The sequence below is a fragment of the Vidua macroura genome, chromosome 2 (assembly GCF_024509145.1).
Source record: "Vidua macroura isolate BioBank_ID:100142 chromosome 2, ASM2450914v1, whole genome shotgun sequence".
Taxonomy (NCBI): domain Eukaryota; kingdom Metazoa; phylum Chordata; class Aves; order Passeriformes; family Viduidae; genus Vidua; species Vidua macroura.
The window spans coordinates 30,041,894-30,153,643 of NC_071572.1; the positions used below are offsets into that span (position 1 = coordinate 30,041,894).

The 111,750-nt window shown below is 40.1% G+C and overlaps 4 protein-coding genes and 1 non-coding gene across 7 annotated transcripts; 4 read left to right on the forward strand and 1 right to left on the reverse strand.

Annotated features, from left to right (window-relative positions):
• The first annotated feature begins 13,748 nt into the window (after positions 1–13,748).
• On the forward strand, positions 13,749–47,219 carry RFX8 (regulatory factor X8). 3 transcript variants are annotated; one of them, XM_053971509.1, is made up of 16 exons: positions 13,749–13,935; positions 17,194–17,317; positions 20,051–20,112; positions 21,436–21,522; positions 25,806–25,856; positions 27,326–27,389; positions 28,425–28,559; positions 28,639–28,716; positions 29,243–29,356; positions 30,011–30,161; positions 31,568–31,626; positions 34,754–34,910; positions 36,433–36,527; positions 37,687–37,801; positions 41,396–41,683; positions 46,954–47,219. In XM_053971509.1, the coding sequence occupies exons 1-16, from the start codon at positions 13,844–13,846 to the stop codon at positions 46,965–46,967; spliced, it is 1,686 nt and encodes a 561-aa protein (XP_053827484.1). In that variant the 5' UTR covers positions 13,749–13,843; the 3' UTR covers positions 46,968–47,219. The 3 variants fall into 3 exon arrangements, with proteins under 3 accessions (XP_053827484.1, XP_053827482.1, XP_053827483.1); XM_053971507.1 differs by lacking the exon at positions 46,954–47,219 and adding an exon at positions 45,517–45,864; XM_053971508.1 differs by lacking the exon at positions 46,954–47,219 and adding an exon at positions 45,517–45,864 and having other exon boundaries at positions 27,329–27,389.
• A 605-nt stretch (positions 47,220–47,824) lies between these two features.
• On the forward strand, positions 47,825–67,792 carry CREG2 (cellular repressor of E1A stimulated genes 2). The gene is made up of 4 exons (XM_053971473.1): positions 47,825–48,223; positions 50,337–50,506; positions 62,245–62,358; positions 64,130–67,792. The coding sequence occupies exons 1-4, from the start codon at positions 47,825–47,827 to the stop codon at positions 64,275–64,277; spliced, it is 831 nt and encodes a 276-aa protein (XP_053827448.1). The 3' UTR covers positions 64,278–67,792.
• Positions 67,793–71,029: 3,237 nt separating this feature from the next.
• On the forward strand, positions 71,030–93,334 carry RNF149 (ring finger protein 149). Its single transcript, XM_053971013.1, has 8 exons — positions 71,030–71,518; positions 78,701–78,951; positions 81,796–81,864; positions 84,696–84,778; positions 85,243–85,339; positions 88,001–88,196; positions 88,555–90,585; positions 92,734–93,334. Exons 1-7 carry the CDS (start codon positions 71,053–71,055, stop codon positions 88,611–88,613), a joined length of 1,221 nt encoding a protein of 406 aa, XP_053826988.1. The 5' UTR covers positions 71,030–71,052; the 3' UTR covers positions 88,614–90,585; positions 92,734–93,334.
• On the forward strand, positions 90,896–91,008 carry LOC128804434 (small nucleolar RNA SNORD89). Its single transcript, XR_008436072.1, has one exon. It is a non-coding gene; the product is annotated as a small nucleolar RNA SNORD89 (small nucleolar RNA).
• Positions 93,335–95,375: 2,041 nt separating the features above from the next.
• On the reverse strand, positions 95,376–106,880 carry CNOT11 (CCR4-NOT transcription complex subunit 11). Its single transcript, XM_053971171.1, has 7 exons — positions 106,452–106,880; positions 105,532–105,696; positions 100,998–101,150; positions 100,255–100,457; positions 99,291–99,493; positions 97,951–98,047; positions 95,376–95,731 (listed from the first exon to the last, which is right to left on the reverse strand). Exons 1-7 carry the CDS (start codon positions 106,855–106,857, stop codon positions 95,534–95,536), a joined length of 1,425 nt encoding a protein of 474 aa, XP_053827146.1. The 5' UTR covers positions 106,858–106,880; the 3' UTR covers positions 95,376–95,533.
• Between the last annotated feature and the right edge of the window lie 4,870 nt (positions 106,881–111,750).

Genomic DNA, 111,750 nt, shown 5'->3' on the forward strand with positions numbered 1-111,750 from the left:
TCCTTCAATACTTAAAGAGGGCCTACAAGAAAAAGCCTTTTAGGCTTGTTGCATAGGACAAGAGGTCAAGACCTTAAACTAAAATAGGGTATATTTGGACTAGATTTATGGAAGAAAATTTTTACAATGAAGGAGCTGAAACATTGGAACAGGTTGTTCAGAGAGAAAGCAGAAGTCCTATCATTGGAAATATTCAAGGTCAAGTTGGATGGGGCTTTGGGCAACCTGATCTAGTTGAAGATGTCCTGTCTCATCGCAGGGGGTTAGACTAGAAGACCTTTAAAGGTCTCTTCCATCTTAAACCATTCTGTGATTCTACAATTCTGTTAGGCCTCCATGTTCCCTCCAGAGTGATCAAAGACAGTTTGCAGAGGGACAGTGGGTAATAATTTTGTCTTTACTGATCATGTGGTATGGGCAAGATGGATGAATAAGTATGTAGGCAGACATCCTCACAAAGGAGCACCATCCAGGACCATTCTCAGTCTGTAGGGCTAGAGGAGATGGAGTTTAGCCCATGCCTGTTGTATTCAGCCACCTTAACTTCTTAAGCATGGTATCTACTGGGAAGAGGGCCTTGATTGTGCTAGCTGCTAAATCCCTTGGAATAGCATTAGTCACCATGGGCCAAACCCTTGGGCCAGCACCTTTCAACAAATGAGGTGTGTTGATCACCAGGGGCCAGCAGCTGGGAGAGTCCCTGTCACTAATTAATTAATACAGGAGGAGGGGGAATTCCACTAAATACTAGTCTCAATTGTGCACTGGGCTAGCATGTTACACAGTGCACAGAGCTTGTACTCATCCCTTCCTAAGACGTTAGTGCCTTCTCCTCTGCACCAGCTCAGTTGCTTGCACAATTTGAGGACTGAATTGGATCATTTCACTGAGCACTGATCACAATAAGCACATGTGATAGCACACCCAAGAGGGCAGTGACCTGAAGTGTGATGGTGCAGGTGAGGGCTGAAGCAGAGGGGTAAATGTCAAAGGGTTAGTCAAATATTGTACTTTTCTTAAAAAAAAATCTTTAGTTACTTACTGCCTATTTTCAGAACAGGAAGGATTTGGATCATTCATCTGGCAAGTTACATATTAGTTTATTTATGAGAGATGCTGACATCTAGAATAAAAGAAAAAATATTATGTGCTCACTTTTGAATTACTGTTGTCTGGTAATATGATTTTCTGAAGGTTTTTTTGTCATAAAAATTTACATTTTACAAATATTCTTGGTCATTTTAGATTATGTAGATGTTTTTACTTTGGATTGTGTCAACTTTAAGCCCCTTTGACAAAGAAGATACTTTTTTTTTTCTTTTTCAATTCACAGCAGAAAATTCTGATCACAAAAGACCCATTCCAGAATCTTTTAGCCAGATTTGGCCATGAATGTAAAAGGGGATTTCTTTCAAAGCAGAGCAAAAAATGTAATGGAGTTTTTGTCATGTGTTCTAACAGAAAATGCTATTTATGATAGCTGTCTGGAAAAATACTGTCATTTAATGGTTGTGGGAGTCAGCATCAGATGGTGACCTGTTCCCCATTATACAAGCCTTTGTCAGCTCTTGTCTAGACCAAAGCAATGTCACACACATGAGTGAGAAGTCATGAGCTCTTAGGAAATTCCAGCAAGTGCAATATTTCTTCTCACCTGCACAGACTAGGACTTACAGTGCCCTCTTAGTGTTTTCCTACACTGCTGACTCCAGCCCAAGTCTGTTGTTTCCAAAGCACTCAGTAGTCTGGGTCCGAAATTCATCTGAAGTTCCTGTGTGGAGATTGTGATGTCCAGCTTTGCTCCTCACTTGGCAGAGAACTTCCCATAATGGCATACCCCATCCTAGGGGCAATGAGCTCCCCTAGAAACTATGAACATTACAAGCCTGCTTCTTTTGTGCCAAGCGCAAGACCTCTGCTCTAAGCCTCACTTTTTTCTACTTTTTTTATTCATGGCTCTCAATAAAACACACTACCTGTAATGCTAAGGTGTGGTGACAAAGCCTTTTCCACATGTTCCTGCATATGTCACTGCATATTACCAAAAGGCACCAGCAAAGGTAACCGCTTACACTTTGAGAATTGTTTAGCACAGGAAGGATAAACCATTCAGGAATGTTAAAAGAGTTTTAGATTTTTACCTAAGGGAAGTGTTCTTTTCTCTTTTTACAACTCCGGGTATCTGGCCCAGTCCTACAGATACTCACAAAATACATCCTCATATCAACCCTACTATTAAAGGGGAATGAGCAGTTCTGATAATTGATCACAGAGTCATCAGGGCCTTGTGTTTGTTGAATTAATTTCCCCTACTCAAAGCTGTAGAATCATATTCTAGAGGTGGATGGGCTTTCATTATTGTAGCAAAGGAACATAGATCAGCAAAATTTTTTATCAAAAATAAAAGAAAATACTTCCTGCTCCTTGATTTTTTGTTTGTACTATGTATTTTTCCTCCAGGTCTCAGAAGACAAGCATTGACTGGAGCCATGGATATAGCAGAAGATACTGTTCCTAGGATGGGGATTCCTCTGCACCAGTTACTTTTATCAGCCAGTTTGAGACAGAGATATGCATCTATATATGCACAGGTAAGGGACAAGCAGAGCAAAAAAAGCTATAAATCTTTACATTTCAACAACTCCAAGGGCTCAAGCAAGCAAAATGACAGTCAAAAGACATTCCCTTCAAATAATGTTTGAGCTATGACCACCATGCAGAAAGATGTGCTTCATAATAACAAAGATAAACAGTGATATAAAAGGCAGATAGGAAGGAATGTGCAGAAGAGCAACAGAAATGGTTTATCCAGAGGTAGTTCTGTCCTCAAATTGTTATGCTCTCAGCTCTACAACCTGTGTTTCACAACATATAATATTTCATGACCAAAAGGGGATACATTTTATTCAGATCCCTACTATACCTACATCAAAAAGGAAGTAAACATTGTGCCATCATTAAGCAGCTTAGTAAAGCTTGCATTCTGTGGATGAAGAAGGATTGGCAGGAGATGTCATTACCTGTCAGGCTCAAGTTTGTCAGTCTTACACCATGATTGCTGTATGGGGCCAATCTCCTTTGGCACAGCAGGGGTTACCAGACTTCTTCACTACTTAGCACAAAAACAGCCTAAGACTAAAGAAACCAGTTGAAGAATAAATGCCCTGGCAGAAAGATACTGAAGGTCAAATTCTGAGCCTAGTCTATAGCTCTGTTGTATTTGGATATCAAAGCAGATAGCTGAAGTATGCATGAGTGTGCATTCATTCACTAATAAGGGGTTACTGTAGTACATTTTCTCATGATCCCTTTTTTCTCCTCAGCTCAGTATTTTCACCCATGGTGAGGTCTTCAGAAAGGTTACTGCTGTAGAATGATAAAGTTGCACTTACATAATGATGATGAGGGTTTTCAAAGAACTCAGATTCTCTATGGGCTCTTACATGAAACAACCAAATTTTGCTGAGACCTCACTTGGACGCGCTGGCTAAACCCAGCCTCTAAGAGTTGCTGTATACTAAGGAAAGGAGAACTGCAAGGGCCTGATTAAAAGTCCATGGCAAGTTCCAGTTGTTTCAGAATATCAGAAGTTAGTGTAAGCACTGTGACTAAAAGCTACACTGCACTGGCTTTGCAGGGTGACTGGCAGCACCACCAATGTGGCAAACACTGAAACTGGACACAGCCTGTGCATTGTATCCTCTCTGTTTCAGAGGCATATGAACCATTGCTTTTGGAGAAATGCACAAGTGGGTTGCTCTTCTGCAAGCTACACAGCTTGTGGTAAAACCACACTAAGCTGAAAATGTAAAAACCTCTCAAGGCTGCAAAATTATTTTCACTGTCACATGTAGAATTAGGAACAATATTTATGAGGGCTGAACAGAAAAAGTTGGATGTTGTGTGTGCTGATTATTTCTGTCCTTGAACAGAAGTTCCCAGGTCCTTATGCTTCAGGCATTTCTGCTAGAGCTGAGAGCAAGTCTTCTATATCTGTGTCAAGCTGCAGAAGCTACTTTAACAGCTCAAGCAGACTTTCCTGGTTTTAACCAAACCTGGATACTGTGCCTAATAGACAACACCACCTCTCTATTTATCCAGGTATTTTTAATTTATTAGAAGCAGTCGCTATGTTATTAGGTGCTTTATAATTAAAATAGGCAAAAGAACAGGATTAACTGGCAGAACATGAGCAACTACCTACCCAACAAAAACAAACAGGACAAAAATACTACATTTAATAATATTATTAATAATGAAAAATTACTTTAGGTTTAACACTAACATCTTACTTCCCAACATTTTATCAAAGGGTTAAGGCTTTTTAGCATGCGTTAATAGTTAACAAATTTGGTTTCAGGAAACTGAAAAAGCTTTGTCATACACATGCTCAAATTGTCTCAATTTATTTCAACCTAACAGACAGTGAATGCTAACTGTCATTAATATGTTCATCCATCCCTTATCTGAGGTTCTTTCTAAATCCTTTGACTCCTCCCTGAAAGTGATAATCCACTCTCTAATTTAAGAGTCATGTCTTATTGCATTCATTTTTGCAGGAGCAAGAAGAAAACTGAATCAATCAAACCTGCACAGAGTAACATTAAACACTGTAACTCTTGATTAAAGCTCATTTTTAAAGTAGAATTTGGCCCAAAGAAAGTTAGCATTTCAATAATAATTTATCACAGCATTTAAAAGAAACTACTTTTTTTTAATATAGTTCTAAAACTATGCTAAATTGCTCACCTGAAGTAAGAACTGTAGATATTGCTTTGTATTTTGCCTGTTAAAATACGACATTGCTCCAGCCATCACTTGTCCTCTTTTAACCCACTTAGGAGGTGATATACAAGGAATAACACTATCAAACTTTGTCAATGGCTTCTGGTGTGTTTAAATGCAATGTTTCGATGTTTTGACTGACCATGGTAGCCTGCTGTTAATACGATTTGCTCAGGAGAATCCTTACTGGAGGTTCTTGTTAATTCCCAGCCAGGCTTCAGCAGCCTGTGTGAAAGGAGGTTACATCTTGATATGATTTTCTTGTATTAACCTGCTTAATTAACAGGGAACCATTAATGAAGGAGGGCAGCTGAAGGAAGCCACAAGATGAAATAGGGGAGAGAGGGGGAAAAAGTAATGTGGATGACAAGGTATGGCTGAGGGTTTCAGAGATCCTGAAGATCTGAAGATTCCTTCAGAAAAAGTGGGCTGAATATGCCCCTTTACCAAGGCCTCCAATTAAAACTGAAATGAAAGAACCCATGAGAGCGAGCCAAAGATCAGAGAAGAAAGACTTGTGAATATTGACCCCACTGGAGAAGCAGGGGCTCACCTGCAAGGTCCTTTGTCATCCCTCAGTTGTTCAGCTGTTGGAGTGCCATGGTCCTGGCTCCTGGCCCTCTGTGCCTCCCCACCCAGTGAGGAAGGAAACAAGGGGGTGCAGATGCATCCCTCCTGCTCTTGTGCCAGCAGAGAGCCAGGCATGGCTTCTCATGTATTTCCACACGGGTAAAGAGACACTGTATGGAAAACAGCATTTGAGTTTAGGGTATGAAAAATGGGCATTGCATAGGCAAGTAATGCCACAGTAATGTAGGCGTTACATATTATTTATGGTTTTTTTCTTGGTCACGCTACAATTCTACATGGACTGTAGCCATAGTTGTGACAGTAAACTGCCATTAAGATGCAAGCTCTAGAAAAATGTTCTGCACTTTCTAGAATTTGTAAAGAAATGACTGTGCGTAGCGTTGTACAATACTTATTGTATTTTTGCACTTTATGCAGAAATTTCTTAACTAATTGCATCCTTAGGTACACTAATGCCTATAAATGATGTGAGTGATAAAATAATTCTAGAGTAACTTCTACAAACAAAATGTTTGACATCTGTTTTGTAGCTAAGAAAATTGGAAAAAGACAAGATGACAGCTGCAGAAGCATAAAAAAGTATGTCATAAGATTGTCTGATATCATTCATATAGATCACTTGACTGTGATGGAAATTAAATCATGCTGTTTTCCAAGATTCTCTCATAGTCAAAATTGTATATCTTCTAAAAAAAAAAAACCTTTGTGCATTCCTAACTATGTCAGCATCTCTTTCAGTTATGAAAACCATTAAAGGTTTGATTTAAAAATATTTTTCCCTGTGGCCATTAAGGCTTCAAATTTTGGAAAACATTTCTGATTCTAACTTATTGTTGCACAGTTGAAAGCAGAATAATCTACTGTCTTCTTGACAATTTTCAAGACAATGGTGAAAATACATTATAAATATTTGAAAAAAATTTGGCAAATTGCAGAAATATCACAGAATCTTGTTAAATACTGTTTCTCTCAAGAATCAGATTCAAGGGAAAATTAATTTTAAATACTATAGGTTAACGATCTTTTTAGGTTTTTAAATTTTAAGCAGTTATAAAAATTTTATTAAAAATAATCCAAGGATATATTGAAAATATTAAAACAGATAAGAAATCTCTGTGATTTCTGAGGGCAACTAGGATGGCATATGAAAGAAAAATATCCAAGGTACATTCGATAAAATGCGTCTTAAATGCATCTTAAAAGTAAATTTTGTCTAAATTTTTGTTTAAATTTTCCCCAGCGATTCTATCTTCCCTAATGGTTGCACTACCACTGGCTGCAGTAGCAATGAGGTAGCCCAACTGGAGCTACTGTTTATTAAAATTGGTTCAACATTTAACATTCAGCAGAAATGTCAGTCAAAAGTAAAGGGCAAAACCCTTCTCCATACTCTGAAGTGCTCTTCATACTCTCTGTGCTTTTCAGGTAGACTCCTGCTTAGTAACTAGGCAACCACATCCTGCATCTCTAACTCACACATTTTGATCTTACCAGAGGATTTGCTTTGGCAAAGTTTACATTGAATCGATTGTAGATCTGCAGTTCAAGTCTGAAATGTGCTTGTTATAAAATCGTGAATTAAATACTTCAGTGAGTAATTGTAGGTCTGCAGATCATCCCATTTATGAATATTGTAATCCACATCGAAATTTTCAGTTGGGAATGTATCCTCTAAAATAAATCAAGAACAGTGAATTTAAGCCCCATATATCTTTTGGCCTATATTGATACCATTTTTAAAAATTAACAAGTTGAGCGTGAACGCGTATTGTTCCACCGATCATAATATTGCCTAGGTTTGCTTTGCTTTATCCTCAAGGATCGTAACATCTAGTCTGAATAAGTAATCAAAATGAAGTCAATAGGAAACTCCTTTTGGAAATGCAACATTTGAATTAAATGTTTGCCTCCCATGAGTAAGTCACATGGGCATTCTCACAGAGAAGTATTCTGCTAGTAAAGCTCACATGATCGTATATTCATAGAAAACAAACATAAAAGGATCACAACCACAGTTAAATGGAAGTTCCCTTTTGAATGCAAATGGATATTTAGGATATGTGCTCAGTCTGCTCTAGTCCTTGCTCATGCAAAACTCCAACAGTACCAACCAGAGGGGTGTTACAAATAGCACACGGTCAAAATAAGAAGCTTGCAGAGGTGGAAATGTTTTATGTAGGCCATCTGAGGAGCACTTAGCATAAGGAAAGTATTTGTAAGGGTCAGAAATGATGGAGTAGTTCAAGATCAGGATCAGGATCACAAATTAGGACCATAAATGAAGGATGTTGATCAGTCCAGAGCCTCTCCATGGCTGGTCACAATCCAGTCACCCCAAAGCTCCTTCATGTCAGTGCAAAGCTATGGGGCCAGAGCTCACAAGCTCCTTAAAGGGGAATTTCAAATCCAATTTTTCACAAAGGTTGATTTTTTAATTTATTCCAATGAAAATAGAGAATATAAATTGGTATAGCAGACGTCTTGTTGTCCTAAACCGTATCAGTCTAATCTAATTCACTAAATTGGAAAAAAGAAACACTCTCATTCTACCAGAGCAATTGCTCCCAGCCTTTATCAGCCATGTGTTTGCTGCTAGCTTCAGATCCAACACAATCTGTGTGGGCACACAGTATGTGTATCTAGTCTAGCTGTATGAACTGGCCCAAGTAAAAGATTTTTATTTATAAAGTTTGCCTTGGCTGTATCTGTACACTGCTGCAGCTAGAGCAACACGACTGCCAGCAACATAAATGAACACTCTAATTATTTGAACAAAAGCCAAGCATAGACATGTCACAAATGCTTCAGATGCAATTAAGAAAAAGACCATGCAGCAATCATGGAATAAATGAGGTGGTCAGGGATGTCTGGAGGTTGTCTAATTCACCTCCCTGATCAAAGAGGGGTCCTGGTGGATCTGAACAGTTCAAATGGGTCATGGTACTTCAGGTTTCATTGTTCCTACAGTGGTTAGGCTTATTAAGTCTCTTAGGGTGTTTTTTCTCTCTCTCAAATGTATTGGTAATCTGAGATAAATTATTATATGAAAATGTCAGTTATGTAATTATAATCAAGGCATAAGTCACACTATCTCCTACTATGCTTTCTAGTCTGAAGGATGAAACAAGATTTGTAAAAGAATAATAGGAATACAGAACTGCATGCAGTTTTAATCATATCACCCCTGACATTACACGCATATAATATTTCTCTGATGTACCGTTTGGCTTAAGATATTCAAAAGGTGAGAAGATAAAACCACATCACTCATGTAACATATGCTTTACCCTCAAAAATTACTGGGGCGGGATTTGTATTTCTTACAATAAATTCAGTTTCAGAGGAGTTAACTGTTAACTGCATTGTCATTTAATTATGTCAAACACTATGTTGAATCTTTCAAAAAGTTCTTTCAAGAAAATTATTGGTTAATGTAGCTATTTAAGTGAAACATTTTCACCTTTTGTTTTAATTAAGAAGAAAAAAAAGAAAGCACCTCTTTTCACAGTAAACTCTGTATTTATTTTTGTGGAGTAGGGTGATGTTTTTCTCTCTTTTCAAAACTTTTGTAGTTGGACTTTACTGTGAATACATTTGAATGCTGACCTTAATGCCATTCCTTACTTCAGAACTAATTGATTCATTGTGTAAACATTCCTGACACACAAATACAATCAAGGGACTTTTGCATGCCATCTGCAAACCAGGCACAGGAGCTAATGTAAGAGCTGCTGTTTCTAGCCTCTGAGATGGGACTTTTCTGCATGACTCACCACTGCTTTTATTGTACAGATTTTTTTTTCTGTTAAAATTACTCTAACATGCAAACCTAGCATCACTATTTCAGAGTTTATAGCACAGCTGTTTATAATAGATTGTCCTATTAAACAGAAAGTTAACTCCAGTATGCATCCAAAATGTAGAAAACAAAACAAAACCACAAAAAGAATGCATCAGGGAAGCATTATAAAATGCTATTTCTACTTGGAGAAGCAAGCACCACATCTTCTGCCAAGCAGAAATGAAGCAGTTGCTTTCTCCTGCAAGCATTACCTCAGCCTCTTCTGGACAGATATGTTTTTATCCATATCTCGATCTTCATGAGTCACTGCATAAACTGTTTGGCTGCCCTAAGCTGGACTAAAGAGCAAGAAAAACAAAGAGCAGGTGTCAGCACACAGTGGAAACCACAGTCAACTTCCTAGAGGCACTGCCCTATAGAGCACGAAGGGTGACCAGCAGAGCCCATGGGATGTGTTCACACCAGAGACTCTCCAGACAGGAGGGACAGAACTGCTCAGACAGTCCCTGCTACCAACTGTGGCTGGACCAAAAGCAGTCAAAGAAGTCATCGTTAATCTTAGTCAAAAGAAGATCAGTAGATGACACTGCCCAGGGCAGCATCTGGAATTAACGATGTGGCAACAGTCAGTTAAGTGTTTCAGTTACCGTGTTGAAGAGATTTTCACCCAGCCTTTCCACCAGGCACTCCAAAACCAGGTGATCGGAGATGAGTGAAGGACTGAGTGATTGTCAGTGATTGTTCCATCTCGAGTCGCCAGGTCTTAAGTATTTCTAATGGTTTCAAATCTTTCAGGAGATCTTAGTCATGCAATGATTGCATTGTTTGAATCAGTTTATTCTAGTCATGACAGGACACATCCCAATTTACATATTATTTTGTATTCCCAGCTCCCTCATTAATGTTTAATGCCTCAATTCAGCCATCAATCCCCACTCAGCAGAACAATTCAGCTAAATACGTATTTAAATTTAAGCACATTCTTAAATGCTTTGCTGAAATGAAGCAGTCTTACAAACATGCTGACATGCTTTGCTGAATTAGATTTTCATACATACAAGAATTCACATGCTACAGGCACTTGGGAGAGGAGCCTTCCTCTTCCTCATGTGCATTCATGTCCAAGTGCATGGCTTGTGAAGGACATAGCGTTCTATAATGTTAAAGCATTGTATTTGTTTGATTCTTTCAAGTGATCTATTTCAAACTGAAGTTTGAAAGGTAACTATGAAGATCTCTGCTCATAGTAAACTGATCAGATTTAGGTAATGCCTGATCATTGGCATTATTCAGATCTCGAAGGGAAAATGAGTAATTACATCTTTGCACAGATGTAATTTTGTCCCTAGTAGGTCAACTAGTAAAGATAGAAAAACCACAAACAAACAAACAAACGCATGCCAAACCAATAAAATGTACTGACACATTTCTCAAACTGCGATATTTGCCTTGTCCAACGGGACTCTTACACCATGACCCAATTCTTTTAACTTTTCATATGGAAAGGATAATGATATGTTGCTCCAGGTCTTTGGTTTGGTGGGTGTGAGGGAAGGATTTGTATTTTTGATTCTCCTTTTCAAGCTCTGTTACCCATTCCTTCCTACATGAGAATGAATGCAATAAATACCCTTCAGGCCTCTGCAGCTCTAGGGGAAACATACAATTTCCCACAGTCACATATGTTCATTGCTGCTGGTAGTGGTGGAAGCTGTAGTAGATTCACTTGCTTTAATGATTGTTTCATACATACTTTTGCTTAAGTATTAAAAAAATCTTATAAAGCACTTATTTTTAAAACTGTAAATATCTGAGAGATGTTAGCACTTGCCTTTACAAGACAGCTGTCACCAGCAAGAGCTCTTACATAATCTGTTTACCTTACAAATCTCCCAAGGTATCCAAATCTTCTCTTGAATATGGGATGGGGGAGTTGAGGGCAGACAGTAATCTGAACGGGCAATTTTGTGCTAAAGACGCTCCTTACAATGTTTTGGAGATTACCTCAAAGTTTGGTTTAAATTTGTCCTAGTTATGGGTGAAAATCAGAGGAAGGAACCTTTTTTTGTACACCTTTTAATCTGTTCAACCATACTCCTAATTTTATACCAAATTTTTTTCAGTCAAAGTGCATGTTCATTATATACTCTGTAATTTTATGTAAGGAGTATGTCCATGACAGCAATAAAGAGCTTTGCAGCTTTCAGCTTATGCAAGAATAAAGACTTATTACAGCTTGACCTAATCTATATCCACCAGTCCTATCTGACAGGTTTAAACCGAAGAAACTGATTTCAGGTTTTCAACCAAATTCTACTAATAGCCTGACATTTAAAGTCAGAATCTCCCTTCTCTCACACTCACTCCCCTTCTTGCCAAAAAAAAAAAAAAAAACAAAACAAACAAAACCCAAAAAAAAACCCACAAAGAAAAACTAAACCAAAACAAAATGAACAAACAAAAATGCACATGTTAGAATTATCTGAAAAGTAAAGAGTCATTTTTGGAAAATAAAAGTATGTCAAGACCTGAACAGCACACAGATCTGTCTATCTCATTATCTGCAAACTGGACAGAAAAAATGCTGTGACCTAATTGGTATCTCTCAAGCTATGGACCGTAACTGGACAGGTTTTTTTGTGCAGCATTTGCTTCTTTTCATGGAAACCTTTCTGAGTATGAGGTATTATCCAAGGACTTTCTGATCTGTGTCATTACCCTTACTTCAGTCTGTTACCACAGTAATATTCTATTTATCATTCTTCCGTTTTAGCTAAATTGTAAATGTTTTTTGGGATTTTTCCTGCTAAGGTGTTTTTGGGCATAGGGAACTTCCCTGTGTAGAGTTGCAGACAGTCTCAAAAAGTCAGTTGTTGGTCACGAACCTTGAGAACTAAGACCAGGGCTCAGAAGCACATGCAAACACATAAGCAAGCCAGTTGTTAGAAACTGGAGATGAGGTTTCCTCTTCCATAAGTGCATGGAGTGGAGGGCACTGCTCTGAGTGCAGAATGGACAGGCACACCTGAACTGGCTGTGAGTGTCCCAGGCAGCATCTACTGCCAGAGCTGCTACAGAAGCTCTGGGAGTACTTACATGGCAACACCACGCTAGCCTTACAGCTGCTGCAGTCTCACTGTTGTTAGTTCTTACAACAGCTACTTCAACCTGAGAAAGCTTTTGCTCTACAGTATTTGCAGGAGTATTTGCTAAGTTAAATGTCCCACAGTGGAGGTCAGTAGACTGCAGACATACAAAATCAAGACCAAAAACTGCAGCTACTAAGGGAAGCTTCCACAATCAGCCATTAAGCACAGTTATTGATGGCAGACTGTACTAGTTACAATGCATATACTAACACTAACCTGTGTTTTTGGCAGGCAGCATTTTCAAGGCTTTGGTTCAGGGGCCCTTGAGTGAACATAATCTTCCCATGAGCTTCTCAACACAGCATGAGGCTTCACAGATTCAAAGCAGCCTGTACCATACATGACATCTGTGTGCACTGCTCCTCAAAAACAAGGTACATCGAGGGACCAGAAAACCAGTAACCTGCCACCTTAAATTCCCTTTCCTGTCATCGTGCTCCCTACCCCCCCTTTAATACTGCTGTCTACCAATGTGTTGGCTTTGGTCATATTGTCATAACGAAGGAAACAAGCCAGTCTGTGTCACACATGGGGATTTCAGGAAGCTAATTAACAGGAGGGAGCAGTGGGAGTTTCTGAGAAGCTGAGCTCTAATGTAACCCAAAGCCATGGACTAGTAAGCTTTTAGATGCTCCAGCCATACATAATTTATGTTTGTCAGTCACATGGCAGCAAAGCTCATTTTGCATAATGGATACTTGTGATGGAAAAGTGCTTACAGGGTTTCAGCAGAGCAGACAGACCTTTCATCTATCTGTATCAAAGAGAAATTAAACAGTTATGGGAGTTTGCAGCATCCCTGTTGAAAACTCTGAAAGTAAGGCTTTAAAGACGTGCAAAACCTTCTAGATGTCATTTGTGATCACAGAATCATAGAATGGCCTGGTTGGACCATAAAGATCACCGAGTCCCAACTTCCCCTGCCATGGGTGGGGACACCTTCCACCAGACCAGGCTGCTCAAAGCCCCGTCCAACCTGGCCTCGAACACTTCCAGGAACAGAGAATCCACAGCTTCTCTGGGCAGCCTGGGCCAGTGCCTCGCACCCTCACAGTAAAGAATTTTTTCCTAACACGTAATCTAAACGTACGCTTAGTTTGAAGCTACTCCCTCTTCTCCTGCCACTACGTGATATTCAGAAGTACCGCCGCACGATCGGCCATTTACACCGCTTTCCGATTTGGACAGAATTCCTTTTCTCGCCTGCAGTTCCTACAAATACCAAACCCATCAGGCAGCAGAGCAGTGGGTGGGTGCCAGGAATGCCGCGGCTCGCCCGAATTCTCCGCAGGGCGCCGACACCGCTGCGGGAAGCGCCGCGGAGCGCGCGGGCCGTACGGGACCGGGCGCGGGACCGGGCGCGGGGCGGGCGCGGGGCGGGCGCGGGGCGGGCGCGGGGCGGGCGCGGGGCGGGCGCGGGGCGGGCGCGGGGCGGGCGCGGGGCCGTGCGTTACCCGCCGTCCGTTACCCGACGGCCCCGGCACCCACCGGCCCCGGCACCACCATCCCGGTCCCAATGGACGACGCGGAGCTGCAGCTCGTCCCGGAGCCGGCCGACATGGCTTATTTCGGCCCCACCTCCCTTACCTACCTCCCCGTCCTGCAGTGGTGGGTGCTGTCCCCTTGCCCGCTGCCGGGGCCGGGCCGGGGCTGAGGATGGAGCGGGGAGGTGGCGCGGCCGTCTCTGCTTTCCCGTGGGGCTCGCAGGATCTGCCTTGCCACAGGGAGTGTAGGAGCCCTGCTTTTAACTCTTCGCGCGGTTTCGTAGGGCAAGCGTGTGGTTTGCTGCAAAGACCCCATCATCGTGGTGATGTATAAACGATACCAAGCAAGCAGGGAAATTTCCCTGAAAGACCACCTCCTGCCACAAGCCTTAGTGATATGGAGGTGGTTTGACATGGGGGAAATGGGATTTTGTCTCAGCCTACCCACTGGCCGGGATCTGGCCCCTGGCAGCCATCCACTTGCTGTGATGCTGCAGGGCAGCTGTCGAGGCTCTCCCTGGCTCTACCACTCGTGCCTGGTGGGCTCTTGCAGCACACAGGTGGCTGCGAGGAGGTGGCACACTGGCACTCAGTTTGAGATTCTCCAAGGTTATTTTTTCTTGAGCTGAATGTCGAACTCCTTAATGAGACACTTTGTGTAGTGGAGGAAGGCTGTCACCATTGTTTTCTTGGGCTTTGAGAAGAGCATCATCTGTCATGTGACAGCCAAAGAGAAACCAGGGTTACTTTACTTCTCTCCGGAGCACAAATGAGTCCTGCTCGTAAATAATGTTGAAGCTTTTGTGAAACAGTAACAACACATACAAATTTATAACTCATCAGCAAGTGATCTTAAATAATTTTACTCCCCCCATCAGTCATACTTGAGCAGTGGGAGTTAGTCTGCTTTTTCACTGTAATATAGATACCACTGCTCCTATTTTGAAAGGACTAAAGGAAGAGATTCATTCACTGAACAGGTCTGAGACACAGCATAAAACTGAATCATAAGCAATCCTTGAAAGGATGAACTAATGATTCTTTTCATCATGACAACCTTCTTTTCATGGTTTTAAAAATTTTGAATGTTCAGCTTCATTTTACAGTTGGTGCATTTCCAGTAGCAAACCAGATTTTGGTCCAGAAATGGTTTAACAGCAGACTTGCCTACCTGTATAATGGCCTGGCTGCTAAGGGTTCACATAGAATAGGTGGCAAACCCTAAATGTGAGGTCTTAAAATCAATAGGATAAAAAACCCTCTACAGTGTGTGGATACACAGTGCTTTTTCTTTAACCTCTACCTTTCTCCCTTGCCACACTTTCCTTTGGATTTTTTTTGTCCTTATTCACAGTTTTGTTTTGATGCATGCCATAAAAACTCAGGTTTTGAAACCTTTGGGGCTAATAAGTAAGAAGAGGAGTGCTGTGCTCTTTTCTGTGTAGATTGCTTTCCTGATAGAAATATTTTTGTATTATGTGTCAGCATTAAGAAGGTGTTTGACTTACTATTTGAAAAAGACTAGCAGCTTAATAGACAAAAAATTCATGAAATGGAATTCCTAAATACTTTGTTGCTAAGTAGTTAAATGCTGAGAGAAAACTATTGGCAGAAACCAGCTACTGGAGAATGAATTAATTTCTGATGCATTTCCAATGACTCTTGTGATGTTATATTAAGGATGAATTTGAACTTAAGATTAATCTCCTCTGAGACTGCTCAATTGTGAAGTGTTTTGAGATGCTCTAGAAGAAGAAGCACTTCTGCCTGCTGGGAGGCAGAGCTCATCAGGACTGTTATGTAGAATGAATTTCGTTTACCTTTTAGCTTGCTAATGGGAAATACCCCATTAGAGCAGCAGATCCCCTATCTTTGGGTGCAGGTTCCTGCTCAGGTCTAGCCATGAAGCCTTTGCTGTTGGATGGTGGGGCTGGAGGTGGTGAGGAGCTGGCAGGGAGCCCAGCACAGCCTCTTGGGTTGTTGGGTGAGGAGATGGTCTTCAAGGAGGTATAGGTGAGGCATTTGGGGGTCTTTTGCTAGGGAGAAGGAAAGCTGGGGGAAGCAGATAGCATTCTTCAATGGAAAGAGGGGAGGAGGCACAAATAACAGGTGAGGTAAACATCATCAACTGCACAGAGACCATATTCTTACTCAGTCTGTTCTAGCAAGCCAGTTTGCTGTAGACCTTATCCACTGTCTACTGAAAAAGCAAGAAAGATAAACAACTGGGTTGCCTGAAGTCAGGGTACTAAAGCAGAGGATGCTGATTTAAAATCCAGCTGACTTATCACACCCGGTGAATTGTAAAGTCTGCTTTCCCAACCAACTTGATTGTCAGTAAAGACACAGTGAGTAACTGGCACTGTGCTGCACTGGCATTCAGATGATAAATTAATTAAATATGCATAAATAATTTGGTAGAACGGAAACAGAGTCAGAGCAAGAAAGCACTGTGATACAAACAGTGTGTCATGCTTTGAAAATTAATCCCTCTACTCCTTTGATTCAGCTTTGCTCCCATATTTGTACTGTAGCCTGTTATCTTCTGACATCAAAACCATTGGCATTATTTTATAATTAAAGATCATTTTTTTTCCTGGTGAAGGTAATATCTTAGGCTAATAAGTAACCAAGTTTACATTTTCCTCACCTTATTCACACAAGTAGTTGCATTTACTTGACTATGACCATTCTGATTAGTAGGATGAATAGGGATTTGGCAAAAGGATGGATATTTAAACACCTAAGCCTGCTTCAGTCCTGGCAGTTCTGTTATATAGTAACTGTAAATTAAAACTTTGTTCTCCTATTAAACTTATCCTAAAATCAGTGGGGTTATATGAAAACAGAATGTGGTCCTTTATATTTTGTGCACTGTATCCCAAAACACCATATTGCACATTTTAGGTGGAAAAATGTTCATATTATTATTTTTGGTATAGTGGATACCTTTCTATTTAGAAAACCAAAGTTATATTCTTTGATATAACAACATTTTGCATATGAGAAATTCTAATACTGTCTGTATTGGTGTTAATGTTATAATGGTATTGCTAAGTTGTATTAATTTAAAAATTATGAGAGCTACTTAATTTCTTAGCAGAATCTCACATGACCTCTCTTACATGTTGAAAACAAGGAAAATAGGGCTTTAAAAGTTAAAAATAAACAGAGAGTATACATATATTTTTTTTTTTATTAAAAAGTATATTGTTTCCCAGGATACAGATTAACACAAAGGAAGTAGCTCTTTTTGATTCTGTGCTTCTGTAAAATCAGAATGACTATTACAGAGTTCACTGTAAATCTGATCAACTATAAAAATCTAACAATTCTTTCTTCTAACTCTGACATAAACCAATTGATGATTTTTGTTTTAAAGGCTAGCTGATAATTTCTATTTGTGTGGAGGATGCACTGTACCCTGTCGGCTACTATATGAGCTGTATATTGAAACCCGCAATCCTGATTTCAAGATTCAAGTACATCTATCCACCTTTGGAAAGGTACAGAGTAGATACAAGATAAGAAGTAGGGATGTCTAAAGAAAAAGCCTGATCATCAACTATACACACTGCATATCAAAAGACATTGAATAACAGAGAAGAATGAATATGTAATGAATGATGCTTGTGCATTTTCTAATGTATTTTTGCTAAGATGTAGATGCATTTGTACCAGAGAAAGAGGATTGTTTGGGACAGAGTTTATTTTCTTCAAGGAACTGGTGCATGATACATTAGCAAAGATTTCTTTTGCCAGTATATTTTAGAAAGTTTCACAGTTTTCTTTTTTTAACAGCAGAAAGTTACACAACTTATTTCAAGGAGATGATTCTTCTGTCTTTAAAAGACACCTTCAGTTGTTACATAATTTTATGTTTTCCTTTTTCTGTATACTTGAAGAGCTTTTGCTTCAAACATACCCTAAAAAGTTGCTACATAATCATCCAAGCAAAACAAATGCAGATGTAGAACTGACTCTCCTTCTAACAGTTCCACTTTTCTATTACATAGAGGTTGATACAACCCATGGAACAACTGACACTTAGAAATCCAAACTGCAATCACCACCCATAGCTATTCAACCTTTTTTAACAAATTAAGGGAGATACTGTTATTATTTCTTGTTCAAGATTTCTTATTCATTCCTCAGAACTTCCTATTCTATATGGCTAATTTTCTATTAATTCCCATTGTAAGAGCTACTAAGCATTGTTTTAACACAAGCCCAAAATAATTTAAGTACAAGTTGTACCTGAAGCCAATTTCATTTGTATGGCTAACCCCATTCTATGAATAATTTATCTCAATTCAGTTGAATCTAATTTTTTTACTGGATAAGTTAAATCACTTTTGCTGAAAATGAATATTTGAGTGAGTGATCCAGTGTAATTTATTACCACAGCTTAATGGATCATCACCCATCAGCTAAGACCGTGGATAGAAATTGCCTGGCTCAGCATGGACATTGGTCATGAAGCTTGTCACCTTAAAAATCTCTAGGTAGCCACTGGAGAGAAATAAGTAGCTACACATGTTTCCTCACACTAAATGAGTCACCTCAGACAGCTCAGATGAAAGGGGCCTCAGAACTCCCATTTGTTGTTTTTTTTTTTTTTTCCCATTGACTACATAGTCTGCAGTGACTATCTTAGACTTCTCTGCCTTGTAGCCATGTAAATGAGATTTATCCTATCCTACTTGTACCCTTCCAGTGCTCCAGCACAGCTGAGTTACCACCTGTAAAGCCTTCATGTGGTTTACCTTAATGTGTTTGACTTTTAAGCTGGGACAGGCACAGATGAAGCGTGAGTCTGGTCACATGGAAGAGCTGATGTGCCAGAGCTGCTGTGGGCTGCTGCTTGCAAGTATTTGCTCTCAGCCTCAATCAACCCTGTGTGTTGCAGTGCAAGTTGACACATCCCAAAGCAGCAAGCTGGGGTGCAGCTCTCCAGTGGCTTGAAATGGTCTGGCCTTCTGCATCAAGAGAATGGACCTTGTGGAGAGCAGGAACTGCAGCAATCCTGGTTTAACCTGAGTGCATATGTAATCACTTACCACAGCCTATAATGGGCTGAGCTATTAATAATTTACCAAGCTGTAGTAACCTGACTGTGCTCCATGTGTGTGGACTGCAAGGACTTTTGCAGTCCAGCCCCATGTGGATCAAACTATCGTGGTTGAAGACGCTACTAATCTCATCTGCCCTATCCCTCTGCCCAAAAATACATCACTGTCTCTGTAAGGAATAGCAGCAGGAGGAAGGATATGTCTTGTGCCACAAAAGCTCCAGTTTTATAGGCTGTCCTTTTAGAAAAATGGGATTATGCTAAATTATCAATTTGAGAAAGGGAGCAGCTGGGGTGGATGCATGCAGAAACATGTAATGAACAGGTCCATCATAAAAACTAGAGGTGTGTGTTGATGAATCCTTTATCAGGCCTTTAGACCAACAACACACTGTGCAGAGTCCAAGCTTTGTGCTGCTCACAAAGTCTCAGTGGAGACTCTCCTCACTCCTTGCTAACAGGGAGTAAATCCTCTCTTCCTGCTGTATTGGGAATATTAGAGTGTCCTGGGTTAGTCCTGGACCCAGGTGTCCTGAGTTAGTCTCTGTTAGTCTCAGGACAGCTCATGCAGAATAATAATAGTGAAGTGGATTATAAAATCCTGACAGTCTCTAATTACTCTGTAGAGCCCAACCTTGACAGATACTGCACCACCTCAGTTCACACCACCACAGTGGTCAAAAGGTTGCTTTGCAGCTTGATGATTCAGGTCCTTTTAAGACAGGTAAATCTGGCCCTATCCTTCCAGTACACTTTCCAAGAGAATGTGGGTAGGTGAAGCCCCTTGTGTAAGTCCTTCTTAAATGAATAAGGCTTCAAAGTCTGGCAGAGTATGGGACCATCAGGGCACCTTCAAGTTCCCTCAGCTGATTGATCCTGCCCTGGCTGCAGGGGGTCGCTTGGCGTGAGCACGGTTTTCTAGTGCAAACTATAAAAAAAATTCCTACCTGAGAGACGTAACCCTTTAAATTATTTAGCCTTGGATCTGCAAATGCCTGATTGAGTTTAGTTCAACAGTTACCATTTGAGAGGTATGTAAGAACAGGTATTAGCCTGGAAATTATGAAAAGCAAACAAAGTGATTAAAGACAAAAAAGTGTGCCAGATACATTTTTGCATCTTTGAATGAATTTGCCAAGTATCTCTAATTTTCTGTTTGTTTATACAGCTTATTCAGTTAGTTTTCCCAGGCCTGGTGACAAGAAAGCGGACCACAGCAGGGAGTATCAGGTATTGGGTTTGGGTCCTTTGTTTGAAAATGTTATTTATAACTATTCTAATAAAATTTTAAAGTGGCTAACTTTTCAGCCCCAGTACTGTAATATGGCAGCTGAATTGTTGGTTGCAAGTATGTAACACAACAAAAGATCCAGAGTAATTCATGGTGTAACCAAGGACATTAAAATAGAGTTAATTCTATGAAAACCACCACATCAGATCTGTTTTGGTAAGGCATGAATTCCAGACTGGACTGCTTTTTAAAAGACCTTAGTCCTCCAATTTGTATTAGCTATTAACAGCATGGTTTGCATGAGACATCTGCCAGACATCACAGCCTTACTGAGAGCTCTTCAGACACTGCATCTCTAGGCCAGGAAAGGCTCTGGGATGCACAGGGGTGGTGATTAATGATCAATGTCTATATTGTGCTTTTTGTCCTTGCACACATCCATGGAGTGATCCAGCACGTACTGATGGTCAATGGAAATGCTGTACAGTTTCAAACCATTTAAATCGGACAACTTCAGGTCCTCCTCCTAAATGTTCTTTCTTTTCCCTTCCCTCTCTTTTAGAGCGCAGAGTTTGATGCTTTTTTTTGTATCCAAAGTTATACTCACACACTGAACATCCAAACTAGGAAAAGGGATGTCTTAAGGTCATTGAGACTGAATAATTTTACAAGCATTTTGTGTAACTGTCAAGTATGGGCTTTGAGAACAACATGCCCTGACTTGTTTCCACTAGTCTGGACTTGCTATCAGCTTGAGCTAGGAGATCCTATATTTTGGGAGTGCCTCACCTCAGACACTCCTAGGCTTCTGCTCACAGCAGACAGGATTTGGGATGGTGTTTGGTGGCCTCCATGTTCTCTCTTCCCATCAGCAGAAGGTTACTTGCACCTGGCTGCAGGTGGCTCTGAAGCACAGCACTGCTCCCCTGGCTCCTGGTGACCCAGCCTGGGAGGAGGCAGCTGGCAGCACCTTGGTAGCAGAGATGGTGGCTCTGATTCTCACTGAGCTCAGATAAATCTTACAGAAGGTCTGGCAGTTTTCTTGAGTTTTAGCTTGCCATGACACTGATGGGCCGTCCAGTCACTGAGCTACTGTAAATGGCCAAGGAACACCTGGACTAAGTTCTTCAGCTTCCGTGGGGATATGGGGACCTCTGTCTGCTAAGAGTCTGTTTCCTGACTTCACTAACTGTCCTGTACAAATCTGAGGTACTCAATTCAGATGGAGTTAAATAGAATGATCATCTGCTTTCAAAAGAGGATTATGAATTATTTGCTGACTTGTTGAAAATCATACGGTTAATATTTTTTTAATTTTCTAGATATCATTATGATGGAATAGCTATCAAGAAGGAGTCTTCCTTTTATGCACGTTTTTGCTGTCTTCTGTATGAACAAAATTATCTCAGGTTTGTTTTTAAAAATGTGTTAATCAAAAAATGTCCCATGTCTATATGTTTTCTATCTATGAAAATCTGTAAGTCTTCTGTTGAACACTGACAGTAGCATTATATTTTTCTTCTCATTATAAACACTATGAAAGTGCTGTGCCATTAAATGCTGTGCCCTAATAGGCAAGCTGCATTTTGGAAACAGACACTGCCTAATTAGACTTCCTAAAATTGGATGTTTTAGCCATGTAGATCTTAAGAGTAGGAACTCATGCTGAACCTAAAAGAAGAGCTTAATATGTTGAGACTCTAAATGGGACCTCAAAAAATCATATTGAAATGGCTTCTTGACATTCTATCACCTTCCTCATTAAGCACTAGGCTGGAAAAATGTATTACAGTATAAATGACTGTGCTGTTTTGGAGAGTCCTACACATAATCTTGTTATCTGGGTTTTTTACTGCTTGAAACAGTACTTCAAAAATACTTCATTCACTTGGTTTTAAAATATCAGATTTTAAAATCACCTCTTGTAAGATAACATCAATAAGAAAATGTGTAAGACAAATAAAAATGGATTGCAAAACTTAAAAGCCTAAAATCCTAAAATGAATGTAAGATACTATGGTAGGTTAAAGGGTAGACAGGAGCATGTTGTGGGCAGGAGAGGAAGAATTCTCATGGCTGAGCTCATGATTCAGATAAACAAACCACAATCTTGAATTTCTTCCCAGAAAAAAAAAAAAAAAAAAAAAAAAAGGGAAATGCTGACATTCTGCAGCAGTTTTACACTCCTTTACACTGAAGAAAAAATTAGGTGCAGTCAATGCCTTGGACTTTGAAGACCAGGTTTGTATCCTCATTCTCTTACAGTCTTGTACATTACTTTAGTGTGTATATAGGTAAATTCTGTAATTAGGTTTCCATTCTTTAATATGGAGATACAGCATTATTCTGTGGCATGAATGTTACAGTCTATAAGGACCCAGATATCTGGTGATGCTGAAACTGTTTCAGTGATATTTTATATAATATTTACTTAATTGAGTGCATGCTTTGGAAAAACATGGAAAAATTACACCCATAGGTTTGTTGCTTTTCTTCACAGGTTTTATGGCAGGTAATGTTGCAGAAGTCCATAGAGGGACAAGGGTAAATGTTGAGACAGGACAGAGGATCAGGTTCTGTAGATGATGGACTGGCAGTCTGTTGTTGTGAGACTAAACAAATTATTCATAGGAAATTTGAGGCTGGTTTTCCATGTCACGCTTACTGAAGGGATATGCATACCCAGTATGCCCAGAAAAGGCCTAAGGTTTGACATCCACAATGAGGAAAGGTCTTGTCCACTGTTAAAGGGATATTGCAGGTCTCTGCTAAGTTTCTGCTGGTCTTTCCTTTTCAGGGAAAGAAAGGTGTTTCCCTGCAGCATCATTTAAAAATAGCAATCTTGATGGGATTGGAAAAGGAAAGGTGATGTTTCTGGTCATATGAGAGCTGAGAGAGACCAGAATGATTTCAATTCATGCTCTCTTTTCCTTCCAGTGTAGAAACATGAGTTTATAAAGTAGGAGGAACCAAAGAAGCAATGTTAGCTGAGTTTGGGGCAGGTGCAGAAAGGACTTTAGCTGGGAGACAGACACACCACATATGCCAGCATAGCTTCTGTCTTTGGCCCTCCTCATGGAAATGAGCCATCTCCTCTATGGGCTGGAGAACACCCTGTAGGTCATGCTTGACCGTAGGGGAGCTGCTGCCCTGGCTGCTCCAGGCCTCCTCCTCCTTCTCCACCAGCTGCAGAGGTGCCTGCCCAGACACCTACTCCTAAAAAACTGTGTTTAATTTGGCCAAGGCAAGGAATAGGATGTGCTTTCCAGGGAAAGGACTGACATCAACCAGCCACCTACTGATCTTGATATTGGTTCTTAAGATGAACACCTGTCCTGCTGAGAAAAGGCTGAGGGAGTTGGCATTCTTCAGCCTGGGGAAGAGAAGGCTGCAGGGAGACTTTAAAAGCACCTTCCAGTGCCTAAAGTGAGCCAACAGAAGAGCTGGGGAAGGATTTTGTACTGAAAGAGGGTAGGCTTTGATTGGATATTGGAAAGAAATTCTTTACTGTGAGGGTGGTGAGACACTGGAAGAGGTTGCCCAGAGAGGCTGTGGATCCCTATCCCTGGAAGTGTTCAAGGCCAGGTTGGATGGGACTTTGAGCAACCTGCTCTAGTGGAAGGTGTCCCTGCCCTTGGCAGTGGAGTTGGACTGGATAACCCTTGATGGTTCCTTAGAAACCAAACTATTTTATGATTCTATAACTTCTCAGATTAAAAAAAAATCAAAACATAAAGATCATATTCAGACAAAGATCATATTTCTAGCTGCAGTACAAAAGTCCCTTAACTACAAAATTATTTTGTCTGATGCTTCCTTCATTAAAGACAATTTTAAGAAGACACTAAGATGTTGAGGCAAGCCAGACAGCTGAAATTAGAACAGCTTCCACTCTAAATTCAGCTACATATCCCTGTCCCAAGCCAACATGCAGGCCCACAACACCTGGGCAGATGGGTGTCACAATTACTTCTTAGTATCTCATATAGCACAGCAGGAGAAAACAGAGAGAAAGCTGTAGAAAAGCACAAGACACAGCCAGAGAAGGATGAGTAGCACAGCTCTGAAAGAAATAATTAGGTCATATACTAAAAAAGCATCTGCTTCAACCAAATAAGTGAGCTAGTTTCCATATGTGTGGAGTTTGTAATTTTTTTTCAATTAAGTCATGAAGGAAATAACTCATCTTTACTGTCCTATCAGTACAGTTCAGTACATCACCATTAATTTTTCATTATCCAATCAAACTGATAAAACCAGCAATGGAAAAGTCTAGATTGTTTTTTACTTTAAAAAATTGAAATTTTGAAAAAGTAATTAAAACCTGATGACTTCTTTACCTGCAAGAAGAAATTGTGTTCTTATATAAGTAATCATATGTATAAATGCAGCAGGGTATTTGACCTATAGTCTCAATTTTTGAGAGTGTACTTGTGTGGAAATTTCCAAATCAGAGTGAAGATTATTTTTAATGCACCATTTCAGTGCAGTCCAGTGCCAGTCTCTTGTCCAGACCCCTCTAATGGGATAACTTCTCTGGCTTGTTGCCATTTTCCTCAGGCAGAGGCCGGGGAGATCTGTTTCAGCAGTGAAGGTGTCCTAAATAGCTACTGCGCCCTCCCATGCCTGAATAAAATCCAACATGCAGATGCTTTTCCTGTCACACTTATCAGAGAGGAAAGTGGATCCCTGAGCCCAGCTGAGAGACCACGGCATCCATCAGCCTGTGGGTTGGCAAGGAAAAGAATGGTTTCAAAATGATGGACTCTTTCTAATTACTGAAAAGGATATTTCTTGACCATGATAGCCAGCAACTGACATGGTGCTGGTAGTGAGGAACTAGGCTTCTGAAGGATCTGGCAGCTTGGGAGCTATGCTTGTGGGTGTCACAGAAATGGCAGTAAGATTATGATGGTTTGCCTTTAAATACAAAAAATGTGTTTGCATTTTGGTGGTCGGTGGGACCTTGGATGTGTCGGGGTTGGAACATTTTCACACAAGGGATGATGAGGTCTTACACAGCACCTATGAATTGATTCATTTAGAAATCTTCAATTCTTTGAAGATAGGTGTACCACTGCTCTGATGATGGCACTATGAAAATAGTGCAAATATATGCAACTGTAGTCAATGAGATCTGCAAATTTATTACAGACATGAGGGAATACAGTATTTACTGATTTGTATTACAATAGAATGTGTTCCCTCTCAGAATGGGAGCTTTGAGGACAAGCTCTCCCTAAAATGGTACCTGGTCTGGCTCAGAGTACAGCAGTGTTTAAAAAATGTCATTGAATTTTGGTTCTGTAAGAGTTGCTTTTTTGATTTTAGTAATAGGCAAGGTTTAGGCTCCTGACTGGCTAGTGAAGCAAATGTACTGTTTTTTCATTAAAAGAAATTATTTTGCTTCTAGCAAATTAACTTTTCTAATCTCTGTGTAATCTGACAGTCAACAGCATGCACATTCACCACCTTCCCTCCTTTCATTTTTCTTTTGTCTTTCCCATTTGCATCTCTGTTATTCTTTATTTCATCCCCATTGTTGTATTTCCCATTTTAGCTTTAATTCCCACCCCATAGCATCGCCCAAACTCTGCAAGAGAGAGATGGTGAAACTCCTTGTGATTTTTTTGTCTCCCATTTTCCCCTTCTCCCACCCACCTCCTCTTTTGTGTGTTCTGTCTTTACTCAGGCACTGCTCTCTGGGGGAAGTGAACATCTCTGATGTGCAGCCAAGCACCAGGTGAGTCCCAGCCCCCTTTGGTAACAGTGGGAGCACACAGAACTGTTTGTTAGCGTTCTGTAGGTGTTTGCACTTAACCAGCACCAAGCTCCTGGCTGGCCGCTGGGTCACAGAGGACTCCTTGTCTGTCCTCCACGTCCCTGTGTCAGGGGAGTGGGGAGCCAGGCTGCCGAGGGAACCAACGCACTGGAGGCGTGCCATGCTGATATGTGTTGCCATAGTAGCAGCAGCAGAAGATACAGCTGGCCGCCTTCTCAGGGAGAGCAGGAGCTGGAAAATATTAATTAATTTTATTTCACAGGCTTTAGAAATCTGCGGGAAGGACCTATTTGAAAGAAGTGTTATGAAACATCTCTACTTACGTGTGTTTGCTTTGGCCAGTTACCACTTCTAAAATGTTCGGGCAAAAGAGTCACCAGCACTACCAAACATACTCAGCATGAATGTTGTGCCCTGTCTTGGGCAGCCAAATTGGTTGTTTTGCTGGAGCACAGCATTCATGGCACAGAGTAGGGCAGAGGGAAAGGTGGCAAGGACCAGTCCTGTGGATGGCAGAGAGTGGGGAGGAAGCATTTTCAGTGGCTGGAGTTTACAGGCAGACAAGTTGTACATTTTGGCCTCTGTCCCTTCAGGGCGTATGGTGGTACTCTGGTTTGTAATGCATCACAGCAGTGAAACCCAGTAGCCAGGTTCTGATTAGATAGCCTGCCACCTTTCCAAACAGCCAAGTCCAGCAGGACCCTTGAGTTTGAAATGACTTCATAGACAGTGAGCAGGTGTCAGCAGCAGATGGAGGCTTGACTGGAGACATCCAATTTTTGCAGCATGTCCCTTTTACTAGCAACATTGCCTCTCCCTCTGATACCATCAGCCTCAACAAAACAGGCAGGGAGAGAGCTAGGAGAAAGTACAACAAGAAAGCAGCCTGTTGTGCCTGCTTTCAGCAACAAGCCAGTGGTCAAGCGTTAGCAGGTCTAGGTAAATTCTGACTGTGTGGAACAGCATGGCCAACTTGCAAAGTAAATGGGAAGCAGTCAGAAACAAAATGCCATCTAAACTTATGTGTCATGCAGAAAATGTAATAACTGTGAAACCTAAGCAAAAGGATTCTAATGTTTTTGTTATTTCCATATTTGTAATAGTTATTATCATTCCAAACAAACTGCAACTAGAAATACAAACCCATGGTTCTGGTGCAAGAAGTTCAAAGACATTGCCCTGTTAAATGGTCAATTGTCATTAAAATGAATGTTTAAGTGTAATCTTAAAATTCATAAGTTGGTCCCAGATTTGTTAGAAAATCATGGGATTACCAAATGACAGGAAAGAGAGCGGGGTTTATCTCCCAAATACAATTCTCCAACCTAGTGTACTCTATTGAGTTTGAGCTCATTTTCTTACTAAATACAGAATGAATCTGTGAGCTTTTGAATGTTTGTTTGTTTTTTCTGTTATTTATTTTATCACAGTAGAGGTTCCTGGAGTTCTGAAAATGCAGCTGATTACAAGAAGAATAGACAAAAAAAAGGAACAGTGAGTTTCAGATACATTAGACATAACAAAATGTCTATCTGTGCGTTTAATTACAACTTCCATCTAATATGTTCTGATGAAGTACAGCTAGCCCATCTTCCTCAAAATAATCTTGATCTGTGTAATTTCACTACATGCTTAGTTCCCCCACTCCTATTTCATCCATTAGCTAAATATTTTTGTTGTCTTAATGTCACATCAAATAATTTTTTCTGTACTGAGAGCAGAAATTGTGGCTGACAGATCAGGTTTTGAATATTAGGGGAGTTAGTGGGGCACAGCCTTCCTTGCCTGAGGCCCACAGTAACAGACCCTCATGCTGTTGAGCCAGTGTCTTTTGAACATGTCGTTTCTTCCTCCACGATGACATCAACATGCTTGGAGTTTATTGTCATGAGAAGTATTTAAATACTAGGAAATGATTAAGAAAAAAGAGCACAATCCCTGCCCACAGAAAAGGGCAGATGCAAAACAAACCTGTGGCAGTTCTCCCCTCAGCAAGCTGTCATGGGATGACCTGACACCAGGCTTGTTGGATGTCAGCCAGCAGAGCATGAGCAACAAACTTATGTGGACCAAAGTGAGGAAAAAATGAGAGGCTGGATGTGTGACTTACTTCTACCGAGTGCTCGGGGGCAGTAATGAGTGCTGTGACAATGACAGCCAGTGGGAAATGTCCTATCATCCCCACAGCACAGCCAGCTATCTGCAGCCTTATGCAGAGGATTACAAGTGTGACACGAGTGCTGTAGAAAATATATATGGAAGATCTGTATAGCATTAAATATTTACTGGTTTTGAAAAGAAATTAGTGTACAGTTTAGGATTTAAACATTTAGGCAGCCCTTCTTGTTTTTTTCACCCACCCCTATTTTCTAAAAAAAGACAAGCATTTCTCTAAAGAAATACATCTTATTATAAAATCATGTCCTACAATTTCAAGAAAATACTTAACACCTTTAACCAAACTGATAAAGTAATTGCAATCTTTTTTTTTTTTTTTTAATTGTCCAAAATAAATTCTGATGCATCAAGAATAAGAATTTGCAGTATTATCCATCTGTCATTTATCTGAAGACTGAACAAGAGACATTTCATTACCTTTCTCCTGATTTCAACCAGTTCTTCTTTGGAGAACAAGCACAAAGTGAGACATACCCCTATGAACTGGTACGTTGAAAGTACGTGGCCATAAAACAAGTTAGCTCTTTTCCTGTGAGATCATTTTGTACCCTCTTTTTGGTAACAGATTGCACTGCTTGCCAATGACTACTACAACTATTGTCAAGTTGTTTTACAAATGGTGAGAGAGATGAAGCTTGACAAGGTATGCCTTTTCTTTAATACCATTTACTCTGACAACAGCAAACAACTGTAAGGACAAAATTGTGTCTGTGCAGTTTATTTACTTGATGGTTTGAGCTAAGGTAGATGATGATTTACGGACAAAAGGAGCATTCAGTCAAGTTATTTTAAAATTCTGAATTAAAACAACGTAACTCCAAGAATATGAGTTTGTACACATATCCTGAGCCCTCCTGGCACATCAATAAGTCTGAGCTGAGCATACAACACATAGACATGGATGCATATCTTCAGTTACATCCTCATATCCATGGCACAGTTCTTTGTTTCTTTCCTCTTTTGTACACTGCCTGGTGAGGTTCAGCTTGTTGTGGCTTCCCCAGCACACTTCCACTTACACTGGAGCCCAGCCAGAATGGGCCCAGGCAAAGAGCCCATCTCCATGGTCATTCCTTTGCTTCTGTGTTTGTATGTTGTCTTACTGAATTATACTTCACATTCCACAAGTGTAAAATCAGTGAAAATTCATAAAGGGCTTTGTGTGACAGGTGGAAGATTGTATCATGTCATTCTGGACATCTCTGCAGCCAGAAAGAATAGAACTGATGTGCCTGCCAGATGTGTGCCAGCTGTTAAAAAGCTATGATAGATATCTATTCAAGGTACTGCACACACATTTGCTTGTTGTAGTTATGCTATTACATGTTTGTGTCTTTTTGGTAGCTCTAAGGAGAAGATCCCTCTCTTTCTCTGGTGCTGTACAATGGGATTTTTGTATATTCCTCAACTCTATCTTTTTGCTTCTTCTGGGACAGCCTGGTATGGGTTTTGGTTTTGAAAGGAGATGCTGGAATTTGGTATAGCTTCCATTTTTCTCCTATATATTAATTTGAAAGTTCCTAATATCAGTGGAGTGTGCTGTTAGAAATGTGGTCTGTGGTTCTGGCATGAGGTTGTGCGACCGAAATTTCAACTGATGATGATTTTTCAGATTATGAGAGTTACTTTTCCTTTGAGAACACTACTGCATTTCTCAGTGACCTTCCACATAGAAATATGCAGTTTTCTGATAAAAATATTTTGCTTCTTATTTCCAGCAGGTCATTAAGTATCATCTAGAAATTAATTCAGGTAGCAACATTTACTCTTAGGTTCTTTGTCCTGCTAAAAAGGTTAGCTTAGCTCTTGCTTAATTGGAAGAAAAAAAATGTGTTTCTTTACACTTACATTTAAATTATCAATATAATTTTATTTAATGCTGCTGTAAATATCTGTGGTACACCAGTCAAGTGCAGCAGCATGAATTTATATTCTAGGAATTGGAGAACATCCTACTTCCTGATTTCCTGGAGGAGGTGCCTGCACAACACATAGACTCAATCAGATCATTCAGTGAAAATGTTAAATGTTGGATGCTTAATCCTTTGGGAGGTTTTCCATTACTGCTCCAAACATCCAAGTCTAATGGTAGGTTTGAGTAGGAGAGATATTTTCAAAAATAATCTGGTTAAACTGCAGAGAAGATTGTATTACAAAACTCTTAAATTATTTTTTTAAAAACTTAGCTGATGTAACAGTGATAGTAGCAACAATTAGAGTTACTTGGGATACAGTTAAAAATAAATGGTCTTGTATAATGTGTGAGAACAAACTTAAGCCAAAAGTGCTCCCAATTCATTGAAATTGAAATGTACTTAAATCTTTTTACAGATCTGTCTCTTGCCATGATTGCTTTGGCCATGTAGATGACCAATAATATGCAGCATGCCCTCTGAAACTCAGATATTATTGTGTCTCTTCCTCTTACAAGTGGCTTTATGCTGATAAATTAATTAATGGCTGTAGCAGTCCAATATAAAAGGAAAAAAGCCATAGTCCCATAGGGAAAATATGACTGATATTAGAAGATGATTGGAAAAAATCTGTTCTCTACACAGCTGTGGTTTATGTGTGTGTACACACACACACACACATATATTTATACCTATTAAGCTGAAGATTCTGACTAAAACATCATGTTGCTCCGTGGATCATTGAGTGAAGACCAACTCCACAGTGGTAAAGCAGGAGTCCTGTGTAGGCAGAAGTTTGTGTTAGGATTTATATGCTCACTATTGCAGACAGGCTTAATCTTGGCATTTCCTACATTTGAATGCTTGACAGAGCAAACACAGTAATGTGTTTTTAACATGTGTGTGCATAGAAGTGTATGTAATTAATCAGCTGTGGCCCTATGTATAGACATCCTGGTTTGTACAAACATCATAGAAACACAAATTTTCACTTGAGAATCATTGTCTGTCTACAGAAGTTGCTTTGTACTTGATTTCCCTGCAACTGAGAAACAGTTATTTATTTTACTCTGAGGAAGTGTGTTTTTGGACCATACTTTTCATCATTACAACACATTATAAACAGGATAAAAGTAGAACAAAATAAACCAACTCGTATCAACAGTGCTGCAGAATATAGATGCATAAAGGTGGAAGTGTAAACTATATAAACAAAATACAGCAAGATTAGATTTAACATTACTTTCATTCACCTGAAACTGTACAAGTCAAAGAGTAATAGTCTTAATTAGGAAGTATTAAATGTAAGAAAATATTTAAAAACTTTTTCCTGCACATCATGGATTAATAGATTCACAGTGAAGGAAGAGTGGTAAGCTGGGCAGCTTCTCCTTGCAAGCTTTGACTGCAAGGGTCCTCAGCCCATCCCATAATGCTGGCTCAGTGCCCCTGCTGTGCCCTCCATTACCCTCCAAATCTCCCCTAGGGAACTACTTCCTAACTTAAAATATGTCTTCATTAATGTATTTTAGACTGTAAAATATTAATGATGTGAAACACCTGCCTTTTCTTCTTTAACAGAAGCTAAAGAGTTTGTAAAAAGGCTCAGGAGACAGACAGACCTTTGCAACATGGTCAAGGTATGTTCCAGAATTCATGAAAAAAAACCTGCTGGGAATCTCATTCCTGTGAGCTCTCTGCACTATTTTTGAAATACTCCATTGTAGAACAACTGCAGCAGCATGGATGTTCTTAACTGTACACTGACCATGTCATGCTCACACTCCTACCCATATCTTCCCTCACTGTTAAGCATGCTGAGGGAACATTTTTCTCTCTCTGGATTCTTCTGAAAGCCTCTGAGATATAATTGATGGTAGGCCATGGAGAGGAGAACACAGTAGTTGGAAGGGTCAGATGACAGCTTCCAGTATCTTTGCCCATCCATGCCAAAGCCAGTTGAGAGCACATGCTGGAGCATTCCTTCCACTGGTGTCCTTGGATCATTCCAAATCCTTGGCTTTTTAGGTGGTCTGTGCTGTAGCAGAAAAAGGAAGGTCACAAATAGGGAAGAAAGCAAAAAAGAACAGGGGATATATTATCTCCTTCAAACAAGTACAAGATTTTCCCAACGTGCCATCTGATTTGAATCATTACTCAGATGGAAGGGGGAAGCAGGGCGAAAACAAGTGAGGGAAGGGATGGGAGGAACTGCAGCTTCTTGGACCACTAAATGTAGTTTTTCTTTCTGGGAAAACTTCATCACCAGCAGCAAACAAAACACTCCCTCCTCTTGCTTTAATAAAAAAAAAGAAAAAGGGAAAAAAAAAAAAGGCATGTACCTGCATAAGGGTGCCTACCCACGCAAAAAGTTGACTTCCATAAAGCAGTGAGCACTCACATTTCCACTAACTGCAGCAGCCCTTGGAGATACTAGTACCTGAAAATCTCAACTTTATGTGCTTCTAAACAGATCTTCTTATGCATTGAAAAGCATGATCCAGCAAGATCATGAGTGTCACCTACTCCCAGACATTTGTATTTGATTTGCATACTCAGACTTCAAATCATCCTTCTTGTTTTCAAGCCATGACATTGAAGGGCTGGTTGTAGCTCTTTCAGTCTTCCTTGCCTATTCTTAATGTGTGGAAAAGCTGCAGAGTCAAAACTGGATTTACACCCTCAAGATTTAGGGCAAGAGAATTGCAGCAACTGGAGGAAGTTCTCTAGAAGAAGCCTCTGGGTGCTCTACATCTCTTTTACACTGTTTAACCCACACAAATTGAACAGAGCAGACCTGAGAATCAGGGTCGAATTTACACTTCTAACTCTCACAAGTAAATGTTTGTACCTTCTCTAGAGCCTCTTCAAAACACAAGGGAAAAGTAAAAGAGTTTTACTGTGCTTGATATTTTGGGGTAGTGAGTTCCAAGGTTTAGTTGTACAAAAGTATTTGTTTGTTGTACAAAAAAATACTTTCTTTCATTATTTTAAAATTTCTACCCTGCTTCAAGCAATTCTTCCTGCAAACCTGCATCACATCCTGCCTCAGTTATTTTTCTCAGAAGGTGAAGTTTATCTCATCTTCTCATACAGGAGTAATTTGATATTTCTAATCAGCCTTCTTAGTTTTCTGTCTAAAATGCATCAGGAATTTCAGCTAAAGACTGATGGTCAGAGCAAGCAAGAGTGCTGCTCCTGCTGAGAAGTGCTACAGAGGCACTATGCAGCTGCAACCTCTGAGCACTGTAACCACACCATCCCTTGTAGAGTACTTCACAATAATTCAGCTATCTGGTGAGAAAGTAAGAACAATTTTGGCAGGGTCAGCATTCAAAAGAAAAAAGGTAACTTTCTCACCCTGTGTAGATAAAGCAGGCTGACAGCTGCTACTACCTGGACATGTAGAAATAATTAGAGCATAAAAAGGTGAGAATTCCTTATGAGAAAAGAATGTGAATATGATGCTTGTCATTTTCTGGGTTGTCTCTGGTAAGTTATATTTGAGTGTTGAGAGGGCTGTCTCTGAGTAATTTTGGAGAATCATGTTTAGTATAGTGAAATCCAATGGCTAAAGGGGTCAGTCTAAAATGTTGGGACATAGAGTTAGGTATTAACAGCCTACTGCAGATGCTGCCCCAGTAGTTCCCAGCCTTTGGGTCATGTATTCTCTTTGCAGGCTCTTTTGCTGTCACTGGAAACTCCAAGTCAAATAAGAAGAATGCCTTTGTCTTTAACTTATATGAAGGAGATTGCTAAGTGAGAATCAGATTGGGTTTGGTATTTCAAAAAAGTTAGCAGAGTGATGAAAAATAGCTGTATTGATAATTTTTGCAAAGAAATGGTCAGCTGCATTCATTGCTGCTTGTGGGGTCATGTTAAGCACCTGGTGAATGTAAAACATGTATGAATCCTGAAGTTTTCTGGAATTTTACAAACCATTTTTTTCCAGGGAAAAGCCCAGCTGGACAAGGGTTATTCACAGAAAAGCCTGAAGTCCAAAAAATGCTTTAGGATCTTACTGATTTCAGTCTGAGAGATTAAAAGTATCTGTTAACAAAATTCAATGGACTCAGATTTAGTTTCCTTGACTGTTTTCATTGTTTCATCAAGAATCTTAAAGGAATATTGTGTGATATTAGCCACTAATTTTAAAAAGTGAGGAGATTATGATAAATGTTAGTCTGAAAATTGTTTGCAATATCTCTGTGAATAATACTTTTTGAGATAAATATGAAGACAGATTCATTCACAAATTACTCATAAGCAGATAAATGGGATATAATACCAACTGATACTGTTTTAACTAATACCGTATTTCTAATGTTATTTTTACTCTCCCAAAGGATTCACCAACTTGAGAAAACTTGCAACAATTAAACTGCAACATGAATTAAGGATAGATAACACTGAAGAAAAGTCATCCCTGATATACCATTCCATGCTTTAGACAAAATCTCATTATTTAGTGTAATTATAATAACTCTAGGCAAAGCCAATAATTCAAGTATGTTAGCCTTGTCTGCTCCATCACAGACAACACAGAGCATCATTGAAAAGAACATCTCCCAGAAAAAAAACTTTCTTGAAGACAACTTCAGATTTATCTCCTTTGATCCTATACCCCTCCCACACCCCCAATTTGGAGACTGGTCATATGAAGTCTAGTATTGAATAAAGGAAGCTTTCCTTTTTCAATTCCCTTATTTGGCTGAGTTAAAGGCTTGAGAAAATGAAAGGCATTAACTGGTTTTTTATTCTCTGCAGACAGTAAGAGCACTCTTGAACAACAACAGCACAGTCACTGTTCTGCGATCAGGTTTGCATGCCATCTTCAATGAGAAATCTCTGGATGTGACTAAAGACCTCTTTCAAGAGAAGTCTAGGAATCCAAAGAAGCGGCAGAAAAACATACAGTTAAAATGTAATTAACTTTTTGTATTTATTGTCTTTCCTCTTAAGCATTAGTTTGTCATTGTTAAAGGTCCAGCATTTCCTCTTGTTTATTCCTGACATCTGCCTTACTGGGAATTACAGTCTTTTCTGTAACCTGAAGGGCTAGAAAAGAGCCAATAAAATTGAGAATCGAGCATGAGGTAATATCCTCTTAACTTTAAAGGTTAAGAATTAAAGGCTTTTGCCTCTGACTCTCTTAAAGCTTTTTGTGACAGCAGGAGTGGGGTTTGTGTTACTGAATTATGTATTTCCTAGAAGAAGGTTGACAAGCAGAGATATTTTTTCATGGTTTCTTTTGACAGGAAAGATGTTTTCAATCATTGCATTTTCCTCTGTTATTAGTCGAAGTACACAAAATCAGTTATTGTGGCCAGATTTTAGAATACTGTATGCTGAATTGGACAAGGCCTTTTAGCTTTGGTGTCCTTTTGCTGTATTGTGGCCTGTGGGATCAATGTTGTGCTGTAAACAACCAAATACACAGTTTGTGTGCAGCTGTGACATAATGATTTGACAGATTCATGAAAAGGAATTGAATGGCAACTTAACTTTTTAATGAAATGGTCTGCCATTTAAAATATTAGGAAGAGATAGGCAAGTTGGACTAGGCTGTGCACAGAACAAACTGGTGGAACCTCAGCTCTTTGTTCCTATTCCATCACCAACTCATGCACTGACAAGGGATTTGTCACAGACTTTCTGTGACTGCTTTCAGTCACCATCAGGAGAACCACTTCAATAATATACATATACATACTAAACCCAAAGCCACTGCATAGAACACTTATTACATTTTTCCATTATGTAATTGATAGTCTTAGTTTTCCCAAGGTGGTTTTATTGAATTCTCTGTTTTCATTGCTTTTCCAAACTGTCATTTGTAACAAGCAAGGTTTCACTGAACTTATCCATTTACTTTCTTGAAGGAAGAGGTCTCAATTAGAAGGGTATAAATTCAGGGAGGTGCAATTTACCTTTTGGCATTGGGTGGTAGGTGCCAGACTTTTGGGGGAACAATTGCACTGATATGTGGCAACATTATCCATATTTCTATTGGTCTACAGAATATTCTTAATTTTCTGTTATTGTTTTAAAACTTTTTCTCCCTTCAACAGCCAGACCTTTTTTTTCTCCCTTCAACAGCCAGATATTTTTTCTCAACCACATAAAATCTCAGATAAATAAGTTAGCATTGCCTCTAACAAAATTCCAGCTTTCTCATTGGAATTGTTTTTTCTTGCCACTTTTGCCATGATGACTATGTCAATGCAGTTATGCTGGAAATGGACATAAACATGAATTCTGACTGATTTCAAAGTAGGGTACTATTCCTCACTAAAGAAATGGTATATTAATCAAAATGCTAGGAACAGATATTTTAATCTATTTCAAGGTAAAGATAAAAGAAAAAAAAAAGCTTAAAACTGCAGAAACAAACCAAAAGGCAGGCCAGTCACTTCAAATAATGATCCCCCTTCTGTATTTCACAGGTTTGAAAAACTTCATTTCTTCACTGGCATCTTCCACAGATATTCAGGATCTCCTGAGCTGTTTGTCTTCAGATCTCCAGACTTTTGTTATTAAGGTATAAAATTAATAATTTCAGAATAGAAGGAACGATCACATCATTTATCCTGCTACATGCTGACTGTCACTAGTCTGCAGAAGCTACTTTGCACACTAGCAACCTGACCAGACTGCAGATTTGCATAAATACAATTTATGCGTGCCGTGGAAAAAGGGAGAATTAATTGACATACAAAAATTCCATCTGTGCAAACAACTACAAGCATATTTCTGTGCACATATCCACTCTAGTGGTTTCAGTATGTGCTCTCATTTCATAGACACATATTATCATAGCCCCTAATAAACCAAAATTCAGAAGTAATATGTTGGTATAAATGAAGAGAACACTTCATGGTTCCTTACATCCTTGTTTCACCAAACTATTGACTTTTAGGAAGTACTAAGAATTTCTAATAGAAAGTTTCTAGCTCTTGTGAAAGATTCAAGTATGACCATCCTCACATATGCACCTTTCAATAGATTAACAATTCTACCACCCCTCTACCTTCACTGACTCACAATTTGTGTCACCATGTTGGTACTACTGCTGCATTTGGTTGGTTACCATAACAATTAACTTGAGTTTGGGTGGTACTTAGTGTTTGGGATTTTTTCTCCTTTCTGAAGAAGCAGAGTAAACTGTGTTTACTTGGCTTAATTATTTACTCTTATTTTTTTCTTTTTAAATGAAGAATAATACTTTGCAATTCTGTAGTACCTCCTTCTTACATAACCCTTAGCTACATCATGGGATGGCATAGAGAAGATGGAGTGGGCCTTTTCCTGGGGGTTCACAGTTATAGACCATAAGGCAATAGACAAAAGTTGCAGCAAAGAAAACTTGCAATAGATACAAAGAAAAAAAATTACCATTAGAATAATTAAGCATAGGAAGAGGTTACCTAGGAAGGCTGTAGAATTTTTATCCAGGAGATATTCAGAACTTGGCTGGACAAGGCCTGAACTCTGCTGGCCATGCTTTGGACAAGAGATCAGAATAGATAATATCCAAAGATGTCTTTCAACCTAAGACATTTTAGGATTCTAATAGAAAAAAAAATGCATGTTGCTTTTTTCACCTTTGTATGCAGTTTGTACAGGGAAAATGGTCTGTCACACGGAAAGGAATTCTTTTAACCAACTTTATCATAAACCATTTTTTTCTTTATCTGCAGCCAAGCAAGAGTAAAGAGGCATTTAAAGAGCAGGCATCAGATTTCATGTTGAAATGGAGCCTCCTCCTGAGCAATGTAGGCAAGATTCTGACCATCAACAGGACAGACAGTTTTGGTAAATAGGATCTAATTTGATATGCCCCATTTTGACCTGAGATGGCAGAGGCAACGGATCCAAAAGTACGTAAAGGGGCCAATGAGAGCTGGTGATGTAGTGACAGGACAATGGGGAATGGCTTTAAGCTGAAAGAAAGCAGGTATAGACTGGATATTAGGAAGAAATTCTTTACTGTGAGGGTGATGAGGCATTGGAACAGGTTGCCCAGAGAAGCTGTGGATACCCCATCACTGGAAGTGTTCAAAGCCAGGTTGGATGGGGCTTTGAGCAACCTCTGGAAAGTGCATGGCAGGGGTCTGGCACTAGATGTGCCAACCTTCCAATCCAAATCGCACAGCGCTTCTGTGATTCTATGATTTTAACTGACATAAATGTATGCAACATTTAATAGAGGCATCTCTTCTCCTGCTCCTTTCCTTTTATCACCATTCTCCTGGTGATGTGGCTAGACAGGTCAGGGAAATGAAATTATTGCGTTTTGACCAAACCAGTTCTCTGAGCAAAACTCTAGGATGAGCATAAGAGAGGAGAGTAAGGAGCATGCAGCTGTAGATGGCAGGAAATCTGGGACTCCCTCTTTTGGCAGAAGTTGTAGTTTGTGGGGGAAACAGGGAACAGGGAACAGGGCCTGAGGTGAGAGCCTCTGCTTTCCCTCCATACAAGAGCTGCACACCACAGCAAAATTATTTGATGGAGATCTGGAGCCACTAATATTCCAAACTGTAAGCATTCCAAACATCTCAAGTTATAGCTCTGAGTCCCCCAGGTTCTTTCTATATAATACAGCCAGAGCAGAGCCACTGTAATAACTAGTTGTCAAAAAAGTGGTTAGTTCCTCTGACAACAGGTATATGGTCTTCTTACTTATGTCTTACACTGACTTAAGTTCTTGCCTAGCCAGCAGGACACCTGTTGAAGGTATTAAACTGACTGAAAAATAGCCACTTCTTTAGCTGGGTTATTTTTCTCTCCATCTTAGGCCTCTGAGCTGTCAAACATCAAATCCATCATACAGCAGTGCAAGGTGGGAGAAGGGAAGGAACTGTGCAGTTGTGTTCACTCAAAGAGGCTTGAAGTGATACAAACATGTCTTAAATCAGTCCAATCTCTACCCCAATTGCCTTTCTCTTCACTTGTAACACCTTGCAAAGCTGCCATTTCTGCAGAAATGTACTGTCTTCTGTGAGTTGCATCTAATCCCAAGCTGTATGAAATGCCTTTTAGATTTTCAAAGGAGCACCTTCATATTTTTACCTCTTCTGTTGGATGCAACTTCATACAAATAGCCAAATAAAACCTCATTATTTTCTTTGAAATGCCCCTTCAAAACCATGCTTTCATGTGTTTGCTATAAATACATAGTAAACGGGTGAACACACTTCTTCTGCATCAAGCTGCTGCCTTTTGCCTTCTGTTTACTTGCAAACTGTCTGGAGCAGGATCAGAGATTTGTTCTGTGTCTGCAGGGAACATAACACAGTAGGATCCCTCGTCCATCAGCTGCTGCATTACAGTAAGAGTAAAATAATCAGTCCTTTCTCTCTCTCCAGAGGAGTTCTGCACAAAACTCTACAATGTTACATGCAATATTTTTGGCAATGAATAAATTGAAAATGCATTCCTGGAACTGCATTGAAAGTATAATGTTTATTGAAATCCCCCATGATGATGAAATCCTCTTCCCTCTTTTCACCACAAGAAGAGTTTAATGAATTGCCTCCCTGTTCTGAAGTTGTGTGGATGGATGGGATACAATGGATGAAGCACATCTCTTGATCTGCTGAGACTTCATTAAGCTAATTACAAATTACATTTTCACCCATTTTATGACAGCTTTCCTACTCTACTTCAATAACACTAAAATGGAATTTATTTCAAACATGAGAGAGTTAAAGTTATTTTTTTAATATTTTGCCATGATGCTTCAATAATTATCTTCTTTCTTTACTCCTTGAGATGTTGTATTCGATCTATCAATGTCCCTTTTTTTTGCATGTTTCTATTCCTTTAGGACACTGAGTTTTAGCAGACAGGCTGAAGCAGTTCTGTTAACAAGCCATCTGTGTAAAAGTTCTGTACTTGGGAACATTGCTTTCCAGAAATGTCTTAATTCTCAGCATTTCTTCAAAATGTGAACTATGTAGCATCCACACTGAGGAAACACAATTACCTGGGGAAATGTGTGTCATGTTAATCCAGTAACCAAAACAAATCTTACTTCTGACTTGACCTCTTGCCTTCTATCTGGCCACATCCAGCAGACATAATACACTGGCATACTCACACCTCTCAATTTAGGATTGACTTTCCAGCCCAGCCCCCACTTGGGTGATACCCAAGTGAGATCAGAGGAGCCCTGCAGTTACCCCTGCAAGGCAAGGGTAAGTTACAAGTTATCCCTGTAAGGCAGCAGGGCGCAAGTGTGCTAGAGCATTCAGGGCTAATGGGACCTCTACAGCTCCTTCAGCTCCATATCCTTTCCAGAAAATGTGCCTCTACACACGTCCCTCATAAAGTTTCATGTCAGCTCACACTCCTCTGTTGCCTTCCAAGGCGTTCAAGGATGCACTGCCAAGCCATAGGGACTGAGTAGTGAGCTGTGCATTCTTCTTCTGCAAGCAAGTTGCTTCAACCTGGTTCCTCTTGAGAACTGCGTTCCTCTGTATCATTCCAAAAGACAACTGGAGTGGTAGCTTTGGCTTCATGCTTACTCTTAGAGAATATATTGAAAACACCTGTAAGACTGTTAGAAACACTCTTGAACTACTATTAACAAGTCAATATAGTTTCAACTCCAACTATAAAAATCCCTTCCCTTGTTCCACAGATAAACAAGTACTTCCTCCTACTTTCCTATTTTAAGGATCCTCAAAAGGATGAGCAGCAGAAGCAGCAGCTTCTTAGACACATATAACATCAAAACAGAGTATTTTTCATTTTTAAAGCTCTGTAAACTGTGGTCATTAATATAAATTGTGGTATCTCCTTGTTGATGTCCATATAAACTAGTTTGTGGGATGCAGAGGTTATAAATTACTTGATGAATTCCTATGCAGATTTATGGCATGGAAGATCTACTTTTTACAGTAAGGGCTTTCAGCCAAGGTATGATTTAAAAGTCAATGGTCTCAGTGAGTCTCTCTTGGCTTTTATCACTTATGGTCCAAGCTGGAAGGTGGGCCATTTAATGTCATAGATACAACACACACAGATGACTCTAGGAGGTTTTGCTTGGGAAGAGGTGGAATGATTTATTTGTCTGAGGGGAGAATGGGGGTAATACATGGTTATTGATAAGTCTTGTAGTAGAAGTGAATGTGGAGAAGGAACTTGAACAGGAAAGTGAATGAACACAACTTTCCTCTCTAGTTAAATAAGGGGGAAAAAATTGCATATGGTTAAAATCAGCAGTGGTACTTATTTTTCTGGGATATTTGGAAGTACATAATCTTGTAAGTACTGTTTGATGAATGCTAGTCCATTACTTTGTCTAGCCTATTACTATAATGAAGCCCTTCAAAAAAGAACACATAATAAAGATATGCAAATGAAGAGGTTGTCATAATTATCTTTGTTTTTCTTTAAACCTAGGTTCCTGGCTTTTGCTGAATATGCTACTTGTTGATTTTGCGGCTCACACTTTCCAGTCCTATATAGAAGAGGAGAAGGAAGAAGGAAATGCCTTGGTTGCAAAGCAAAATGAGGTCCCTGTTCTGTGTGTTTACGAGCCCAGCCATCTCTCAGCCTGTTTTGCTGAGGAGGAACCTCAAGCCAATGCTCCACAGACAGCTCTTGTGATGCAGAACCAGAATAACTTCGGATTAAGCAATGCTTTCCAGAGTTCTGAGTTGTTTGGTGAACACAGCCACTGTCAGCAAGGTGAAATTAACATTAACTTAAAAGAAAATTATGGGGAAAATGTTATAAATTGGGCAAATTAGGACAGATTGGGAGGTGTGTGGCTGAGTGGGGTATTTTCTGCATGTAAAGTAGAACTAATGAAATCTAGGTTTGCGTGGAGCTGTGTCCAATGTCACTGACACCTCAACTCACAAAGCATCCTCCACGTCCTGTCCCCAACCCACAATGATATCGAGGGATTGTAATTTTAACATCACCCACCTCCCCAGCACCACAGGTTCATGATTCTTTCCTTAGGTTTCCAGCAGACCTCTGGAGCTGCTTCTGATTCCCCAAGTATTGTCTAAGGAAGAGCAGTGCTGTTCTGGTGGGCTGGGAGCAGGCCATGGGCCAGCTGACAAACAGACTGCATGTATTTATTGATCAAAAAAGAGAGGGCACAGTGTGGTCCTTCCTCACTTTTGGAAGCACTGAGAGGCTCTCTTCCCTCCAATTATCTGTTACTTTTATAATAAAATATGAAATATCTTCAGAAATATGAAATACTTGAGACCCTTCTGCTCTACCAGATTTCCTTGCAGTCAGCCCACTGCTCCAAACTTACTAGCATAAGGTGTGACACACAGGTAGAAAACAAGATAGACTCTAGGTCTTCTAGAATACAAGGCTAAAATACAAGAACACACAGGAATGTGGATCAAGCCTCTGTGGTTAATGCAAGTGATGAATTAGACATTCAGCTGTTTTCATATTTCTCTTCCATGCAGTAAGAGTACTTCTCTTATGTCTCAGAGAACATCGTGTTTTCCACTGTGAAAGAAAAATGTTAATGGCACCAAGACTCACAGAGAAAACTACATTTTGGGGTGACACTACTATAGTTATTTTATTCCCAAGAGGTATTCAGTTTCCATACACTAGCACAGGAGTGGAAATTGACTGTTTTATAAATATCTTTATTAATTATAAGGCCCTGTAAGGGACCCTAATTTTTTTAAAGCATGCTAAGACTAGCTTAGCAAAGAAAACTGGAGGGGAGAAAGCAGGTACACAGAGGACAAACCAAGGATGATTTATATGTGTGATGGGCATGTTTGACAGCTTTTGTTATTTTTCAAATGTAAAATAAAGACCCATCCTGCCATACCACCTTTATGTCAAAACATAAACTGTGCTGGGTACTGACAATTTGCAAGAGAGCTCTAAATCAGTGATGGTCAGAAATGAGGAAATGAACCACTAGAAATTTTATTCAATATCTGCCCATTTCCTGTGTTCTTCACTGTGCTGCCTTTTGTTTGTCCTATGCCCATTGCAATGCTTTTTGCACAAGTCATCAAAGGGCTTGATCCAGGTTTGGTCTGTGTAAGTGATGTGCTTATAAATATGTACCAGTTTTGAATTTTTGGACCTGATCACAAGAACAGAGCAAGGCTGATTAGAGTGAGGCATGAGGAATCATCTCTTTCAGAATAAGAGGGGAAGAGTGTAAAATGTGAAATGAGGAGTATGAGGACTTGGGAGAAGGTGTGGATGAGGGATGGACACAGTGAATGACTGAGAAAGTGCAGAAGTTTAGACATCAAATAACCCAACAGATGATGGATTCTACCAGTCCATGTGGAAGATGCTAATAACTGGGATGAAAAAGATATTCTAGTAAGCACTTGTTATGTTGTGGAGCACAGTTTGTAATGGAGTCACAAAACTTGAACCTGCAGCTCAAAAGGGTTTCAGGAGCTATGAGAGAGTGAGTGAGCACTTCTGTCTACTCATGTTCTTCAGATGGGTGGTACTCCCACCTTGACCATTGCAGATTCTTTCTTTTGTATATCAACACTGATGCCACAGGTTGCTGAAAAACACAGTTGCCAAAAGCATGTCTATCACCCACTGCTTTGTATTGTCATCTCTGTAGATCCTCTGACAAGATTTCCATTGCAGGAGGATTTTTGTTCTGTGACTGTTGACCACGAAAAATCATCATCATGCTTCCAAGGAACCATCTGTCCCTGCTCTTGACTAATCCCCCTTTGGCCACATGCTATTCTGTTGGGTATCTAAACCCTCAGCAGCCATGGCAGCATCCACCAGCCCCACTGCTGTTTCCTGGACCAAATTTCTGCTGCCTGACATATTGCTCAGGTTTATTTCATAAGTTTTGCTTTTAATTCCTTCACCTTAGGCAGGCTTGGCAGCTTTCTGCAACCCAGAGCTTTTCATTAGTTCCCATCCTCCACTCCATGCATTGCCAGCATCACACAACCTCCATAGTTTTTAATCTTGTTCTACAAGGCATTTCTATGCCTTCTCTACAGGCTGTTATGCTGTGGAAAAAAAAAAAAATCTGTTCATCGCACCTCCCCACTCAGCTCATTGAAATTAATGCTAACCACTCGGTCTTGCTACAAAACCCTGGAAAAATATGAGGGAAGACTGGTAACACAAATCAGAAAAGAATCTTCCAACCTTACCCTGCTATCAGCAGCACCAGTATGTGTGGTTTAGCAGATCTCTTCCTAATCTTTTAGTTGTCACCTTTATTCTTCCTCTTCTTTCTCCATCTGTTTCTAGTCTTCCATTCCTAGTTGATGCTGAATATAAATTAGACTCCTCAGCAGGGAGACAGACCATCTTTTCCCATTTATTTTGAACAGCACAGTACATTTATGAATCTTATGTTCAAATATAGTGTAAATAATTAATACATAGAATTAATAGAGTTAATACTCTGGAAAACAGAATACATTCCAGGTTGGTGGCATTTCCCAAGGAAAACACTGGTTTTATACAAAAAAAAAATGTAGAGGGCAAGGGGGCAAGATAGTAGAAGATTCGTACACACTGGCTTAGCAGGGAAGTGTGGCAGATGAAATGCTATAGAGACAAACACACATAGTATGAACTGAAAATTGATGAAACATTGATCAAACTATTGTGGCAGTAACAGAGACACTCTAAACAAGCCATAATCTCTAAAAGTGCAGCTCAGAGAGAATTGGCCATGTCTTTTTTATTTATCACAGAGCTTACAGTTGCTTTCTCTCAGCCTGAATAGCATTTTTTTTTTCATCTAGAAAATCTCATTCTAGGTTTGCTCTTTTTTCACATTACCAAATTAAAATCCTATTAAGCAGCACACCTGCAGTGTGTTCATCTGTAGAGCACTGTGCTGTAGCTTTTAATCCAATTCTACACCTTCGTAACATACAATATACTGCAAATCAGGGCATGAAGAGACTGAGGGTATGCTATTCCTAGCTCTGCTGGCAGAGAGCAAATCAAACACTTTGATTTGTTAAAAAGGGAGAAAAAAATACGACATAGTTAACTACTTGACTTATAGGAATGGTAAGTGTTCATCTGAGTGGTCTGTATAAACCAGGATACAGAGATCAAGTGAAAGCATTAACTAAAATGATCAAAAAATGAGAGCAAAATCATGACCCTGATTGAATTCAATGTCAAAACTTCTGTTGACTTTAAGAAAGCCAGAATTTCAGCATGAAAAAGCAGTTCCCATCAGGAGAGAGGCTGAGACTGTGTGTCAGCTGTAAGCCCTTCTATTCATTTTCAAAACAAATAAAAGTGTGAGAATTGTGAATGACGTATTCAAAGGGGATATGCCCTTCTGTCAGACCTTTACTGTCCTATGATGAGCCCCACTGTGTGCTTCCTCTTGTTGGGTTTATTTGATGTAAAATAAGGCTGGATATCTATAAAATACCTCAGGTTCAGCAAGTAAGAATAGAGAAAACTTTTTTGAAAGGAGGGAGAAACATGAAGAGAGAAACAAATAATTTACAATTCCTACAATCAAAACATTTCCATGTTTCTTTTCTAATTTTCAGCACATCCAGGTAATTTAGGAAGAGAAAATTATTATATCATGTACTAAGTTGGATCTTCAAGTTGGAAAGGAAACATTTCTTACTCAAAAAGATGAAATTATATTTCTTTGCCTCCAATGAACAGCAAATCTTCAGAGAAAAGCATCCTGGCTGTAGCATTCTATATATGATATGCCATTCTTACTTTTTGATAAAAGTTTAAGAAATACTGTTTTCATTCTCTTAAACTTAAGATCTCTTTTTTTTGAAAATACGAAATGCAAAACTGGGCTAGCAATGCAATTGTTTTAAGTTGTCATGTGATTTGATTTAGATTATTTGAATAAATCTTCAGGAGATAAAGGTGAAGTTCTTATGGTTTGGTTTTATGTATTTCTTGTATAATTCTGTTGACAGTAAAGATGAAGACCTACCTGAGGTAATCATGGTAAATTATCTGGAAGCTACAGCATAAATGAATGACTCTGAGTTAATGCTGCTTTGTGTCTACAGTGTTCAATTTAAAATTTATATTTATTGAATATAAAACCTAGTACTAATTCCTGTCTTTAGAAATTCCTGCTTTGTTTACCATTTCTGCAGGATACAAGAGTAAATATCTCACATATAATTCTATTAACCAAAATAAAATAGGCTGTATATAATGTTACTATTTTATTATGTTCAAAAATAGGTTGTTTGGGCTTGTTCTGTAAGTAAAGTGCAAGCAAAGACATTTATAAAGAGAAACCCTGGCATAAATTCATAGAAAATAGTAAATACTAATTATGAGATTTATATCTTGCATGCATCAGATTGTGTGAGGAAATTCCCTGAAACACCATGGAAATGGGGGGTTTAGCTATTTTTGAAAAGCATGCCTGCAGTGAGTTGTCTGTGCCTGGCTGCTATTTCAAGAAGGGACAACTTCAATATTTTAAGAAGGGACATATCCTGAATCAGAGAAAAGCACTTGTCAGGAGCTTTCACTCATTTTGGGTTTGGAAATCTACACTGACTTTCTGCTTGCATCTCCCTTCTTCTGTCTCAGCTCAAGCTCTCAAATGGGAATCAATTTTCAAAAGTGTGGTACTGCCGCAGATGTAGACAGGGCCATGTGCTAAAGGAAAAGGTAGTCATGTATTCAATTCTGCAGATAAGATTAAGAATTTGGTGCCAAAAATACATTTTCTTGGAAAGTATCTTTACAATCAGAAAAAACTATTAGGGTCTTAAGGCCCATTATTCCCATTTCCACTATTCCTTAGGTTTTTATGGTGAAGAAAAAAAAAAAAAAAGCATGGACTGTAGGAAAAAATATAAGCTAAAAATACTCAGTGTTCTCCAGTCCACTTTTATTTATAAGAGTTTAGATTCTAGATTAGATATACCTGTTCTTATGGCACAATTAAGCAGAAGTTGTATCAGTAGACTGATCTTGGAATCTGTTCTTCACAGATATAAAAAAGTAAGATGTACCTGAGAACATCTTTTAGATGTACCTGAGAACCTTCTGCCAGGCAAAGGCTTCTGAGAGATTCATTCTTCCCTGTCTCCTACTGAACCCCTTTTCCTTAAATAATTTGCATGAATGCAATGGAAGTTTACAAGCGTATCTTTTAAAGAATTACAGCTTTGCATTGCCATATTGAAGAGGTTTACTGCCAAGAAAGGAACTGTATGCACATGTGCCTTTATTAAATTGGGCTATTAATATAAACTCACATACATGTAAATCTTTGTCTAATTAAAACCTCGCCTGGAAAACGTTTAATAACAGCTCCATGAATTTGCATATCAAAAATGCATCCTTGCTAGCACCAAACTAATGCTGCCTGCCACCTCGGACTTGGGGTCTTGCTGTGACTTGACTCCAGTGCCCAAACGAAGCTTTCCCTGCAACGGGAGTGTTCACATGGACACTCTCTCTCGTGGATCGTCTCTTTTTTAATAAACGGAGAGGTCGTACCACCTCTGGCCGGACAGCTCCATCTTCTTGGTTTTGTGGTGCGTGTAGAGAACGCAATACGTGAGATACCTGCTGGACCGTGCACCTGAACCAGGGGCTCCCGCAATCTCCCAGGTGCCCCGCAAGCGACAAAGGCAGGCTTACCCCGCAGTGAGCTCCGCGTGGGCTGGGAACCGCGAAGGGCCCCAGAGCGGCGCGCCCGGCACGGCCCCGGGCCGGGGGGCAGGACACCGAGGCGTGACGCGACTGCGGGGCGATCCGGAGCCGCCGCGACCGCCGTGCGCTGGGGAGGAGGCGGCGCGGGGCGGGCGGCGGCCGCGGGAGGGCGCGGCGGGAGCGGCGCGGGCGCTGCCGCAGAAGATGTCGGCGCGGCGGCCGTGGCCGTGCTGGCTGCTGCCGGCGCTGCTGTGCGGCGGCGCGGGGGGGTACGTGGTGGTCAGCTCCGTGTCGTGGCCGCTGCCCGAGGCGGGAGCGGCGGCGGACGAGCTGCACAGCTCTTCCACCGAGGAGGCGCTGCCCGCGCTGCTGGAGGAGGCGGGCGGCCTCTGGAAGCAGAGCTACCCGGCCTCGGCGTACCGCGAGGATGCGGCGCTGGGCTCCGGGCCGGCGGCGCGGCGGCCGGGGCAGGGGGCCGCCCCCTCCAGGATGTTCTCCTACCGGCGGGAGGGCGGCGGGGCGCCGGGACGCGCCGGGACCGCCCGCTTCCTCGCCCAACACAACACCTGGGGCTTCGTGGCGACGCGGGCCGCCCGAGGAAAGGTACGGTGCCCACGGCGCCCGCGCCACGCGTTACTCGCCGGACGAGCGCCCGCGCCGCGCAGGGAGCAGCGCAAAGTCTGGAGGAGAAATCGTGCTCAGAGCACAGGGAGGGAGGATGCACGCTAAAAGCCGCACCAGAGAGACACCAAAAAAAGCAAAATCTCAAGGCCAGAAGGCAGAGCTGCATCGCAGGGTTTGGAAAGGGGCTGTTTCAGGAGGATGAGGAGGAGAAGGAGGAGAACCTGCTGGGCTACCACAAAATCTGCCCGTCCGTCCAGCTATACCAGTTTAAAGGACGATTTCTCTGTCAGGAACAATAAACAAAATAGCTGGTCTGCTATTGGAGTCATTCACTTTTCGAGCTTTAATATATTTCCTTTTTAAAGTGAAACGTTCAGCATCCAATACCACTCAGACAAAAGGGGAAGAAAAGAGAAAAAAAATTTAAAAAAAAAAGGACATTCTTAACTTTCTGTTGAAAGTATTCACAGATTAATTAGCTTATGCTTTTGAATTAAATTTATAAGCACGTAAGTCTTCAGGAAGCTTGGCTGAGTTAGTGGCAGTTAATGTTACTGTATTTGAAATACAAAGTAATAGCTTGAAAAAAAAAGATGCTATTAAATGAATATGTATGTAGACAGAGAGGCCTGTAATTCTACATCAGCTTTTGGAAATCCTATTAAACCATATGATCATAACTCTTTTGGTTTATGCTCTCACCAGAAACCCTCAGTGGAATTACGGCCATAATATAGTCTGCATTTATCTGCCTCCAGACAGAAGATAGAAGTAATACAGAAAAATCTGATTCACAATAAAATTTGAAATCCAGGGGATAGTGTTTGCTGCTTTGAATGCTGAACTATGCTGCCTGTGATCACAATTATTTTTGAGAATCCAGAGTAATATTAACCTTGCATGACAGACTGAGTATTTTAAGCAATCAGAACACATCCTACAATATTACTGAGAGTATTTTTTTAATAGTAACTCTTAATAATAAACAAGGATTTGCATTTTCTGAGTTATGTAATATCACTAAAGCACTACTTCTAAGGAAAGCCAACAAAGACCATTTATAAGCACTATAAGCATTAAAATTTTAAAGGCATATAAACATTAAGAATCAGAATGCTACCCAGGTTACAACATCATCCTGGGTTTTCTTATTAACTATTCATATTTAATTTATTTTGTTGAAAAAGATTTAATGTATTGACAGATAATTTTACTTTTTAATATTTAATAGACCATGAGGAAAAAATATCTGAAGACATGAAAAAAGGAGTAATTAATTGAATAGCTGTCATTGCTATTTATAATGGGATGAAAAGCATAGTAGGAATATATGTCATTCTGAAGCATATTAAGGAGTGTCACTACTGGGCAAGGACATTTTTGCATGCATTATAACCACTGTGTGTACACAGGGCAGTGCATGGGAGAAAATATTTTTGAAAACTTGGCTCCTTAGTGTCCCTTCTCTGCCATGAGAGGAGGTTTTACTTTGGCTGGCTTGGTAGTTGAGACACACTCAGCCCCCTCCCCCCTGTCTCTGATGTTCCTGCACAGGAAGCTGAGCTGATGTCCAGTTTGACTTCAAACACAATTCTAACTCAAATGCTTTCTTGTTTTTGCAAACTGATGCAATCACATTGCAAGTCAAAACTGAAAGAGGAGGCACTATTAGAGTGAAAAGCAGGCTGAATCAAGGCTAAATTAGGCTCTATATCTTTTTGGGTTTAAGGAAAGGTACCAGCAGTGGTTTAGAGTAAACATTTCCTGCTGTCAATGGCAGCAAAAAAAGATACTCATGCACTTAAACATTTTTAATTTGGTAGTTCCTTTAAGCTTAATGTAAGAGAAAATGTTCTCTTTAGTATCATGGACAGGACTAGAGAGAAGAAATAGATCTCTTTTCATAGAAGCATGATAGATCTAATTTAGAGGAGGTAGATCTAATTTAGAAGAAATGCTGTCTCATGATGATAACAGAAAGTGGGAGCAGTGGGGCTGGCTGTCCTCTCTCCTAGAGCCCTTGAGGGAATCCCCCACCTTGAAAATCATCAATGTGCAAAGATGTAACCAATTGCTTTTTTGGATTTTGCAGATCCAAGGTATGCCCTACGGGAACTGTTTACTTCTCAGTGATGGTCCCATCAATAACAGCACTGGAATCCCTTTCTTTTATGTGACACCAAAGGATAACACTGTGACAGATCTTCTGAAGAATCCCATGGCTTCTCTGACCCTTCCAGAGGCAGATGGAAATTTCTGCAGGTAACAGTTTTATCTGCCTCCTACCACCTTCAATGAGAACAGAGACCTCAGAGCAGAATGCTGGGTCCCCACTTTCAACGTCCTGCATTTATTTTTGACTCTCACGATCAGCTACATGCTCCTTCCTACGTTGAGTTTTTTTTTGTTTGGTTGGTTTATTTTTACTATGGTAAAGCATAGTAGAGAAAAGCAGAGGTATCACTGAAGTATATTGTAGCATCAACAGCTGGAGTGACTTTCAGCTTGAACATTAACATACTTAAATTTTAATCTCTTCTTGGACATGCCTACATAAAATTTAGGTGTCCAAGATCCTATAATAGTCTATAGTTATCTAGCCAATAAAATCCATAGAGTTTTAGAGGCTATCAAATTCACATCTTTGCTCTGCTGAAAACTCTGGAAGCCCTGCTAAATGCCTTGCCAGGGCTCCAGTTCTCTGGGCTCTGTAAGAGGATCTCAGGCTCTCAATTCACAAGTTACATGCTCAGGTCTGTGACACTCTGTCTGATTTCCACCTCTTCAGAGAATATGATGGAATGTGATATCTTTGCAAAATTTTACACCTTGTATATCACAAACAGTCAATAAATGACCCCCCAAATAGAGAAATCCATATCTGAGGTTTACCAATCTACATCCAACCCCTGGTGCTTCTCTCCAGAGACAGCAGTGAGTTGACTTCTTCTTAATCATGTCATAGAATCTTAGATGGCCCTTAAGGTTTCTTCCAACACAAACCATTCTAAGTCCAACTCCCTGCCACAGACAGGGACACTTTCCACTATACCAGGTTGCTCAACGCTGCATCCAGCCTGGCCTTGAGCACTTCCCAGGATGGAGCATCCACAGCTTCTCTGGACAACCTGTTCCAGGGTCTCACCACCCTCACAGCAAAGAATTTCTTCCTAGCATCTAATCAAAACCTACTCTCTTTTTGTTCAAATCCATTATCCCATTGTCCTGTCACTACATGCCTTTGTGAGAAGTCCCTCCCCAGCTTCCTTGCAGGCTCCCTTTAGGTACTGGAAATCTGCTTATAAGGTCTCCCTGGAGCCTTCTCCAGGCTGAACAACCCCAACTGCTCAGCCTGTCTTTGTAGGAGAGGTGCTCCAACCCTATGATCATTTTCATGGCCTCCCCTGGACTTGCTCCAACAGCTCTATTTCATTCTTTGCATATAATGAATAACTTCAGATCCCCAAAGCTTTACTTGTGTAAAATGCATGTATGTAACCTCAAAGATGATTCAGTTTCCCCCTCCATTCTTGTCTCCTTGAAAAAGACATATCTCTACCATATGTTTGTTTACAGTCAATCATGTGGCAAACTTGGCTGGGTCAGCCTTGTGTGAAGTGTTATTTACAAAGGACTCTTTCCCTGACGAGGTACATGACACCGAAATTGTGTCAGACAGAACTCTGTTACCAAAGCAGGTCTTAGCTGACGTTCCAAGGAGAGAGAGAGAGAGAGCTGGTAAGAACAGACTCCTTCAGAAAAAAATGACATTAACAGTTTTTATTCTAACTTAAGGTCCTCTTTGGGGAAGGAGAGGTTTTATCTTAAGACTAGATTTCCCCAGCTGAGGGTTGCCTTGAGTATCATCCCACCTCTCAAGCCTGCTAGCTGAGAAGAACCCTGGGAAAAGCAGGGAATGGCAAATATAAAACTTTACTTTTACACTTGTCTGTATTTGTCTTCAGAATATATTGTTTTCTAGAGTGTTATATGGTGGAAAAATGAAATGTTTCTTAGTCCAAAGCAATACAAGTAATTTCAGGCTGACATCCTAGTCACATGGAATGGAAATCATGGCTTCCTCTTACAATGTCAAACACCTAATAAGAAACTTCTACCACCAACATTTGTTAAGGTAATTCAGTCTTGAATGCTTGAGGAGGTCTGTGAAGTAGTGAAGTTAACACTGGAAAGGTTCTGCTTATTGGTTAAATATTTTCAATTAAATATTTTAGATTAATAATTTAGAAAATAAATATATCTGTTCTTTCATTGCAGGCTTAATGGCATTTATTGCTGCTTTATGAGCTTTTTAATTCAGTCTAATAGTAAACTTACTATTCAGACCAAGTGCTTAAAAATGTATTTTAAGTCCTATGTCCTAAATCCCAATGTCTTACTTTCCAAGGCCCAAGACTCAGAGCAGCTTCCATTGACGACGTGGTAGTGTTGAGCACTTCTGAAAACCACACACCCACTTAGGCACTTAAGTGTGGCCTTTGATCCCTAACTTTAAACAGCCACTCTTGAAAGTCTTTGCCTCTTATGTCTTAGCAACATCACTGCCCTATTTACCTGTTTGGGAAGTGCTAATTCACCAACAAAAGAGAAATGCTGCATGATTTATAGAAATAGGAAATTCATATACACAACAAACTGTTGAGGATATTTATTCAATGTCTTTTTATTACATCACATTATTAATTTTCAAATCCCTACTCTTTTGATCACTATGCCAGATATTTGCTGCTGCTTGTTTTGCAGCCAGGAAAACCTGGATTCTGTTACCTGACTCTCCAGTCCCCTCTGCAGCCTGAGACTGTGCTTTCTGGTGAGAAGAGTTCTCTGGGCCAAGAAGCTAAACCTGGATTTCCAAAACAGCTTAGTCCAAACTAATTACCATTTGCCACATCCTTACTCCCCCTCCCTACCACCAGTCATGTGCTACCCTGCCCCCCATCACTTCTGGGCTTTGGCTCAGCCTGAGCTAAAACATAAATGTGAAGAAAATTATCCTGACAGCAAGAATAAGTTTTTCTGCTGATCCTCCTTCTTTTCATCCTGTGGCTGGTACTGCTCCTGGCCATACAATCCCACCCCCACCCTCCAGCTGACCACATGGTGGGCCTATTTTTGCTCAGTAACCCAGCAGAAACCTCTTGGGTTTTTTTTTTTTTTTTTCTGGATGAGATTTCTACTGTCTTAGTAACTTGAATCAGCTCCTCAAGAGCCAGGGAAGAGCAAAGGAGAGGGGAAAGGCAAAGAGAAGGGGGTGGAAAATAGAATATTCTCATTTTAGCAGGTAGCCATACTCCAAATATTTGAGCTTAGTACCAAATTGAGTACAAAGGTCCAGAGTTTGATCAGTGCTCCATGCATTATTTTGTTTTTGCATTCAGTTTCTTTTTAATTATTTCTGAAGTTCTCATCTAGAACACATGTTGGTTGGCATTAGTGCAAAGGACAAGCAATACAGACAATGAAAAGCTGGGTCTTTACTTGAGCAAATTTTTGGTTTTGATGATATAAAAATGTGAGCAAGCTTTGAGGCTGTCTCTCTGCAAGGAAGGGTACAGGCAATGGACTTTACCTTTCTTCTCTTCCCTTCCCCTATAACCAGGGTCAGAAATTAATGTATGTTTCAAAGTAGGAATCCATGAGCAATTTTTACATTTAAAAGCAGCACCATCTAAAATTGCAGCCCGGCACACCACACCACCCCACTGAAAGGGCCTTTGTGGGTGGTGTGACACTGAAACAAAAAGGTGTCCAGGCCCTGCTGCCAGTGCTTGGGGTGGCCTGTCCCCAGCTTCAGGGTGTACTTGACCAGCTGAGATAGACAGGCTGTGCCATGCAAACAGCACACAGCATCCTCAGTGCAGAGCTTTATGTGATGGTTCAAGTTTGGTATAGCAGAAGTCTTCTTAACTACCACTATATGAGAGATCTTTCGCTCTGTGAGACCTCAGGTCCTGCTAGCATTAAAATAGCATCTGTGAGGTTTTCTTGCAAAGGAAAGTGTCATTCTTGTCAGACATTCTCTTCAAGTGCATCATTAATTGTTTTGGTTTCAAAATAATTATGTAAAATAGCTAAATGAGTAATATTCTATGTGAGAAAGGTCATGTCCTTGTATGCCAGCAATGTATTTGTAGCTTGTTTTCATGTGGAACTTCATTAGAATTCCATTATTAATCTACTCTCAGTTGCAAGAATCAAAATAAATGAGAAAGCTGATCAGTTCCTGTAGCCAATGCTCCTGGGAGTATTTGGCACTCTCCTGAAAAATGCTTCTGACCTATTGCATGCAAAAGAAATCTCTGGCCTTTAGAAAGAAAACATAGCTGACATTTCAATGTCTTCGTGTACCTAATGAGTTTCAAGTGACTTGTGTACACCAATTTGATATTAAATTTATTTAGTAGCAAATTTCATTTGTTTTCTTTCAGAACAGACTCAAGTTCCAAACCTTGACAATGAATATTTTCCCTTTCAAGGATGTGAGGAATACAGACTGGCCTTTATGGTGCTCCAGCCTCAATATTTAATCAGCTGGAGAGAAAATTTGAAAACCTAAACTAATAAGAAAAATAACATTTAATATTGAAAGAAAGAGGGCTGCAATGCATCTGACTAGGCACTAACTGCAAGACATTTTAGTATTGCAGTTACAGTTTGGATTCCTCATCTCTGACCTAGAGATTACCATTTCCCAGAGGGAGATGGGCTGCCCCTCTCTGAGAAGGCTCTGATGGCCAGGATAGAGACAGCATTTGTTAGTAACTACATAGCATTTTATCTGAAGGCTGATAAATGGATAATAGAGGCAAGAAAAATTAAATGGTTCAGGGCTATAAATAGACTGGTATGTCTATGCCACTGACAACTGAAAAGATTGAGTTCCATTCTTGCAGCTTTCAGAGGGAGCAAGACCAAGCCCGACATTAAAGAATAGAGCAGCTATTGTTCTAAACACATTTCACAACACACAGGCTGCTCAGAAGATTCCTCTTTCCAAGTAGGCTCCTGAGTCTGCCTCATTACAGCTGCAGCCTGGAAAACAGGCAATTAATTTTAAACGTGTGTCACCTCCCTGACATCAGGTCCAGCACATTCACAGGGACACACTGCATCTTTCTTAGAGAAGGAGCGGTGACATGGCTGCCATGTACTGGTTTTCATACAAGGGAAGAGCAGTGAGCTTTGGAGTCAGTCCACCTTTGGTTTTTTCCTGCTATTAGTTGCGGATGGCGTTTCAAATCCACACTGCAGACCATGAGTGATTTTCATGAATTCAGATTCTGCTCCTGATTTATGATCTCCATCAGAGCCATTTTACCCACCACGTTTATCTGGTGCTTGAGGTAGCAGATTGGCATGATCAGTCAGATGTCTTCAGTGGACATAAGCTGACTCTGTAGGTTTCCTAAATGCTGCATGGAAAATGTTGACAGGAAGTGCTGAGCCACCAAGCCATGGGAAGAGAAGAGGAATTTTGTGGGTCTGGGTTCCTGCTGTGTGGTGGATCGGCAGCATGCACAAACATCCAACTTCATTCCCTTGGCAATCCTGAGGGACAATAAGGCTGCCATGGGTGGAAGGCACAACCTTTGAGATGTCATATGGCCATGCAACATGTAACTACTGCTGGGTTTGTAGAGTCACTGTTGTTAATACGAGGATTAATATAACAAAGAAATTTGGTACTGTACCTTCACACAATGAGAAATAACGCATGCAGAAGACAAAGGCTGAATTCAGACATCCATAATTTTTTGAGACCCACCTCCCGATTCTGTGGCACAGACATATTTCTAGTTCTGGTATTTATATTGGCCCTTTTTAGTCATATGCAAATAATTATGTCAGTAGTTGTTCCTGAAAAAATCTATATTTAAAAAAAAATTTAAAATGAAGGTACCAAATTAGAAAGTCAAACGTGAAACCTACTATCATCATGACCCAATGCACACAATACAGCTCTAAATTACTATTTTTCCTGTATTCTTAAATAACCGACTTCCTAAAATCCCTTTTCTAGTGAAATAGTGTTTCTCTGATTCTGTTTACAGAAATAGTTGATGCTGTGATTCTTTTTTTTTCTCCATGAATTGTCTATGCTTAAACTATATAAAAGCTTCCTGTCTGAAACACAGAGTTCAGCTGAAGAAATGCATTGTTATTGTCAATGGAGAGAGGCAAACAGAGTGGCTTCACGTAACACTTTGTAATTAAAACATTTTAGGAAGGATTATCTTCTAGAAAGAATGAAATTATTTAAAACACATTAACTATTATTAACATATTAAACACATTAACATATTAAAACACATTCTAGGAGTACAAGCTCACTTGGACGAATAGAATAGCCACTGCACCAATACATTTTAGCTCTCTGACTTGACTTCAGATTCAGAACAGAAGAATCTGTTCTCTTCCAAAAGCAAAGACGTTGTAAGTAACTTTGCTGGCTCCCAAACATGTTTGATAAAGAAATTCTTCTCAAAATCAGAGCAGGTCAGATCTGCCTAGCCATATCCGGTTGAAGGCCAGCAACAGCTTTTCAGATTATGAAATTGCTTTCAGTGGAGATTTTGTTTGACGTTCATGCCATGCAGATTAGCAGCACCAGTACATTTGTTATGCTTCAGAGACTCTGGTAGTAAGTGGTGAACAAATGAAATTAATTAGGAGAGTAACTTACTTTTCAAAATTAATCACATTTATGAATCAAAATTATATGCACTTTACAGTAATTCTCTAAGGACTGAGCATTCCCTCCCTTCCTTTCTGTAGATTTTAGGGGACAAAAAACCTATAATGCATTTTATATAGTAGAAAATAACTCTGCCTTTTCACCTTGTGCCCAGTTTGAGGCTATGTGAAGAGGAGCCCTGTGCAGGGTGTGACAGAGTCACCTACTTGCATCCATGGGAGGTGACAGGGATGAGCTGTATCAGCAGCCAATCCCCACCTCTAATTACATTGGTTTTCATGACTGCTACCATTATAGGAGAGCTTAGAATATGTGGAAGCAGTCATTGCCCTTATGCCACTCATGAGCTGTGTGCTTTAAAATAGAAAAAAAAAAGTAGGGAAATTGTTCTCTGGGGCTTCCTTCTTGGCTCTCTGTCTCTTTTTTTCTGCAATACGAGAAAGCTCTTTCCCAGCTTCTTTTCTCTTCAACTCTGAAGAAGTAGAGGGATAAGAGCAGTGCTTTCTCACACGGCAGTCAGAAATGTGTTGAGTGGACAAATGTGTATCCTCCCAGGGAGGATGGAAGGTCTTGTTTCTTCAGGGAGTGGAGGAGAAGGATGTCAGCTCCTCTATGTGAAAAGGAGTCTGGGGAAGAAAAGAGGGATTCCTCTGCATAGACCCCTGCTTCCACACCCAGACTGGAAAAGTACTGAACCCTCCTGCCTTTCTCCTACCAGTTCCTTCTTGGGTGTACCTGGCTTTCCTTCCCAAATGCCTTCCAAATTCTTAATTTATTTTTCTTGTTGATCTGTGGGAGATCAGTGTCACCTCACTAATGGATTGCAGAGGCTGAGAATGAAGATAATACTCAGGGATACTTTAGTCAGAAACCAGGAGACAGATCATCAGCACCAGGAGTCAAAGCAGAGATCTCAACTGTGAAAGGGAATCCTAACCAAGTCCAAACATCGTCATCTTATGTGCCGATATAACCACAGCAGCTTGAAGTATAGGTTCATAACACCTGGACTTGGATAGTTGCTGTATAAAACCCTTCTAATTAAATTCCAAGAGATGGCTAGTGTAGTAAACAATTTAATGAGTAGGTGCCACTCTTTACTCTGAACCACTCTTGAACCAGGACACAGAAACTGCAGAAGTGTTACACAGTAAAATAAGTGGGACATGGTCATTAGCAGCGTGCTTTGCAGCATTGCATTTCTGTTGGGAAATACTTTTCACTTGGATGCAGGCCTCTCCTTAAGCTCAGTAAAGCTGGCACCTTTGTAGGTGATATCATCTCACACACTTGGAAGAAAACTGCCTGGACTGGGTCAAACTCTGCATACCTACTTTGCTCACTGTAAGCAGAGGAACAGGAACAATCAATTCTTGTGTCTTCACATATCAGATGAATAATTAAGATGATATCTCTTAATGCACTGTTTTCTTATAAAATGCCTAAACTGAATCTTCTTCCATTTTAATCTGGCCTTCCTAATTTTCTGCAACAAAGCATATGTATTTGAAATAAGCATGAAAAAAATAATGTGCTCCCTATTGCTTGGTTTTCTTTCACATTTACCTGCTTTCTCTTCCCCTCAGTTTATATTTTACTATGGCATTCATGAAATCCTCTCGATGGAGACAGAGGGCTTGATTCTGGTAAAGACAAACCGCCTGAGAAACCACCTTGGGTTTCCTCAACAGAACAACAGTGTCACCATCTCTACCCCTGACTCTGCCTCCCCCTCACACCCAGTCAGCAGCACACAAATGTTACATAAAGTCGCTCCTCTGCATCTACTTGTTCATGTGCCAGCAAAAATGAGAAGAACTCAGGGACTGAGAGCTGAATATGTATTTATACAGAGGCAAGAAAAGTCTGGTGAATGCATGACTAGATCTCTACAGATGCAAGTGAGGAATGTTTTAGTAAATAGCCCTTTATTATCTTTAGTAAAAATATGACATAAATCCCTGACTATATCACCTTGCTCCAAGGAAGCAAATCCTGTGTTTGCATTAGTTGCACTGGCAACAACACTGAAAACTCAAGACCCATTCACAGCATTTAGAAATGGTAGCTGTAAGTTTAGTGGGTTTTGATGGTTTAAGAAGTATAAAAGTAATCAAACATCATTAGGGAAATACTATGCCAAAAAAAAAAAAAAAAAAAAGAAATGCAGAAACTGATTCACTTCAGAATATGAAGGGTTCCTTTGAAAAAGAAAATACTAATGCTAATGTCAGATTAGAATACAAGGTTCCTAATTTGAAAAAAAAAGCCTATGATAAGAGCCAGGCCTGAAAGCAAAACCAAGACAGTAATAACAGTGTACTGAACTCAAATGTATCATTGCCCTGTTCAGTTCTTCTAAAACTTCACCTAACACAATCTCAACAAATAATTTGTTTGAGTCTTTTCCCAGAAAAACAAACTGACCCTCCAGAATATTATTCCAATATGCAAAATTCAGTTTGAATAATTTTTACTGGGAAGATAGTATTATATGTGTCAATCAGTGTAGCAACCAGCTTCATGAGAATGTACAGAAAACTAAATAGAAGAAACCAAGGAAAAAACCCCAAAATATAAAAGAACCTATTCAAGCTATGGATGCACAGTGTGTGGGCTTTGTTGTCAGCCAAATATGTGTAGAGCAGCTTTTCATGTCAATTGTGAAAGAGTCTCATCAGACACTAGTCCTATTAGGCAAAACTTTCTCAGCAAAGGGAGGCAGGGTTCACTGCTTAACCACAGCTACATGAGCTCTATTGCCTACTCAAAATCAAATACTATGCTTTCAGAATAAACATGGACTTGCACAAAACCAGCAAATAATTGTAATCTGAGAAGGTCAGACCAAAACTTCTCACTGCTCCTGATCACATCCAAAATCTATCACCTCAATCTGCTCTGTGAAACACAGACTTCTTTTAATAACAATGTCTTTCAAAATCCTCTCTTAAAGTAATTAACCACATATTACCTAGGAGCTGTGTGCAAGAAAGACACTTGCAAATATTCCTGCTTTTCCTGGCTCTTCAGTTGTTTTATGATACTGTTTGGCTGTGGAGGAAATTGTATCGTATATTCAGATGCACAGTTGTTTTAAAGCAATTTTCTGAACTGAATTTCTGCATGGAAGAAGTCCCTTTCCTTCATCAATATAAATGTTAAATATATATTGAATATATAAACATATGCAGAGGGCTTTGGATACAGTATTAAGATTAAGCATAAAAGATAACAACAGATCAGGAGATTGCTTCAAATGCACTTGAACACTTCACCATCCAGGGCCAACAGTTGCCAGAGTGTGAATGTGCACTGCCCTAGCTGTTGGACATACAGACCCTCAGCTGACAACCTCTGCATGTGGGATTGGCTCCTTTCTCTTCAGCTGTATTCACTGTATTTGCCTTTATTTATTTGTGTTTTGGTGGGTGAGCATCTCACTGGGCCATGGGTGCTGGGCAGCCACACAACACCCAAAGGCTATGCAAAAGAAATCCCAGGAGCTACGGGTGTCCCTGGGGCATGGAGCTGTGTTCCTTGGGGAATCTCAGGAGCTATGGGTGTCCCTAGGGCATGGAGCTGTGTTCCTTAGGGAATCTCAGGAGCTATGGGTGTCCCTAGGGCATGGAGCTGTGTTCCTTAGGGAATTCCAGGAACTGTGTTCCTTAGGGAATTCCAGGAGCTATGAGTGTGCCTGGGGCATGAAGCTGTGTTCCTTAGGGACAGAGCACTTTCAGGCCACTGGAACCCAGATGTGAAGTGACATCTTCAGCAGACAGTAGGAGTCAATGCTGAGGATCTATGGTGTACCAAGGTAACAATGTAGACAAGTTTGTACTCTGCATACACACTGATAGAAATAAACCCATGTGCCTGGGCAGGGAATGCAGATTTTTGGGTACTCAGAACACCACTTTTATAACTTTAAAAATTGTATTAGAGAAAATTAGACCATTATCAGTTGATGTGGACAGAAAGTCTGAGCCCGATCTTTGGCCTTGACCCTTCCTCTCATCAGTAAGCATGGGAGAGGAAAACAAGTACAAGTGGAATTTTTCCAAAAGTTGTTAAACTGAACATCCCCTTCAACTGCTGCTCCAGACTGAGCAGGACACTGAAATAGTGTCCCTGAGATGATGTGACTGCAAATGGCACTTTGGAGGTCAGGCTGCAGACAGTGGCAAGTGTTTACCGGACATAATCAAGTATCAATCAGCCTCCTGTACTTCCTTACATATCTCTGTTCATGGCCCTCTTTAGAAAAGCAGCTATTTTATCTAGTGAGCTACACAGTCTCTCATAACCATCTGTGGAGAATCTGCAGGTGTTAAATTAGCTGCAGGAGGATGCCCATATGTTTCCTGCATACACTAGACACACATTGAGAAATATAACCAAAAATTAAGCCATTGCAGATTGCACACAGTTAAGGCTAAAGGGCTCAAGCCAAGGTCTTTAAGTAAAATTGTACATGGATGAGATGTAATTTACTGTGATTAAAACACAGCAAAGAAGAAATGCAGCTTTCATTTCCTAATGAAAGCTAGTTTCTCGGGCTGGCATGGGAACATGGTTCCCTGAGACACTAAGCAGTCTCAAACTACTGGCAACAGGACTTGAAACTGCTCAGTATTTGCCAGGATCAAGCCTTTGTACTCATTTCATACACTATTTTTTTTTTTTTTGCAATTCATAGATTTACTTATGATTTATATCCTTGTATTGTATATGTCAGAGTCAGCAATTGCCCTGCAGTTACTAATAGGAGTTATTTATTATTACAATATACAAAGAGCCATAAAGTAACAAGATTTGGTGTAAAGCAGTTGAAAAATGGGTAAAAAATGAACAAGGATTGATTTTCTAGGATAAGCGCAATGAAAAGACCTTATGTTTTACATACAGATACACATATTCATACCCTTTTCTGTAGGCATAGGCACAGACTAATCATCTCACTGCTTCTTCTCAGAATCCTGAATACAGGTCTGTACATCTGCCTGGGAATACTGATATTTTCACATTTTTTTACAATCCAATATATACTAATCCAAATTTTGTGAGCATAAATTAAGATTAATCAACTGTCTGCAGCAGAGCTATGTGTCAGTCAAGTGTTCCTTCCAGACATCCCCCCTCCACCAAACAATATAGCTGGGAGTAGAGAAGACCCACAAGGCTTGACAAAGCTTTTTATGTGTGAGCAGGAGTCCACACTTCGCCAAAAACCCTTAAGAAAGAAAGCAAGCTATTACTCATGAGCAATTTTCTCTGTGCACAGAAAAAACGTAATTGATCCAGAAGATCCAAGGTGTGCCAGGCTGACTCTCACAGGACAGATGGTCACGGTGCCTCCGGAGGAAGTAGAATTTGCCAAGCAAGCAATGTTTTCCAGGTCTGTATCTAACAGGCATGTATTAGAGTGCAACCCACGGGTTTGAGACAAATACACAAATGTGGCCGTTTGGTACAAAAAATCTGAGAAATAACAAACCTGACCTTTGCTTTGGGGCCATGAAGCATGTTGGCTTCTGTGTGGCTTGGAATGACAGACCTTTTAACTCTTGACAAAATGAAATATGGAAATATGGAAATGTGTGGACTCTGGTAAGGCACACAGTTTATAATCTGGGGATTATGAAGATATGTCACCTGGTTCCAAGGAGAGATTCCATAATTCCATGGTGTATTTGTTATCTTTAATGATTCTACCCCACCTTATGACAGGTAGTGGACTCAGAGACTGAGCAGAGGTCTGCTGCCTTTCGGTTTATAAACATTTTCAGGGTGGAGCTTACAAGTTTAATTACATCTCCTAAGGTCCCAGCTGTTTCAAAGCCATAGTACTGACTGAACAGTCTCCTTTGAACAGATGCAAGCACAACCCAGATGTGTAGCACACACACAGGGTGTGCCCCCATGCCCTTCAGTGGGTTTCCAGAATTACAGGCATGAATACCCTAAACCTTAGCTGGGGCACACACCTCCCACATGAGCTGCCAGGGATTGTCCTCCAGGTGCACCTTGCCTGGTCAATCAAATACTGCTGGGAAACTGGCATGAATTTGGATCCAAAACAGCCCAGAGATGGTATTCCTTCTGACCTACAGGATGGGGTCAGGATGGGACTCTGTCAGTGTGTGCCACCAATAGCAAAAATGGGACCATGAACAGATGGACCCATATTGACAAACAAGCCTTCTTTACAAACTTCACAGGAATTAGATTCCCATGTGATCCAGAGTCCACCAGCGCCTCAGCAGAGGATGCTCTGCTGTCAGGGTGCAAGAGTCAGAATGATAAAGTGAGGGCTGCTGGGCTACATCCAGTGCCAGCAGCATCTTATTGTAAGTTGATGCCACTTACCAACCCCAGAATCATAGGTGCTCAAAGGGACAACTCAGAAAATGGTAGGAAACACCATTTTCCCAATGAGAGGGAGACTAAGAGGTTGCCAAACCAAGCACCTCTGCTGCAGGGTCCTCTGCAGGAGCAGAGGGCAGTGAGCCAACCCTGCTCAGACTTGCACCACTTCCTGCCCATGTTCCTGTGAACACTGACCTGAACTGTGGTATCCACTCTGTGCATCACTGCTGAGCTTCCCACAGCTATGCCTGCTGGGGCTTGGGGAGCAGACATCTGCACCCAGTCAGGGAGAATCTGTTTGACCTAGCTGTAAGGGAGATCAGAGAAATGGGACAAAAATACAGGATGAGAAGGCTGTCGGAGGTGACAGTTTGCAGAAGCAATGCTCTACCTGCTATCCAGTTTTATTAGCCCTCCCTCCGTACCACCAATTGCTACCAAAGATGTGGTATTTTCAGGACACTGTTTCCTTTAAACAGATACAAGCACAACCCTGACATACATTCAAAGAGTTTTCTCTAACTATTTTTCACTTACTCAAAGACCAAATAACATCTACCTTTAGAGACAGGGTTCTGCAGTGGGGGAAGGTGGTGATTGCTGGCCTGTGTTGCAGTTCTCCCCAGATTGGGGTGAGGAAGATCATAAACCTTACACCAAGGAAGGGCCAAAAAGATGAATGATGGTGTTCTCATATCTCGGGTTTCCCTCTGGCTCAGCACTCAGGCTGAAAAAAAAAAGCTGACTATGTATATGCTTTGGCATATCTAATATTTTTTTGCTTTTCTTTGTCCTTTCAGGCACCCAGTGGTAAGAAAGTGGCCTCGTAGCTATGAGTGGTTCTTCATGAAAATGAACATTGAACACATCTGGCTTCAAAGCTGGTATGGAGAAGTTTCTCCCATTGCAGTAGAAGAGTATTTAAAAGCAGTTCCAAATAAAGGATGATTGAATGGGCTTTGAGATAGAAATCTCCTGAGTTCCCTTTCCAAACACTTTTAAAATTTCATGGTAGATGGTTTCTTTACAGTGATATTTTCTTCTTCTCCCAAAAGGCTTCAAAATAGCCCTGTCTCACATGGAGAAGAGTGAAAATAAATCAACACAGACTTTCAAATTATAAAGGAGAGGTGGATATTAGCCCTACCCTACAATGTACAGACTTGTCGTTTCAAGCAGGCAATGCGTCATCTGAAATGCTGTTTTTAAAAGGATTTGTATCTGTTTGTTTTCACTTCCAATGCTGTGCACCCACAGGGAAACTACACTATGTGCTAAATATAATGTTCTGAATTGCAGAAAATGCAAATTGCCTACTCAGAACCCTCTATACATTGTGGAGGTATTACTGCTGCTTGGTCTCCCTTGATTTGTAAGTACTTTAAGAGAAACTTAATAGCTGCAAATTTAGGTATTTAAGTTTAAAAACAAATTATTTGCTAAAGCTGTCCTCATTTGCTAACTTCTCTTTTCTATATGTGCTTATTCCCTAATTAGATAATTTGATGTTTCACTTGGAAATTGAGTAAAACTTCTCTCTTTAACAGAAAAAATGTAATCAGTTCAAACAACACAGCTACAATATAACTTGTCTCTGACATAAAGCTGGTTAAACACATTAAAGGCCAAAATCAAATCAGCCCCACAAGGATTATCTCCATACAAGTATAAACATTCTCCTAAGAAGAATTTAAGTAAATGTTCTCAGCTAGCCTGTTCCTGTTGAGACCAGAAAAGTATTTTTAATAGCCTGTACTCCCAATTTTTTTTTTGCCTCCCTGCTCCAGCCACTGCTTTATTTTTAACTGGCTTGTGTGACTGATTTTTTGTAAGCCCTCACTAACTCACTGAGGGGTGGAGCCTGTTCCTTAACTCTGTTTCCTCACTAAGATTTAAAGGGCTTGTTCATGCATTTATTTTTTTAAAGAAGCCTAAAGATGATAGGTATTTCAGGCCATGAAAAACTGCTTTTCCCAGTGTGAAAGTGCAAACTTGGTTGCAAACATGTTATGTATAAGCTTCCCATGTGGTAATACCAAAAGAGTTCAAAGGTACTTTAATCACTGTCAGGTCTTTCTCTAGATGTCCTCCTGGTAAACTTATTCTGCAGCTCTAAAGGGTATCACAGAAAGAAAATTCCCATGGCTAACCAGCCAAGTCACCACACAGTTTGAAAATTATATGGCTGCTCTCCCTGTTACATTAAGAAGGAGACACGTTGAGATGGGGTTTATGTGCCTGTGGGGAAGACCTTCCAGCATCCCTGGGAGGGCACTTGAGCTCTGGTCATCAGCCTGCATCACATCTGGGCTGGGGAGGAGCCTGGGTGCCTGGGTGAGTGCCCTGAGTTTGTACAGGTTAATCCCTGGGCAGAGCTCAGAGGCAGTTGCATGAGCATGATCAGCTGGAAGCCAATTAAATGTAGCTGAGCTTATTTTGGCTCAGGCATGGAGAGAGAGAGTCATTCCCAGAACAGCTGGGCACCATGCTGGTTTAACTACAAGGGGCCCCAGGGTGCCCAGCCTAGCCCTAGGGTGAGTCCCAGCCCCCAGGCATCAGTACTATTCCTGATACTCTGTAAGAAGCCAAGGCAAATGAGGGGGGAAAACTGTTTAGACACTCACTAAGCTTTTTTTATTCTTGTCTCATTGCCAGAGACTTTGTTAGCTGTGCAGATCTTTCGCAGAGGTAATTACACAAAAGGAGGAAGTGTCCTGCCTGAATCTATTTCCTTTTTTTTTTTTTTTTCTTGGCAGATGAGCTGCATTTTCACATTTGAGTTTGCCCCTGAATCTTGCATTGTGTAATACTGAAGCAAGATGGCCCATCCTATACAGACTTATAGAATACCATCAAGTGAAATCCTCCTTGATTCCTATAATTTTGCCATGGGGATCTTTGTCCACTATGGGATGACTTTGTCCATTAGGATTAATGTGACTTTCAAACCTGAGTTTCACAGGAAGAATACCAATCCTTGGAAGAGAATTTCACAGGTGTAACATTTCTGTGAAAGTATAATTATGTATTTCCTTATCCCAGTTCACTATTATTCCCAGAGAAACCTGAAACCCCCATTCTGTCCCCCACTCCTAAATACACATAGATTAAGCAAATCCAGAGTACAATCTTAATGTTTAAACAAACTGAAGAAGACAGAAAGAATTTTAGAAGTGCTACTGTTACTATAGTCTCAATTTCATTCACATCCCCTGGCAACAGTGACATGGTCCTATGGTCCTATGACATGACATGGTCCATGACATGGTCCTATGTCCAATCCATTACCTTATTAACAAGCCTTGAAGCAGTAAGGGATTGTTTCAAGAAGGTTCAGAAGAGCTTTAATGGTTTAAGAAGTCAGTGTGTACTAAGAAAGGTTTTGAATTTACAACACTCTACTTGTTATAGGCTGCCTCTCTGCACGCACAGATTAATTGGAGTAACTTCTGTATTGTAAAATGACACATTCAAGATGATTTTCTGTATGGACCTGCTGTGAGGCTCTTGACAGAACCTCAAAAAATGAAATGCTGGTGACATGTAAAGTGACAAAACGGGCTTCATGAAGAAATGCTGTCTTGTATCACCTGTTCTCATTTCATACTTCCTTTACCCAAGGAATAAACTACCATGTGAGTCCTTGAAAGTCTGTAGAAATTCATCAAAAATATGACCTGCAGACTTTGAGTGGAGTTTTCCAGACCAAAAAAAAAAAGGGAGGTGATAGTAGTTTTCTCATTTGGGCTTTATATTATTATTTATAGGATGGTTCTAATTTGTCTTTAAACAGACAAATGTCTCAAGTAATATTGGTCATCACATGGTAAGTGATTTTTATTGAAGCTTTTAACCCAGAGTTTTATCTGAAATACCACAATAAAACAATAATTACTTAAAACTGTAGAGTCTGATCTTACTTCAGTTCAAGTCAATATAAAAAATCCCATTTATTTATTGAGCTTCAATTATTGGATCAAACAAGCATTTTCGTAAGTCTTGATAAGCTCTTAAGTATTCATTAAGCATTTCAACTAGCTGATGTGTAATTTCCATGTGTTCTGTATTTTCATTATTTTTGTAGTTTCTCAAAAAAAAGTTTGTGCAATATGGTTAAAATTTTACCTGTGTTCTTGAATATTTTAAAGATGTATTTAGTAATTTCTGTATACTTGAAAAAAGAAAAATGAAGTTGAAAAGTTGGGTTCTCACTTCTTGCTAATTTCAGTAAAAGAAATGCATGTGCAGGATTTAGGCACAGCTATTTTGAACTGCTGTTCTTATTTAACCAAAGAATGCTCTGTTTCTGATGAAATTTTCATCACTTCAGGGTTGAAATGCAACCTGTCTCATTTCTGGATGTGTATTGCAATTTGCAATGTACTTTGATTTCTAAAAATATTGAAAGTTGTTGACAAAATAGCCAAGAAGAAATGTAAATAAAACAAATTTCAAAGCTGGAACTGTATAAGGATATTCTTCAGTATAGCATTTGCCAGAGCAACTCATATTGTGCTAACAATCATTACGATTTCTGTCTGATCATCTGTTTTGGTTTTTTCTCCCTGAGTTTTCCTGGACCAAGTTAATTTCTCTCAAAATACTTGTGGGAATTGAGACTCCAATCTGCCTCTTCTCTGGGGAGAAAAGTCTAGCCAAGCACCTTTTATCATTCCTTCATCTTCTCATTTATTGTGTTCTTTGCTTTCACTGTAGCAGTTAAATGTCACTCTTAAAGTTCACTCTTCTTTTCTGCACATAGGAACTGAGGACTTATCTCTTGGGTGTGCATTAATAGTGTTTTGGAAGTTTCCTCAGTGCTATTTCTTCCCTTGCCAGCCTTGCTCTTACAAGTTCTTGTTACAGCTTGTTCTCTTCTCTTCTCTCCACTTTCCTCTGATGCGTTTTCTTAAGCCAAGTCTGACAATTTACCTTTTCATCTTGTTTTCCCACACCATCTCCTTTCAACAAAATTCAAGCTCTCATACTAAAATTCCCACTTCATATCCAATAAATATGAGAATAGAATAGAATAGAATAGAATAGAATAGAATAGAATAGAATAGACAGTCTGTGTTAGGATCAAATATCAGCCAGTGTTTCCTATTTATACTTTAAATCTTTCTCTTGCCACTGGTTGGACTGCATTCATAAGAACTGTGACCACAGTTCCCTAACCTAACAAATCTCAATCAACACCAGCTTCTTATTTCCAGTAATCTGTATTTTTAAAAGAACACTTCCTGCAGCTGGTTTCTTCCTTTTCACTTACTGTTTTTACATTTATCCCATTTCTGGAGTGATGTCTATTCTGACTACACCAAGTGTCTTTCATTTATTTACAAAAAACAAACAAACAAAACCAAACCAAAAACCAAAATATCAAAACCAACAAAAAACAAACAAAAAACAAACAAACAAACAAAACCCAACCAAACCCTAATTTGAACATTTTTGGAATCACTGAAGTACTTTCATTTTTTAATCTTCTTTTTGCTAAATACTAAATTTGCGCTTCTTCCAAATTGTGTTGCTTGTCATCCTTCAATAAAGCTCACCTTTTATCTGCCCTTCTCTGCCACCACCTCCACATGCCCTCTCCCATCTAACATTTTGCTAGATGCTCCTGTTTCCTTCTCTTTTCCCTATTTTTTTTCATTAACTCTAATTTTTCTATGTTCTTCCCTCAACTTCCAAGTTCTCCACAGCCCCTTCCACATTACTTTGTCTGCTCAGTGTTTCTGTCTTCCTGATTTTGCTACTTTAATCTTCTTGTCACTATGCTCAGTGCCTTTGGAGAGAGTCTTAACACTGCCAAGTCTTATTTTGGGAGAATGCAAGAGAGTAGCTTTAAGGAATACTTTGGATTTGAATGTATTTGTTTGTTTGTTTGTTGAAACACTGCCTCTGCAACAGAAATGGGAACATATTGGCCTTGATGTTGACACAGAATAGGGCAGTTCATCGAGCTTATGACTTTTTCCAATGGTATCTTCTGCACAAACTATTCCAGGTTCTATTAGGCCCTGCCTGTGTCAGCACCCATAACATATAATCACGATTAGAAAGGACATCAACAAAGTTTGACAATGTTGTTCGACAACATAGGTAACAGTGCAGAACACACAACTGTTGTCTTCTAAAGGAAAACAACCATTCAAAAAAGGCTGGTAGCTGGTGAAAACAAGTGATTCATTTTAAAAGCTAGGAAAAGATACACATGTGTTCCATGAAAAAAACAGGGAAGACTGTGTTTATTCAAGAAGAGGTGTATGTCAAATACTTCTATTTAAAGGAAAACAAATCTGTAGAATGATCATGTCTATTCGGTACCTTAATCTTGTATTTATATACTTTTTCTTCCAGACACAGTACAGACCCTGTCACCATTTTTCATTGCTCTGGAATGAGCTCCTTTCAGCACAACAGCACGGGGCACCGTGTGTATCTGACCGCGTGTAGCTCCGTTCCCTTTCCCCTGCATGTCTGTGCACCGTTCCGTTCTTTGCTGGCTTCCAGCCACCTCTTGTTCCCTTGTGTCCTTGCTTCTGGTGCTCCAGCCTCCCTCCACTCCTCAGGAAGCCACGCTGCACCCTCGAATGAGGGCGCGGTGCGCCCCGGAGAGCGCGGGGGTGACTCATTTAACTCGACGCGTGTGTCACTGCCGGGGCTGCTGTACAGGACTCGGGACCGCCCCCCATGGCCGGGTCCAAGGCCGAGCAGCCCCCGAGGGCTCGTCGGCAGGGGAAGGCGGATGCCAGGCAGGGGCAGTGGGCACTCCGTGCAGGAGGCGCTTCAGGCTGATCCCCGTGGGCACCAGTTGCGTGCAGGAGGCCGGGACTGAGCTGTGCGCCTTAAACAGCCCCGGCAGACCGGGGGAAATGGCATCCTGGCCTGTATTAGAAATAGAGTGGCCAGCAGGGCTAGGGAAGTAATTCTCCTCTTGTACTCAGCACCTCGACTGCTGTGTCCAGTTCTGGGCCCCTCAGTTCAAGTATATGGAGGTGCTGGAATTGGTCCAGAGGAGGGCAGTGGAGCTGGTGAAGGGGCAGGAGCACACGTCCTATGAGAAGCAGCTAAGGGAGCTGGGTTTGTTTAGCCTGGAGAGAAGAAGGCTCAGGGGAGACTTTGCCACTCCACAACCACATGGAAGGAGGCTGTGGCCAGGTGGGGGTCGGCCTCTTCTCCCAGGCAACCAGCGACCGTACAGGAAGACACAGCCTCAAGCTGCGCCAGGGTGCGTTTAGGTTGGATGCTAGGAGGAATTCTTCACAGAAAGGGTGTAAGACATTGAAGTGAGCTGCCCAGGGAGGCGGTGGAGTCATCTGGTCTTGGAGTGTTTAAGGAAAGACTTAGACGTGGGACTGAGTGCCATGGTCTAGGTGCCCGATCACAGGCTGAATTCGATGATCTCAGAGGTCTTTGCCAACCTAATTGATCTTCAGACCCTGTAGCTGGCGCCAAGGCGGCCTAAAGCCCCGCGCCGCCATTGGCCCCGCCCGCCTACCTTGTGTGCCGCCCCCCCTCTCCCGGCATGCCGCGGGGCGGGGCGGCCCGGCCCGGCCCCCTGCTCGCCCTCAGCCGCGGCGGGCGGGCTCCGCCCCGGGCGGCACCGCGGGTACCTGCGCGGCGCGGGGCGGCCGCGGGGCAGAGCGCGCCGGCGGCGGTGGTGGCGGAGCGAGCTGCGCACGCTTCTCCTGTCCGCGGCGGGGGCGGCCGGGCCATGGTGCGTCGCGCCCGGCTGGCGCTGGTGGCGGCGGCGCTGGTGGCGCTGGGGGCGCCGCCGCCGCCATGCGCGGCCGCCCGGGCGCTGGAGTGGTACACGGCGTGGGTGAGCACGGTCTACGTGGAGCCGCTCAGCAACCGCACGGTGCACGGCAGCACGGAGAGCGGCCGCTACGGGGACAGCTCGCCCAAGGAGAGCGCTCGGGGCCATGTGGGCATTCCCCGCGGCGCCTCACCCCGCCACATGGAGGGCTGCGCCGCCGACACCGACTACGACGTGCCCCTGCCTCCCGGTGGCCGCGGGTCCCCCGAGGGCGACCCACCGACCTGGATCGCCCTGGTGGCCCGCGGCGGCTGCACCTTCAAGGACAAGGTCACTAACGCGGCGCGGAAGCGGGCGGCCGCTGTGGTCATCTACAACGAGGCCCGCTTCGGCAACAGCACCGTCTCTATGTCCCACCTGGGTGAGCTCCCCGCGCTCGCCGAGGGGTCGGGGGGATCGCTTTGTCTATCGCCGGCCCGCATCGGTGATGCGGCTCTGCGCAGTGAGGAATGGGGATGTGGGGAGGCAGATATCCCTGTAAAAATGGTACAGAGACCCGGGATTTTGTTTTCTTTTCCTGTAAGCCACGCTAGGGAAAATGCCGGGACCGTCTTCTGTCTCCCAAGTTACGGGCCGGGCGTCAGAGAGGAAATGCGGCACAGCCATCGGGACCGGCGGTCGTGTGGCAGACTGGGGTGGGAGGCTTGCATTTCCTTTAGGGATACCTTCTTTTTGCCTGGTACCCGCTGGCAGAATGGCCACAGCGGTCACAGGTAGGCCGGTTTCTGCAGGCCGTCTGGAAACGCACCAGATATCCGGAAGATGCCTTCAGGTGCTTTTGAAGGTACAGCTGTAGCTATTTGAAGATATCTGTAGAACAGGCTTTGTTGTAATAGCTTCATCATCCTCTCCTGCGCAGGTCTGTTGCGAGTGAGAGAAAGGTGTAAGCATCAGGTAATCCTTAAACGCTCGCAAATGCATTAGGAAAACTGAATCCTGGAGAAGGATGTTGGCTTGTCTCAGCGTACTACTGCTGCTGTGTAGCCTGCAGAAAGGTTCTGTGATTTTTGCCGAGATAGGAATCCAGATGTTCTGTCACCACAGTCCCCACTTGGACGATGACACAAAAGACTTGCTGAATTTTTATGGTTATGACAATATTAAATGCTTATATCAAAGAGGCAAAAAAAGCCTCAAAACTTGGCAGTAAAATCTGTTTGCTTTTGTATATATTTGAGAAACAGGAATGTCTTCAGAGGAGGATGCAAAGACAAGGCAAACTAAGTAAAAAATTCTGTAGATGTGTGCTGCACATAGTTTTGCTACAATGAGTTTATTAGTACCTGGGCTCTCGTTCCTGGTTGTGAGGAAGGGAAGGACCAGGGACTTGGATGAGGTAAAGCTGTAATGTGTCTCTAAAGTAAACAAACTTATTTTCTTAGTGTAGCGAGCTGAAAATCTCCGCTAGGGAGCTGTTGCTCTATTGCATGCGTTATTATCTATTGGAAAATACGTCTCTTCTCTTGGAATACCCAGTGGCACCAACTGGGGGATTGGAATCATGAGTATTGTTCTTAGCCTGCTGCTTGCTTGAGATTAGCCTGGCACATTTCGTATTCTTAGTTCACCGTGAAAGTGGAGGTGAGATGCTAGATAAAATGAACCTTTGGTTTTGATCCTAGGTGGTGATTAAGATACTTTGTTGTGTAATACTGCTTTTATCTGAAACAGTTTATTTTTTTGCTTTCACCCTGTATTGGCTATTCAGTTCAATTTTTTTTTCCTCATTCTTCTCCATTCCCCATTGTAACCTTTCATAAGTATTATTTGCTCTTTTGTTGAATCTTTTTCTCCTTCTCCCATTTCGCTTATTTTATAATTAAAAAAAAAAATCTGCTGTCATCTTTGTGCTATAGAAGACCTTCTTGGGCTTAATACTCAGTTTTGGACTTCACTAGTACAGTTACATCTGCCAGTGGTATAAAGAGAAGTGCTCTCTGACTGCTTGTTGGGTTTTTTCCCTTGAACTGGCAGAATGTTGCTGATGAAAGTTCCACCTAGGCAGAGCATGTGATTTAGTATAGTGCATATATACAATAATACATTTGTATTTATACTGGCTTCATAAATGTGGGTTTGACCTTACGATTGTATGAATGCAATTATAATATATCGCAATATAATTATGAGCTCTGATGTAGTCATAAATGTTTGTTTCATGGTTGACACTTTCAGACATGTAAATGCTTAAACACTTTCAGTTCACTTTAGGAATAAAGGGAAGAGGTACTGTTAGTGTTTTAAATCTTAGATGGAGATGATGGAAAAGTCTGTGAAAGACTGGCAGGGAAGAATGTGCAAGGTAAAGCTATAGTTTACAGAATCTGCATTTTCATTTCTGTGAAGGGTTTTGTGAACTGGCACATAAGGAAGCAAGCTTTCCTTCTGGAAGGTGTGCTGAGGATAAATACTCTGGGAAATCTGCAGTGCAGTTACTAAGGAGTGGAGTTACATGCATAAGTAAAATCCGCTTAATGCATTTGCAATTAGTGGTGCTGAAAATGATGTGAGATGGAACAGTGTTTATGGCTGGTAGAGCCATATGCAGCCCAAATTATGTGAAGGTGATAGACAGTTTTTGTGATTTCAGTGCCTTCTTTTCATTCTCCTGGAAAACCTAGCCTTTGAATTTTCTGGGATGTATGTGATACGTGTGTGCTATTTTTTGGTTGTTTTTTTGGTGTTTTTAGGCATGTTTCACGCTGAGTAAAAAGAAAGGCTCTTGATTAGGTGAAGAAATTATTTGTTAAAGCTGGTGTCAAAGCATTTTAAAAAAGAAAAATGTTCCAAATAATTTGTGTTTTTCTCCTTGCAATCATCATGAGTACAGTGAGTAGGGATTCTAACTAAAGTTTTGGAACAAGAGAGTCGAGAATTTCAATGTGCAGCCTTGAAATCCTTTCCCTTCTTCCAAAAGAAGGTTCTGCAAATGTGACTCTATTGATATGTATCATTTCAAGCCTTTGCTCTCTGTCCAAATTACATTGTTCAAAGTGCTGGATGACTTCTCTCCTCGAGGAAAGTAATAGTGGCACAATTTCATGTGTGGCTGAGATTTTTCCATTGAAAAACCTCTCATTTTACCCAAATTACTTGGGGACTTCATTTACTGAATCTGAACGACATAAATTCAGACTTCAGTTTTACAGACTTGGCAGGCAGTCCTAACTGTTCCTTTTTGGTGATGATGGTGAACTTAATACAATACAGAAGCTTCAAATTGCTTTCCAAAACCAAAATAAATATTGCACATAAATATTAGCTGGGAGTGGGTTGGTGAGGAATCTGGAGAGGGAAAGTGTGGAGTGTTGTACAGTCAGAGGCTCAGTTCTGGTTCAGAAGTTAGGGAGAGGCAGAGGTATATTGCAGTGGAAAGAAAACAGGGTCTTCTGGCTCTATGGTTTTCCTGTTATACTTCGTGCTGAGCACCCAACAATCTCTGTATCCCCCCCAAGCTAGGATTTGGTGATCCTGATCAGAACATAAGTTACTTTACCATAGATTATGGAATGAAGTACGGTTGTGCTTGACATGCAGGGATGGGAGGCACTGGCTGTAATAGTTTGAGGTAGGTTTGGATTAGGGCTTTAATTCATGGTTTGTGGATTTAAGGGAAGCTTGGGACTTAATTTGAGTATATGACTGGCTACATAATGAAAATGATCTTTGATTTGCCAACATACATCCAACTAGTTCTTTCCTCCATTGTCATGTTTTTTTAATGCACATGTATTGAACAAAACAGATGTAAATTACTTTGTGCTCATGATTCTATAAGTTCTTGGCATCTCCAAAGCATCAAAGTTAAGAGTTATTTTGGCATGTAGTTCAACTCTTTGCTACACTTCTTCTAGGACTGCTCAGGATTCTCAAATGCTGTATAAATTCTGTATTACTGCTGTTTTCTGCTGAAAGTTTCTGGTACTCTAACTGCTGAAAGGACTGTGGCTGGCTTTAGTAAGACCTGACTGTATGATGTTGAGCTGGTAATGCTGTTCTGAAGAAGCAGGAGTAACTGCTTCTATCTGTCTTATAGATAAAAGTGCATATGTATTGGCACTCAGGTGGAAAGAGTGTGTGTACTACTTGAGGCAGGTGAAAATACAACATGCACCAGGGATAATGTGAGATGAGGTTGGTGTAGATGGTTAAGACAAAGCTTGTTATAGGATTGTTAGAGTACTGTTAGCGTTTGTTTGGAACAGGAGCTAAAAAGAATATGTGGTGTTAGTTGTGGCAATATTAGTAAGGTGCCTATGCTTAAATAAACCAATGGACTGACCTTAAACATTTTTTACTGAGATGGTGGAACTCTGGGAGCTTTCTGACATTTCTCAGGAGGACAAAAAGTAGGGTGTGTCTGTGATCAGTTTCCGGATGACAGAAGATATCTTCTTCATCTCTATGCATGAATGGGAATAAATGTAGTATGGTGTGCCTGCAATCAAGATCTGTAGCTGTCCTACTTTTTTCTCATCAGTAGAGTGCTGGTTTCCTTTTGCAAGAAAATACTGGGAGTGGTAGCAGTAAAACTGTCTGCACTGGCAGGAAACATACCTTCATCTTCAGAGTTCCAGATTTGCCCTTTTTTGCAAGTATCCTCAGGCTCTGCCCCCTCATAATGTTAAAAAGCACAGACCAAATTTTAAGTGGACCCAATTTCACTGAAGCATCAATCAAACCTAGAAAAAAAATGGTTTACTCTAGTGGAGTAAAAATGTGATTATTTATTGTAAAACTAGAAGGTTATAGAAAGGCAAAGCCAATACAACATGCTTTCAGTAGATGCATATATGTGACACTTGGAGTTTTCTTTATAAATGTGATTTGAGGTGTCTGAGTTGTGTGGCAGTTGAAGAAGTTGATGGAATGACTCACCATCATTTCAGTCTTTGAATAATGAGTTTCAGAGCAGCAGGCTAAAATTAGCAAGGAATGAGTTAAAACCCTTAGTGTTACAGGCTGCTCAGGGCAACTGCTTCTCTGAGACTGCTCTTGTTCCTTTTGTAATCATGGATTGCAATTATTCTTCTCTTCTTCCCCTTCTGTCTCATGACCTTCAAGGCCACTGTGTTTAGTTGCATGTATTTTTTAATGGCAGGTTCATCAGCAAATCTTTAAAACTGTTAAAATGCTTTTAATGGGTATTTATTTAAAAATGTGTCATATGCTTATGTTAATTCTAAAAGTGGAAGGTGTCACACTGTCTAGCAGCCATTGTGCAAAAGTAGCCTGACTTTCATTTCAAGGAAATAACTGTCTGATAGTTGAGCGTTCTTGTGACAAAGCAGAGGAGGACAATACTTATTGTTGTGGGGGTTTTTAAATACTTCATCATTAGAAATAATGCAGAGAATCAGATAGCAGAATTAAACTGACTTAAGATTTCAGGACTGAGGTAGAAATTTACTGATTAAAAATCCAGGCTGCCTCTAATATTGAAACTTCCATTTCTTCTTAAGCTTGGATGAAACCACATAAATCTTTCCAACACATTTGTACCATTCCCTGGCCATCCTTAGGCACCCCTGCTGTTATTTGTAACTCTTAAAATTGATGAAGGATACAGGACCTAATTTCCTGATTAAGGTGTGGGGTTAGCAGTTCTTAGCAGTGCAAGATAAATTCCCACTTTTGTATGTTTTTTTCTTGCTAACTCCTATGGAGTAGTGCAGGGTCAGAGAGCAGAGAGTGTTTCACACTCTAATCTGAGTTTCATGAGGCTCTCTGGTAGTGCTTTTGTTCTGTTTCAGAGAGAAGAACAATATTAATTAACCAAATTGTCGCATGCTTGGACTTGGGATATCATGTAGATCAACACATTGTTGGTGAGCAGAACTGATTAGTGGAGCCTGGGTGCTTGTTGCCTGTCTGTCTTCAGCTTCACTGCTTTGTGTCTTCAAGCACACCCACCAAGCAAGGCAATATAGCTGGGGTGGGTGTTGCTGGTGAGCAGAGTGGAGTGCCTGAGGGGAGGCACAAGTCGGTGTAACTGTAACCCTATTAGGAAAATCCACATTTTTGCTGGGTCTGGTGGGATGGTTGTGTTAAGGTGCAGTTGAGACGGGAGGTTTATTCAGCTAATGCCTGGAAACTTTAGTTTTCATCCAGAGCAAAATGCCTTATGGAGGGAAGAGTTCTATATACAAAAGTGAAACTTCTGCAAAATTCTTGGTAGCAGAGTGGCCAGATTGAAAAGCTGTCACAGCCAGAATTGTCTCAACTAAAGGAATTTGGTTTAAATAGTTCAGGCAAATAACTCTTTGTCTTAGCAGGCAGAGGTGGCTGAGGCCAGAATGCAGATTTCAATTTTGAAAATCCCCATTTGATGTGATGTTATAAACAAGGAAGCCATTTCTTCTGACATAGCTTCTCCATAAAGAATCTAACACAGCCAGAAGGGAAAAAGGCTTTAAGCCTTCAGGGGGAGGTCTTGTTGCAGGTAGGTAGTCTTTGTGAATCTAGAAATCTTTTTTTTCCTTTCTTTCTGAATCAAGACTAGTTTAACTTTTTCTCAGAGGCAGGAGAGCAAAGTAAACTATGAAGCTGTGACTTACCAAGATGGCAGCAGTGTTGGTACACACAAAGTAAGAACTATTCAAATAAAAATAGCATGGAACAGTGAAAATGTGACATTTTTAATAGGGACATTTGTTTGTAATTTGTTTTGTAATACTTGGGCTAGATATTTCTGAGAATACTGGGTATTCTTCCAGAAAAAAAATGGAATAAAACACTGGTCACAGAGGCCTTTGGATTTTGCTAGTTGCTCTTGATAGTATCTTACTGGTTTTGGTGGCAGCATGTGGCCTAAAGGTTTTGGGGTTTTTTTGAAATTAGGTTTCTTTCATATGAGATGAGAGCTCTAAACTTCTAATACATTAGAAAAATCCTTTTGTTCACTGCTCCCAAAAGAGTCACAAAGTATTTCTTGACAAGTCCTTGTCATGAAGTCTCATTACATTTTGAATATTTAGTATTAAAGAATCTGTAAGTATTTCAATGTTTAAAATAATTTATTATTTAATTTATTATTAAATAGATAATTTTTTTCTATTTTGTTTATATATCCCATATAATTGGACTATAGATTCCAATTCAAACTAAATTGAAATGTCTCTCTGTGATGTTCACATACTGTCTCCATCTGCAACTAAAATTCCCACGCTGACAAATGAAAGACCAGCTGTTCCTGAGCTGCAAGCTAGAACTTAAACTGCTTTGAGATGAGATGTGTGTGACTTGTCTGGTTTTTTGCATGGTTCCACATCTTACCTCATTGTGGAATGATGACTATAGGCCTTGAACAGTAAAGATGAATCTGTTGAACTTTATCCTGTGTTTGAGAGCTTTTGAAAGTAAATAAAGGATTCTTTACCGGTAAACTTTCTATCAATTCTGTTATGCCTGAAAAAAGCACCAGAGGCTTTCCTATAACTTTTTTTGCTGATCTTAACTGAAGAGGCCAAATTACCCTCAAGCAAGAATGCCTAAATTTTTACTGTGACTGCTGACTTTTTTCTTTTTTTATTCCCTCCAACAGGAACAGGAAATACAGTGGTGATAATGGTTGGCTATCCAAAAGGAATAGAGATATTGGAGCCAGTACGAAGAGGGATTCCAGTAACAATGAGTATTGTTGTTGGCACACGCCATGTGCAAGAATACATTAGCGGTCAATCAGTTGTGTTTGTAGCCATCGCCTTCATCACCATGATGATTATATCGCTTGCTTGGCTCATCTTTTACTATATACAGCGTTTCCTCTATACGGGATCACAGTTTGGAAACCAGGTAAATTGAGCTAATGGCACTTGAGAGTATTTACCTCCTTCTTGTGTCAAATCAGTTGCCTAACTTTGATTGCATTCTTGAAGATCTGTGCCTTCTTCCTATTTTGCTAACTCTGAATGCTGCTCAGCAGCAGTCAGTGAGGCTAATAAGCACTATGCTAATTGGCATCACAAGTTTGACTAGTTATAATTATTAGATGCACATATGAAGTAATGAGAAATACATTTAGCCACTTGTCAACAACAGCTTCTTATGCGATCTGTCACCTAACTGAACTTCCTTCCTTTTGACATGAAAAGTTAGTTTCGTTCTTCGGTAATTTTCATTTTGAAAGTACTAACTTCACTAACCAGACTTTTTTAATGGAAAGGAACCATGGTAAGTTTTTCTTTATTAATTTTCTTATAAAACCCACAAATTCTTCAGGGTCGAATTTTTAGTTCTAAAACTTTATGAAAACTACTTTTGATACTTGTAACTGTAGAGTTACTGAATTACAGCAGACTAGAAGGTGCATGTGTGGTGAGATTCAGCTCTCTTGGGCTACTCAAGGTACTGAGAACAGTGAGAAGAGGTTTGGAAGGAGTAATTTTGCTCCTTATTTGCCCTTCTCAATTTTCTGTACTTAAAAGAAAAACTCCCAGCTTTACTTTTTTCCCCTGAGGAAAGTACTTCATCATAGAACAGTTTAGGCTGGAAAGGACCTCTGGACTCCTGCAGTCAAGAGAGCAACTTAAATGGAGTTGTTGAGGATGCAAGTCCATCTGAGTTTTGAAAATACCTCAGATTGGCATTTACCTCTGCTTTTCAGCTACTGCAGATAGGTTAGGTTTCTTCCATGATCATCAGCAGCTCTACTGTTTACAGGTTCCTTTTTTTTTTTTTCTTTTTTATTTTCTTTTTTTTTTTTTTTTTTAATCTTCAGGTGAAGAAAAAATATTGTTTCAACTATTGCTTAGCATTTGGACTTCTGCCTTTTCTGTGGTGATGTTGATTCTAGCTTTGGGTGAGAAAGGAAGGGCTTTTTGTTTGCTTTCAGAAATCTGAACTCTATTTAGAGGACTGTCCTAGGAAAATACTTAATTTCTCTTTTCAATAACTGAGGAAAACACACAGGACTTCTGTATTGGTTAACCTTGTGGTCTCCCTGAAGTTTTGGTTTCCTAGAGTCTTTTTAACTAAGCTTTAAATCTTAGCATTTACTCTCTGAGAATACTTTCGGGAAAACAAAATTTTTGAGAAGCCTTTATAGTAAAAGGGATGTGTTTCTGTGTTGTAGCAGTTGTTTGGTGAAGAAAGTTGCTTCTTCCTGTTACCTTTTAAATAGTTCATACAGAGGAAAGTTCACATGCTTTATGAGGCAGCATCATACTTTAGTTTTAAGGATGTGAATGTGATGTTTCTAAGAAACTTGTGCCACAGACTCTTAATAGGATTTTGCTATTGTCATCCAAATGCCAGTAGATTTTGCCAGTGCTTGTCATCTGAATGCTTCTTAATAAATTAAACTGTCTAGCGTTAGAAGGTTATGCCCGTTTCTCAATTCTAATTATCTTCTAAAATAGCCATTGAAAATAAAAATGGTGCAAAGTTGGAAAATGTTTTGATTATATTATTCGAGATGTATTATTTAGAGTCTTAAAGGAATTTTGGAAACAAAAAGCCACTTTCTAACCCAAATCTTGTTTTGTTTGGCTTACAGACTCAATTAAAACTAAAACTTGTGAGTTAAATATGTTATGCTTTAAAGCAAGCTGCAGTGTAACTGCTAAATGAAGATGAAGATGGATATCTTAAAATTTATTCTAATGTCAGTTTAGCAGTAAAATTATAGAAGATCTCCTTGCTACTGAAGATGAAAGCAGGACTGTGCAGAAAACCCTGAGAAGGTGGAATAGGCTTCTGCTGGTTTTGTCCATTTCTGGGAGACCTTTCTGACAACTTATCTTAAACTCCATAAAAATGAAAAAAATCACAATTTTCAGTACTATACATTTGTAAAATTATATATGTCATCATAATTCTTACAGAGAAAAGCTGCCATTATGGGTTTGGGGTTTTTTATTCCTTTATGATATTTCTTTACTGAGGGTTGCTGCTAGACAGGTCAGCATCTGTCAACTGGGAGTGTTTAGTTTCTCAGTTTCTTGCAGTAGCTAGCACTTTGTCTTGGTCTACAGTACTGCTTTCTTTTCTCACTTCCCCTCTAAGCATAATTATACTGCCTATAAGTCCAGTGTGGTGCATCATGTCTGTAAAGCCTTTCTTGCCATCTCCTTTGCATAATGCGTCCTTTCAGTGCAAAGCTTTGTCCAGTGCAGGAGACAGTGTTTAACTGAGGGGAAGTATTAATAGCTACAAGCAGCCTTTTGACCTGGTGGCCGGCTGTAGGCTGCCTGGCCGGATTCCACCTTCTCCCAGGCTGGTGCAAAACATACGGTGTGCTTGCTCATGGGCTTGCCTAACTGGAAGGTCTGGTTAGATGGCTGTTGTTACAGTTCTGCTTGCCTCTAAAGCCTACACGGGTTTCAGCTTTCCTGTGTGGGAAGGGCCTTAATGGCGGCAGTCAGGATGCGGGACTGCGGCTGCCGGTGTGCGCGGCTAACCCCGCACGGCTGGGGCTGCTTCTGCGAGCAGGGCGCCTGCGGAGCCTCAGGAGCGCACAGCTTACTGAACATCTGCTGCCTGGAAATATTTTATGAACAAATTCGTTGCACAGAGATCAATTTAATTATTTTAGACACGTTTAGAAGACTCAGCAATCCACGTGGAAAGTATTTAAAGTCTTTGAAATGTAATTCCTGAAACTACTGTCTATACTAACACTTAAAATCTTATTTCAAGGGACATAGGAAAGAAACCAAGAGAGCCATCAGCCAGCTTCAGCTGCATACAGTAAAACGTGGAGAAAAGGTAATTCAGTGTCTCTGGTTATTGCTGTAAGTTTTAAAAATGGTTGTAAAGTCTTCAAAGAATTTGAACTAAAATTACCACAACATAATTGCAGTGTGACATACAATTCTAGGCTTATGTTAGGGCCTATGTTTAAAAGGCAGAATTTAAAATTAAGCGGTAAAACTTGAGCTACTTATGAAATTAAAGCTACTTTGTTGCAAATAATATCTGTTTATACAGCATGTATAGGGGACTGCTACTATAGAGATGAGGAAACATTGTTATCTTTGTTATCTTTAGCACTTGAAAACATCAACAAGTGGATTGCAAAATACTTCCGTACAGTTCTTAGAGCTGATGTAATGTTCTGTTTTCTTAAAAGAACATTCATCTTCTTAGTGATCAGAAGGCCTTAAAAATATAAAAAGCTTTGAAAAATAAAACAGTGTTTCATCTTTTGACATATAATACGTTAAGGAGCTGTGTAGGCTTAACCTGAAGCATCAATTTTTTAAAGTACATTTCTATATTATGAAATAAAGCTAATCTAAAAATTAAAGCAGCTTTCAGGAAGTTGGCTTAGATGGCATATGGCCTAAACTCAGCTGTATTAGAATAACTGAAGTAGAAAAAGCCAACATTTTGAAAGAAAATATTTTAGTTGGAGTTTTGAGAGTGCTGATCCTAGATGCAAAATTAGCTTCTGACTAGATTTCTGCTGCTACACAGGAATTTTTTTCCCCCAACCCTTGTCTTACTTGATGAGTTTTTATTTAAGGACTGATTTACTTGGAGATGAAAAACAAGGATTAGGTTATTTTTAAGTCTGTGAATAAAATTAAAGTGAGAAATGACACTGATATGTAAAAACTTTAAAAGCAGTAGTCCAGCAGAAGCTGTTCCGCTCAGGTCATGTGCTACAGAGAATATGTCCTTCATTTAGTAAATCAGTTTTGAAACTTAAAAAATCCCAGAAGTGTCTTTGAACTTTCTTGCCTTTTCCTTTTATGCTTTCAACATGCTTAAATAGTGTTTTACAAATCTTTCTTACTTTTAATTAGATTATTTTTTGATGGAGTTTAGCATATATTTCAAGCTGTGAACAGAGGGATATTCATACTTCGGTTCATACAATGGTGACATTAGAGATCAAGAAAGACAGAACTGAACCCAAACTTGTGTATAGCACTATCAGAGCATAATGTCAGTGTAGGAAGAAAGGGACATAAAAAGGTCATGATAAAACCTATGTTAAAAACCACACAGAAGATGTTAACAGCTTTTAAAATTGATGTTCAGTAAAATCCTCCAAACAGGATTTGTATTGCATGATTTTTGCAGTATACAGGGAGTTCCTTCCAGTAAATAGACCCTTGGCTAAAGTAAATAAAATGGGGGAATTTGTTGTTATACAGTATGCTGATTATTCCTATGAGTGCCATGTTCATTAAGAAGAGTAGAATGAGATAAGTTTAGAATCTCTCTGTTAAAATAGAGCTTTTGTATGTGGTAGATCTCATTAATGTGATTTGAATCGACCTGCTATCAGCAAATTTATGTGACTCACTGATGCAGAGGTATTTTCATGAACTAATATAAATTTGTCTGGTCATTTGTCCTGTCTACTCTGTAAATGTACATTTTTTCTTTAAATATTTCCTTTCAGCCATTTAAAGATTCTATTTCTTTTGTTTTGATGCAGTGCAGTCTTTCATTATCCCCACTTCAGGTTGAGATATTTAACTAAAAATAGGTCATATATTAAAAGTGTATTTACTATCATGTAGACTTTTCCTGAGAAGCTTATGGGATTATTGTAAAATGGACACTCAAATGAGTATGTGCTACATATGGTGTATTCTGCCTCTTGTACAGAATAAAAAATAACAAGAATAAGCACTTGTCTTAACTTCGCTTACCTAAAAAAAAAACAGTCTTAATGTGGTTTACTTAGCAATTTAAGGCATTAATTGTGTAAATTCATAGCATGCAAAGGAGGGAAATATTGGCCTTGAACTTGAAAGTTTCCTTGCAGAACTAATTCATTTAAATACTTGTGTTGAAACTGAAGTGCTTTAGTAAGTTGTAAATCAAAAATACTAAATTTTTGGGGATGGAAGCAGAGGGATTTTTCCACTGTCTGTTCTTCTAATACTTAGAATTTATGCAGCTCAATTAAAGTTGGATTGTTTTTCTTGTATTTGGAGCTATCCATCATATTTACACTGCAACTCTAAGCATGGCTTCAAGAAGACAGTAAGACCTGTTAGAAAAGATATTTAACCCTTAGATAAAAGTAGAAATGGGGAAATGATGTTCTGTCTAGTGTGAACTTGGAGAAAGGTTTTAAACCCAAATTGCATACTTGTCTTCTCTTCTGGCTGTGAAGGAATATCTGCTAGGATGTGGTAGAAGAAATAAAAAGGTAAAGAAGAGGTTTGCAATATTCAACCCCAAAAATCTTTTCCTGCTCTTGGAAATCTTTGGGACCATTTGTTCAGATTGCACACTTTGATTTGTGCTGATCTCTTAAAATGTTTTCATCTTATAACTACCTTCAACTGAAACATTTCTGTGCTCCCATGAACAAATGCAATGTGTGAGATTTAATGAATTACTTAGGATGCCAGGTATAGTTATTTAAATTAGAAAATCTGGGTTTGGCTGCTTTTAGTATTTGATAACTTGATCAAATCACCTCTTGATAGAATCTCAAATTAAATGAGGTAGATTTTTTTATTTGCTATGCCATTTGATAAATTTTGCATTCTTTGAAGCTAGCTATTACACAAAGCTTTTTCTGTAATGAAGTGTGAATGTAATGCACTTAAATGTGTTGTCATATTTAGGGATTAGATGTTGATGTGGAAAACTGTGCTGTGTGCATTGAGAACTACAAACTGAAGGACACTGTCCGAATTCTGCCATGCAAGTAAGTTGTCGTAGTTATTACTCTTTAGCATGTTTTTCTGAAGAAGTGGTATGAATTTCCTATAAATTCTTCTGAACCTCTGGTGGCAGAGCTGAAGCTGTGATTTGTATGGTCTGTAAAATGTTGAAGGGCACTGTGAGACTATGTAGCACTTCATATGTATGTGGAGGCAAGGGAGCAATTGGGAGAACTGTAGGGGTGAATTAGAGCTTACTTAAATTAGAACTGTACACTGTTGAACTGATAACTGTGTGGTGTCTTTGTGGTTATTAGCATCTCCTCTTCAGAAAGCTGGCATGAACCAAAGGGTTTCCAGAACCATGTCTATACTAGTAAATTGAGCAGCAGCTAATCGTCAAGATTGTAAAGGAAAGGTTTATTTTTAGTGTGTTAATTTGTACACTGTTTGAAGAAGGGATCTGTGGCTTTCATGATAAGTTCTAAAGAGCATTTCTTTTCTTTAGGCACATCTTCCATAGAACATGCATTGATCCTTGGCTTTTGGACCACCGAACTTGTCCAATGTGTAAACTAGATGTTATCAAAGCTCTGGGATACTGGGTATGTTGCACACTACTTTAATCTTCAAAGTAGAAGTACAGTCTAGGAGGCAAGACTTTGTGTAACTGTTCAGAATGAGAGCAGCTGTTATTTAACAGGACTTGAGAAGTTGGGCAAAAATGCAAAGAGTAATTGAATGAGAACCAGAAAAATAAGGGAATTTTATGGGTAAGAACTTAAATGTATTGAGCAGCTTATCAATCTTCTTTGATAACCAGTTTTTTCTATCTCCAGCTGATAATATTAAGGAATTTGAAACAGAGTTGAGACTGTTTGCTCAGGCTGCAAAAATATAACTGAATTAAATAAATCTAGAACATACATTTGATGTTGTTGAGAACTGTGATTCAGAGGAAGAAATTACAATTTTTCTACATAGAATGTTTGTGTACTACCACATATGCCCCATGATTTATCCCTGTAAATGAGCTGGTACCTAAAACCTTCCTAACATTCACCAGAAATTGGTTAAGTAGAGAAAATGATGTGCTCTCATTTCTTTCTGACAGCACCAGAAAAGAGAGATGAAGACACATGCGGTAGGTTACTCAGTCACTGTTGATAAATAGTCTTGAGTTTCACTAAAATGCTATAGGCAAGAATGTACCTCTCTTATCTCCTACTGATCTACAGAGATCTCTAGAAAACAGAGGCAGTTTTTTGGTTTCAGGGACTTTCCTTTCATACACTAGGTCTGTGTTTTGACTACCTTTTCTCTTACTTCATTGCAGAGACTTATCAGATCTGTGGAAGAGTGTTAGGAATTACTGTTTTGTTTTGTTAAAGGGGACAATACTCTTGCTCTGTAATATGTGTATACCAGATTTTGGTGCTTCTGTGTATTAAGTCAGACTTTACCTGGAAGTTGCAATCTCATTGTCATGTGGAATAGCTATTGCTACTTTAATATTGTTATATTAGCAGCTTGGTTTCTGCTCACATTCAATTCTTGGGGTTGATGTATCTTGTGTTACATGCAAATTGACTTATCTTTTTGAATACAGGCTGGAAACTGAAGTACTGGAACCTTCAGAATTATTGCATTCCCTGAATTTGTGCTGTTGCAGAGGATACTGGTACTAAGCCCAACCAGGAAGAGTAATAACTCCTCTGCTTTTTGGCTAAAATGGCTTTTGGAAAGCAGATTGAGTGGGATTATGTTAAATAGAGAAGCCTAGTTCATTTTTCTAATGAAATGAGGCAAATGGGTCCTGTGTTTGCATCAGTCATTCAAGTCTCACTGAAGCTAATGTGGTAAACCATTCAGGAATTTTTTTCTAGCTTAGTTTTCAGTTTGTTCCAGGTTGCCCAATCTCTAGTCTGTGGAGTGATTTCCTGATTTTTTTTTTTTTTTACTGATGTGAAGAAAAGAAGTGCAAAAAGCAAAGCAGCTTCTCTCAGCACTGCACTCTGAACCTGCAGAAAAGAATGTGCAGCATTACAGAAATATACTAAACCTTCTGCTCAAGGCTCAGTTCAGTTATGGACAACAGATACTTCAGATGCTTTTACATTTTTAAAGGCTTGAAGTAGAAAAAAGGCACCAAGTCCTATGACAAGGCTTTTGTAAAGAGCAGACTTCAGTGGTCTTGTTCTTCATTATGCTATTTTTTATGAGAGAAAGAACTGCAGCTCGGCATGTCTGACTGATTTTGTAGAGCATTACTGAATTTTGTAGTTTCAGTGCTTATTTAACTGTTTTAAGTTTTGGAAACCAAAACCATTAAAGTCCCCTCCTGTCTGCAAATGTAAAGATTGTGTTCAATTGTATCATGTCTATAGCTCATTAAAATTCAGTATGTTTTAAATTATGCTGATTTGATGCTAAAGAAAGAATCAGCCTAGAATTTCTTAAATTTTAAGATGGGCTTTTGCTAGTTGTTCAAGGAAGGAGAAAAGACTTGCTAGTAAGCAAAAAGAATAGCTACTTAAACTGCAATATATTTGCTTATGTATAAGTAACATCAATATGTATATGGCAATGAAGGTAGTCTGTTTAATTGTAGAAACAGAACTGTATGTATAGGACTTTGATCCATTCTGAAAATTAATTCAGAATTGTATAGCTCGTGCTATACAATAGGTGAAATAGATCCCTTTGCCTTGATGCAGATGTTGCATTCCTGCAAAGTGACAAGCCAGTGTGTTTGTGTTTTTGGAACAGACTTAAAGTTAGGCTGGAGACAGAGAAAATAATTTGGTTCTGATGTAAATATTTGTTCACCCTAGTTAAAAAAAAAAACTTGGCCAACTACTATAATGAAAAAACAGGACTTGGAGACTTCCACAAAGTCAAAGAATCAATAGGTTTCCTCAGTGGGGACTTCATATATGCTGAGCCTGCTCCTAACCTTCAGCAATACTGTTGCTACAGTGTTGAAGTAATCCATCCAAAAGGCTGACTGGGTGGACTCTTCCTGTTTCTGCTCTTGGATTTGGGGTGTCTTTGGAGAAATGGCTTTTCTTTTGGTTGGCTTTCTTTCTTGCAGTCAGACAATAACCTTGAAAGTGGACAATATCAACACTATTCCCAGGAGTGCACACGTAATAGCTAAAAATTGTTCTTTTTTCCAATAAGGTGAGGTTACAAAAGGTGACATGGAGGAATGTTGATGTCTGATTGTAGACAAAAGTGACAGTTAAATATGTTTAATTTTGAAGGGGGACCCTGAGGATGTACTTGAAGTTCCAATACCTGAATCCATAAGTGGCAGCGTTTCAGTTGGAAGTCTGAGTATTGCTTTGCAAGATGATGACAGAAACGAAGTAAGCGAATTGTCAGCTTCCTCCACTAATGAGTCTGTATTGCAGTGTACCAGCTTAAAAGAGGATGCAGGGGAAACCACAGCATTGCTTGGTAAGTAATTCAGTGTTTCACTGGACAAATTTTAGCACTAGACATTGCATTAGAAGCTATTCTCTAGCTGGTGTGAGCAGTTAGTACTGCAGTGCAGAGCGGACTGAGTGGTGTCACTTATTACTGCTCTTAAAAAAATACAGCAGATTGTCCAGGAACTCTGTCAAGCTGGAAATAACTGGACTTGGGGGAAAGAAAGATGTAAGCAGTGTCTTAAGAGGATTACCCAGAGAATCTCAAGAACCTGAGGTATATATGAGTATGAAGTCTGTTGCCAGAGTATGGATTAATGTAACAGATAAAGCATATTAAAATGGTAAAACAACAAACAATTTTTCTTTTAATTCCTGATTTCTAGATGTGGATGCCAGTAATAACCGTCATGGAGAACATCTATCGAATGGAAATTCCCACTGAACTGCATCATGGAAGATACCTTGAATAGACTGTTGAAGAACTATTATTTTTTATTTAATTAGTAAGGACTTTTGTCTAGTGAAAACAGAAAAAAATAACAATGTAAATTATTTTACCTTTCAAACTTTTCTAGCTGGTGTTCCAAAAGGGCTAATAACTAAGAATTTTGTACACAGGAGGATTTTATAAAATCTCCTCTGGATGTCTCATCCTAAAGAAAAATGCAATAACCCTTTTTCTGTAAGCATTGTTGCAATGTCATTGTGTTCCAGAGGGCTGTAACAAAGATGAAGACTAGGCAGTGAAAATAATGTAGAATGTGTAACGGTTAAACATTTTGGATGCACTAGTTACATTCAGTATGTACACATGGAGAACACTTACAAGCTATAACTATTAAAATGTTCTGAAAGTTCTGAACTGTTGTAATTGGAGATGAATATTCTCAGAAAAGACATTAACCTTGAATCAAATAACTTAATGGATATGTTGCATATCCTTTTCTTGTGATGGAAAAATTACTGGTTGCAACATGTAACAAATACTTATTCTATCTTGTAATGTGTTCTACTCAGAGTGGATGTTGAGAAAAGGAAACCTTCTCCATCTTGCTAGCTTTCTGTACTGAATTTTGGCAGTAATAGGTTGTGCTAGGTGGTCTTCACGTGCTGAGCATGTAGACATTTAGTATATGCACACTGGTTACCTCTTTCAATCTTAAAACAGAGGTAAAGGGCTAATTATGGCTAAAATATATTTATTAGTCTATTTATAAGAATTTATGTCATTTCTTCTTGCTCCTGATCCCATCCTGACCCACTTTATGTACAAATTGAAACCGTTTCTTAAGAAGTACAAAGTTTGGGTTTGTTTAGCTTTTCCTTTGCATAGAGATGCTGGAATTCTCTTGGATATTCCACATGAGGAGTTTTGACTGGGTTTGCCATTAGCTTTTATTCCTTTCTTTTAGATTAGCAGTACTGTGCCTTATAGTAAAACACTTAAGAAATCTGAAGCATCTGAGAGTAAATATAAACCCTGGCATCTCCCATTATGACCTCTTATTCAAATATTTATATACTGTAAGTGGTATAAGGAATTGCTAAACTGTTTTGTAAAGAAATATGTATATTTAAAACACTACTTAAGAGTGTTAAGTGAATTGTTTAGGATTTTAGCATTGTCATGTTATAAATAATATGCTACATTCCTCAATTTTCTTTTGTAAAGCTGTTGCTACAGGTTGCTTAAAACAGTGTCTTTCACTAGACATTTGTTTTAGAGTGCATTTTGTTTTTAAAATGTATATTTGGAATGTTTTTAAGAAAATATGCAATTCTTTTTCTAACTTACATTGAGCTTCAATAGAAGCAATAACTTTTTTTTAATTTTAAAATGAATGTTCCAGAAATGACAGAGGGGGAAATATAATCTGAACTTCTACTTTGCAGAGCAGATGTTTCACCCTAAATTTCCTTCCAAAAAATTCCTGTTAATGCCTACTTTAAAAAGATCTGCCTCTTCCCTGTAGGAGTATAACTTTTAGGTTTACTGGAAAACTGTCAGGTTGTAGTTCTGATGTCACCAGCAGGTGCAAGTTTTTGTGATGCCTTTATCTTACAAGAAGCACATGAGAATGGAATATGACTGACCAGCCATCTCCAAAACTGAACAAATAATTAAACAACCCACAACTAAAGCAGACAACGTGTAGGGACACTTACGTCTCCAAAAGAAGCTTATCAACATTTCCAGAACTGCCTTTTTAACTATCTCTTCAATATTAAAAACTAAGTCTTCTCCCTCTTCTTTAACACAAAACTGAACATTGATGTAGTAAATGTTGAGAGGGTTTAAATTCTAGCTCAAGGAGGAACCAAAAGAGAAGTTATCAAGAGAAGTGTTGTCAGTCTGTGGATTGTGTCTTGCTGATACCGACAGCACAGTATTCATTCTGGAGAGGAGAATTGTGGTAAGTACTTGAGCTTTTATGTAATACCTATAAAACCAAAAGCTTTTCTTAAGAATTAAATCTGAGATCTGGCAGAAAGATGGAAGAAAAGCTAAGGAACCTGCAAACTGAAAAGTGTGCTTATAAAATCTGGTATGTGCTGACTTAAAAAAATACCCAAGTGTGAAGACTCCTGAGGTCTGTTTCACATGCTGGCACTGCACCTATTTCATTTCAGTCATTCACAAAAATAGTTACAGTTGTTTCAGTCAAATAGGTTTGCACATAGTTGAGCTTTGATATAGTTAAGTCTTGTGAGGCCAGCTGTGCTGCTGAGGAGTGATGACAAAAGGCCGAATTGCAGTGCTTCCAGCAAGCAGTTTGCTCTCCTTGGAAGTACAATGACAAAAATCATCTGAAGCGAATCACTAGTCTGACCTCAGTCAGAAAGCTGACATGCATTAGTAAAAGGAGAAGTAGGATGAAAAGTACGGGACAGGAAAAAGACAATCTAGGGAGCTTAAAACAGTAGCAAGAGAAGCTTAGAAACAAGAAGGCTAGGACGAATAAGCTCATCTATTACATTGAGTAAATGGGTGTAGGCTGCTGTAGGTAAATACAGGTGCAGAGACTTTGCTGATCTGGATCCCCACTAAATTGGATCAAACTGGTATTGCTAGTTTCTAACACTTAACCTACCAAAAACTTGTATGAAGGTCAGAACTAATGAGTGATTTTTTTCACCTCCTCACCCCTTTTTGTAGGGTATGTGCTTCCTGACTCCCTTCTCTTTCATTTGGGGAAGCTATAATATGCCTCTGCTGCTTCAGCCATGTCCTGCCTAGTGTAGGAGCTACAGCTGTGTGTGTTGTGGGCTCCTGCTGCCTCCCCCTGCCCTCATCACTTTTCTATTCCTAGCTGCACAGTTTACGTAAAACATGCAGGAACTTGTCTTGGACACCTCTGTCCCTTTGTTAGATTTTGCTGTAATCAGGCAGAGTGCTGCTTATTGGAGATGTTCCTGTGGTATCATTATACAAAAAGCTAAATTGCAGAGCCCACATGAAGTCTAAAGCCCCTCAGTGGTGATGCTGAATAAATCACTTGGGAAAAATCCCTAGCAGGACTAGGGGATTCTGTTTTTTGTGGGATAAGTTTTATTAGTGTTGTGTTAATTGGTATGGCTTTGCTACTGCTGCTGTTTTTGTTAGAAATTTAGTGAAGTTAAGTGATTCTATTTTTTTTTTTTAAGGAGCTATGAACAAGTCAAAATGAATTGCTGTCTTAAAAGAAAAACTGAGGCCCCTCTTTGTTCAGAAATTTTAGTTTATGAATAATAGTCTACTTATGACAAACTGGAAAAAACTTGATAGTGAATGTCTAAACTGTCTTTCAGACTTGATAGCAAGCAAAAATGAACCATAGACATTTCAGATCTAAAAGCATGTTCATAGTTTAATTACTTGCAGTACCAATTTAACTGGAAAGTCTGGATTTTCTTTTACTAATGACTGCTAGACTGGATTCTCCTTTGGCTGTAAGCAATGCTTGGAGGAGATTCTTGGCATGTACTAGAGAAGTTTTATAGGATACCAATAATTCCTTTCCCCTGCCCTGTACCCCCCACATTGCATGTGAATGTAGTCCAGCAGCCTCTTGCCAGTAATTAGGGCTAGATTTTGGAGGTCTACTGGAGGAGTTGTAGGATAATTTACCTACAGTGGAAATGCCTTTAATCCATGCTGACTTAATGAAGTGCATACCAGTATATTCCTGCCAAAGCTGGCCTGTTGGGAATTCTGGTCCTGTTTAGGTTGTAACTGGCACAGAGAAACACCATTGCAACACCTTTGTCAAGTGTGCAAAGCTGTCTTTTAATTACCTGATTTTAATTTTTTAATTTTGATTTGGGAATGGTCATTCAGGTTTTTTGCCCATCCTGCAAAATTTGAGATTCCTCTACAACCAGCCAGTTGTAGTTGGGCAGAGTTCAACAAGACTGTCCCCTTGGGTAAGTTGAAAGGATGCAATTTTATAATAGGGCCATCGTGAATTATAGTTCCTGCAATGGAATATGTCACCTTAATTTTTTTTTAACTGAATGCCTGTAAAAAATTGTAACATGTCCTTGAGACTGATCTTTACTGGATGTGTTCTTTTCCCTCACAGGTGATATGTGAAGATTTGAGAATTGGAATTGATTTAAAAGTGCACAAATCAAGCTGAAGGCTTTTGGTTTTATTCAGTATGGGTCCTGATCTCTCCTCAGATATCCTACTGTATTGCAAAACTTGATTTAAGAAAGTTTTTAAAATAGAATGCCTTTATAATTGCATGTATTTGTGTGTGAAGAGTGCATTGCCTGAGACTGTCCCTTATACTTCCATTTGACTTGAAGCTCCTTTTCACTATCTGAAACATGGTAATGTTACTGCATTTTTAAATGAGCATATCCTTAATTCAGAAGAGCAGAGTAAGTTTCCATCATTTTGTTAGTCTGAAGCTTAACTCCAAAACTTTGAAGCCACTTACTTCTACTATAAACATATACCTGCAGAGAACTATTTGAATTTGCTAGTCTGTCAAAAACTATTCACAACAGTCTTCTATTGTAACATTGAACTAATTCGGTTGCATTGTTTGGATTAAGCACTTGTCTTTTCCATTGTGTATGTACAGTTGTAAGAATGTCAAGTTATGCATTGTTATTGTAACTTAATGGCTAAAAGCTCAAATTCCATAATAAATTATACAGGCCTTTTAAAAAGCAGTGTCTGAGAAGGTGGAGGGTTTTGTTTTCTTTGGTACACTTAGGAAGTGGATCTGAGACACTCAGTACTAGCACAGCACAAAACAAGCTTAACTTGATGCTGAGTAGCTATGGGGGAGCCCCTTTAAGCATGTGGTGCTTCCCCTAATGTCACCAATACCTGGAAGGGCTGGGTTAACCTTGGCTGGCTGCTTTGTGAGGAGGGGGGAAATTGATGGAAGAACTTGTGGGTCACGAAAAGAAACAGTTACCAATTACCATAACAGTTACCAATTACCATCACAGGCACAAGAGATGTAACTACATGAAGATTACTTAGAAATGGCAATAAATTAGTTTGAGAGTAGGGTAGTAGACTAAAACTACCCTTTGGTAAGCTGACACTTCTCCCTTCCATGGTGGCAGGATGGTGGGGGGGTGAGCCTGTACCAGGTGGTCTCTGCTCTTCCCTCCTCACCCTTTTACTCTGCTCCTTCCAAGGAGCTGCAGTTCTTTAAGAACTGCTTCAGTGTGGATCCTCTCCATCAGGGATAGATCACTGCAGGATTATCATTGAGCTGCCACCAGCCTGGCTGAGGAGCTCTGCTGTGCCACCTTGTCCTGGCTGGGTCTGGAACAGGGTAAACCTCGCAACGGCCACCCTGCACTTCCCCAGTACGACAGGGCTCCGAAATTAATATGTCTCAGACATATCTATGATAGAATCATAAAATTTTTTGATAAGTCCCTAATCCTTGGATTTGTCACAGAACTCTAAAAATTACATGTATCAGTACAACTCAAGCAAATACAGTGAAGATGCAGAACAGCTAGACTTTGGCTGTAATATCATAGTAGCACCATGATATTAGTCTATGACTATGTATGTATGTTTTTAAAGAAGGGGTACTGCTACACAGAATATAGTCAAATTGGGCTTCAGCTTTAGTAGACAGAAAACATTAAGGTATGATTTTAAACCAGCTTGTGCCCCAAGTGTTGCCACTAAAAATGCCTGATAGCAAATGTATTGGGGTTGGAAGCAATGTCTAGAATTGACCTGATACATTTTAACTGGAAAGCTGCACAAGTCTAAGCCCTAATGACTACAAGAACATTTCTCACAGGACTTTTTACTGAAAAATTACACTAAATGAGACAAGAGACTGAAAATCCTATCAATCCAAGCACTTTCACATCTCAAATTACTTGGAAAGAAAGAGCCAAAAGACCATCTTTACTTTGCATTATTGATCTTGCAATTCCTAAAAATTTGAGAAGCAGATACAGATTTAAAACAACTTTCATTTAGCAAGCAGCATTAAAATGGAACTTGTTAACTTTCCAAGTTACTTTCCTTTTCAGTCTCAGGGCTTAAATATAAGAGCAGCTACTCTATCTGCTTAAAATTACAGTTTAGCAGACTCCATCCCCAGTTTCCCCAATACCTGGCATCTAACATGAAAGCTACTCTGCCTCTGTGCTCTAGAAGGAAGAAGCCATTTAACTTTGGAAGATACATAGCAACTGCCTGTACAAATTCAGAAGTGAGAAGAGACTGGAATTCTTTTGATTTTTATGGAAGAAATGTGACTGTCTTTCCCAAGTGAAAGATTTTTACAAGCATGTAAGATATGGTATTTCAACTGCTGCTGGCATAATTCTGAAAAAACTCATTGGTCTTGATAGGAGAGAATATTGCTGTGAGCCTACAGCACTCAACTTCATTTCTGCCTCGTGAAGATAAGCCTTTAGCTGTTTCTAGGTATCAAGACAGACTTTCCCTTACTCACCAGAACACACTGTTGGGAGTTCTATCCAGCTCCTAGAAGGTCTTACACAGTGAACAAAAGGTAAAACAAGGGACTTACTCACCTTGATACAAGTTGGCTTTAGTTATATACAAACAATTTTGGACCCAAAGACAGTGAGTGCCAGATTAATGCTTAAAATTGCTGTGAATGCTAAGTATCATTTTTTTCTCTCTGGAACTAGAGCCTGAATTTCAGGATATGTATATGACATACGAATTTAACCATAGTGAAAAATAGTGTAAGGCCTAACATATTTAAAAGCCTTATTTATTGTTCAAATGCATAAAATGCTATTTATAATGTAATTAACATAATACATAATTAATCCAGGGATTTAAGTTTAAAATGTACAATTAATTGGTATAGAACACTAGCAAGAGGATTTTTTTTGCCACTGACAGTCACTTTATTTTGATGTTTTTGTTTCTGATGGATTTTCCCCAGTGTCCAGTGTCTTCAGCAATCTGAAAAGGCCAGCTGCTTCTCGTATCCGACTGAACTCAATGCAGAATGCTTGTACTTCTATAAACAAGTCCTGTACATTAATAATTTTGTTTCTGATTAAAGACTGAAGAAAGACACAAACAAGGCGGACCAGGCGGTTCTGAAACATAAGAGAGATGATTTAATAATCCAAATAAATGTTTGCAACCAAGTCAGTTAAAGGACTGTTGGCCCTCAGCACTACAAGTGAGGTGTTGCAGCAGTTATCGTGTTCCCAAGCTTTGTACATGCTGCCCCTCCCATTTCCCATACTACTACTGTCTTTTAAAAATTAACTGCTCTATAGTTCTTGTAGTTCTAGATGCAGGAGCCTTCTCAGGATTAATCCCATGCACAAATGAAGCACCACATCTACCTGTCCACTGCACTTAATTTATTATGTAATCTCTGAATAAAGGCAAAGAAGAGATAACAGCTGAAGATGATGTCAACATTTGAGTCTTGCTTAGTCTTATTTTCTACAACAGCCCCATAAAGAAAATTGAACAAATTTCATATCTTAAAATTTCTTATGACCACATCATCAAGGAACTCCAGATAGGAAGTGACATCAACCAAACTGATTCCAAGCTTCCTTCATGGAATGTGCTCTGTTGCTGAATCAGCAGGTAACCCTTTTGCTCTGTATTAGAAAGAAAAACAATTCCAGGGACACCTAATCCAAGAACTCATGGCTCATTTCCTGCCTGATCCGGAGAAAAGACAGGATCATAAAAGTGTTCCTTTTTCTTAAGAGCTACTTAGGCAACACCTTGAAGAGCACAACGGGAATTGGAAGTGAAAGCTTAGGAACTGGCACTTAAAGCTGTCATACATAGGTCCAGTCACCAACCATCTGTTTAACACAGAGCACATTTTTCCCCAAGGACAAAACCAAGTCTTTATCATTAAAGTGCTCTCATACTTCACATTGTGAGAAAGAGGTGAACCCAAACCTTTCTCTAAAGGCAACTATGTATGTGAACGATGTTTATCAGACAGAATTGAAAGATGTGACAGATAAAGTGTCCAAAGCATTTCAGATTATTTGACACTGAAAATCAGATATCAGCTATTTTTCCAGGAACTGATCTTACTACTGCAAAATTTGCTACTTATAATGTGAGAATTCAGAGACTGAACAACTTATTTCCTTCATTGTGATCAAAAGGCATCACATGCTTTCTCTGCAACACAAATTAGTTACACGAATAACTTTAATAATCCAGGAACATGAAACTCGGCAAAAGAACAAATGCAAGATTACTGGCTGACTCCCAGCCTCTGAAGATCATTTCCAACAATAATTTTGTACCATGCTTTTTAAACAAAACATCTTGTGTCTCAGCTGCTGTGAAGCCCCATACACATAAAAAAATGTTAGATCTCACGCTCTGCATGCTGCTTAGTAATCAGTGTATGTTCCTTGACCCTCAGAGCTCTTTTTTGTCCCCTGTGTGCCTGAAGCACAGCTGCTATGTGCTCTCAGCAGCCCCTCTGAGCACAGTGTCCCATTCTGGGCATATTCTCAGCTGCAGCCCAGGTCTGCTGGTATTTTCCTAATCCACTACCAAATGAAATAGGCAGAGCTACTCAGCAGGTCACAGATCAAGCCACCCATGTGTGTCTGGCAGAACCACAAAGCAGAGAAGCATCAGCAGCCACCAAAAGAAAACACATGGTCAGTCATCATCAGAATGGGATTGAAAACAAGATGGGGGGGTAGCTCCTATCTAAGACCACATTGCAGCCATATCCTGTGCAGTGCACACAACTTTCATTTCTGTAGCTGAAGGATACAATAGAGCTGGAGAAGGCACTAGAGGACACCAGAAAAGCTTAATGGGAAAGGAACAGTTGTCTTGCTGCAAGAGACTTAGGACACTGCAGTCCTTCAGTATGAAGAGGAAAAAGCTAAGGCAGGATTTAGGATTCAAAATGCCTTGGAGAAACTGAATACAGAACTGTTTTTCACCAGTGACATGCCCAAGAAAAGTTCTACTGGGCACCTGGTGAAACCAACAGATCAGTTTAGGAGAGAAGGAAGTACCTCACACAGCATGTAGACAACTCTGAATCCCAGAAGTGTGTAAACCTCCTCAGGTTTTCTCTGACCCTCCCTAGTCAGGGATCCTTGGAGTGGCTACAACTTCCTCAGTACCAGCATGCAAATATGACAGGCTTGAGAAGCAGAGAGTGTTAGGAAAAAAAGTGCCTTTGAAATAAAAAAGTAGTAAAACAGAATAACTTAATGCTATCAGCCTTATTAAAATCATAGCACATATTTCACAGAGCAATATATGGGGTACTTTTTCCTAACCACTTTATTGAAGCACTCACCTGCATATATTTGTCTTTAATCTGTTCACAGGTGGAGATACAATTGGAGATATAAAGATGAATAAATTCAGGTGGGAGATCAACTGCAGTAGTAAGCCTGTTCAAATAAAATATATTCAGTGGTTTATGAAGCCAGAAATCTAGTGTTTCTGTAGCAAAACAAATCGTATCAGTTAGACCTGTTATATGTGTATATATATATATGTATGTATATATATATATATATTCCTAGTTCTGTCATACAGAACTGATTTTTTACAGCTTCCAGATGTATTTCTAGTAATTTAAGTTTCTAAATTAAGAGTAAAAATTTTTAAAACTCTGAAAGTACAGAAGCTAAGTTAGATTGGTTTCTACTACATCTGACGTTTGAGTTGCCACTGCTTCTTAACCAAAAGAGCAACACAGCTCTCTTAAAGTAACAACATGCACTAAATGGAGAACTGCCACAAGGTTACAACAGAATCTGACCAAAGTAACTCAAATCAGTCCTATTTCAAATAGTGAAAGGGGGACAATAGGAAAAAGGTGAAGGTTTTAGTTTCAAGTGGAGTTTCAATTTTTTATCTTATTTTCCTTAATGATCAGTGTCTCCCTGTTTGTACTGACAGTCACTTTGCAGTTTGTTGAAAGTTGTTCCTATGGTAGCTATGCCGTGGGAGAACCAGCATGCCTGACTGGTGGTGTAGCTCTCCTGGACACAGGTAAAAACTCTTCTCTCACCACTCTTTCTCCATGTTGCAATCATTAGCCCCACTTCAGGGCAGTAACTGCTGTCAGTCTGCACCAGTAGGGAGGCATTTATTTCAAAACTGTTTATTTAATCAGAAGATATTTAAGATGCAATTCAACTCTGCTTCAAAGGGACTGCTGATTGATGCTTATTTGGTAGTTCACGTTCAGTAATTGCCAAGAAATGGAAGAAACTAAGTGGGAGAGATGTATTTCTGTGAATTTGTGGGAATTAGCTGTCTGAAAAGTATCCCCATTTAAGGGGCTAGCATTCTGTTAAGAAAATTGGTTGTACCTATCTGCAGAAATTATTCTCAATGAAAACAGAACGTGAATGTGCAGCAGGGCAGCTGTTTAACAACAGCACCTTTTGTTCACTTAAGCTGCATCAAGAATAGAAGTTGCAATTAAGCAGATTAGCCATGTGGCATTAACTGTTTGTGGAGGATTCCTACAATAACTGCCCTTTGTCCCACTATAGTCTTCTATCTCCCACACAGACATGCCTCAAGAAGGATAAAAATGAACATTTCCAGATATCCTAATAAAACACAACTGCTCATTTTACATACTCAGTGAAACCTTATTTGATTTGAGATCATACTCACCGATTTACAACTTCCATTGAATGTAAGGACATGTCCATGTTGACCAAGACAGAAAAATACTCTGTTATTTGACTAGACTGCATTAGTTTCAGCAACATTTCTATAGCTACTAAAGGATTGTTTTCAACCAGGTCTGGCAATTTGGCAGGAGTGAGACCAATATGGTAAACAAGCTTGGGGTCCTTTTCTAGTTCTCCAAGGAGCTGTGAAGAAGAAAAAAAAATCCTCAGTTGATTTTTCCTCAACTATTCATGTTACTGCTTGAAAAAACTGTTATAATACATCTAAGATACACAAGAATGACAGCCCTTTAGATTTAGGCTTCTCTATTGAAAAGCATTGGAGGGCTTCTTTAAAATTTTTATGTACAGGCAACTGTGTCCATAAAACCTTTACTAATGCATTTAGGAGTCTCATCAGTGGGTGGCAAAGAAGGGAGTTAAAAAATTCCATTATGAATTTTTTGATGAAAAAAAAAGAAAAAAAAGTTTCAGCTTCCTTTAGTTTCTTGTCCAGTAGAAGGAAATCTCAATTTCAAGTTCACTTGGCAGAAAGAGTAGTGCAAATAAAGTTTATTTTACAGTGCCAGCATAATGATTATGAAAAAAGCCTACTGAAATCAGGGGTAATACTATCAAATTGAGGGGGAAAAAATGTTGATATTTCTGCAGTAATTATTTATCAAAAACTTTCATAGAAACATAAGCAATTTAGTTACACAATGATTTTTCCACACAGAAAAATGTCGGTGCCATTCCTGATCAACTGTAACTACATCAAGGCAATGGTATGAACATTATCTTCCTTATTCAGACAAACCCAAGTCAAAATTTTTGGATTTTTACAATTTAAAAGTTTCCCAAATCCAAACACAGATCAATTAAAGTGCTCAAACTTTTCTAAAACGCAGCAGTTAATAGCTTCTTAGAGAATCATTTTAGACAGGAAAGTGCATCATCCTTACCTGTGTTTGTTGTGGCGAAGTCAAAGGACTTTTAAATGCCTTTGCCATTATTCTTTTTATCTCAACTCCAGTGCTGTTCTTAACACACATTGACTTATCCCACTGAATTGTGTGATCTGGCTCGATTGGATTTAGCCATGCCAATTCATCTTCACATATATGGAGTGGAGGCGGTGGTCGAATAAACTCTGGTCGGAAGTGACCTAAAAAAAACAATAGGAAATGTTTTCTTAAGCTTTGGGTATTCAGTTCTGTATCAGTAAAAAACAGAAGACACCCCAAAAGCCCCTATGTCTTTAAGCTATTATAACACTGAGAACAGCATTACAATCCTATTTGCCTCCCAAAAAAACATCTACTTCTGATTTTTAGTGATACCATTACATCTGCCTATTTGTCCTCTTCAGATCACTGTGTTACTGATCCTGTGGTCTTTTTCCCTTCCACAGTAACTGCTTCCCTGGGAGGTTTTACCAGCCAATGCAGATCTCAGTGCAGGGACTAGTATCTATTGTTCAACAGATGACATGGGGCTTGAAGGTAGACTCCAGATTTCTAGAAGTCTGTAAATGTGAACACTAGAATCTGATCTAGAAACAGCCTGATGCAGTTTCACACTTCCACTCACCTTAATTTCCATTTCATGCTTTGAAAATATTTCTGAATTCCATTACATTTTATCTGAAGTATAATAACACAGTATGTAGGGAGTTACAGAAACAAAGATGTGAAAATGCACATACTTTCTATAGGAGGCTTTAATCCACTCACTAATGCTTCCGTGATCTGGGAAGCAACAGAGCTGTCAAAACCAGAGTTGGAAGAATCTGGGTCAGGATCGCTGAGAATGCTGGGGAAGCTGGCCTTGCTCTGTGTTGGCAACTCGGACTGACGTTCTGGAAGAAGAATATTAAACCATAAAATTGGAACAGAGATGCCTGGAATACTAAAAGCAGTGAGAAACAAGCAGCTTTAGAAAAGAACTGGCTTAAAAAAAAAACCCAATAGATAATATCAACATGAAATCTAGTACAGTCAGGCAGTCAGCAGTCTGAGTGCCAGCTGACAGCCAAGGACAGAGGGTATGCAGCAAGGATAAAGAAGAAATAGATGTTAATCTGAAACGTAGTCTTGGCCTTAGAAAAGGCACGTAACTGATGTAATCTACATCTAAAAGCAGCACATTAGTAGGTTCCCATGCTGCTACTCAAAGAGTCCATATGTTGTATCTAGTTTTGTAATAATTTCTCAGAGAAGGAAAGTGAAAGATCTACCCTGATCCATTTACAGACAATAATGGTCATACTAGACCTGAAGTCAGCTATTCAAATTTACCCTACACATTTCTGTGGCATTGCCTGAGCTCCTTCTACATTCACTGTCAAGACAGAATCAGTGCTTTAGTAGTAAACAATGAAGTTTTAATGGTTACCTGATTTTACAGACATCATCATTAAAGCAAACCTGAAAGGAGCTAAAATCATCCCTTTAGAGGCCAAATTACAGAACATAAACAAGTTACAGAAAAATAATATTAAGGTTAGTGTACATACAGCTGAAGACTTTGAACAAATTGGCCAAAAAGGAAAATGTGGGACACATTGCTTTCATTATCAGATTTTTATGTGCCTTTCTGTCAATAATCTATTGCTCTTCTGTATCTGGAGACTTCATGGCTGATCTTCTGTGTTCTCTGTACCATTTTCAGAGATCCTGTTTTCCATTGCTTTGGCAAAGAAAACTCCAAAGGACGAAAAGCAGAAAAATCCCCTCTACAGAATACCACTTTACATTCCTCTCCCCACCCTGTTAACAGAGAACACTAAGCAGCAGATTATGCCTTAAGCAATCTGAAGTTCAAAATTGCTGGTACCACACAAAAAATCCCCTGAAAAAGTTCCAAATGAAACTAAACACCACTCCATTTCCTGGGTAATTGAGTGAGTGCTGTCATATTTTGTGTACCCTAACACTTCTAAGCAAAGTGTGCTTGCTCCTTTTTGTGCAATCATGTTGACCCTTCCCAGCTGCCCCCACACACACACAAACTATTTCATATGATTTCAAACAAATCTGCAAGAGATGCCCAAAACTGTGAGTGGTAAGAGCATCATGTGAACAAAGTTGTTAATTTTTTTGGCTTTCTGTCCTACTTTATCCAACTATTTCAGACAATGCAAACATGTGCATTTATGCTCACTGAAGCAGCACAGCAGGGTATATTTTTCTATTAAAGGCAACAACTACAATATTTTTCAGCTACTTAAAAAAAACCCCTATTTTAAGGCAAAGTCCAAATGAGCTGGTTTATAAAATGTATTTTCTACCTAAGCAACTATTTCAAACTTCATCTCATGAGTATTTTCATTTAGCCCCTGAACAGAAGGGTTGATTTAACAGAAGGAGTGGGGGAGAGGCACTGGGTGTCCTTTTTCTATCTTTTCATTTATAGTCTAGAACTTAAATCCATCTGTCATGGGTTTGTCATGGGTTTGTTTGTAACCTCATAATCTGAAATTACTAGTGATGTTCGATAAGATGATTAGTGATGTTTCACTTCACTGATTTGAGAAGCCTGCCTGAGCCCTCAGTTATATGCACTGAAGTTCAGAAGTTCAAACTCACTGCTTCAAGAAAAAGGGCTGAATCAACAGTTTCAGGTAAGCAGAATAATTTCTGCTTACTGTGATTAAACAGAAACTAATACAGCATCTTCAACTAAGACATTTAAATTTTACAAAACTAAACTGAAAACAAATCCTAAGGTTCCTTTATGGAGCTTAATATTTTATTTTTACAGGTAAAAAGAAACTTTCTTTAATTCTTACAGAGAGCTCGACAAAGTATTAAAACCTTTACTTTCATCAGGTCAGTTACTCCCCCATCAAATAAGGGTTAGCAGACAAACACTGAGGAACACTTGGCCAGGAGACCCATCCCTGCAGCTAGGAGGAAATTACTTTTTTGATAGGCCATTACACCAGATGAACAAAAACATATTGTAGGGCAGAAGCAAAGTTTGAATTAGCTCTCTGCAGACCAAAGGGAAGAGAGAACAGAACAAGTGTTAATACTCATGCCCAAGATGCTCAATTCCAGCATTCTATTTTTTTTAACGGGTGGTGGTGGTAAACCTTAAAACCAAAAAGAAAATAAAAAATAGAAAATCCACCTGAGAGTTGCAAATAAACTGTCACAGTGAGCTCAGATTCAGAGGATAAGTGTTTTCATTTTCTTTATAAAAAATGATTGGGAAAGATAAACTGATAGAAAAAAATTGCATGCTTTCTAAATTATTTAATTTGATTTTGCAGTTATGTGCTAAAGCAAGTCAAAATCATCCTGCTCTGAACAGCCCTGAACTCATCTCAAGGACCATACTTCTGAAAAGCTACCAAGTGTTATAGCTGTGACATTCTGTACGTCCTGGGGAAAGGATGTAAACAAAACATCTCAAACATTGCATCTTAGTGTCATCATCCTGCACCAGCTTCATCCTGTATATTGAATCATTTGGAGAAATATACTGAAGACTACTGAAAAAATCACAGACTTTCTAAAACACAACAAACAGAAGAAACATCATCATTTTAAAACAAAATTTATCTTCTAAGAAAGTGATTAGAAAGCAGACAGTTATTCTGGGGACCTACAGCAAGAAGTCTGAGAAATACAGCACAGAGCTTTTTCAGATGCAGCTGGTTTTGTTACATAACTTCTACAGCTGCTTGTAAGCAACTGTGCACATTTACTGGATTATGTAAACAATGATATGAATTTTATACAAGCACCATTAATGACTTTGTATTCTACTTTCAACCATCATTATCTTCTATTTTAAAGTATGTGGCCTAGAGCACACATTCACCAAACCACAGTTTTGAGGTTGCCCAGAGAAGCTGTGGATCCCCATCCATGGAAATGTCCAAGTCCAGGCTGGATGGGGCTTTGAACAACCTGGTCTGTTGGAAGGTGTTCATGCCCACAGTGGGTGAAGGAGGAAGCAGATGATTTTTATGGTCTTTTCGAACCCAACCCATTCTGTGATTCAATTATTTCATCTTTAATGAGAACAAACTATTCAGAAGGCAAACACAGCATCAAGGGGAAAACAAATAAAAGCACCTTGAGGCTTCTTAAGGCATCACATATGCCTTGCACTAAAAATGACAAGTTACCTGAGCAAAATTTTAATTTGCTAATTTGTATTCTACAAAATACAGACAGGATGAACACAAGAAGGACCAGAAAAGTTTGTCTCACAATGGCATGTTAAGGTGTTCAATTTGCATTTTCAAATTATCCCAGTCTGGAAATAGCAGCTAAGGAGGACCTCACAAGACATTTGTAGAATGTGAATAAGGGACTGTGAATAATACCACAGCATTACCAGCCAATGTCAGAGTCCACAGAAAAAAAAATAACAATACCAAGATAAAAGTGCAGGACAGAAAATATAAATGAATATAAATGGTGCCCAACCAGAGCAATAAATCACATTGTACAGATACAGAACTCGAATGGTCAGTTTTCAAGCAAGCAGGCCTACTGCAACATACCGAGGGAAAAAGGATTTTTTTTGTGTGTGTTTAAACTGGTTCCTTGTTCCCAACAATATATAATATTTCATCTTCACTCCAGATGTGACATGAACAGTCATGTCCCTCCTCCTGTTCTCCTGTCAAAGGATAAGCATCACACTGCTTTTCTATTCAATCTAGTAAAACTGGATTCCAGCTCTTGAGCTAACACTGCAAGGCCTAACTTTGCAATAAACCGAAGATATAATTGCAATAGTCAATTTTCCAGGTACAGCTGAAGTACTGGTATGTAATAGTGGCATGACAGTTATGCTTGTTCTCTCATAAAAGAAATACTGCAGAGGGTGCAAAGGGATGAAAATACAAAAAAACCTGCAAAAAATAATGAAAACAAAGCAAACAAACAAAAAAAAAAACCCACCATGAAGATCCCCCCACCCTAAAAAAAACTCCTCATAGCTTTAGATGAAAATCTTCCTATACTTGCAAAATATTCTTCTCTTTAAGGTAATTACAAATATGCTTAAAAAACTACTTGTTAAGGAGGATAAAAGCATTAGGATGCAATTTCTGCCGTAAGTTTCTCTAAGTGCTTGAACATAGGCTTGAAGACCCCAAATCATAGTTCAAACTCTTTCATATTCAGGTCAGACAGGTGTTTCTCAGGTAGCCCACAGTCACGTTCCAATGGGAAGCTTCCATTCCTAAGAGCACCACAGCCACAAACCTTCCTTACCTGCTAATGCCAGCTGCAGCCCACTGATGTCCACTGACTGGGCCATGTTCCCCACATCCATCGCAGCGATCTGCCGAGGAGTCTTCTTGAACAGCTCTCTAGGAGGGGCCAACATCAGTTGTGAAAGAAAGAATTTTTCTGGAGGAGTTATGGGAGGTAAGAAGCCTGTGGAGACACAGTGAAAAACAATCCATGGTTTTTAATGTAGGAGCATTAACAGTTTCCATGTTTTTCCTGTATAACAAGCAAAACTAAGACAAACTGATCTATTATTTATGGCAAGGTAGGTGCAGGTGGAGAGTCTGTGTGACACACACAGAACTGTTTTAATGCAAAATACAGCACTACGTGATCAGTATTACACATCATGACAGCCACAGCTGATGCTAAGTCACTCGTGCTAGTTCATTCACACAATTTCCAATGCAGACAAAAAGTGAGCTATTTAGTATGACCTGACATTGCAATTCACAGAATCAGAGAATGGCCTGGGTTGGAAAGGACCTTAAGGACTATCTAGTTCCCACCCTCTGCCATGGGCACCACCTCCCTGGACAGACCATTCCAATGTCTAATCACCCTTTTTGTGAAGAGCTCCCTAATCCAACCTAAACCTCCCGTGGCTCAGCTTTACACTATGTCCTCTTGTCCTGTCGCTGGTTGCTTGGGAGACCCCCACCTGGCTACAGCCTCCTTTCAGGCGGTTGTAGAGAGCGAAAAGTGACCGAGCCTCCTCCTCTCCAGGCTAAACAGTCTCTCTAACAACCCTCAGGCAGTTGTAGAAGAGCTATGAGGTCCAAGCAAGCGGCCTGGCTGACACCAATCCCAGAGACGCTGGCCGCGCAGGATTCGCACCGCTTTCTCCAGGAGGGCTCCAGCGCCGCCCCGCCTGCCCCGCTCCCCGCCGCGCCGGGACACACCTGAGAGCGGGGTGCGCTCCGCCTCGTCGCCGCCGCGCTCGGGCGCGGGGTTGAGGAGGTGGGCGAAGACGGCGGCGAAGGGGTTGGCGGCGAGGGGCTCGGTGCGGTACATCTCCCAGAGGAGGTAGAGCGCGGTGAGGCGCTGCGCGGGGCTGGGCAGCAGGTCGGGCTGCTGCAGCAGCAGGACGAGCACGGAGCCCAGCCGGAAGTGCTCGGCCTTCCCGAAGTAGTGGTGGAAGGCGCTGGAGAGCCCCTCGAAGGTGCTGCCGCCCGCCTCCTCCGACACGATGCTCAGCAGGCTCGACAGCTCCTTCGGCGACAGGCTCATCCTGCCGCCCGCCGCCGCCTCGCCCGCCTCCGCTGCCCCCTGCGTGCCGGGCGCCGGGCTGCCCCCGCCCCCGGGCATCCGACCGCGACCGCCGCCGCTCCGGCCCCGGCGCTCCCCGCCGGCCGCGCTTTACGGCGCTGCCGCGAAAGGCGCCGGCGGCGTTCCGGCCCGGGCTGCGGGGCGGCGCGCGCGCGGCCGGGAGGGCCGGGATTGGTCCGGGCCGCCCGACGGGGGCGGGCCATTGGTCCGGGCAGCGGCTGCGCGCGCTCCCGCGCGGCCGGCAGGGGGCGCGCGGCGCTGGCTGCACCGCCCCCGTGCCGGGCGGGGGCGGCGCGATGGCGGCGGGGCCGCGCCGGGAGCCTGCGCCTCCCGGGCCGGGGCTGCTCCCGGCCGCGGCGCGGCCCCCGCGCCGCCTCCCGCGCTCTGCCCGGCTGTGGGGCCGGGGGTGTTCTCGTGGCCGAGGAACACGTCGTGGGCGTGCCGTTTAACGGCGCAGCAGTTACACCGCGGATTGGGTCCATTGAAGGGTCTGGAGCTCAGGTTCTATGAGGAACAGCTGAGGCTGCTGGGGTTGTTGAACCTGGAGAAAAGGAGGCTCAGCGGGGATCTTGACACTTTCTACAACCGCCTGAAAGGAGGTTGTATCCCGGTGAGGGCCAGACTCTTTTCTCAGGTAACCAGCAACAGGAGGAGAGGACACAGCCTCAAGATGCACCAGGGGAAGTTTAGGTTGGACATTAGGGATTTCTTCACAATAAGGGTGATTAGACATTGGAATGGGCTGCCCAGGGAAGTGGCAGAGTCACTATCCTTGGAAGTATTTAATCGTGCCCCTGTGTAGTTGACAAGGTGGTGTGCAGTCACAGGTTGGATTCAATGATCTCGGAAATCCTTTCCCTCTAATTGATTCTGAAGGGATTATGTTCATCCATATCTTCCATGGTCCAGTGCAGTTGAGAATACCCACTTTGTTGGTGGGGCTCTCAGCAGAGCTGGAGGGTGGTGAGCTGCAGTAATGTGTGTCTGGGAGTCAGGGATTGAAGCACATCCATATGAAATGTGATGATCTGTTTCATTGGCTTATCCTGTGGAAGTACATCTCATGGGACAGCAAGTCACTGGCTTAACCAGAAGAAGTGCTGCGGTCATGGCTTGGAGGAAGGGCTTTCTGTGGAATATGCTGAGAAGACCATAGGAAGTCCTGAGAGCAGGCACTGATTCTTCTATTATAGTACTCCTCCCAAGTCACCCAGCCCTAAGGATCTTGGCTTTCCAGACAGCAATACATGTGTAAGAGCTTGGATTCATCTTCTAAAGTAATATAAACTGAAAACTTGTGTTCTGCATGTAGACCAAGTAATGGAGGTGTTCCCTATTTCACATTTCTGATGGGAAAGAAACCCAGATCTCAGAGGTGTAAAGGATTCATGTGCATACAGAGCTGTTAAAAAAGGATGGGTCTGTGCGGAAAACAAGGTCTACAGCCAGGCAAGGCAAGATCTGAAAGCCTTGCTGATAGAGCAGTTACCAGCAGACTGGATCACAGCAAGAAGTCTGCTTGCAGCATATGCTGCTAGAAGAGTAAAGCAGATGGAAGAGGATGCCAGTGAGCTCCCTGACCTGGCCAGGGTATTCAAGGAAACAAAGCATTATTTGGAAGTTTAGGCCAATTTAGAGTTTACTAACAACTGCAACAATTACTTTAATTGTAAGATTTAGGAAGAAGATGAAAGCATTGCAAATAGCTGGGGAAGTAAACTATGTATGTGTGTGGGAGAGCTAGATGGAAAACTTGGGAAAGCACAGGCCTCAGACCAACCAGCAGGTTTTCTGTTTCGGTTGCGCTGACAAAAGTTGCATTTGTTAATTTTTGGCATGAAGTTTATGGATAGAAATGATCACATCTAAAATTGTGCCTTATATTGAGGGATGGCTTGCTGGGTGGATTAGCATGTAAACAAACCTTTGATGCTTTTGTCCAGGTGGTCTTTTTTGTATAGCCTGTTCCTAATAACAAACTCTGCTGAAGACAGCAGAGCTAAAAGAAGAAACATGTTTAGAAAGAGAAAGCTGCTTCTTCTTTTCCTATATATTTCAGAATCATAATTCACTCTTTGATATTGTGCTTACTGGAATAATGGATGCAGAACTGCAGAAATGGACTTTAGGGAAATAAAAAGTTTCCCTGATGACTGAGATAGCAAAAAATTATATTACTCATATGTGCTCACTAATGCAGCCATATGGAAGCATTCAATGCAAATTAAAAGGTTTTGTCAGAACAGGAAAGCTAACAATTCAGAAGATGGAATACTTAATAGGAAGTGGGATAGGCACAAGCATCAGTTGACTAAGGGAATTTTGAAGTCACAAAGATTTTAAAACAGATTACCATTTCAGGGTAGGAAAAACCTTAATCAAAAAAAAAAAAAAAGAGAGTAGAATGCTCTTGGGACAGGAAGGAAGTGTAGTAAGCAAAATAGTGTTTCTGTGACTGCACAGGGCACTGTATTTTGTGTACACATGGGTGTTGGACATTCTTGGGCTCAAAACTTGTGTAATGAAGAAGCAAGAGTGTGTGGTACTAGTGCAGACTCAAATAAAAGGAATTCTTGGCCAGATCTGAAATGGATTGCATTACACTCAGGGAGGAAGGCTGGAACCCCAGCTCCCGTGGTGGGCCAGGGGGGTCAATTCTGCAGGAGATGTCTCAGTGCAGCACAGTCTCATGGTATAAAAGGAAGACTTCAGTTTTCTCCCTTTGCAGAACAACACCTCTGGGTGCAGGCTGAGCATATTCCATTTCTTTAGATGGCCTATGGAATAGCTATTAAATGGTCAATACAAGCATAAAATACACCCGTTTTTCATGTTTGACTTTAAGGAAGCACCTCAGTAAAAATCAAGCTTTGAGTTCCTAAAGAGGAATAAAGAGATTGGGGCTGTACTTAAATTTCTGATTCTCAGCCCCCTTGTGTAACCCTGTTCTGTTGGCTCAAACATGCTAATACATATTAGCCCAGACACAGATCCCAGACTCAAAGTGACACAGGCAATCTAGTTTGGCAGGTTACCCTTTGCAAATACAAATGAACCTTTACAAAATTATTTGGCTGTTAGAATGCAATTGATGTAGTATTTAAAAGAACATCAGCTTTTGATGAATTGTAACTGGAAAATTAGATTCACAACCAAAGGAGTACAGTCAGATTTGATTTCCTGAGCTAAGGGCAAGGCTATGCAATTTAACTGTAGGAGTTCTCTTTCCTTCTTAAAATTTATGATATTATTTACTATTGTATTTTATATTGATTACTGTTGTATTTTAGATGACACATAAGAAACACAGACTACATTTCAGATACTATAAAAAAAATCCTAATGAAGGATAGATAGAAAAAGACAACATTTGGAAGGAGCAATAAAAGTATTAAGGAACTATCCAGCCAGTATTTTAGTTTCTTCTAGCAAAGAGGCTGAATACTCAGGAAACAACTCCCAACAGCCTATCTTTTATCCCCGCAGTTCATTTAGGAAGGACATAGTAGGAAGGAATTAAATCACACCTTAAAGTCCAAGGGTGAATTAAAGCGCTTCCAGATTGTTCTGTTTATTCTCATGAGAATTCTCTCTTGTACACAAATTCCTTTCCATAGTAGTTAAAGTGACCCATCCTGTCTACAGTGTATTTTAAATAGCAGCATATCAGAGAAAGGAAGGAGAATATGCATTTTGTGTACATCTCTTTATGTGTATCTTTCTAGCAACAGTTAAATGTTTTCTTCCTAGTTCATCTTTTCAATTCAAAATACAAGGCAGGACCACCAATACAGAAACAGATTTTGTTATTCCTGGAGTCATCAACAATATTGGCATGCTAACAATGCCTAAAAGTCTTCCTGAGTAACTGTATGAGAACACATCTTCACTTGTTAGTCAGCTCTCTAAGCTGCCAAGGTATCTTGGATACAGCTTGAAAAGCACTTAAGAAACACCAAAAATATAATTGCATGAACGGCTTCGTAAGTGCTGAATACTGAATGGCTTAGAAATAAACATGGTCATTGCTGAATTCTTTAACTACTGCAAGTTTTTGTGAGGTCTCTTCATTTTAAACCACACGTGTTCACACAAATTAATGTTAGTCCACTCTCTTGATTCTTTGAGTGTTAGATGCTCCCAGAAGAGACAGAGCTTTGGCCCAATTAGATTTATGGTGAAACTCCAACAGGGACATACTGGCACATAAAAGCAGCATACAGTATGGCTATTTGCATATGTGTCTTCGGATAGACTTCTTCTGATAAGGAAACCCTCTCCTGATCACTGAGAAAAAACGCTTTTTCCTCCAAAAACTGTTTGAAGCAAAATAATATTCTCATTTGTCCTTTTTTTCTTGCTCTTTTCTTTTCAGATGGGATTATTAAAAAATCTATTTGTAATTTGAAAATATCTAAGCACATGTTCTGTGTAGAAACATTCAGTCTGTGCATTGCTTGGGAAGTCTTCACTGTGAACTTTAATTTGAGCACTCAGCATTTTTAATTTGAGCTATGCAATTGCATATCTGATACAAATGGAACTATTTCCGTTCCCTGACTCCATTATTTGATTTATGCCTTATGGTTCTGTTTTCATCCAAAATCAATTTCAGTAGAATCTTTACTTATGCAGATAAGATTGCAGGAGGAAGTGCTTTATGTTTAAGCTACAAATTTGAAATCCACCTTCTGAAAGAATATTCAATAATTCTGAACTGATTAGAAAGCTCTTGTCCAGGAAGTGTGAGATTCAGGTTTTCTTCATCTCCCTACAGGGGTTTAAACTCCAGCCCAGACTATGGCTATTAGGAGTAGAGGGGAGTGTTTATCTCCTTTGGCTGAAGTTATTTTGCTTTGTTTACAGGCACTAAAGATTCACCACAAGAGGAAGGGAGAAAAAGTAGGATCTGATGGATTCAATGGAGTGTGA

Coding starts and splice junctions, on each gene's coding strand:
- CNOT11 (XM_053971171.1), bottom strand. CDS start 106,857: ATGCCCGGGGGCGGGGGCAGCCCGGCGCCCGGCACGCAGGGGGCAGCG. Junction 105,697..106,451: donor GGAGCGCACCCCGCTCTCAG/GTGTGTCCCGGC, acceptor GTGTCTCCACAG/GCTTCTTACCTCCCATAACT. Junction 98,048..99,290: donor TCAATGGAAGTTGTAAATCG/GTGAGTATGATC, acceptor TTATTTGAACAG/GCTTACTACTGCAGTTGATC.
- RNF149 (XM_053971013.1), top strand. CDS start 71,053: ATGGTGCGTCGCGCCCGGCTGGCGCTGGTGGCGGCGGCGCTGGTGGCG. Junction 71,519..78,700: donor CGTCTCTATGTCCCACCTGG/GTGAGCTCCCCG, acceptor TCCCTCCAACAG/GAACAGGAAATACAGTGGTG. Junction 78,952..81,795: donor GATCACAGTTTGGAAACCAG/GTAAATTGAGCT, acceptor TCTTATTTCAAG/GGACATAGGAAAGAAACCAA.
- CREG2 (XM_053971473.1), top strand. CDS start 47,825: ATGTCGGCGCGGCGGCCGTGGCCGTGCTGGCTGCTGCCGGCGCTGCTG. Junction 48,224..50,336: donor CGCGGGCCGCCCGAGGAAAG/GTACGGTGCCCA, acceptor TGGATTTTGCAG/ATCCAAGGTATGCCCTACGG. Junction 50,507..62,244: donor GCAGATGGAAATTTCTGCAG/GTAACAGTTTTA, acceptor CTCTGTGCACAG/AAAAAACGTAATTGATCCAG.
- RFX8 (XM_053971507.1), top strand. CDS start 13,844: ATGGACGACGCGGAGCTGCAGCTCGTCCCGGAGCCGGCCGACATGGCT. Junction 21,523..25,805: donor TATGAACAAAATTATCTCAG/GTTTGTTTTTAA, acceptor GTCTTTACTCAG/GCACTGCTCTCTGGGGGAAG. Junction 27,390..28,424: donor ATAGACAAAAAAAAGGAACA/GTGAGTTTCAGA, acceptor TGATGCATCAAG/AATAAGAATTTGCAGTATTA.